The sequence below is a fragment of the Clinocottus analis genome, unplaced genomic scaffold (genome assembly GCF_023055335.1).
Source record: "Clinocottus analis isolate CAN_PGR_092001 unplaced genomic scaffold, fCliAna1.0.p SCAF_1, whole genome shotgun sequence".
NCBI classification, from domain to species: Eukaryota; Metazoa; Chordata; class Actinopteri; order Perciformes; family Cottidae; genus Clinocottus; species Clinocottus analis.
The window spans coordinates 12,495,578-12,639,756 of NW_027175820.1; the positions used below are offsets into that span (position 1 = coordinate 12,495,578).

Here is a 144,179-nt window from a genome sequence, read left to right on the forward strand (position 1 = left end):
CAATAGCTGTGGAATGCCAGAACGGCACCACTACCGACTTGGAGTGGCAACCAAAAATATACATGTAATGAAGTAATCACTGACATGAGCAATTACCCGACTTTGGCCTTCGTATAACCAAAGCAGCCCCGGCAGAGCTGCTTCCTCTTTTGGCACAAGGTGGGGCGGTTCAGGAACGGGCGAACTGAGGTTTCCAGGGCTCCATAATATTTACCTGATTATTCAAATAAATAATGTCTTCTTTTTTTTTTTTACTTTCAGCTGAGATAAATATGATTAATCTAAAAAAATATGTATATTAAAAAAGGGAAACAATTAGGAATGGATGATATTACCTATTATATGTGACTTAATGCATTATTTACTGACTGAACCGGTGCGTTCTCATTGCACAGATACTGTTGCTGCACTGATCAATTTTTTTAATATCTACTGTGTGACCTGAACTCTTCACATAGAACCCTGATCAGGCAATGGCGTATATGCACTGTGAATATGAAAAAGGGAATGTGTTCTTTGTCCCCAATATTTGCGCTTACTTGTAGAACTGTGGTTCAAACTTTGTGAGATGTAGTGAATGACAAATTATATCCAAAATATCTTCCTCTAATCTGTGACCATAAAACTAACTAATTGAAATGCAACTTGTATTCCTTTCTGCACTTTTTAAGATGACCATTTGATCATGCAGGGTCACAGATAATACTGTCATGAGAGATTTTGAACTGGACAACACATCCGCACAATAGAATGACTTTGATATTCAAAATGCGTTGTTCTAAATAGCGATACTTTTCCATCTTGCTGCAGGCAGCTCAAGCACACCACGACAGTTAGCTGCTGTTTGTGAGTGTGTACTATATTGTGTAGAATTAATCCTATATAGACAATTCTATACATATTGTGTGGGAATGTTAAAAATAAAACCCAACCATAACATTTCTGGCTGTGGCACATCTTCGAGTCCAATGTGCCATCCAAGCATTTATACTGTCTGATTTCTTTAATGAGCCACAGAAAGAAGAGAAGAACAGAAGTTGTGCCAGTGCGGGTCTCCTGGAGACACTGTGCCTCCTCCAAAATTAACTAACAAGCTCACATCCCCAAACACAGCCTGGATGTGGAGGAGCTCTAGGCTGAGTCGTCTGCAGTAGGCACTTTTTCAAGTTTCAGTCACAGGGCTTCTGTTCAGGACCACAGAGCCCATGGAGAGCATGTTTGACCTCACTGAACACAGTCTCTCGTTCACACCCTCTAGATTGCTTGCTTTCCAAGTAAAGGGAAATGTTGCTGACATGCTTTAACACATGAGATATCCCATCTCAAATTAGGCTTGTTTTGGTCTACGATAGCCTGTCATCCTTTTCACAACGTCCTTTTATGAACTAGGATTTTGGTCGCTCCTTTTTTCTTCAATACTTAGACTGTGCACAAAAATGTGCCTATCAAGGTCCCACATGTCTGTCTTGTCTTCACCAAAGATTTGAATGGCAACTTGAATTGGAATATCCCCCAAGTATGAGAAGATCTCCACTTCTTCCCTGGAATGGCACAATTGCAAAATCTGATCCATATGACGCTGTTCTGCCCCTGCCCACCCCCCTCCCCCCATCCCCTTTCTAGAGGGCGGTATCGTAGACTTCGTGCTGTAGGATGGGGACCGGCCCTGGACCGGGGACCAAGTTGGAGGCAAATGCAGGTGGGTGTGGATGATCCCACACAGGGTCTTTTAAGGAAGGAGGTATGGAGGGTAAGGGGGGGCCTGAGACTAGAGGGCTCTGGCCTCTGAGCTGCTCCCTGACTTCCTGCTCCAGACTAGGAGGCACAATGAGCTGGTCCTCAGGGTCCTGCTGTGCTGGGGCATTGAAGTAGCCAGATTTCTTCTTCGGAGCCTCCAGGGCCACTTCAATGAGATTATGACTGTCCTCTGGGGCCACCACAGAGCCATTGGACAGTTTCTTCCCAAACAGGCTGGATGTGGAAGGAGACTTTTTGAGGTCTGCAATCTCTCTCCCACACACAGCCAGAAGGCAGCCGTTCGTAGCAGAAACCACCACGCTGTTCTGTCTTCGCATTTTGCCATTAGGATAGTCAGAGCCTTGCTTTTCAACGTCCAAGTCTTTGGGGCTCTCAGGGCCCCCTGGCCGCAGTTGGAAAGCACAGCAGTGAATGTCAACCTCCACTTCCAACTTGCTGCCATTGGAGATAACACCCTCAAGTGGCGCTTCATCATCACTGTCCAAGCCGTTGTCAGAGTGGTTGCTTGAGAATGTAGCGCAGGAGGGCTGCCGCTGGAATAGGCCGAGGTGGGTTCCTGCCCCAACTGGGCCTGGCACCATGATCCCACACAGTGTAGTAGCAGGGTGTAGGCTACAGCGTCTCTCCGGGCGGGATGCAGGGCCAGAGGATGGGTGCTCATCTGAAGCGGTGGACCCCGCCTCGCTGCCCACCTCTGAGGCTGATGTCTCACTGTTGAACTCAGAGACAAGACCGTTGCTGGATGACAGGGGGGCTGGGTCACTGGAGCCTGGGGTTACAGTCACAGGCACAGTGACGGGAGGGGGTCCCCGGGGTTCAGTGGAGGAGACAGGTGCCTCACAGGTGCAGCTGTCCTCACCAATATGCAGGGATACCACTGCAGCCTCAATGTTGTCCTTGCTACCATAACTCTGAGCGAGTGAACACAGCTTCTTAGCAGCAGCACGAGGATCACGCACAGCCTGCACAGTGCATACGGCCTCCTGGTAGGAGACACGTTCAAACAGCGCTCGATTCCCCAGGATCAAGAACTCATCCTGGGTACAGAGCGGCTCAGTGTGCACCCAGGGCTTTGGAATCACCCAAGGAGACAGATAAGAGCAGCCCAGCAGGCGAGAGCAGCATGTCACTCCACTCACTTTGTTATCCTGTAATACAGAGGAGCCATTAGAATGGTAGATGCGTTTATAGCTTTATAAAATATAAACCTCTGAATATGAAGCAGCACACACAATATCGGAAGTTTCACATAATGGCTCTAGTGTAAAAACAGAAACCCATCATACTTAGAAGCTGTGCCTTACCTCGGTAATAATGGCTTTACTGAGTTTAACTCTCTCCATCTCCTCAGTGCAATTCTCCAAGCTATACACCTTAGAAAGAGGTACAGGTCGGCCATCCCGACACAAAACTGCCTGGCAGGTGCCCACATTGGCCACAGTGAGGCTAAAGTAGCCTCCTGGATCTGAAGGCTCACGGTGAATATAACACAGCAAAGCAGAAGCACCCAGTTTCTGGCCAGCCATTCCTAGTTTCCTGTCCAATACAAAAACAAACAACGCTGCTGACAAACTCATAAATTCACTTGTGTCAGTCTACAAAAGTGCAGTAAGAATGCAATTGTATATTTTTCCAAAATTAAATCTGTCTTACCTGTGTGAGGTAAGGAAAGTGTTGCACATATATACATTGTCAATACTGGAGTGCTGCAGTTCCTCGCATAGCACATCTCCCATGGTGCACTGCAGCAGCCGAGGTACTTCCTCATTGCGGTCTCCGTCAAAGATGCCATAACACGCTTCCACACCGTCTCCAAACCGGTCTACAGCCATTACAGACACACACAACCTATCCCAAACAATAGATTCACATTAAAAAAAACATATGAATCAGCACCTCCCATACAGAGGTAAACCAAATATACACTTCAGCATGCAATGCTGCAGCTCCAGGTCAAGGGGTGACAGCTGATAAAAGACACTGCTGTGTGAGTCTCTGGGGTGGCCATGACCCTGGAGGAGCAGCCAGGCATACTGGGCTCTCAACACTGATGCACTTAACTTTGTTACAGATATTAAATCCAATGAATCATTCAGGCCTACTGCACCAGTTACTCTTTATATGCCAATGATTCAGATATTAACTCCTTGGTAGACTTGGCTCTGTGATTGTACATCAAGATCCAAAAAGACAGATATACAGTATACCCAATACACCAAAGAGAGATTTTAAACGTGACACAAGTTGGCCACTTAACTGAATCAATAATTAATATTATTATTATTATTATTAATAATAATAATAATAATACATTATATTTGTATAGCTCTTTAAAAAAGGTACTCAAGGCACTGTACATGGTAAAGACAAACAACAGAGGCAGCAATAAAACAAAAAAGATGACAATAGTGGGGAAAAAACACAGGTTAATACTATTAATTGAGTGTCTCACTTAGTTCAAAACAGATTTGTTGACAGATTAGTTGATAAGTAATTTCGTAGTCGTTTTACTTACTTGCAAATTACAATTAAAATAGATAATGTCTGCAGCTACAGAAAATGATGCCCTTTTGCAAACAAACAGAAAAAAACAAAAACAAAGCAGTACTCACTTATTCCTTTGGCCACTCATTTCAGAGTAACCGTGGTTCCATGGGGTGGAGGTACTCTGTGAGTCTCCCGCTGTTGTGGAGGATTTCTGGTCTAATTTCAGGGTGGTGATGTGACTAAAAAAGAAGAAATATACTAGATGGAATTGTAGAAGGTATATATGCAGCATTTCCTCACACAGCTATATTTTTTTGGTGTATTTTGTATGCTTCACATATAACAATGAATTAGTCTGGGTTTTATTACTTACCTGAAAAGGTTGAGGGTTTTATGTTCCAGCATCAGGCTGCTGTTGCCTGTCAGGTCCAACTCTTGTAGAGTGGAAGGCAGCGAGTCGGGCAGCTGGATCTCAGTCAGCTCATTACAGCTTAGATCTACAAGCTACAAACATACAAAACACCAGGAGCTGACACAGGCTGAACACAATAATACACTGGTCAGGCAAATAAAACCAGAGTAAGTCTGACCTTGATCTCAGGCAGGTTGAGGATCTCTGGGAAGACAGTAATGTGGTTGGAGTGTGCTATGAGGGTATGCAGTCTCTTACAGCTAGACACAGTGGAGGGGATAGCCTTTAATTTGTTGCCACTTAGATTTAGCTCCTCCAGCAGTTCCAGCTTACTCAGTTTACTGAAGACACACAGACACACACAGTGAGCTAAACAAGTAGAACACAAATGATCATTTACACTGATTGACATGAAAGTCAAGGTAACACACCTGGCAGGGAAGGAGAGCAACTGGTTGTAAGCAATGTGAAGGACACGCAGGTTCTGATGTCCAACCAACAGAGCACCGCAGTTCTCATTCAGGTTGTTGGCGGTCAGGTAGAGCTCCTGGAGTGTACTGAGGCTCTCCTCAGATGGGCTGCTGGGAGGAATACTTTCCAGGGCATTGGCTGACACATTTAAGTATTTTAGGCTGTGAGAGAAGACACATAAACATTATTTCACAGCCAGGTTTGCCTCTGAGTATTTTATCCAGCCAGTCCTATCTAATTATAGTGCATTTGGAAAAGGTCATGAGCTTTGAGATGCCTAGGTAGAAGCATCGGTTAAGGTTTAAGAGCCTCCTTCACACATAGTTTCTGGTAAATTACCGGTATAACCTTTCAGGCCTCTCTATTGATTTTCACTATTCACACATGTACTACATTCAGAAACAATTTTGTCTTGAACCTTTTCACGCATGCCATGGCATTGCAGATAATGAAAATAAATAGATGATGCAAGGCACAGTCCTGCAGATTGCGGCAATGCAACAAAGACAACCGCCATTCAACTCAACATTGTCTTATTATTTTCAGGAATATGGAAAGCAAGCGGATGTTTTGTGCTTTGCCAGTATTTAGTCATGTATTGATTATTGAACAAGTTTTCGAAACAATTCTCATTGTACCAAAGAGATTACTAAACACAAACCGTAAATTTTGCAAGCATTGATTACCATACTGTTGAACCTGCACCAAGTGAAGGGACAGTAATTTAAGCTACACTTTTTTCTCATGTAATAGATGCTGTTAAGTCTGAACATATAACAGACTGAACAGTCATAAAACCTTCGGGCAACATGAGGGAGTGAACCTTGTCACGCTGTTTGTTTTAATTCAGAGTTAGACATTATTCAAAAGGAATGATAACTCTGCAGCCCACAAACATTACAAGACTGCTGACACCTCAGTGGCCTTGTGCAAGTGTTACTTATCAACCTAGTTTCTATAGCTATATGTTGTTTCCATCCGTCCTTAGTGTAACCGCTTTCCCTTGTAAGCTGTGCAGTTCTACGACAACATATCATGAAACCCATCCATCACAAGCAGTCACTGGCATTACGTCTCAGTATTAGAGACAGTAAAGTACATGAGAGCATTTGAACTGCTAATGGGTGTTAAATGATTTACCCTACTGGAAATAGGAAGGCCTATTAAGCTACAGTGACGTTTAGGAACGTTCCATTGATTTTCACCACAATCCCAACATACTTTCTTTACTTCATTCCCAAAGCAATGAGCTGTGATACAAAAACTGACAACCTCAAACAAACAGTGATCACACTGGAGGTAAACATTTTTCAAAGCTGAAGAACCAGCTGCTAAAAGACTCAACTAATAACATAAACATTCTTGAAGACATAATTTAGCAACCAGAAAGAGCTGTAGAATTAAGCGGGTAGGGAGATTCACTTTAAGGCCTTGTAAAACAGACTCTCAGGGAGCTCGGCTAGCTTGTTGTGCTGGAGGTCTAGGGCTTCCAGAGGGATGTGGTCAAGTAGGTCAGGCACTCTCCGCAAACAGTTGTTCCCCGCCAGCAGCTTTCTCAAACTCAAGCTGTTGAGCAGTCTGTTGGAGACCAGAAGAGACATTAGAGATTAGAACAAGTGAAAAAGAACAGACTAACAAAAAAAAAGCAACCAACTAAAGACCATTGTCTCACAGTGCAGACGTTACTACTGGCTGCTGACTAATCCACAAATGACCTATTCGATTTGGCTGCCGAAACAGACGAGCTCTGAGGCTTCTTATTCTCTCCTGAAACCTTGCAGAAGTCATGGATGGGTAAAGTAGATAAAGGAATATTATCTAATTTGCAAAAGCTTTTTTTGAAGTCTCATTCAAATGCAAAGGCCTGTGTTGAATATTCGTGGCGAACAATTGGTGAGCACTTAAGGAAGGCCATATTTCACAGTTGCAACCAAAAGGCACAGATATTGTCTGACATAAAGACCCTTATACCAGCTCTCATTTGTGCCTGGGCCTTTAAATGGTCTTATTACCATAACAAATACTAATTATGGACAAAATGAAAAGCAGAAGATTGAGCAGTTAAAAAGTATGACCATGTGTAAAACCAATTCAGAAAACGATAGGTTGAGGTTGAATACATTCAAAATCTGCAACTTTAAAGATAAGGTTTCAGCATACATAAAAGGTTGAGGATTAGTGACAGAAGTCGGTAACCTGGAAGGAAGCTCAGACAGGAGGTTGTGCGTGACATCCAGCATCTCAATTTTTCTGCAGTCACACACCCAGTCTGGAAGGTACTCCAAAAGGTTCCTGTCTCAACACACACACAATCACGCACATAGAAAGATACACACAAACACTCAAACTGAGCAGAGTTGGCATTTTGCTTTTACTAGCACAGATAAGTAAACAATTTTGAAACTGTGATAAACATGAGGTCAACTTAATATCCTCCAGGGATATTTAAGCATGCAAATGATCGCTATCTGCATTTTGATAAAAACAATGAGTGACTGCAGTCAGTACTTGAGGTTGACTAGTAAAGCAAATGTTTCTTAGGTGGTTCAAAAGCACAAGATAGCATATTTAACCCCTGACATGCCATGAAGCTTACTATGCATACTCAGGCCTACACACAGCCATGTATGGTATGTTTCTTTCTCAAATTTTCAAATCTTTGACTGATGTGGCCTAAAAGGCAGACAAGTATCGACACAGCATCAAACTAGCATTAAAAAGGACGTTTTTTGGGACTTGTTGCATTTGTTTCGCATCTTTGCCTTACATACATAAAAGCTTCACCGGGTAGATTCCACAGAAAATCCGTACATATAATATATTTTGTTAGGCATTAATTATCCAATGATGTACAGGGGTCCCTCGTTTATCGCGGGAGATACGTTCCAAAAATAACCCGCAATAGACGAATCCGCAAAGTAGTCAGCTTTATTTTTTACAATTATTATACATGTTTCAAGGCCGTAAAACCCCTAACCACACACTTTTATACACTTTTCTCAGACAGGCATTAACATTTTCTCACATTTCTCTCTTATTTAAACACTCTCAAAGTTCAAACTTTCATGAATTTTAAAAAATAAGCCCAAACATGTTTAACAAATTTCATTTTAATGACCAATCTACGAGGTCCTCTGACCATGCCTCTTTGTCCTGGCGCCGCTCCACTGTCTTTTTAGCCGAACGTATTCTGCACCGAACGTATTCTGTCCTGTACAGGAGACACTGCACGGAGAAGATCTATTGACAATAGTGTACAGTACAGTCCCTTAGCTAATCAGGGCGCAGAACACGATGCGCGTTCATACTGTTGCCGTAAAGAATATATATATATATTTTTTTTAATCCGCGAAAGGTGAACCGCGTTATTGCGAGGGACAAATGAATTTACCTAAATTTAGCACTTTGCACAATGACAGTGTAATGAGCGTGAAGGTAAAATTACTATTTTTAGACATCAGAGTTTCTGCTTATTTTTTCTTCCCAGCCAGAACTCACTGTGATAGGTCCATGTAAGTCAGCTGGTTAGGGACTGGATAGATGTTGACTGTTGAAAGGCCTGTGGGCAGATAAAAGCAGCAATCAGCAGCTAAACATCTGGCCCGTTCATATGTGTTTATAAGATGAATGCATCACAAGGGAGAAGGGCTTGAACATACAAACAGAAGAGAGAGGCAATAATAGCAGCTAGTTGACGCTCCGTTTGACTCACGGTTGCTGCTGGCATGAAGCATGCGCAGTGTGAAACCGCTGAGTGTGAGTGTACCCAGCTGGTTGCGCTGGCAGTGCAGAGTCTCCAGGTTGCAGACTGAGCTCAGGTCTAGTGAGTCTAAGCAATTGTCCCGTAAATCCAGCTGGGTCACCTGGCTCACTGCTTCCAGACTCTCACTTTTCACCCAATGCAGCCTATTCAATCTGCATTTAGGGAGGAGCACAAAAGATGAAAGATCACTGGTTATTCCTATTGGAGCAGAGGAGAAAGTATTAGATTAAATGAAACACTTAATAAACTCTGAAATACTGTCATACTTTCTTAAATTAAAATAGTACCAAGGAGTTGTTGCAAAATGTGCTCACTAATTTTCCAAATATTCCTATAGTGGCAATTCTAGTTTACAGTAAGAGATCATCAGTATATATTACTGGGAGGATGTCACAGCCATTGAGGAATTTATGAGAATGAATAATAGTAGTAAACATGTGTCCTCAAAATGTTTCTGTCTGGAATATGTCACTGACTGTAGCGTTTACTCTTTGCCAGAATAATAGAGCAATATTTTATATCTTTGAGGTCAAGCAATGTTAATTGAAAATGATAGATCAAACCTATTTTGGGCATATGAATCCCTCAAGTTTAGCATTGGCATCCAATATATAATATTTGTTGGAGGACATCTCTCCCTTTTCACTGAGGGACAACTTCTATTAACTTTTTTTGTCAGACTTGTCTCTGCATATTGAGCAACCATGCCATTAAAAGCAAGTGGGCAACAAATAGTTCATAGGTAAGGATCTGTGCTGAGATCCAGGCTCTCCATGACCCCATCCATTCTATTAATAACAATTCCTCTTTCATGAAAGCTGCCAGACTGCCGACTTACTATATATTAAATATATTCTGCCATTGACAAACTGCAATTTAACTCCCAAGTTAGATTTGTTTTGCTAACTGTGGGAGGAGCAGTGGTTGCTGGTTTGAACCTCAGACCTAAAGGAAAGTCAATGCGTGGAGCTTTTACATTCCCCACCACAGAGATCTCATTGAGCAAGATACTTAGCCACCGACTGTTCCTGTGCTGCTTGTGCTTGTGTGTCTATCGAGGCACATTTGTGTTCTGCAAACCTAGAATCTTAAAATAGATGTTTAGTAAAAAAGGTTTGTACGAGTGTTTGTGGTATTTATCTTACTGCCTATGCCAAAGGATAAATAAGAAAAGTAAGAACAACTCATATTCACTAAATCGATTGTGTTTGGGGGCCCTCGAACAGTGAAAGAAGAGTTGAAAGAGACTAAGGAAGTGCAGAGGCTGAGAGCTGTTTATCCTCTGGCTGGCCTCTTACCGGAGGTCGATGTTTTTCAGGTGGCTCATTCTGGCCAGAGTACACAACTCCAGGCTCTCCACTCTGTTCCCAGCCATGGCCAGCTTGTCCACTGCACTCAGCCTCTCGAGCACAGCAGGGATGTGCGAGAAGTTGTTAAAGGACAGCCCCAGGCTGTTGAGCTGGGACAGGCCACCCAGATCTTCAGGTAGAGAGCTAAGATAGTTTCCATCCAAAGACAGCGTCTGCAGGCTTTAAGATGGAGGAGACAACAGTTGTGTTTTACTTTAAAGCATAGTTGCCATATCTGCGCGCGTTAAATAGCCATCGTTCACTGAGCTGCATTCGGCATTAAAGCAGGCAGACCGGATGAAAACTGCCGGGTTCATCTTTCTTGACTTAATCTAATTGCATAATAATATACTTTAATGTAATGCAATTCAATGAAACCATTAAAACCTCAATCCAGATTTTATGAGAATAAACCATAACTTTTGACAGATCATAAAACAGATGAACAATAGAACACATGATATTACAGAGAATGAATAATCTAATGATAAATTATGTAATATGTCTGATTGAAAATTGATGCTACCACACTATCGAGGGCAACACATTGTGTTTACTGTTTTGTTAATTTGTTTTCATTGTTGATTCTACAAATGATTGATCTACAAATATGTAATTTTCCCTAAAATACACCTGTAATTACACCAAGCATTTCAAATATAATTTTGTTTGTTCTGTTTGTTCAGGCATTTCCTAACTAATAATGTACTGCAATGTATGTATGTAGGTGTGTGTCACACCTCTGAAGGTTGCCAATCTGCACAGGGACTGTGTGGAGACTATTGCAGGAGAGGTTGAGTTCAGTCATGGTGAGGATCTCACACACACATTCAGGGAACACACCCAGACGGTTGTGAGACAAGTTCAGGCTCTTCAGCTGAGAAAACCTAAAGAAAGAGAAAACAGCATGGAGGACCTTGCTTGCCACATTCATTGTGACGTTTGACCAGTTAATTTGTACGGATGTGTTGGAACAGAACACCAACATCGTAAAGTGATGTCAGACTGGGTGGAGACACATTTAGCGCTGGGAAATTACAGTGGGGCGGCGACGACGACGAGAAATATGCACCGCCGAACAGCTGTGAACAGGGCTGTGAACAGGGCGTGACTTAAGACCGAAATGAGTGACAGTCACGCTTAATGCGTGACAATTGAGAGCCCCAATACCTTAGTCTCTCTGATCCTCCTTTGTTTCTCCCGTCACTGTGTCTGTTTGGCGTAAATAAGATGCTTATGCAGCAAATAGGTTTACAGATGCGCTCCTTAGCGCCATCTATCGTCGGGGAGTTTGAAAAGGAACCAACGCACCTCAGACTTTTTTTTTGCCGTGAGATATTGGTTGTGTGGCGTGTGAGCGTGTGGAAACATGAAAAAGCGTGTGTCACACGGCGAAACCGTGAGAGTAGGTAGCTCTGGGAACTGCATGCTGGCTTGCCTGCTACTCAGGTCGATTGACCTGAGTATTTTTTGCAGAGCTATGTTATGCCTCAGGTGAATGCAGTTGACAGGAAATGTGAATGAAAAGAAGATATATTTGGTGGAACTAACTAACAACTAACTAACTAGCAGCTGGAGCTTAACATCCAGGATGAACACTGTGGAAATTAGAAACAGTAGAGTCATTCCCCTAAAGCTCACTGTGGGAGTTTTGTGCTGTTATTTGTTCTTCTGGCTTGCAAGATGTTATTAAGACAGCTTTGGAAGTAACTGGAAAAAAATCAGTCAGTGTCTCGTTAGGCAAAATGGGCCAGTGTTCACATTGAAAAGGGTATTCAAATCCCGCCATTAGTAATACACAGCATTAGTAATACTGTGTATGATATTACCAAATCTAGATTAACCATACAATGTCTGCTACATTTAGCCAAATCTTAAACAGCCAACTAGTTTGAAATGTGTGTTGGCTCATTCATAATATACTGCCACCGCCTATAAAATCAGCTGGTTGTTTCAAATATAAATACACCCTAAGCATCTCTTCTGATGTGTATGTGTGTTAACATTGCAACACATGTCAAGAAGACTGGGCTTTGATGAATGAGGCGGTGCCATGCCAGATCTTCCATATTAACTCCCCCTTCCTATTGTTCCCCAAGGTGCTGTGAGTGGTAGTGGTGGCTGGCTATCGTGAGTCAATGCTTTTCTCCATGCATCCTCTTTCTAAATAAACAAACAAGAGGATGCGGCAGCAAGAGGTGCACAAAAATAAATTAAATGCACATATTGTGCACTTGATTTAGATCACTGTATTTGTCATAAGTATTATCTCCTGTGCTCAAAGAAAATAAACTATGAAACATAGTAAATTAACTGATACCGGAGCGCAGGATTGACTACAGAATGGCACAAAAAAATGCCGTAGAGATTTTCAATAGGGCAGAAATATATTCTGCAATGCAGACACATTCAGCTGCAATTCCATGACCCAGGCTAAAAATGGTCTCCATCAGTGTTTGTATGAAACTACTCAGGTTAAAAATGTGTGATTACCTGGGGAGGTTGAGCAGGCCTCCTGGCCCCTGAAGGCTCATGAAGTTGTGTCTCAAGTTAAGGTGGGTGATATCCTGACTGTAAAAGAGATATTCAGGCACTACTTCCAGACTGTAGCACGACAGATCCACCAGGCTGACTGTCTGAGACACCACCTACACACACACACACACACAAAAAACACATACACACAGTTCATAAAGGAAACTTTAAGTGCTTGGAGAGTATTACTATTTTGTGTTTGACATATCATCTTCCATTATCTCCATGCAATGAGACAAGATTTTGGTAACGAAAGCGTTCTGTTTTCTGTTTTCTGTGTACATACATCTACAGATGCCTAATCTGGACACATCTTCAGTGATGTTTCTGGAATCACTGGACGTTTTGGGTCTTTAAACATCATACGCCCTCCTCCAGGTGACCCAGCCGGGGCTGATCAGACCCCAGCTTGTGTCCAGATGGCTAGTTTGCTACCATGACTCCATGGCTCCACTCTTTTGAGCCACAACCATCTCGAGGCTCTCTCTGCCGCATCGGTGGTGCTGCGGATGGCTCTCCTCTTTCTCTCACCCTCGATGTCACAGAGATAGTACATCCTGTGATTATACCGATCTCCACCTTGTGCCAACTGGATGTTATTGCTCCTGAAAAGACCCTCATCCTGAAATTGCTGTAATAATCAGCTATGAGGTCTCTACATCTGCTGGGTACATGATGTTTTCTCAAAGAGAGTTTGTAGCATTGATTAATCGCATTTGGTTGAATGCAGGTAAATAGTTCGTGTGGAGAGCAAAAGTGGCAGATCGTATTGACCGAAATGCAATCTTGGAACCCAGCTGCTTTTGTCTGACGTATTTTCGCTATTCATTGGTCTAAAATTAGTTACTTGTGAAACAAGCTGGTTGTACACATCGTCTCTCAACTCCAACTTCAGTCTTGTACCTCAAATTGAACTGTTAACAATGAGCAACGCACACAAAAGGAATTCTTGGCCCGGATACCTGATGGCTACACCAGAACCCCATAAAGATAAGCCCCTTGTCCCAAGAGCCTTATCTGTCATCAGACCAATAGCCGACGGGTGCGGAGATTGCATCTTCCATATCACAACAAGTAGCTGTTTAACTTGTTCGTTACCCTCTTATGATACTGATGGCTTTAGATATTGGACAACATTTTAGTGACTTTCCCTTCAGCACCAACCAAATCCAGAAAACTAGTATTTTCCCGAGCTTCATTATATCAAGACAATAAAACAAATGTTCTTCTTGCAGCCTTGCAATCCTAAGAGCATTTGATCCATACAATCAGGGGGCGACCACCCGAACACCTCACACCTTGTGGGGAACTCCAACTCCAAATACACCAGACAGCAGGCTCCATTTAAACAGATTTTACCTTAGATGAGCTGGGACAATGGACAGCGGAAGCAACTACATTCGCCTCAGATTATGCAAGCAGCCAGCTGTCTGGCCAAGACATGACTTCAAACAGAAAATGCCCCAGTTTCCAGGTCAGTGAACTTTATCCTCCAGAGAAACACAGTCATCATGAATTAAGAGAGAAATATAATCACTTCTTAATATAAAGCAGTTACAGTCATACCTTAGACAACATGTGGAGTAATAAAGTACACTGAGCAGCCAGTTTAGTACACCAATCTAAAACAAACCACCCACAACAGTCCTTTGATAAATCCTACCTTTATGAAGGTCATAACATTTAGTCTTTGCTGAAACTGTTTGAGACAGGTATTGGGTCGACTTCATGGTCTTTTTGAAAACTGTAATTAAAGGTGTGTTGTTAAATCGTTTTGGTTGAGTAGTTGCCCCAAAAAATGAAAAAAAGACACACAATGTCCACACAAGTAGCAAAACAAATGTGTGTGAGTATCAAGTAGTGTTTGAATGCATCTACATGTGTTGTGGTTTTGTCCTTATTTTAGCATAGTTCAAATCTCTGTCTACAGTCACTAGTTTTACAGTGCAGTTATACAGCGTTGTCTCACATTTTCTTCCAGCCAGCTATCATTGTAGGCGACCCAGCAGTGCTCGTCCAGTGCAGTCTGATGCCAGACTCCTCCATTAACTACAGGGCTGCACACTGTGCAGCAACCCAGAAAATGGAACTGCTGCTCAGCAGAGCGTGACATCACGTCACCGCTTTTAGAAATGACAAAGGCAAAACTGCGACTAGAAAACTACTCATCTACCAACCACGTTCAAAAACAACAACTCCTCTTTCAAAGAGTAATGATGTGAGAGTCGAAGGATGGACACACATTGACAGAGAGGAATGAAAGAGGGGTAAAAAGAGAATAAAACAGTTTTTATGTTTTAGATGATTTGCAAAGTAATGAAACATTGTGAAGCTAAGTGATTGATAAATAAGTCAAGGAAAGAAGAGGGAGAAAGGAGACAGCTGTTTGGGAAGGGAATAAATTCACATATGCAATCAGATCATTTTCTTCTAAACTGAGAAACAAGGATTCTCTGCTTTTGTGTGACAAACAAACTTGTCCAACTAGCACAGCTGACCACAGCTAAACATATTTCTGAGAGTTCTTGTTTGATAACGGATGTCATCTCAGCTTAAAAACATAATATCAAAAATCCTGAAAATATGTTTACATCACAGCTCAAAACAGGTCACCTGCCTGCTTCTGTCATTATCTCAGGAATATCCAGTCCAGTCAAGGAGCACTTGATTGACATCTCCAGTCCTTAGCTGTAACACATCTCATCATGCCAGTGACAGAGCCAGGCTGGTGTAGTTGAGCCTCCTCTGAAAAGCCTACTTATTTTTTAAACTGTAGAAGGTGAATTAACTTCACACGTATTGGTGATTTAAAGTCGGGGCTACAAAACACTCCACCAAATGTAAAGCCTGTGTCAGCTAAAGAGGACACATTTAATATAATAGCATTTAACGCATAATTACATAAGACTATAAATGACACGTTTACATGGCCATTATAAATCACTTTGTCTTATTGACTGTCATCATCACAAACATTTTGTTAAGAGTATATTAAAATGTAGATTTTCTCTCAATTGTAACACACTGCCTCAAATGCTAATTAGCTGTACGGTAGATCATATGTTTGAAAATGTTACTAATCTACAAATCATTTAATATATTATGACTTCCTATGAATATACTATCACACAAATTATATATAGAAATGCAAACATAATTATTTTGGGATATGCTGCTCTGTAATGTATCTGTATCCCTAATCTCTATAGAAACCTTTCGTTTAAGTCTCAGGTTAAATACAGTGCACTAACAGCTTTTTCTAACCCAGTAATGCATACCACCATGGTAGAGAGAGATCCTGGACTTAGCATGAATTTGCAACTAATTGGATTTTCTTTCTTTTTTCTGTTGGCTTTTTCTTTCCATGGCGAATTGTATGCTGGCTCTGCCTCAGTGGAGGCTTTTACAGAAGCTGTTCGGCTCCAGGAAGGAGCTGCGGTACAATAGCCATTAATTAGAATATTAGAGAACAGATGTGGAGACCTTCTCTGAAAGACACAGTATATAACATAAATACAAAAATGTGTTTGGGTCATTTAGCATCCTTTAATCCACATTGACTGCTATAAAAAAAGATTGACTGCCTATGTAGAACAAACTCAATAGAAGTTCCCTCTGATGGAAGTAAAAACAAAAGATAAACTATGCGACTAGAGGTATACTGTTCAATCAATAGAGTCTGCCTCTGTAGAGCCAATCAAACGCACTTGGAGAGGTAGTTTCTGATTGGATGACTCAACGCTTAAATCTAAGATGTTGGGACTCCCAACATCTTAGATTTAAGCGTACCCCAGTGGGACTAACAGGAAACTAACACATATTGTGTCCTGCACACACAGTTAACACACACCCCTTTTCTCTTGCTTACTTTTGATGCCTGCCGATGCCATCGCTGGTAGTCTGCGAGTGTGTCAAAGTTGACAAAGTATGTCTGGGCCTGTGATCCGGCTGAGCTGAACATCAGACAGTGCTGCCTCCGCTTCACCTCCTCCACCTCAATACAAACACAATACACAGATACGATGAGGAGGAACACTGGGAGAGAAAACACAAACGAAAAACGATGATTATAATTACTCATTATTGCAATATTGCTAAAACAATATCAAAACATTTAGTAATCTTCAGTTAGTTATATCCAGGTATATATCAGTCACTGTTCATCTTTTTATTTGATGTATTAACTAGATTTGCTAAATGATCAACTCGTTCACTTCAGCTGTGTGAGCTTGAGAGAGAGAGGACAATGTTGACAACTTCGTAACTGATGGATTGTGACGGCACAACTGAGCTTTACCAATAGATATCACATCAGCACAGAAATGTAAGCTGCATCTTTTTTACATCATAATTTCATGTTGCGCTTCTTTGACAGTTGTTACAAAGTGAGAAGAAATAGGGGAGGGAGAAGATCCCTGTCTGAGCCATGCTTTGGGGATTTTTAGAGATTTTAAAGCATTGTATGATGGGTGGCATATCATAATAACAAGCTTACTATGAAATATCACAGGTTAGGTCAGGTGGTTCAAAAAGTGTCAAAGCAGTATTGTGAGTAGGTTAACAATAATTTCCAGAAACAGTGTGTACAATAGTTCACCTTCTCTCTGTCTCTCTCTCAAACACACACACACACATTGCAACACTGCATCCGCTCGTCTCTGTCCTTGTCTCAGACCTCAGTCCAGTTCCAGTTAGCAATTTGCAGGTTGTGTCGGGATCGGGTCGTTGACTAACACTAATATTTTTGTAGGTCAGGGGTGCTGCAAATTGGCTCTCATACCGACTCGTGTGGGTGCAGATAATAAAAAGACTGACCTATGCACCACTAATATATACAATCTGCCTGGATTGGGGGTTCAACCCAGGCACAGTGAAATGTAATCACCACTACAGGTTATCTGACCACTAAACACTGAACTCTCACCTTTCCCCCCACCAGGGGCAGGATGTGCATCTTCCCAGTCAGGCTGTCTTTGACGGAGGCCACAATTAGACAGGTGCCGCAGAGGATGACCTGCCGCTCTGCCCACTTGTGCAGCTGCGACTTGCCCTTTCTGACGTTGAATACGCCTTTGAGCAGGGTCCGCTCCTGCTGGTCTGCATTCACTGGACGCTCTAAAGGGAAAAGCCCACACCTCGGTTTAGTGGAGTTTCACAGACATCGACCTAATGACAAGAACCCTTAGCCTCCTGTGCTAAACAACTGCAGCAAATCATTAGCAAATGTTCTGCAGTTACTCAAAGGATAAACGCTTCCAGAAAATGAAGTCATATAGATACTCATAGGTCAGTATGATATCATCTATATATTAGTCATCTTCTTAGCTTAATAATTCCAGGAACTGATCATCAGCATTTAGGATGGACATTGCCCTATTATCTCATCTACTGTACATCTGGATAGATCTCACTGCATGATAATAAGTTTGATGTCATAACTAAGGGGAACAAAGTTCCCCAGAATGACCTGGAAAATGTTGCGAGTGAGCGGGAGGCCTGGGTCGGCATGCTTAACCTGCTGCCACCGCGACCCGTCCCCGGATAAGCAAATGAAAATGGATAGATGGATGGATGGATGGAATTCTGCTGTGACTGGACCCAACACACGATCTTGATTATGAGATATGGGTTAGGTTTGGTATTATTCCAAATTCACAAAAGCTTTCTTCTGTGTTCATGCTTGTCATGTGTTATATGTAGACACACAATGCTCAGTGGGAAAGAGACAGAGTACAGTCAGGTAACAGTCAGGAGGCACAAGAGCTTTTGGCCAAAGGTTCCCTCACCTGACCCGGGAGACGGTTATACAGAACCATCTGAGAAGCTGTCATTGGAAACTTTGTGCACTTAGATGTTTTGAAAGAAAAGTTTCCTCTCTGTGTTGTCCCACGCACGCACCTAAGCCTTGGCCATAGCTGCCCGTAGTTCCTCATGGGAGGCTGATTGATTCATGCTCTGGTTCACCAGACGCATATGCAAGTCAGAAAAGATGTATTTTCGTGCAAATTGTAATCCGGCAATGATCGTGCAAATTCTTGACATTGATGGAAGGCTCTTGGAAAGGTAATAGATTAATGTCTAGTTTGGCAGTGCCTGTCAGTTTTGGTCAAGTTGGATCTTGAAGACCTGGTATGGGCTGGTTTTCGACCAAAACCCAAAGTCAAAGCCATAGTGCCTCATGAAAGATGCAGAAACAGGTCAGGTTCTCAGTTTAAGGCCAGCACTCTATCCAATAGCATCTCAATAATTCCCTGTTATTAGGGATCAAACTTTCTCTCATTTTCCTCTTTCAAATATTTTCAAACTTGGATCTGTGAAATCAACACGCCATCAAATCATCAGACCTAAGGTGCAGGAAAATTGGTGTCCGTTCTGTAAATGTTGTTTGAATAATATATCTATCTCTTCTTCCTTTCCCTCCCTCAATATCTGTGCAAGCAGAAGCACCAGTCATATTGATGAATGAGTCAGGTTTTTGTCGCATTAAATTCCACTCATTTCAATTCAATTATGCCAACTTGCACAGCAGACAGCTTTAGCTGGCCGATGCTGGAGGACACATGAGACGGCGGTGCTGTTGTCTCTGCCAGGCTTCAAGTACATTCAGGTTAATGGCAGGTCAAATAAGCACAGAGGAGACACTGCCTCAGCCTCTTGTCCTCTTGTTAAATTTTCCTCAAACCAACGTATGCTACCTCCCACTCAAGAGGCTCTCATTGGCAACTTGCTCTCTCCCTCGTTCTGTCAGACTCGCTGTTCCTCTTCACCTTTCCTTTCACTTCACGAAGGCATCCAAATGAAATGAAAGGCTGCTCATGTTTTTCTTCGCCAGGAAAAAATGATAATGAACAAGCGAAGTGATTCTGACAACAAATTGGCTGGTTGGTAGATCAATAGCAGTGACTGTTTCTTGGGCGTCCCCTCACTTAGAGATTAGAGACATAAACCCTCACAGACACTGATGGGTCATATGGACTTTCGAAAGGTGGAAAACATCTGTAAATGAAGCTGGATATTGAACTACATAAAGTGGAGTGAAGGAGTTGCTATGAACTGACACTTAAATCCATGCCAGGAATCCAAACACAAACCTTTTATCTGTCGTATCTTGCCGTGTCTCGTGTTACCACAGCCTTTGCCACAGCCATAGTGTTTTATTCCCCGTAAGTGTTTTTGTCTCGAAAGAGTGTTTTTCTTTGTACTTTTATAGTCAAGGAGTTTTGCCTTGTAAAGAGTGATTTTCTGTTGTACTTTTTAGTCTTGTTTCCTTTTTGCCTCTTAAGTGTTTTTGTTTGACACGAATAAAGTGTGTTCTTGGACATTTCCTGTGCAACTGAGTCCTCATTCCAGTCCCGGCCTGACAGTTTACAGAATACAGCTGACCATAGAGAGAGTAAGTTATTAATTTCAACATGTAATTAAGCAAAACACTCGCCCATTGCAGTGCACAGATCACAGACTAACACAGACTAATACGAGAGACAAACACAGCCAACACTTTGCTTTGTTATGCAGTCAGGGGAGCACTATCTATCTGGTCCCGTTTATCAGTGCTCTGAACATCCAGATTACAAACAATAATTCCGAAACCACCCTAAAACCAAGACTTCAAAGTGTCCCTCCACTTTAACACAAGTAATATCCACCAGCTATACTTCCATCCTTCTTTCAAATCCCACTACTTTCTCAGGGATTTGACTGAAAGAGGTCATCTAACAAAATAAAAGATCAGCTTGTTCAATCCATCGACAGAAAACGTTTCTGCAACTATTTGGATAGTCGATTATCATTCGAGGCATTTATAAAGTTAAAATGTTTGCGCTTGCTCCGAAAGTATATAGATTTTCATATTTGTAAAAGCCAATAACATCATAAATAAGCAAACTATTACCTCTATTAAATTAGTTTTCGGTTAAAGTTATGGGTAAAAAATATGCACATAATGTGCATACAAAAAATGCACACCTAAATTTGACAGTGTGAGCGTAAAGGTATTTTTGCGGACACAGCATACTGCTATTGAACTTCCATATCAATACAACCCCTCATCTGAAAATCATTGGCCTATTTACGCAATATATAAAAGTCCTGGCCATAAAGAGCCAACTTAAAACAAACACACATGCTATCCCTCAAGGTCTGTGGGGCTATTAGTTGCTAGGGAAACAGGTTTCTCACAAAATCAAAGTCCAATCTGAGTTGGGAAACCTCCATACCGTCTGCAACAAACCTCTAGCTATCAGCCAAATCAATCCTATCCCAACAACGACGAATAATGTTGACCATTCCTCGTGGCTCAAAAGGGGGTTTGGTGACATTCGTAGATGTTGTGTAACACTGTTTTCTGTTGCAGAATGCGTTTGTCTAAGCTGAGAGAGAGGTGCAGGGCCACACAGAGGCCGCGCTGCCTCCACTAAACTCATCTGCAGTTCCTTGAAGGAGCTGCTAAACCACAGGGACAACGTGACAAGCGACAGATCAGAGAGTCGACTTGACTTCTGAACCCTCCTCTGCTCATCTCAAGTGTGGCTGCAGCCTTCACTTGTCAGTAAACTCAGTGACATCTCACTTCACATGGCTGATGAAGATGCACAAGGTCACGACGGGGCCAGATTCTGCTCACCTATCACGAAAAAAAATGAAAATGGACGGAGAAACAAATTTGAAGAGGGATATGAGGGAAGAGAGAGAAATGGCAGAGGAAAGGGAGGAAAATAAGGATCTGAAAGGGATATGACAGGTATAGGATAGGATGTGATTGGATGATGATAGATAAGAGAGGAAGTGAACAGAGGAACAAGAACTGGGTGAAGGGCTAAAAAGAAATATGTCAAACTGAAGCCATTTGTGAAAATAGCTCCTTCAAAAGAATAAAACTGGGCTAACTACATGTTCTCATATATATTGCTATAACTATGTACTGCTATATAAAAATTAGTATATTTATTATTGAGGATTTGAAAATATGTTATTAATAACTTCATCGATAAGCTATGAAAATAAAATAATAGCCAAAGTTGTTTTTCAAGAATAAATGGCAAATATTTTATGGTAGACAATAGTAGCAATGTATAATTCTGAACTGCTGTTGAGTAACTGGATGCCAGCATCAGCTTACTAAGTCAAAAGTATAAAAATTGGTACCACACCGACTTCAATCACAATATCCGCTGTCTCGTAAACCTCTTGAGGTTAAATGAACATTGCAAAATGCTTTATTTAAAATGAGTCATCATTGGAGGAGGGATAAGGAAATGTACTGCAGAACAAGTAAAGTGGCCATTGTTTCTATTTTATTGTCAAATACAAATGTCATTGTGCCAATTTTCCTGTCTTTTAGTTGTAGCTTCTAATCTTGTTCTGGTGGGTGTTTTTTAAACTGTTTTAATCACATGATTTCAGGACAACTGTCGAGCACTCAGTTGAACACAGTACTCCCTGTATCCCACATTTGTTTTTGTCTTGCTCAAGATTGCATAGATTGCGTTAGCAATGCAGTAGGGGGTCAGTGGAGGCGGAAACACAGTATGATTTGACTCAGAACAGCAAGCTTTTTTTGGCAGCAAATTTAAATACAACCCACCACCCAGATGCCCGCTTTTGGTGGTCTGTGTTTACCTCAAGAAAAAACTCTTATTATATCAAATTTGGCAAGCCAGCACTGTGAACAACACAGAAAGGAGGCACGCAATTGAATACTGCTTCTGAATGCAGATAACAATAAAACAGACTCATAAAAAAGTGGATTTTGTTTTTCTTCTTCTTTCTTTTTTGTTTGCCAGTTTCAAATAGTACAGAGGAAATCCTTGGGAGAAACTAAGCTCAAGAAACAGAAACAGCATGTTATGAGGAGCTGTCATGAAACAGCACAGAGTCTGCTCTTTGCAGAGCTCTATTGCGCAGGGAAATTTTGTGGAAATCCGCATCTGAACAGAGTTTAATTTTTCTCTTAAATCTCATTCTGACTGCTTCTCCATTATTTGGCCCTGTAGACCACTCCCTTGTGTCGTTATCATAACATGAAGATGCAACCTTGGTTGGTTATCCACTGTGATGATAGCCTCTCTGTTCCTCGAGGACACGATTATTACGACTCAGTGATAAACCACTGGAAATTGGTTCACGGTCCATGTCATCACAGTCTTCATTTAGGTTTCCTTTTCCTTCGTAAATCAATAAGTGATCATGTGAATTCACACTGCTCGTATATGACTTATTCCCTTCTGCTCTGATACTGACAGTGGGCTTGACGTATACTTTGCACAACAGCTTCAGGTTTCTAATCTCAAAGATGTGAGACAGATATCCCCCAGGCAAAGGTGGAACAGGGGTCAGTAGAGCTTACAGCAGGCCTGGTCTGTGCTGCAGCTGCATGGGCCCACACAGACAACCACTGGCCCTCAGGTCTCTGCAGTTGTTTTCATTAGGGACGTTTGTTATTATGTCAGCATTTGAAAATATTTACTCGCCTGTCCATGTTTGTTTTCATCTCATCTGTGCAGCGGGGGTTGAAGAAGGTTTGAATAATAGGACAGTGAAGTTTAATAAATTACCTGCTGCATTGCACTTTGAAACCCTTCAGTGGCTTCAGAGAAAATAAAGCCATAAAACAGACAAATGCACAGGACGCCAGCTAATCTACAAAGCTGCTTTCAGGTTGCAAGCTAGTGATGTGGACTCTCAAAGCCTATTAAATACAGAGCTGACACATGCAGTGCTCCACATCAGGTAGTTCTGTAGCAGCTGTAGTCTTTACTGATGGACCACAGTCATTTGCTTAGTCAGATCATTACCCCTGACAACAGCCGAGAGACAAGCAAGCACCTGGGAGAGGGATCTCCGAACAAAGCAGTTGTTGTGCGTTTCAACAATGCATCACAGCCCACCTACAATACCACTGTGGGTGGGAATGAAAAGCCAGGGTAACCTTGTGCCAGCCAGAAACTGAGAACGACTAGTGAAGCTGTATGACTGGAAAGCTCCTGAAAACCAGCACAGGGAGGAGGGTGAGTGAACACACTGACATAATGCAGCACAACCACTACAATCTGGAAGTTATACTCCAAAACAGTTACTTCTCACCACTTTCCCAGTTCTAAGAGCAGAAGATGGCCAAAATGAAGTTGTACCCTCATCTTTGGCAGTGCATCAAGAGTGCCAAAGTACCGCTTATGCCTGGTCTCTGGTCCTCTTTTCCCATGAGTCGACAAAAGGAAGCCGGAAGTCTCCAAGAGGCCTGGCTAGACTCTGACCAATGTGGCCTGACTACTGATAGTAGCCAAGATCCGACCAGTTCTCATGTTGGCATGGAACAAACAACAGTAAAGCTTCAATTGGACAAATGGGGACTAGGAATCAGACTGAGGCCACTGTGAGCTTAAGATCTGACAGCTAAACAAACACACATCAGTTGTATTAACAGGAAGATGTAAAGAGAAATATCAATTCATTCTCCTAACTTAGGTCAGAAAAACACAACACTGCTGCTTCTTACCCTGAGTGATGATTATCGAGACAGAATGGTGTGTTTATAAAAGACAAAGCAGGATGCCATCATATCTTATACTACAAAGATGATTCAGTGTGGCAGCACCAGATTTCAGTGAAAGGAGGGTTGTGTACTTTATGTGGGGGGAATTACATGTGAGCTCTTTAGAAACTGTGCTTTGCTTGCTGTTTCTCTGGTAAAGCAACATGTGAACAATTCAAACCCAAACCTGAGGAGTTCCACTGACTCAACAGAAACATATGTCAGTTTATCAGGTGAAAAAACATCTCAGAACACTGTTTACCATTCACCCTTGATGGCAAATCCTGTAATTGCTGCAACTGGAAGAGTATCATTAGACCGATGCACAAACTCAAACGGGAAGAGCTAGAGATTCCTGGGTTTATGTGTGTGTATTAAGACCCCAAGAGTCACATCCATTCTGTTGATTATATATATATTACTGTATTAATACATCACACTGACACAGGAATACTTAGTCATTCCGGTCCTGAGGTCATGTTGACAGCATCAGGTGAAAGGCAGCCCACATGGGGATGGAGAATCACCACAGGATGATGGATGGTCAGGCATTTATCACAAGGCCATGATTGGTGTGTGTTTGTGTCATCCCAGGCTATATTGAGTATAGACAGCTTCAGAGGGACATTACTCTCAAGGAGCCCAAAAGAAGTGGCTTCACTTTTTCCTTGCTGAAATCACACACATATTCATGTACACACAGACACAAGATAAAAAAAAAAGAGGATGTGATCAAAAACGTTTTTGACCATTTGACCTGCTGTCGCCTGTTTTATATGCCCTCTGTTCAGTTTTCCCTCTGCTAGATCCCACTGAGCAACAGCAGAGTTTAGGTAAGATTGGGGATGATGGCTCCTGCGGATCAGTACTCACCACTGTAGAAACGGATCAAACAGCTGAGGTCTGAGTTGGCTGCTTCTTGCTGCACTCGTACGGGTTGTGAGTAGCCCATAGCTGCCAGGTAGTCATACAGCATCTGGAGCGGACGCTCACACGGGTCAAGCCGCCTACAGGACAACAGAAAAGATGGTAACGATAAATATGCTCGCCACAAATTAGTTACCACCAGTTGCCTTCACTCAGTATAAGGGGGACACACACACTGAAGTGTGAACATCAAAGTTAAGGTAGACCAATTCTTCATCCTCATTCAAAACAGCAAACCAATTTGGAATTAGATAGTAGGAAAGTCCAAAGAGAAAAAAACTTTAGGAGGATTCACAAGGTTCATAGTCCAAAGGTGTAAGTATACAGCATATCACAGCATGCATTTTCATTGCTTCAATGGCAATCATGTGGCAAGCTAAAGGTGTCACTGTTTCAAGGTGTTTGAGTTTTGTTCAAAGAAATAAATTGTCCTGGGAGGTTTGACAAAGCTTCAGATAGTCATATAGAGCTGCAAACTTACCAAACGGAAAAGTGGGAAAAGGCACTCTCTAACATCCTGTGATCATGTGATTGGTCATGCTTCATCTGCCGTTTCAAGGTTTCTCACACAGCCACTCAAAGTTTTTCCCAGAACTGCATTTCTTATTATAAACAGCAAAATGAACTCAGCACATATTCAGATATTTTCTCAATAAAACCTAAATCAATTTGTCAAAATGTTGAACTAAGTCGTTTTTCCTCTAACTGTGCAATTGACTCATCATCATCTCGGTCCCCTATCACTTTAAGGACTCTCTTCGCTGATTTCTAACAGGATCAATGTCAACCTTGAAATCCGTACCCCTCGTCTGATTCAAGCAGCCTTTCACATAAACGCTTACTGTCTGGCTGCAAGATGGAAGTCTTACAAGCACGTGGTGCACTATATGACTTGCAGGATCATGTTTTTTTATTTCAGACAGCTGTGGCAGCAACACCTTAAAACCTCAAAGCAGGATTTACACAGCTTCCCGTAGGTCAGCGAGAGGAGGATGACTGACAGTCGCTGTTGACCATTCACACACTTAGATATGCCTCATTTAGTCACAAATTGTCCAATCTTGGAAAATGCAGCAAGAAGCTGTTTAATCTATAAAAATCTGTTAACTGCAGCTGGTTCATCCATCCTCAGGGTGGAAGATACATTTTGCAGCAAACGATGGAAATATGTCCTTCGATTTACTGTAGACCCACCCAGTAGCCGATGCAATAGAGAGAGTTGAGATTTACAGTCACAATGAATAATCCATATAATTGTTTTACTTCACTTGGCCAGATAGACCTCTCTGGAATGTGTTTGTATGTACAGACAGTGGTTAATTGACCTTTTTTTTCTTCCTTTAACAGTCATTATTAGGTTATGCTAGTAATTCCCAGCATGGCTCTGCTCAACATCAACCTCAGTAGAGGTCTAATCAGCCCAAATATCTTAAATTGGTGTGCATGATGTGTGAATTTCATCAGGGTCTGTTTTACATCTAATTTGCTGGCATGAGATGTGACCCCTTAGCAATAATAGATCATTTAGCAAGGTTTCAGTTTCTTACCATAGAGACCGAGTGCTTAGAGAAGGTGGTTGTTGTTTGCAAAATATCAGAGGAAAACTTTCCCAACTGTGCAAACCTATTAACGGGCTGCTGTCCTGTGAAAATGAATAATCAGACCATAATGGAGCAAAGCTTCCAATAAACAACATCTTGTATCTTTTTCCAGCCCCTCCTCTTAACCAACACTCGAACAGGCCTTTCGACCCAGCCTCTACCCTTCACCCCGTCAGTGGTGAGCCCACAAGATATTGACCCTGCATCACTTATTTTGGATGTACAGGGGTCATCCAACCTAACTTCTGTAGCTGGTGCAGTGTCTTGATCCTGCAGAGGTTCTCTCTGCACTTTGGACTAATCTCAGAGGTATTCTTGAATTGCAATTGGTTTAGGCCCTCGCCGTGCAGATTGTAGAGACAAGCATGAGATGAGACTTCTCTGCAGGATGGCTGGCTTCACTTTACATTTCAGAGGGAGGAGCTCAGTGATTTGGGAGGCCCATGGAATCAAGCCACTAACTTCTCTGAGAAAAGTCAGTTGAGATGTCTGGGAGCCTCACTTTGGAAGTGTTCTGGGGATGACAAACTGGGAGGAAACCCCAGGCATACCCAGAACATGTCAGAGGGATTACATATATCATCTGTCATGGGAGCACTTAAGGATCAACTGGAAGAGCCTGTTGCTGGGAAAAATAACACTGAACTGCTCTGCTCACCTTGTTGGCACTGTGACTCTGACCAGGAGTGGCTCAAAAGTGGATGAATGGTAGGATGAATGTGCTCAATCTATTGTCTCAGTAAATGTATCTTAAAAGGGAGTTTGGCCCACTCAAAATACAATGTTCCCTCAGCAGGAAAAAAAACAGAACATGTCTTCCTCTAAGCCACACATTACAACAAGCTATAAAAAGAAAATCACTTAAAAAAGCTTCCATCCCTCCCATCATGTCCTTACTAACAAACCTTTCTTTAGAGCTTGTGTTAGTGATGTCAACAGCTTTGTATGGTTCAGATGTTTGTTTATTAATCTATTATTATCATTGTAACAACAAATATTACACACATAACATGTATCTAGAAAGAGTTTATGAAAAGGATAAAAAAAATTAATAGGATTAGAAGCCCCTTTAAAGTGAAACAAAATGTATTTTCGATGGTTATAAGCACTTTTTGGAAACAATACGTGAAATGAAATCTGTCTGTCAGAATAGATTTTTTTATTGCGATTGAAGTTTTGTACTGCTGGAATGTGTACTAAACCAACACAGCCGATCCACATGCATATTTATTTCCAGTCTGCATTACTCTGCAATACCCACAGCCTTTAATTCATATGCTGTGAGCTGATCACACCATCGGCTACCAGTTTGTAAAGTGATTAATAACCTCCAGCTGCACGTCCATGGCACAATCTTCAAGCTATCAGTACTACAAGCACAATCTTTTAAAATCATGCACTATGAATGCACCTTGTACGAATTTAAGTCTTTTTTTTGGTATCCATCTCAATATTCCACACCATTAAAAATGCCTGACCAGCCAGTAAGACTCACATAGAATATGCCATAAGCCATTGTAACTTGAGCTATAGCTACATTATTTCTTATTTTAGACTATGTTGTCTAATATCTTCACACAGGCTTTCCCAGCAGGGAAAGCATAGTAGGAATGGTCCAGATTCCTTCTTGGTCACGGATCAGTGAACCAGCTTTTTATCCTTTCACAGATAATCAAGGGGTCATTTGCTATTTCTGTCTTCATATGGCTTGTGTAGCTGAAAGAGGCATGCAGTCATGTTCCCTGAGGGTATCCTGAGTGAGGCACTGTGGGAGTATGGGATGTTGGTGTAACGGCAGCAGGGCCTCGGTGCCTTGTTTACTTTCTTTGCTTTAAGTCAAGCTTAATTAAGGTGACATTCTGTTTGGGGTTTTCATGGGCAAGACATCTAGCAAAAGCACTGGTCTAGTGTCTTTATATCCATATAAATAAGGAAGAGATGTGGACATTTATTTAAAATGTGCATTGCTTCTAAATAGCTTTTTTTAAGTTACTGGATGTCATTATACCCATTTACGCTCTGTTTTTGTGCATCAGATGGAAGAGATATGCTTCCATTTCAACTTAAGCAGCTGTCGAAACCATTTTTACAGCATATCATGTTTCCCATGCATTATATTTGTGGAACTGCAACCCAAAGCATCTTTTTATGCTTCAAGTTGGTTTGTATTTCTTTTTTTCTTCCGTTAGTACATGATTATACATTGGGCTGTGAGCAGTCAGACGCTTCAGAGTGCACAGCAGCGCTGTATTGAATAGATCCAAAGAAGACACTGATGAAGGACTGCAGATCTTAGATGCAGGAAGAGTAACTGCAGTTCAAATTGCAGTTGGTCTCTCGCAAGCTATTTTAACTTTTCAGAATATTTTTGCCAAATGGCTGAAATCATGAAGTCCAATTTTACTTTGACAACTTAACTTAGTGTGTATTTTACCTGACTAGGTCTCCATGCAACTGAACATAGAGTCCCTGTCCGTCCCTCTGAGCACACAGTTCCTCCACTGTGGTACTGGTGGAGCAGAGCACCAACTGCAGGTCTGTCTGCGGAGTGGAGGAGGCCTGTGGACCAGAGGCAGGTGTCTGGGGGTCCACTGTCCCCACATACAGACACACACAGCCCCGCTGGGTGTCCCCTTTTAGCCAGTCCCGCTCTCTTGATCCAAATCTGGTCTTTCTCGTCACGCAGCCACGACTACCATTCCGCTTCATGTTGCGCTGCTGACATAAAAAGAGTAGTTTTAACACACAGATTGACATCAGATGCGTATCAGCATGTTCAACAGCCAGGGGCTGCCTAAAGACCTCAACGGTGGTTCCAAGTGCATTGTTGACCCTCATTGGGGTGCTATGGTCTAACTCAACTGTGCTGGTTGTTACCAATCGGATAATCAGTAACTCCAAGTGTGGTTTTAGAGTTTTTTTTAGATCAGTACTGGAACATCAAATGTTATCAAACTAGAAATGGCACAAACGTGAAACACGCTCAAACAGTATAACTATGGAGACATCAGACTGCTCAACTACAGCATCAGACGCACAGATTTTATCCTGAATGTATGGACCATTTTTATTTTCTGCTGTTAATGAAAAGGTCAACGAAATGTGTTCAAACATAGTGTTCTGTGGACTTTCTGATATCTAGGACGCTCTGAGACACAGTGACGTCGCTGCATGCCTTTCTACAACTGAAATGAGAACTGTGCAGACGGATTAAAGGCGACACTGCTCTAAATTGGTGCAGTTGTATGTAGTGGGGAAAGAGCACCCTTCCTTCCACATTATAAGCAATGTTGTATAATAAATATGCTGGTATAGTCAAATATGTAGTATTTCTACTGAACATATTTGCAACCTTTGTAGACTCAACTCTACTGAACTTTCCATATTCTGAGCGTCTGTCTGTTCATTCATTTACCTTTCTTGGTGAGAAATGACTTTTTTACTGCATTACTAGAAGGAACCAGAATATCACGTTGTTGTTTGCTCTTGCCCTTATCACTTGTGATGATACAAGCCGGATGTGCAAAAGCCTGATGTTTTTCCAACTAATGTTGTGCTAATATGCTAAAATGGCAGTAACATCAACTGTTCTTGAAAGACTTCCATTCACAAGCAGAACAAAGAAATACAGCACACAACTTGTTCAAGAGGTAAAGTTATGTTATCACTATTATGACTCTGCACATACACACACATACACTGCACTCGACACAGTTTGTCATGAATGCACCTTGACTCCACATCTATTCAGACGATTCATATGAATGCAGAAATCTGGAGTTTGATGACTTATAGGTGTCATCCATATTGTTTGGAAATGTTGCCATCTTCGACTCATTCAGTTGTAATCACTAGGAAGCATTACAGCGATTTGCTGTTGTGTGAAGGAGGAGTACCTCAAAATAAATCAAAGGGCCTCTATGGAAAAGGTTCATAACAAGAATAGTTCAGTGACTGAAGGAAAAGTCTGCTGGCATTTCGATACTGTATCTGGAGCTGAGCCACAGAGCAAGAGTTTTCAAAGATCAACCACATGCCAAAACACACATACACATACATACACAATAATGCAACTCATAATCAAATATAATTGCACACAGTTTTCCTTTTTTAAATCTTATTTAAAAACTGACTCTTCTCACCACGCTAAAACAACAACACAAGTTCAGACACGTCAACTGACTGCATGAATACTTCCACTTGGAAGATTCAGTGAGGGTTAAAACTGATGATGACATCTTTGTTGACGTTATAATTATTTTTGTGTAACTCGGATTACTATCAAAAAACAATGAGAAATCTGGGTCATAACTTTCCAGAGCCCAAAGTTATGTTTTTATTATTATGATGAAATAATCATCAATAATGGATGTGTTTTGACAAACTTAAAAACGTAACATAGCTGGAGCAGATATATGATATTAGTATTATCTCTGTCAGGCGTAAGACTGGTGGGAGATTGTGCGTTCGGTCGAGTCACCCAGCAGAGATCTGGCCTTTATAACTTTTAATTAATTAATAATAACAATATAATTGATAATTAACCAAATAATAAATGCATTGGAATGTTCTTCTTCTATTTAATGTCCAATATAACATATATTCAGTTTGAAATGTTAAAATATAATGTTATGCCACTTTCACATTAGTTACCAATTGATATATAATTACATTTGAATGATTTCTTATGTTTGTGCCTTTAAAAATGTAAAATGTTCACTTCTCAAATGGGTCATAACTGGATCAGCATTAGTCCAGAAGTTAGACAGGTGCCCACCTGTCTAGGTAGGTTTTGGAAGTAGCTCCTGATTTAATTAACACATTTAGGTAAGACACAACTTGATTATCTATTTCATGTCGATGTGAATACATAAGCATTGGTCCCTTAAATTGACTGGATTTTGGGTAAATGGTCTGTAAGCAGAAATATCACAAAGCTGAATCAAACCCGAAAGCAAATCTACATTTTGCATATGATATTATACACTTATTAACAAGGTGACCTATTTATTTTATGTTTTAAAATGCAATAACTGCATAAACAGGCATTGAAAAGCACAGCAGAGATGTTTTGTGTTTATGTTTGTCATTGTCTTGTAAGCAGCTACCTCAGGGAATTACATGTCGTTACACATCATGTGTCTTGACCTAAAATGTCATAGAAGAAATGTTCAGCAGTGGGCCTTCCTAAAGGCTCAAAAACCTACATTGTGTGTAAGTGTGTGTTAATTGGCTCTGGTACATTCCTCACTGAGTGGCATTCATCCACAGGATCAAACATCAATACTAGAACATCAATCATTGGATATCACAGCCATTACATAATAATACAGGAATGCGAATTCACTCTCATGCACTTTGCCCTGCTTGAAGCACAAACTGCAATGCAAGAAAAACCTTGACATGTAACACAATACAGAGATACGTGTGTCGAGCACTGTTTGAACCCCCTATACTATACTGCATCACCAGAAAGCACATCCCCTCGTAATGACTTGCCTTTAGCACTCGGATCCCCGTCGCAGCATGAGATCCCGGACCACTGCGGCTGCCGCGACCTGCAGTCGGATTCAGCCCCGCTTGGTGTGGCACCGTGTCCGGCTGCCTGTCTATGCAAGCCCCGTTATCTCCGACATCACCTCCTTTCGTTTGGGTGTTTGTCGCCGCGATGGCTATGTTGTTATTATCCTCGTCCTCCATCGCCATGTATGATCGCTATTAACCGCGACGTGAACCGAGAAGTGCCGTCCCGGTGCGCGACTGGCAGATTCCCGCAGAGAGGAGGAGATGCGTCCCGTGTCGGTGCAGCGACGCCATGTCCAGACTGAAGCTGAGCGCAGTCAGATGGGCCTGCTGGAGACCGGATCAATAATAATTATGGGCGGGTTCAGGGCGCTTACAATGCATTCCTCTTTGAAGGGAGAGGCGTTTTGCATTAATCATAAGGCAAGACTTTTACCACTTGATGTAATTCATAACAAAAAAAAAACCCGACCTGCCCTCGGAGGGCGTGTTTTAGTTACTCAAGGGGGATTTAACCGATTGGGTTGATCATTGTATTTATATTTTTCATGGTATCAATATCCATAACAATAACATTATTATAACATGTCATAATATTCAGTTCCCTTTTTTTAGATCGCATTCTGTTTTATAGATACAAAACATCATTATTATATAAATGTGTTTGTTCTCATCTAACAAATGAGAAATGCTTTGTCAAACCTATATTTACTGCTTGACTAAGACGAAGCATCTGGACCAATATCATGTATTAATTATTAAATTTAATTAACATTAACAGACGTCTTATGAACATAAATTTGTTGTTTAAGGCCCGTTCAGCTAACGCTAGTTAACATTAAGCTAACTAGCTAGTTTGCTTTATAAGCTAACTTGCTTATAATAGTATACTGTACACATCTTTTTTTCTAATATCTTAAATGTGATTGTTAGCTATAGTCTAACAGTAGTCCAACAGTTAACGTTAATATCGACAAATAACAGAATACAGGCTAATTTCTGCCTCTTTATCTTACCAAACGCAGGCTGAAATACAAAGCTAGCAATAATAATCGTCCTTTACTTAAAGTATTTTAATGTTGTTGTTTTTTAAACTTACCTTTGTTCCACTTGGCTGTAGAGGAGCAACAGTCCAGCCCAAATCACAGAGGGTATGCATTTTTCTGTTCAATCATTTAAATTTAAATAATTAAAATAAACAATTAGCTAGCGAAGTTAGTTTACATTACTTAAGACAGGGCAGATCTGTAGATATTGTATTTTTAACACCTTGTAGTGAAACCAAAAACTATTTTCCACAAAGTGCACAATTATCAGCCTAAAGGGCAGAATATAAAATGTCATAATTAATTATGAATATGACTAAATTAGTAGTTAGGCCAAATGCACACATCATACTTAAAAATAGATGAATCCTAGGATGAAAGGTGCAGGTTATTCACAGGTCCCATAAGGGAAGGTTAGGCTAAGAACTCCCAATAACACACCTGTTCATACATAACTTTAACTAATTGAATTCTCAGCTCAGTGACAGGAGGTGCGTTTTTCACAGCAGCAGCACAGGTGATATTATTCACATTAAAGATGACTGGGATGAGGGTCCCAGAGAGACAGTTGTGCACCATACCAGGACCCTGAAACTGAAGCAGCTAAATGAAATTCAGCCATATTAAATTTATATAACTATATTAAAAGTGCTTCACAGATCCCCATTCATCATCTATGACCAGTACACACAATAGGGTGAAGGTTTGATTCCTACAGACACCCATCATGCTAATCAGTTTATCAGATGCTTGATAATAGCAGCTACACGATTATCTATCTATAGTTTGTTTCATTTAATCCAACCTCTAATATTATGACATTTATTTATTAAAATATAACAATCACACATAAGAAATCAAGGTTGCAAAAATATATTAATAGTAAGAGATACTTTAAATCCTATTATTTGTATTAATCAACCCTGAAAATTTCAAAATGAGCCAAGCACGAATAATTATTAGGCCTGATAATCTGTGTGACATCTTTAGTTACAGCACATCCCCAAACCAAGAAAACAAACTAGATTTTTATTTGAATTTTTATTTGCTTGTTAATGTTCTCCAACCCAAAGACAAGAATACACAGCATAAATTGAAAATATCCCATTTAATAGTATACAACTTCTCATCTTTAATCATTTCAGTACACTCACCTTCAAGCTATGGAACTGGGATTCAGTTCAACATGTGGCGAAAGTGAACTTCATACCGCCACCCTCCCCCAACAAATCAGACACCATGTTGTTTTACAGTCAGAACAGGCCTTGGGGTTACAAACAGATTTTGTTTTCAAAATACAATGGATGCATTTTTGATTCAACAGGGAACATGAACATGGGTAACAATTCAGATGCTCCTCCAAGCCCTTGACACACTGAATTCACCCTAACAAATAAAAAAAAAAATCAATTATCCAAATGATGGATGTGCACTTTCATCACTATAAAGAAAAAACATTAATATTGTGAGCACTCTCTGAACAACGTCTTATTGTACATATTAGTACTGACCCATGACAGTGGTGTGACCGATTTTATTTAACCTTTTCTTGCATTTCAAAAAGTGTCTCAGGTCAAGAGTAGAAATCACATTATTTACACTGGTTTTCACATGCAGCTCAGAAGCTGAAAGATTAATTTGCAGCCAAAAATGATGTCTTGACATGTCACACACATCACACTCTTTCAAGAATGATTATTTTCTTTCCGTCTCACACTCACACACACACACACACACACACACGAGATGGGTATTTGTTTCTTTTCTTACTTTTAAGTTAGTGTCCAACGCACTAATGTTGGGTTCATTTCCAACATTCAAAACTGCATGAGTTTACGGTATAATTGAAATAACTGATCAGATGTGTTTAACAAGGGTACATATTGGTTGAATAAGATGATACAAAACTCAACTAAAATATTCAGGAATTGATGAAAGTTCCTTTCCCACCCTGTCAGCCTTCCAATTTGTACAGCCCCCCCTGTTGGTTATTATCTGGTAGCACAGGCATGTCCCTGGTTTGTTTTGGGACTGGTAAAGCAGCAACCCATAATCCCAAAATGAAGAAAAGAAAATTGCCTTCCTTCCTCATATCCTGCTGTGATTGACTGCCATATAAAGTTGAATACAAAACACCACCTTGTGTATTAGGGACTACAATGAGAAACTGAAAGCTGTGCCTTGCAGAGGCAAACAAAGTCAACGAAAAGTAAAGAAAGGAAGCCATAAGAAAGCCGTAAGAAAGCCGTGTAATGTTCAGACCAGGGAAGGACACTGCTGCTCATACATACACATCGGGAACCACTTATAAAATGTCTATTAGATACACTATTGCAACATAAACCTACTGACCATACTGGGAAAATTAAACATTTTGAGGTGGCACTTTGAGATATAATGCTTTGAGGAAAGTGCTACATGGCAGCAAAAAGGTAACCAGGCAACAGTGAGAGCCAACAAGCCAAGAAGACCACAGGGCCTCATTTCAAGAAGCAATTTGTATGTTAAAAAGTGTTTAATAGATCAAATTGTTAAAAGTGCAGCAGGTTAAACTAAACGAGGGCAGAAGGAAGGGTTGCATCGTGGCAAGAAACCTGCTCCTTTTCGAACGAGGGCATGGATGCATGAGGCAGTCTGGGGGCAGGGAAGCAGACGAAGCAAGGTGCCACTTCTGCTGTGAAGCGCTGTGCTTAGGTTTCTCAGTAGTTCGGTTCATCATTCAGATATACCCTCATTTTAACATCCAAAGGGACCCCGATCAGTAGCCTACCATCTTTGTAAAAGCAAAGACGACACATCCGATAATGAATGAAGTAGGAAGAATGGTAAATCAAATGCAACTCAACTGCATCCTCAGGGTTTTTTTCTCTTTACATATGCATACAATTATACTTCCTAGCTAATCTTTTTAGTCTTCATGTGAGTTTTATTTAATTTGATCAGCTTTTGTTGGTTTTACAACTATATACAATGTACAGGCAGCAGATCATATATCTTTTACAATGACTGAGTGATGATACAGGGAAATCTTTATCGACTGATGTTGACGAGATCTATTTAGACAATATACATTGTGAATAATTGGAATTTTTAGAAAATGGTATCTAAAAAAAAAAAAAAAAAAAAAATGACGAAAGATAGTACAAGAGACAATTGTAAAAGCCCTCAATATGTACAGAAGAAAAGCCGATATAGCATTCGTCAACAGAAAAAAAAAGTTAAACTGCAATAATTTTCTCCATATACACATATCATAGCTCAAAAATATTTCCAAAGCTAATAGTCTCTCTGATTTGGTCACAGACATTAGAAGACAGTGAAGCATAGTGAAAAGAAGCACACAGCCTGATTGAACATCTGAGGATCTCTACACAGCATCGCAGGGCTGCCAAGCTTGTTAAGTAATGAGATACACAAACTACCATTAGTTTCTCTCATGCAGATGATCCTCATGATTGCAATTCATGACTAAACACTGTCAATCTACTGCAACTTAAAGTTAACAGAAAGACAGAACATTGTGAGGTATTAAGGTTACTGTCCCCGACAGCATGGTCAGAATTCTGGTTTGGAGAAGACGAGAGCGGAGAAATCATACAGTCACCAAAAACCCCCGTCCCAGTACCTCACCAAGTGATCCGAACTAACACTTCACTGTTGGTTGACGGGGGTGGTGGGCGGCTTTAAGATATTTTACTTCAGTGGAACATTCATACCGTTTAAAAACACTTGAAACCTTGTAGCCAGCCTATGAAAAGTCTATTAGCTGCCTTAATATTTGAGATTTGCTTGTTTTAGGACTTTTGACTGAAGCCTTCTTAATGGAAAGTCGGCCACACAATATAGGGAAAGAAATATTGCGTTCCCATGATTTATGTTTGTGTCGAAACAAAGACAAAAAGACGTGGACATCCAGGTAGGCCAGTATTAGTGGATGAATGATTATTAACTGAAGAGATATATAAGTGAACAAGATAAAGTCATTAAATTAAGTGATTTACAGCGTTAGATCCATTAAGACCATTTTCCAGAGATTTAAAAAAAAGGATCAGCACACAAGCAGACTTACAAACGAAGCTCATACAGAACTCAATAGTTCAGAGGCTTTTATCCAGCCAAGTCAGAAAGGCACATCACTTTGATATCAGGCATAAATAATTAAGTCAAATTACTGCAGAAATAAAACAAACTTTCACAAACATAGTGCCAATAAGATGAGTGTCCCCATCAAAGAGACAGCCATGAGAAAGAAGACTTGAAGGGGGAGAGGTGGGGGGGGGGGGGGGGGAGAAGCATTCAGTGCATGTAACTACATTCATAACAAGCTTCATTTACATGTATGTGCATTGTGACAAAGTTCAACCAAGTTAAACAAATCAGAGATGTATCTAAATTGCAAGCTAGACTGTGATGACACAGCTGCGGGAAAAGTTTAAATGCAGATCTCCAACACAAATGCAATCAGCTCCTCTTGATATAAATGTCAGGCCTGGATTTTATTCATCCTTATGAATGCCCCTCCTCAAACTATGCTAAGCAATTAACCGTTGAATTTAATAGAGGCCTACAACCAGAAATTCCCGCAAGCTTGAATCAGGGTTCGATTGTGATCCTATAAAATGCTCAAACATACGTTAAGAAAATGTATGTAATTCAAAATGAATACAACTATCTGACAAAAGATATCACCCAGAATGAGTGGAAGCAAAAAAAAAAGAAGTTTACAGTCACACTAAATAGACCATTACAAAGCTTTTTCTGCGCCATCATTGGACTGACGATTCATATAAAAGAATCTGAACGCAAAGCCAAGAAGCAATGGAGCAAAGTGTTTCAACTGCATTTTAGCTTAATTATAAATGAAAATAAAACTATGGTTACTGCAGTACTCAATGGACAACTCTACAGTAACTCGAGATGTGAAGTGTGCCACAGTAAATGGTGTGCATGTGCTTTTGTGTGTTGTAATGGTGCAGAGCAAAGGGTTTAATGTGGAAAATAGTACTACTACACAAAAGACACGATGGAAACCAATTGAGAAAGAAAAAAGAAAGTTCTTTGATTGATATGTTTTCCCAATTATTCTGGTGATGTCAATAGTCAATAGGCTCTTCGTATCATCTGTATTTTTCTCCTGTGTTAGATGCTCTGCTGCTTCCCATGCAAATCGAGGGCAGCGGGCTGCAGTGACGTCACAGAGGGATCCATAGGAAGATCGGAGGGAGGTGAAAGGAAAATCGTTTTCATAGTTCCCTTTGTGGGGGCTTTTCAGAGCAACAGATGCAGCTCATCACTGCCAGGACTGAGGAGGGAAGTTATTAACCTCAGCCAGGTCTTGCACAGGTGAGCCTTTGAGGGTGTACGTCAGCTTGATCCTCATTCGAAGCTGTTGCTGAAATGTTGTGAGGATGATGTTTATGAAAAAAGAAATTCTTGCATATATTTGAGACTGTACAGGTCTTAAATGTTTGCTTAGTGTGCTTCAAAAGTTTAAAAATAATAAGTCTAACACAATTTGTGAAGGACAAACTCACCTTCTGTGGGTTGAGGACTCTGATGACCTGTGTGACGGTTCCCTGGTTAAGTGCTGGGACAACATTACTGCTCGGGGAGAGGAGCTGCAGCTGGAATGTCTGACAAACAGATAGGAGACACAACGTTATAAGAACATTTGAAAATACCCTGTGAGGAATGGGGTCATTACTGCAGCATAAAATATGAATGCTTACATTGATCATACACTAACTGCAATTGATGGAACTTCAGGTCAAATAACTCAAATTGCACTTTTTTTATTTGCCAAACAGTTAATATGATTGTAAAATAGGCAACGCGGAATAATCGTGGCCGCCAGAGCTCCTTGATAAACACCTCTATAGCTTATCTGTCCGGCCAAAAACAGACTCAGTATGGCCCCGGGTATACATGCAAAATCATAACTTTTTAAATCTGTAATCATGATGCATTAAAATCAGTCAGTTTAATATAATTGTCAGATTGTGCCTGCTTACCTTTGGTACTGCAGCCTGAAAAACAAAGTCTGTCATGTCTGCCTCTGTTGAGTTGGAAGCATGGATGGTGATGACGGCGATGTTTGGATTGGGATTAGCTCTCTCAAATGTGAAGTCTATTTTCAGTCCATTCTTGTTGTATGCAGTCATAGAAGGAATAGCTAGATAGAGATTTCAGAGAAACAAATCATCAAAAGATTTAGAGATATAAATTCAGAATGTTTCATTGGATGAGTCATGGCAATCCCAAAAAAAAAAGAGTACTTTCATATATGACAATACCACAAATTAATGCATATTTAAAGGTGAATGGTCAAAGGAGCAACAGACTCTCACCTGCAGCTGCAATGTCATTAAACAAGGGCTGTGAGGAGAGGCCATCCAGGAGGAAAGACGGTTGGGAAGTGGGTACACTAGGCGGGACGCCTGGAAAGAAGCAGCAGCAACACAAAAAAAGACTTCCGTTTACTTTTTTATTCCAAAGCCAGACAGACAATGTCAGCGATACCTTTCTACTGAACAGTAGCAGGCACATGTTGGGCATTACATTCACACTGGTGGCTAACAAAAGTTTAGTTCAGGTCCTCAGCATCCTACCGCTTAGCGAGAGGTCTCCCAGCAGATCAAGCAGCTCTCCTCCAGCTGAGGCAGGCTTGGTGAGCACTGCGGTCTGGATTACTGGAACCACATCATTACCTCCTAGCAGGTCTAACAAATCATTAGCCTGGGGAACAAGGACCACACAGGATTACACTACAAAAAAACATTCATCTGGGCTGCATCCTCTTAGTTGTTTCGTCAACTCATTGTTCATTTCGGTCTGTGATTAGTCGTTATCAATGCTTTTTTGCATGCTTAATTACTTATTTAAAATAAACTTATGAGCACATCTGTGGTGAACACAAAATTGAAAATGGTGCTTTTGTGTTTGAGGGACCCGTCGATAAAATTAACTAATCGAAAAAAGTAGTTGGCAAAAATTTATATTTATCGGTTAAATTATTTTAAATCTTTTTTTGACAGCAAGAATGTATTCTGTTAATTGTTTTAACTAGCGACTCAAATTAATATTTCTTCTCAATGTCTTAAATTTGTTCACAATAAAGTAGCAGAAAAAGCTCTCACCTGGTTGCCTGGCTGAGTGACAGGTGGTGGATGTTTTGATTCCACAAGAGAGGGCTCCGTCTCCCCATTTGTCTGCACAATCTCTGTGGGGCCATTAGCAGAAGTTTTCTCCATAATGGGCATTCGCTCCAGGAGAGCTGGCCTAATGTCAGGGATCAAGAAAGCAATAAGAAGAGAGACAAAAGATGCACAAAACTCAACCACCTTTCTACAAACGGGCACAATGAGTGTCTAGTCGAGGGCAAAGCAGTTTCACCTCATGTGGTCGTATTTCTTGAACAGCGCGTTGTACTCCACCGCTCTCTGCTGAAGCTCTACATCGATGCTGCTGCCATATATCGAAACCACTTTCTTGATTCGGCTGAAACGCAATTTATATTTTTACATGTTAGAAAAGAGGAATGCATTGTTAAATGTATCATGATTGTAAAGCTTCAACGTAAAGGATAAACGTAAAAAAAACAAACATGACTCACTTTACACTGCTGAAGCGAGTAGACAGCTTCATGATGGCAGTAAGGGAATAACCCCGAGTCACAGGCGTAGACAGGTTGGACACCAGGAGGCCTTCAAGCACGTCCAGAACTTCATCCTCAGTCACCTTAAATAAAAAGAAGCAAAACATCTGATGTTTTACTCTGGTTTGAGGTTTGTGTATACTGTGGTCTTCAATTTGTGCATGTGGCGATTAACTGGGATTCTTCCAGGTGTACCTGGATGGGCTCCTCCTCCTCACACTGCCCAGATACTAGCAGGTCCCCGTACTCTCCTGTGCACCAGGACGCCACCTGCACTAGCGGTTGCTAGAGAACACAGAAAAAAAAAAAGTCTACTTTAGTGCATTCTTAGGCTCTTATAACAGTGCTTCAAAAAAAGCAAAGTCTTAAATCTGGATGGGAACTGCTCTGACCTGTGAGATGTCATCAAGCAGTGCTTTGTAAAGTCTCTGGACTGTATAGGCATGCATCTCCACACTGTTGGTGATGAGCTGGATGAGATTGGGAACAGAATCATCTCGCACATAGCTTCCTGCCTGTAAGGACGAGCAGAGTTGTCAATGACAAATAAACATATTTCAAGTATTTCTTCCAGTGAACCCCGATAATAAGAAGTTCTCCACGTAACACTGATTATTTTGATAATGCACACTATGAATCACTTTAAAACTATCAAAGAAATTGGAGGCACAAGTGTTTTTGAAATATACATACTGTTGTCAGGACTCTCATAATGGTGTCTATGTGCCATCGTTTCGAAGGGGCATACCTGTAACATGATACAATAATTAGTCCAAGCGCAGCACTTAAGAAAGATCCTAAACATGCCAAGTTATGTAAACTCTACACAGGCAGGGAACCAATGCCGTCAGAAAATAAATGGTATCAACATGGTCTGTCAGACGATGGATCACTCATTTTATCATCATTCAGCATTTCAGTGTTCACCATCCTCTGTAGTACCACTAACAAAGGTTTAGCGTGATATGCATTACTTCTACAGGCATAACTGATATTTAGTCTACATGTATCTAATTAATGCAGATGAGTACTTCTGTCAGGTTCTAGAAACCTGGACCTCAAAGGGCCAAAAAAAAAAACACAAATACGATTAGGTTACACAGGATGTGTATATAATTATTACAAAATAGCTGAGCACAGGTGTGATGTGCAGTGAAATCTGTCAATCAGTGCCGTACTTCTCCGCAGCTAGAAAGACTCCTGATGCACAGTCTGCTTTGAATTCTGGGTCACAGGAGTCCAGGAAGTACAGCAGCTCTTTCATCATGCCTCTAATGTTGTTGCCATTCACCAGGGCAAAGCTCAGTTCCATTGCACGTCTGAAACAATGAAAAGTAGACAATAGGTCAGAAACAACATGGTAGGGGTGGGAAAAAACAGCATAGTATCACGATAGTTTGCGTGGCAATATTGTATCGATACACGGAAGCCAAGTATCGATCTTTTATGTAATCAATTATTGGAGGCATCGGAGAAAGAAATGAGAAATGCGCTGTCTACGTGTAAATCAAACGTCTGGACTTCCTGTCACTCGTAGCGCTGCTACTCGCACAGTTGTTGCACTGCGCACAGGATGACATCCGCGACACGGCGCTGGTCAAAGATGTTGAAAAAAGCATAAATCAAACTAGCTACAGGTGCTCTCGTAGCGCTTGAAGTGGCTGGTGTTACAGATTGAAAGGTGGCCGTGTTAACTGGAGACTTTCGGTCCAAAGTCACCCTTTAACACGGCCACCTGTTAATCCGTAACAACCTTCATCCCGATGCAGTTCCTGTAGAAGTCGGTGAAATTCCTACGGATCATATTATGAATTCAGACACGACAGCGTTTGATGCTCTGACGTCTTTGGGATTTCCACAAAAGGCATAAAGCAGAGATAGTGGTTATTTTCATGGTGGATGGCAGAAATAAAAACTTTTTGCCTGGGGATAAACCGCAGAGATAAGCACCGCCCTCTCTCCGGTGCATCCTGCTATGTAGACTGTCATACCAACAGTTCAGTTTGTCAGGTGCAACATTTATGAGAGAGTTGTCAGTTTGTCACATTTTCTGCAATAAAAATGATTGAAGTGAGATGAACAGACTGCAAGTGTTATCTTATAAGATGAAGTATGTTTTGCTTTGGGGACAATTTGCAGATGGAAAAAGGTAATAAATCTCAAGGTATCGCAATACCCAATATATCGCAATATCATGGTAATATTGCTCTATCGTGATAGTATCGTATCGGGACCTAAGTATCGTGATCGTATCGGGGGACTTCTGACGATTCCCACCCCTACAACATGGCTACCTAGTAAGAAATGTAATCTTGTAGATATGGGATTGTTTTAAAACTCCCGACCTATCCCTTTAGGTAATGTATGCACTTGTGACTCACCTCTTGATGGACACATCCAGGTCTTTTAAACAATCCACAATGGTGCTCCGATGCCTCTGCACTGCATTGTGGTCTGTCTGTACAGTCTTTAGTAGAGATGTCAATGCCACGTATCTGGAAAGATGAATTTAATTAAAAGATATAATACATGAATAAAAGCAATTTAGATGACTCAATGCGTGAAACAAAAAGTACTTTAAACAAATTAGTTACCTTATATTTTTGTCGTTGTTTAGAAGGAAGCGACCGAGTATGTTAATGGCCAAAACCTGTAAGATAAAAGACATTTAGCGACAAAGAAAAATGCTTATGCTAAGATTAACTTTATATGAAATTAACTCACCCTGAGTCCACTTTCAGACTTGATGTCCATTATAGTCAGTACAGTCTCGTAGAGAATTGCATTGCCCACATTTTTACTCGTCTCTGTGTTTGTTGCAACCTGCAAGTACAAATACATAAATAAATAACACTCAGTCTGAAAAGCTTTGGGCGGAAAACACTGATTGTGTGTATTTCTAACCTGTGCAAGAATGTCATTCATTGCTTCACTGGAGTCATCATCACTCTTGCCTAAAATGCGCAGTAGTCTCAATATCCGCACCTAAAGAAAGAAAGGAACGGTCCAGTCACATCCCTTGGCATGTGTGATGCACCTTATTGACTCCCACAGTACAAAATATTCTGGTTCATCTTGTCCCACTCCTTGCTTGCTGCTTGTATGTTGGCATTGTAGTAGGGCACAACTTAGATCAAGAAAGAAGGAGATCTACCTGCAGGAATGGGTCGCTAATGCCGGACACATCATGTTCAGGAGAGTATCCAGACATGATTAGGTTCTTCAGGATTCTCACCAACTGGGGGACCAGCTACAAAAAGACCAACAACAGAACAGAAAAGGAGACGTGTCACAGTATTTTGAGTAGATCTTTCAAATGTTCTACTGTTCCTACATTTATGCAATGTTCTCCATTAACTGTTCAAGTTAGTAATTTGTCATTGACGGCGGCAGCCAGCCAAACTCATACCAAAAGCAAAAAAAGAGTTGTGATTTTTTTTTTTATTATTGAGGTAGAGTAATATGGTTGAGAGGTGATTGAATAGTCACATTTTTTAAGGTGTGAAATCAAAACCGTAACTTGTACAAGTATATTGGGTAGGATCTGGCTTTGAGGGAAAAAGAACATCTGCATAAACACTTCCGTAACCTCTAAAAGACACTTAATACACATATGTATAATAAAAGCCAGCATTCAATTCAACAACAAGAAAAAAATTGATTTAAATTAAGATAGGAAACATCGGGCCACAATAATCCATTTTCTCATCTATGTCATTGAAATCTCTCAAAGGCTTGTGAAACAGCTTATCAAAATTGAACCTTAAAGAAACACAGAGAAAACAGCTCGCTGTCTTATCCTGCCTTAAATTGAAAGATTAAGCATAATTTCATCTCTTTGCATGCAGAAGAGAGGTAAGTCTCGGGTGCGTTTAGCCTCAAAAACACGAAGACTGACTTGTAGGTTTGGAGTTGTTAGAAGGCCTAGTTTCTTTCCCTTTTTTCTGTCCCTCTGTTAACCCACACTGAACATGTTTTAGACCAGCTCACTTTACAGGATAAATAATAAATATTCTCGTCTGCTGTGGGTATGATGACAAACAAGCAACTCAAAATGCCAAGGTGTGGTACTAAGACTAAGTAACATGACAAGCTGCCCTCTAATAGTGACAGAGACACAGTGGAAATCATCTGTTCTCCGTGACAACACCTGTGGCGACCATGTGAACACACCCACCAACTGCTTTTAATTAAAAGCGTGATCAAATGAGTTGCACATTAGGCAAAGATTACACTCACAACAATAGCAAGAAATGTGTCTGACAAATGGACCATAAGATTATTTTATCATTTTTAAAAACACTGACATTGTTATGATCACTGTACAAGTTAAGCAAATTAAAAATGTAAATTAAAACATAACATGACATTACTCAACATTACGTCTGAGGTGAGTGTGAGGAGTGATTACTATTTACAGCATGCACCAGCTATGAGATCAGAATGTACTCTTACCTTCTCATTCTAACAATGCAGGAATTGTAACAAAGACAAATGACAGAAAAAATATGAGGTAGATGTTAGGGAGGGGAAACTGGAAATCATTCACTTTCAGAAAGCTTAAAATATCATGAGCATGAGGGGTGGTGCTTGTGGCACAGTTTTACACCTAGAGAAGAAGAGGTATAGCAGCAGTTGAAATACAAGAGGAAAGGACAGTGGAAGGAGATAAAAGATTGAGACATACTTTGAATGTAGAGCAAACCTGTTGCGCAATCCCAGCCCCAAAACATCTTTGCCTAAGCTTAGCTATACCAAAAGGAAAAGTATTCGCAAAAGGAGAATGAAATGTGACGTGAGCTTAAGAGAAATGCGTAAGTAACTATGTTAAGGTACTTTCAGTAAGAGACCGTGTTTGTACCTTTCTGAAGTGGGCCAGCATGTCAGGACTTCGTTCACACATCTCAGTGAGGAGGACAACCGATGTATGGAGAACACCTGGGGAAATAGTAAAGAGTAAAGTGACACGAGTTTGTCTACATTACACATTTGTTGGTGGGCATTCAGATCTAAAAGCAGAAGGGACTATGTTAGTGGGTGCAACTATTATAGATACAAATGATACACTAAAAATCAATTAATGAGGGCCAGTTTGAATCATAGATGAGTTTGAATGCTTATGATATTCAGAGCAGTGTACTTGTATGCATTTGATTGGTCAATGCAGTATGTCTATTTGCCAGAGGTGGTCCCAATGAAATTAACAAACGTGCTCCGTTATTGCCGCACAAAGTGACAATGACAAAATAACACAAACATATAAGCATTCAGCTTTTACAACTTCTTAGTACTGCGTGTGCCAAATGACCGAAAATAGGAATCTGCAATGCTTCTTCTAAAATGTGATTTACACGCATTACAAAAACATATACCAATATGCAGGCTTTACACTTGTCACCCAAGTCAGATGAAAAAAATATGATGTGCTACTAGCAGACATGGTTAATAGCAGGGAACATCAGGTGACAGCATCATAAATCTCTAAGGATATCACACAGCCTAATCATTTCTTTGTGACTTGATCTGAATGTTACAAGGTTAAAAACTAATCATCTAAATGACTGCAGTGGAAAGATTTGACGGTGAGCTCTGAGCTACACAACAGTCATAAATATATGTCAAATTCTAACATCATTAAATTGGAATTGCTTTTGGACATTTTCTTAGTAATAAATTTTGTAACTGTTATTTTTACATGTAAAAGAATATATTCATATCATTGATTAGGGTTGCTGTTTATTTAAAAGTGAATAAGCATACATGGTCTGAACAATGATCTACAAAAAAGCAAAGAAAACACATGAATTTTCAAATTGTTTTAACTGAAGCAATCACTGCTGCAGTGCCATACAACGTCAAAGAAGATCAAGTAATTTCGGCAGAGTTACAAAAAAATATTTCCCTGCGACATACTGTATCCTGTTTACGACAGACTTATTAATTCCACTGTCTTCTGCAAAGGACACCACAAAAAGGACCAGCTCTTACTAAGCAAAGCACTGAGTAGCTGGACACGCCCCCGCGAGCCTGCAGCATCCTGACAAACCGTTTACACTTACCATGGTTTTTCTCGCTCAGCAGGTTTTTTGTAGCTGGAAGGAACATTTCCATTAGTTCTGGAACCTTCCTGATGACATGAACTGCACACAACGCTGCCTGTCAACAAATATTGAGACATAACACTGTAACAATAATGTTACAATGAGGAACCAGTCCAACAATTAACACAATACTTCACTTGCGAATGTGACTTGTCAGCCGGCATGTCAACATTTCCATTCATAAATTGTCAACCACAGATTTGAAAAAAGCATTCATATAAATGTGAACTATCAGGCTTACTTTTTTCCTCAAGTAGGAATTGGATGTTTTGAGCAGCTTCTCTACCTCACCAGCAAGGTCACGACACATTTCTGAGGAACCCATACAACCCAAAGTGCACAAGGCCAGGCCCTGGACGTATTGTGTGCTGTGATTCAAGTCACTGTGTTGGAGAAGAGAGCTGAATGAGTCATGGACACACAAAATAAAGATCCAACAACATTTATGGATGATGTTCCAGTAGCAGGTAAGGTAGATTTTGGGGATACAAATTGCCAACACCTCATTATTCTAATTACTGTGGATTTTTAAAAAAAAGAAATCCTCTCAAAAGCAAAACATTAATATATTCACGGAAGTTCTTGTCTCCACTTACTTTTTAATGCAATTTGTCATTAGTAGGTGGACGTCCTGCCTCTCGTCCAAAAGCAGCATAGCTCCCAAATAACCTATTCGTTTGTCGGTGAACTTCTGAGATGCAATCAGCTTCAGGCACTCAAGCTGAAAAACAAGTCACCTGGGATGTAAGCTTTGTAACAATAATGTCACTGGAAATCCCAAAAGCTTTCTCTATTAATCAGTAATCCCCCCCACCATCAGCAAACATACCTGTCCAAAGTGTGCCGGGTAGCCCAACATGTGCATATAAAGTAGCTTTGCCACATTTCTGCAACGATATGTATTGTCTTCCTCTCTAAAGGAAGAGCGTATAGCAGCGCACTCTTTCTGGATCATCTCTCGCTCCTCTGCCTGGGTCCGTGCTGTCCGGATAGTCCGGATCAGCTCCCGCAGTCTGATCGGAGCTGGCATTCTCTAGAAAACATTTAGAAATGAAACAGATTGGTCGCCTCAGGGTTGGTACAAGACTAGACTATAACAGAAGAAAACAAAAAAGCTGAACTTCTAATGATGATAATTTGAGGATGAATAAAATATGTCGCACTGCAGCTTTTTATCACTTCTACACCTAAAATATGTCTACGCCTTGGTTAAAAAAAATATGCCAGTGGGTATCAAAGAAATTTGATTGCTGACCAGCTGCACTTCATAAATTGTGATAAGTTAGGCATTGCATGTAAACACATCCTCTGCTTTCTTCTGTCCCCACAAATGTCTCCCAATAACCGGTTTCTAACTACTTAAACTAATCAGGTAAAACCTCTCCAAAGAAAAGATTCGGAGCATTCCTAGGGCAACAACTCAACTCTTAAAACACCATTGGCAAAAGATATGATGAATAATCAAATAGATGAATATTCCTTTTAGAGCTGCCATTTTTAAATGGTATTAAGGGTGCAGCAGGAAGAAGAGTGACGGTGAAGCTCCATTCCCTAGTGGAGAAGCTTCTGAGAGTACACATGCATTAGGCCACAGGAAGAAGTTTAAATATGTATGACTACATGCTTAGTTGTGAGAATAAAGATAATAAATGCTTACTTCCTCCTTAAAACCTGCAACATAGGTGATCGTATGAACAAAAGCTGTTCTGCCATGATCTATTGTATTCTTTGAGTAATATTTCAGAAACTAGTTTCTCACAGAATTTTAGGAATTTAAAGTCTTTAAAAAGGAGCAAGACGAGATGTTTTATTCTCTCTAAAAAGTAGCTTCAATTCAAGCTACACTCCTTTTTTTCCAATTGAATTTGCTGTACAACCTCTGTAGTGCTGTCCTTTCTGTTAATGTTGACATGCAGTTTTTCAAAACGTCAATGCTAATCAAACTGACAATGTATCCATTAGTTTGATGACTTCTCTCTGATTTAAATGGAAGCATAACATCAAATACAGCCTTGTTTTGTAACTCTGTGAATCTGTCATACATAAACCTGTTCTGTAAGCAACTCCAGCTTCCACATGACAAGTACTCAGAATACTGCCAGAGCAGCTATAGATTAAGCAGACTGAATAATAATGTCAACTTTAAATGTATCTTAGTGGAAATAAATGGCTGCTCCTGACTCTTATTAGATCTGTGTATTGTTGGGGTTGGAATATTTCTATCTGAATGGGAAAAGTGACATGTCTTGTTAACTTTCACTGCATAGATTCAATAAAATGATTTGAAACTATGCCAATCAACTGAGGGACATAAGGCTAGAGACATGGAGGGAATGAGAGCATCTTATGTTGCATAAATTGGAGGTTTGTTGAGAATATATGAATTCACTGTGATCAAAGACAGATGGGAAGGGTGGTCAGGCACTTTAATAAGGCCAGAAATGAACAGTCCATCTTAACACCATTTACATTACCTGAGCTGAAGGGACCCCATGTGGACTCTATAAATCATGACTCCCTTTCCCTCAACGTGCTTATAATCAAATGTTTACACATTAAAGGAGGTAACTCCAGCCCCTGCTACGAGCTCATAATACTTCCAGTTCCTCGTTCTTGCAGTACAACTGCACATTCTTCAACAATCAGAAAACGCATCAGATTGTCATACATAGTTACCATTAGTGCGATGCTGGTACTATTTCTATGAAGTGGAACAATGTATTTAGTTTAAAAGTCAATACTTAAAAAAGGAGGGATTGAGCACATTGTAGGTAGATTAGAAAAACCCCAGGATGGAGGGCAGTGGACATATTCAACAGTCTTGGGTTTACTCACCAAGGTCAACTTTACGCAACTTCACTATAAAGACAAAAAGGCAACTGTTCAGCTGTATAGCCATATTAAAGATAAAAGGTAGTGATCAGACAGACAAGTAATTTGAGGTCATACTGATTTTTTTTGTCGGACAAAACGGCTCAGTGTAGCTGGGGATATCTGGACCAAGTGTGACAATGACAAAAGGCGCCGGTCCACGCCCTGCGCCAAAAGGTTGACGTAAAAACTAAACACCCTGACAAAACAATAGCTTTGCAGGCAACTCATTTTAAGCAGGGTAAATCAGTACGGTAACCCTAATGCATTTACATTTCTTTAAAACTTTGACTGAGACTGACTTTGACTAAGACTCATGTAGTCATGAACACAACTTTCCTTTACAGTCATTCATGTACTGTGCATGTTCATAACAAGCTTTTGCTCTCATGAGAGTTGGAGATCATGCCCAGATTAGCTTGCAGAGCCTGACAACAAGCAACAAGGATGCCACACCTCCCTCATCTCACAGGGCACAGTCAACCTCAAGTCTGAGACATTGTAGTAGAAGCATTAAGAGATGAAACAGTTTTGCTTGGTTTTAGAGATTAGACAATCGAATAACAAGAGGACTTGTGAAAGTGAAAGCAGAGATGTAATATATCTCTTCACAATAAGACAAGATGTTGTAACCTACACGTTGTCTCTTTATTCTCTCTGTCTTTGTGCTCAGATATGCACCGAGATGTTATCAATGAATAACTTTCAAAGTAGATCATTCTAATTTCTCATATCACCATTAATATGTGATCAGCTGTGCAGGGAAATGAATAATAGTTATTCACATCCATGCACAATGAGGGAAAACAAACATGCAAGAGTAAAAATACAAATAAATCATTATGGAGTAAGTTTTACATGTATAACCTACGTACACCAAGATGTATAGTAAAAGATTGGGTTATGCACCTTTGTAGAGGAGAAGACATGTATTTGATAGTCCAAATATGATTACCAGTGTTTCAAAGTCTGCTAGACTGCTGTTTGATGTGCTTGAGAATAAAACACCGTTTACAGGCACCGCGCTTTCCTCCTCCTACCAAGGTCTACTACCACATTTAAAATAGAGACAGCCTAGATCCATTACTAAGCTTAATATGACCAATTTGGTCTGTCGTGTGATTTATTAGATGAACCAGTAGAGGCTTTGCAGTTTAAAAGATCTTAAACCAAAAACTAAATGCAGCTTCATGGAATTCAATTGAATAACAAGCAGTTTGCAAAGTAAACAAGAATTCAGTTCTTTTACCTGAGGCACCATCTCTCTCACATCTCTACTCCAAATAAGGATTAGACATGGCAGATATAGGTGTGCTAATTTTTAACCTCAGCAAAAAATAAGAATACTTATTTGGATGTTATGTTACAAACTAGTCTGCAGGGAAATCTTGCAAAGCAACAAGCATCATAAATCTAGGAGATTAACAATAAAATGCTGTGCAAGTCAAATGTGTCATGAAGACAGTTGTGGCAGTCACTATAGTAGTATGAAATGGATAATCTAGTAAAGTATAAAAGATAATGGCAAACATATATAATTTAAACTAAATCTGTTGTTGAGATATTTCAGTCTTTTTGAGAACCTACAGACAAAAAAAAGTGTGAATTAAATGCAGTGTATGAGAGACACAACAGCAATGCCTTGTCTAAATAGTTTGATTAACCCACACCCTACTGTAGGGCGACTGTGGCTTAGTGGTGAGCAAGATTGTCTTTCAATCAGAGGATTGGTGGTTCGATCCCTGGCGCTGCAAGCCCATGTCGATGTGTCCTTGAGCAAGACACTTAATCCTAAATTGCTCGAGTAGCTGCGCCTACGGAGTATTAATGGTTGTGGCACCTTGCATGGTGGCTCCTCCCATCAGTGTGTGAATGGGTGAGTGATGTCATCTAATGTTAAAGCGCTTTGAGTGCTCGGAAGACTAGAAAAGCGCTATACAGGTCCTTTTTTTTTTAAATCAAATAATTTAAACTAAATCTGTTGTTGAGATATTTCAGTCTTTTTGAGACAAAAAGAGTGAATTCAATTCAGTGTATGAGAGGCACAACAGCAATGCCTTGTCTGAATTAACCCACACCCTACTGTAAATAAACCTCTACCTAATTAACTTGCTCAAGTAAGTATTGTGCCACAAAGATAGTCACCATATCACTGTGTTTGCAGAGTTCAAGGTTCACTTTTAAAGTCATAGCCATCTTGTTTAAAAGCCGAATGTTGTATACACATAATTAATAATCAAAAACCTGTTTAGTTGAATCCTGGATATTTCTTGTATATGAGTTATTATGAGACGCATGTATCCAGGGTAATACTAACCAATATGTGGGAATGGCACGTGTTCATTCTTTCAAACAGGGATGCGAATAAATACTCAGGAGTCACCCAAACCCTACGTCACACTAAACTGACCACTTCCTACATAACTTACAGCTGACTTCTGTAATGTTCACCCACACATAGTTTTTAAGTAAACTGGTCTTCCTCAGATGACATAAGCTTTGTTAAACGACGTGTATCTTATTGTTACCCTCTTAACACAATTAGTTGTCAAGTGAAAATAGAGAAAAAGGACGCAACGTTAAACTAGCTATCGCTCGCTTTCTGGATATGTAATTGTCACGTTGACATTTTTGTTGAAAAATGTACAATTTATCAAATGTGTAACGTTACTCAGCTCACCAACATTACACACAGCAAGAGGGTGCTAACAGCAAGCTAACGCTAGTATTTTCAGGAAAAGGGCAACACGTCAGGTTGACACGCAGCACTAGCTTCACCTTGGCTGACATCATTTCGTTAAATGAAGCTATAAGCTACACTCACGGCAGTCGACACAGAACAGCCATTAAGGCTCGTGACACCTGAATCTGATCGCCGATTGATCCGGACATGATGCAGTTCAGGCCTTCTTGAAGCGTTTAAATGATCAAGCTAGCGAGTCGTCTGTGGTGTTAGCTCGTTAGCTGACCAGCTCTCTAATTCAAACACAAGCTCAACTCAAAGGGGAGAGGAAACTAGCTAGCTTATTAGCTGGCTTGTTGGTTAGAAATAGGTTAAAACATAAAGTTGGCATTGCGAACTGTCAAAAATTATTCTGACGTATTGGACAGCCACACCAATTGAGTGTGCATTGAGCTCCACATCCCTAGCCCCGCAGGTAGGCAGCTCCAGCTATTAGACTCGACTAACCCTGCTAGCTAACTTAGCTGCTGACAGCCACAACCCCGGTGCACTGAGGGCTGCGACTTCCTATGCAGCGCCACGGCGAGAGTTGTCAACGCAGACATGAACAAACCACAGGCCATTACTCACACGCAAAGACGTTTTCATACATTTCTTCCGAGATAGTATTCTGAGAATATACTTACTAGCCGTAATGATGCCAGAAAATAACTGGAATCGTCTCTATTAGCAATGGAGGGAGGAACACACTAGACATGCAAAATGGTGGCTACTCCAGCCTCAGCACATCTACCGCAGGCGGAGGGTTACACTGACATCTCCCAGAGGTTGGCGAAAGAAGCGCGGACCGAAGTTTAGCATCGCGGTACAGAAACGTCTGCTCCTCGTAGAGGACTTCTTCACACTGTGCGCCTCTGCCAGAGACTCACACCTGATATGCCAGTGTTCACTGGACACCATGGGTAATATATTAATTATGTATTCGTGATGATGAAAGATGTAACGCTAGCTGCAGGTGGCTGTGCTGTAAATTGTAATTATCATCTGCTCGTTGTCTCTCGCTTGTTCTCGTCCATCGTTCACGCATTGATCATAAAAGGCTAACGTTTGGCTCGTTATCTTTAGACAGCTAGCTTACGTTAGCGCCATCTCATTCACCTCACGAGATCATCGGCTCTAAATAATTTTTGCGTAACGTGGCTTGCAGTTTCAGTGTTAACATGTCTCCAAACGCTGTAAACATCACGACACATCGAGATTATTTTGTTGAGACGGCATATTTTCTCTTAACTACGCGGAAGAATATCTTTTTACCCCGTCAATGTTGTGCTGCGGTCCGTTTACTCGTGGCAGCCAGTGATGACGAAGACATGAAGTGTTGTGACTTTAGCAGCTCGGTGCTTTGGAGCACCACCTAGTGGCCAGGACTTAAGCTCCTGTGGGTTGGGCTTAATGAACAGTTTATTATCACTTAATACATGATAGGTTGGGTCTTGAGTCTAAGTAGGGGGTTGTTTTCATGGACAGATAATATTCAGATGGAATTGAATATGGTGACATAGAGTCAAATAAATTCAGATCAAATGTAACATCAGATGAAGATAACAAACCACAGAGCTGTGATCAATTGTAAAGCAACAGCAGCAATAATCAAATGGATAGCAGTGATTGTAATGTGAAGACTTTGGTTGAGTCTGTTTTTCATATGTTCACAGCCTTACTTCTTTAAAACAATCATTAAACTGTCTAAATGAATAAGATATCTGCTTGGTGTTTTCATCTCATGGAAACACAGACATTTCTTGAATTTGTATGTATGTATATATCTGCTTTTTTAATATGTTTGAAGAACCTTTTAGGACATTATTGAAACAGAGGAAGCTTTTCTGTGTTACCAAGATAACTTTTCTGTGTGAAATCTGGAACGTTGACTTCCTCCAAATTACAAAAAAAACTCTGTGTAATTTGGTCAGGTTTTTAGTTATCTGCCTCTGAGAGTTAGGCATCATCCTCAAAACAAAGTTATATTTCTTTTGGCATTTGAAAAAAAACTCTCGACCCCTCACTATATGCCGACAAGCTTATCACGTACCTTTACATTTTTGCTGAGAAAGGACAAAAACAATTGAAAAACAGAAGTGTGGAAGATATGTTTGTGGTAATTTAGAAACAGTGTCGCTATTGCATGGATTTCCCACCAGAGAGCACTGACAAGTGTAAAATGTCCTGCTCATAACTTTGTCACAAGTCACCTAATAGTCAACCAAATGAATAAATAAAAAATGTTTTAGGTGTGCAATGTTGAAACAAATATTTTCCAATAAGTTGTTGGAATGTTATTCAACCTCTAATTTATGCTTGATCATTTGTGTAGCATATAAATCATCTTCTGAGTGACATATACTTCAATTGATTTCTTCCTTTGTCTTGAAATGAGAATTGTGTTACTTTAAAGTTATATAGCTTCCTGTTGTATTTTGTGTGATGAAATGAAGGCATTGACATGCAAGCTCATTAGCTGTTAGGTTTAGGTTTGCACTTTTGACCATAAAAATAGTAGTAAACTTCAAAAAAAAAAAAAAAAAAGCTCTTTACAAATAAAATGTAAAATACATTTGTATGATTGCCATCTTCTTATTATATTTAATATACTTACAAAATGTTCAATATACAAATATTAAAAATATATAACATGTAATTGTCATCAGTTCTGATTATAGATGTCAAAATATGTTGCTCTTTTCCCAAATATTAGATTTGTCATATCAATTAAAATATCGATGCACTATATTATGTGCAAATATAGTAAGGGTTGTGTTTTCTCCCACATGCCTTGAACGCACCGTAGTATCTTCAGCATGATGAACTCCTCGTCGTCCCTGCATATCCCACAATCCAGTTCGGTGTAGCTTCATTCCTTTGCGTTAGAGATCAGCTGAGCTCGTGCATCGCTGCAGTGAGTACGCGGGTGCCAGCGGCTCTGGATCGGAGCAGCTCGGGGCCGCTCGGTGTCTCTCTGTTCGGGCTTGGACATCTTTTAAAACCCGCTAATCAACCGGAGACTGGATTTTTTTTTAACTGCTGCAAGAATGTGACTTTTTTTTATGTATCCGTTTCTTGTTTTTTTTTGTTGTTTTTTTTATCCCCGTGAATGGTCCCGACTCTGCTGATCGTGGAGACGATTTGATCACATTTTTTTTTTAATCGTTATTTCGTTCATCATCTGTCCTGTTAGTGCGGAAAACACCTGAACTGGTCTAAGGGAAACCGTGCGGGTTTAGGAGGATATTCCAGGTTTTTAACCGAGAGTGGGCTATAATATGTCCAGGCGAAAACAGACCAACCCCTTCAAAGTTGACTGTAGGTATTCCAGGTATTGTCTAATGCTTCTCCACGCGTTATTTACCCACGTCACGGCCATTATGCGTGTATCCTCTGGCTGTTTGACAGAAATGTGTACAATTATTATTGTTTCTGTTACTATCGCCACTTGCATTAACAGCGTCCGTTGTCGCTTCTAATAGACTGATGTTGCCTAGATGTATTGCACCCCACATGGCTCCTTACATGCCAGCACATACTCTATTGTACATTCAGAGTATCTGACAATCATATATATATATATATATATATATATATATATATATATATATATATATATATATATATATATATATATATATATATAAATTGTGGTTGTTTCATGAGAGTTTTCAGAAAAAACGTTTCTGTTTTCTGTTCATAGTTTGTGTGAGAATACAGCAGGAGACTTGACTGGCCGGTCAATTATTTTGTAAATACAATAGAATACAAAAAAAACACACAAGGTGTCATTTCTAGAGATTAATTTAGCAAAAGCACAATTTAGGCTGTTAAGAAGAAGCCGACCTGGGGTGATCAAGTGTTTCTTTTACACACAGTGCACGGTGTTGATTTGCTTTCACATCTTAGTTCCAGTACGAGATGACAAGAAAGAAATACAGAGCAGAAGAGTTGAAACAATTATTTAATTCAACCATTTATGGATTGACAAGAAAATGGCAGATATTTTGATAATAATGCTATTGTGTTCATCACTCTCTGGTCCCAACTTTTCAAATAAGAGAGGATTGCTGGTTAGATTAAATAATACATCCCTTTGAGAAATGGGCATTTTTCACTGTTCTCTTATTTTCGAGACAAAAGGTTTAATCAAGAAAATAAGAAGCAGATTAGTCGATAATATACATAATTAATGTGTGCAAAAAAGGAAGTAACACCTCAACTATTCAACATATTTGTAATTGCCCTTTACTTTAGGATGACACTTGTTGAAATCAATGTCTATGGTGTCTATTTTTCTCCCTTTTTAGTAGGAGCCATTGACAGTATTTCTTACTACAATACACCTTGTTGTATACACTTCTCATATTGAGTGTTTTTGAGTGGCACATTGTCCTCAAGCATTTTAGTTTGTATGCAGGGCTTTCCTACAAATCACCTATTATGAACCATAGCATCCCATTTAGGTTTCCTTTTCTAATATAATGTTCAAAGACAAGCATGGCCTGAAATTATTAGTATTTTTGTTTTCCCTCACTTGCCACTGTTACTGAACATTTCTACCAGCCACTCAATGTTTTTATCTGCTCCTTTTGGAAATCTATGTAGAAAGCTTTAGAATTGTAAATGCTAATCAGTGGAACCAGACAGTAGAATAATGTAATATATTATTGATATCAGGGACACCCATCTGCATTGGATGCAGGTGATCTGAACTGTTTACCTGCCACAGCCAACATGTACCTTGTATTTGGCTGGTGGTAGATGCTAATTTCATTCCCTGCAGAAATTATACAACAAAAACTAAATTGAAAGTAAGGAATACTGAGCAAAACCCTAGTGTATATAAGCTATGGCTAGCACTCTTCTCCTGGATCTTCATTTTGGTGGACAGCATGCGAACGGACCACCTAAACACACCTCAGTCCACAGAAGGGGATGGCCCAGTGTAATCTGCGAAAGTTAGTTTTTCAACTGCTGTTGAAATGCATCTTGCACTTCGACTGCAATAATCCTTGCAAGCTAATGAGCTCATTTGCTGCTCTGTAGCAGTTCCACCAGAGTCTAGAGCGGGAGCTGAAACCCCTCGGGAGGGCCTGAGACGATGTCATGTTGGCGTACGTTAGAGGACCTCATACTGTGACAAATGCTAAAATATTGTGTATACTTGACATGCCATGCCACCCCCTGTGTCACTTTAGTTTGAGTTCTGGCAATGTGTTTTGTTCATTGACTTTCTTCTCTGCTGCTTTGTCTTGATTGTTTTACCTGCTTTTCTTTTGAGGTAAGACTTGCATGCACAGAGCTGTCCTGCCCCCCAGAGGGTTTGACCAGACAGACAGACTGACAGACCAGACAGGCAGGGAGACAGTCTGACTGGCAGGCGGATTCCAGACAATAATACAACAGTGCTGTCTTTCCAGCTTTGTCTTCCTCCTTGAGATTGATGCGCAACAATCACATTATATAAAACTTGATTAAAATTGGAGGTGGCGCTTGTGTTATGGAGAAAAGTGGATGTGTCCTAAAGGTTGACAGTAAGGAGTACTTTAACGGTTATTTGCCAAGTGCAAATATTGCCATAAACATTCTGTAAAACTCTGTCTTAAAGAGTATAATGCAGTGCAGGTTGTCGCAGAACTTTTCAAGTGTTTCAGTAAGTGTGCATAAGTACAAAAGCAACATTTTTGGTGAACTGGACTTCATTTCCAATTACAGTTCTTATGTCTGTTTCTGTCAAGCTTCTGAACTTGGAATTGAAAGAGCTGAATTAAGATGTTTTCTCAAATATTCTCTAAAAATAGCCCAAGTCAAATGTTTCTTGGCTGTCTGTGATCTCAGTGTCAATGTGGTAAGTGTCGTCTTGTGGTCGGATCAAAGGCCCAGCGACAGTGTGTAAGTATTACTTCTCTGTTGTTGAGATTATCTCAGAGGAGCCTTTAGGTTCATTTCAGGTGTGAAACTAACTTGTGTGTGCGTGTGTGTGCGTGCGGCCCCAGCACTTCCTGCCAATTCAGACGGAGTTGTGTGTCTGCGTGTGTGTTTTCGGAGGGGACGGCGGCTGAAAAGGAGGAGGAGGGGGCATTGAATTCATCAGGCCCCCCATTGCTTGGTGTTTGAGTAGAGTTTTGGCATTCTATCTTTTGTCTGTTTTGTTTTGCGTGCTACCCCTCCGCCCCCCACTCTCTCCCCCTCCTCTCTCCCTCTTCTGTGTGTCTGTTGGCTGATGAGTTTGTCTCTTTGTCTGGATTCAGTCAGACACTGCGTCACCTCCTGCCTACAGACACACAGACTCAGAGATAACATCACAGTGGCAAAGACTGAGGGAGGGAGGGAGGGAGGAGAGGAGAGACAGATGTACAGACAGAGCCCTACAGTGGGGGGATGGGTATCTCTCACACATCAATCATGTGCCGTGAAGCCAGCCTGTTGTAGTAGTTCATAGTTCAATACTCTGTCCCACTCTACTAGTGCGAATGAATGCTTTGATTTCTTTGTGAAAAGTGCCCAAACTGTGTCTACGTACAAACTTCTCGCTAGTGGCTTAATACTAGAATGACAAACCTCACGTTATACCTCTGCTTTCAGGCACTCAGAGTGTGTCTGTGCACGCACACGCGTGCATGTGCGCAATACCTCAAGATTGTGACGAGGGCTGTAATTACTTCTGTCAGTCTCAGGTAACTGAAGTCGGGATCTTTTTTCCATCTCTGATCTGTGTTAATGGAGAGAGAGCACACAGAGAAAGAAAATTGGATTTTAGGCTGTCATCAATTGTAGTGCTCTGAAGGTGGATGTTGTTCTTGTGTGTGTGTGTGAATACCAAAAGAGCATTCAACAAACCTGTGAAGCAGCGTTTGGTCGTCAAATACAGGCACTTTGCAGGATCATAATAATGTGTCATAATAAGAAAAGTGAAGGCATTTTGCAGAATCCTGCAACCAGCAAAGCTATAATACAAATAGTGGCATCACAATGAGTTTAATGAGCCACATATGGGCTGTCATGGTGTGAAGCTTTATCCTCCCCCTCAGAGGTAATGGTATAGATATGGAAGTAGTCGGGGCTACAGACAAGCAGGAAGGACAGAGGGCGAGCCAGGCTGTTCAGTGTGTGGGTGGTACAGAGAGAAAAACACACTGAGTAGCAGGCAGTTAGCTAGAGGAAAGAGTGCAGGCTGCTTCCCCTGTGGGACTGCAGCATGACTGTCGAACAGAGCTAGCATGTATCTGTGAGTGTATATGTGTGTGAAAAAGTGGGGGTTGGGATGCAAATGAAGTTAATGTGTGTGTGCACGTATGTCAGTGTGCCTCTCTTACTGGCCTAGCATTCATTACGATTCACTGTCGGATGGTTCATATGCAGATTCATCTGCAAATATGTTTTTGTCTTCCACGTCTGTGTGGAGCTTAAAAGTCTTGTAGAAAAATGTAGAATTGTAGAAACGATGCACTATTTTATGCACTTTTTTTCACCTTTTGTTGCCATTTTGTGTTATAGAAATCACTAACATTACGTGTACACCATTGCATTGCTAAATGTTCTGATAGCCGAAGCCTAGACACATCTTAATAGTTTTGAAAAATGAATACCTTCTTGTGGTATGCTCTAACAGAAGATGCTGTTTTTATGGAGATAAAGCACTCATGCCTAATACAATATATGGGTCAAAAGGTGGTCAATGTTTGACAACAGATGTAATTTATTGACATGATTAATTCTTTTAAATTACCATATTTTAAAAGCATGATCGTTGTGAAATCCATTCCTGCACAGGGGGTCATGGTATACATTTATCGTGACATACATTGCGAAACAAGAACAGCCTTAGAAATAGTGAGACTTGATCAATATGCTTGGTCTTCCATTCATGTGCTCCACACACGTTTAATGCAACTGCAAACATAAAAGTAATAATTTCCAGTTCTTTAGCATGTCGCAGCAGGTACATTTGCAAACATGACTTGCAGTTCTTATTGATTGATGGATTAATTAATTAAGTGTCATATATGCCCTAACAACGAAGGCCTTAATATAACAACAATATGAAGGTCTTGGATGTTAGTCAAATTGATATTGTCTCATGGTTTACCGGTATATTCATCATAGTACCCGCCCACATCGGTCACTTCTGTTCATGTGCTCACTGGAAGTCTTACTGACGCTGTCTTTTTTTAAATTTATTACCAGGGCCATTCCACACTTCGGGAATAACAGGACTTCAGCACACTATTAACATGGATGGCAGGGACGAATTCATCGAAGACAATGAATGCTGCAGCAACAACTCCCAGGAAGTACAAGAGCAGGATAGCATCTCAGGTACAAGATGGAAGGACGGACAAGCGATGACTGAGTGGGACATCTGGACTGAGGGTGTTAGTGAGAGTAAGCCCTGCTCTGTGTTCTGTTGTCTGTCTGTATTGATAGGGCTGTGTTTGCCTCCATAGAAGACAGCGATAGTGACCTCGACCACCACGGTGAAGACTCTTCATCCAACACCTCTGCGGACGACCACATGACCACCAAGAGGACGCAGTGCCACCTACAAGGAGCGGGAGTCAAAGAGGTGAGAGATTGTGCCACTTTTTGTTTATGTCGGTGTTGTTTGTTTCTTTGACAATATTTTGCCTCATCTTAAATTGGTTTGAATACGGTCTATATGTCACAAAAGGGGCCACTGCACTGTGAAGGTGGTGTTTTGGCGTTGGGCGGGCGATATATCAAATATACTTGATGTGCTGCAAACATTGAATATGGGTAGAAGCAGGGGAGAGCAAAAAGAGCCTGGAGAGAGCAAAAATAAGTGCCAAAGCGAGTTTAGGCTTGTGAACTCTGTATGGAGGAGAGCAACCTCCACTTCAAAAACGACTGTCAAACTAGCATTCATGTTGGTCATTAGTCATTAGACCCTTTAACCCTTTATTTTCAGACATACAGACCGATGCTCCCTGTTCTTTGAAACACCTCAGCTGATACATCTCGTTATCTCCAGTGATACAGATAGTCTTATAGACTACATATCTGGTATTATGAACTCAGAGAGGACATTAGATGAATAGCCGATCAAGGCTATTTATTGTGTTATAGATTGTACATTGACGCATAGCATGAAAATATTGATATCATTTGCCATATCGCCCTACAAATAGTACTCCACAGGGACAAATTTTTAACATAGTGTTACCTTTTCTGTTTGGATTCAAATTCGTATTTGTTAAACTTGTTAAGAATCAATTTTACAGATTGCACTCATAGTAAAATGTGTAGATAAAAGAGATATATTTGTTTAGCAGCAAAACAGTTTTTTAGAACGCTGTATAATCATTTAGCACTTCTGTTGGGTGTGACAACTTGTGACTTTTGTAACCCAAACATACGCCGATGCTATTTAGAAAACCAGCAAACGCACTGTAGTTGAATGTACTTGAACTCAACTCCCCCGGTATTAGCCAATATGTTTTGTGCCACGACCATATGTTTGAAAGTGTTCTGCATTTCTACTTGTGTGAGAGTCACATCTGTGACGGCACACAGCATCATGTCACTGTTAGTGAGTCACTGGGGCTTGAGATGTTTGCTCATTCACACACTCGACACATCACCATCACTTGCAGAAATGCTTCAACTGGAAACGTGAAGCGAGTAGTAGCGACTTCACAGAGGCTCAAACAGGGAAAAATGGTCTCGGCATCATTTCGTTTTTTTTACCATTCAGCATGTTATGTTTATTATGGGTTCTGCCTTGCGTCAGTTTGGGCTTTAGATTGCAGTTGTCAGGATATGAACTGTTGCTCCTGATAAGTGTTTTAATGGTGCTTGGTTTTCCTCAGGAGACCGAGGAAGGGGCAGATCACGGCAACAACTTTGTTTGTCCTCTCTGCACGCTGGATTTTAGCAGCCCTGAGAAGCTCATCACCCATGTCTACCAGGTGAGAACAACATCGCCTCGCGTTTCCTAGTCTACTTCAGAACCATGAAAACAAAACAGCTCTCGCTTTATTGCAGTCTGTTTCTAATATGCTAGTGGTAGGTCATCACCTCTAAAGCTCTTAAGTAGCTTACAGCACCAGTACTTCAGTGAAATGAAGGTAGAGGGAGAAGCTGTTGACTTGTATAATCTTGTGCTTACATTGTCCTGTAACTGCATGGGACTCTTATTTAAAAAGTGTATTCAGTGCCAGAGATCTTGAAGATTATTATATATTTGCTATATTTGGTAATGGCAAGTGGTTACTTGGCTCCCTTTTTAAAAAATGCTGCAGTTGTACCTAGAGTCCCTTATCTTACATTTTTCAGTTATCCACATCTTTCATCAATGGCCACCAGGTCTCACTTAATATTCAGGAGCTGATTTATACCTTACTTCAGCATCTGCAGAATTCAAACAATCAACACTGTGCATGTGTATTTTTGCATGTGCCTGGCAGTTTGTGGTTATTGCACTTCAAGTCGCTGAAAGATGAGTGTGCATTCTGTGAGTGAAATGTTGATGAATTGCAATAGTGTCTGGCTTGTTAACCGAGTGTGGAACATATGACTTATAACAGTGTAATTAATTGCAACACTAGTTCTTGGGTCTGATGACCAAATTTGAATGTCTTGTCATACTTCCAGACTTTATTTCCAAACCATTTTGTGGTAAGGCATTAGTATTCCATTCAAAACACTAAACCTATGATACCTGCTTTTTTTTCTGTTTTTTTTAAATAAATCGCTAACTTAACATGCTTAAAACATGCACAGTACTGTGCATTACGCCCACACCGTCAAACATAATGATTATATTGTCTTCATCAGATATTAATTCAGTATTCAGTATTTGTGCATGATCACCTTCACTTTAAGATATGTTGAACGATTGTATTAATATCTCTCTTGATGTTGGAGGTGTGCTTTATAATTTGTTCCCTTTTTTTCAGTTTCTTGGTCTGATCTTGTTTTGCTGTCTTTACCAGCACACAGCGATGATGAGCAATAGCAAGAGCTATGTGTGCCCAGTGTGTGGGCGAGCCCTGAGTTCGCCTGGCTCACTTGGCCGGCATCTCCTCATCCACTCCGAGGACCGCCTCTCCAACTGTGCTGTCTGCGGCGCACGCTTCACAGACACCAACAACTTTAACAGGTTGGGCTCATCTCCATTGTGCCTCTGGTCTCAGGTCTTTAATGCACATGCCTAGGAATTAGTATCAATACATTTTAGATGCAATGTTACACATGTAGTGTGTTATTATTGCCTATAATTGTCTCTGTTTAATTGCATTTTATCAATAATTAAGCAGTTGACAGGTGGGAAGTCCAGTTGCGTTTTTAAATTTAGATATAGAAAAGGAGGGAAAAAAAGAGTTAAGTCTGGTTCTGCAGTTTTTAAGTACATAAATAAAAAATAAATCATAATTAATTTTATAATGCAGTGTTTATCTTGTAGTGTTTTGCCCCAATTTTTTGTTCATTCATAAATAACAATAAGTCACCTGGGCAGATCCAGTTATCATCATACAAAGTCAAAAGACATCACTCATTCAGTAGGAAAACAATGTTTAAATATTGCAGTGAACAAATAAAAAAACATGTCAGCAATTGGTTTTCTATTTGTCTGTCCAACAAGAGTCAAATCTATGAAACGTTCTGAGAAGGATGTAAAAATGTGTCTTCAACACTCAAACAACGGAGCAGTGGTTGTTTTAAAGTAAGAGATGAGGCAGGATGCAGAACATGAAGGACGAATAAAATGAGTACCATATTGATAGATTTAATGGAAATAAAAGTGGATGTTGCTTAGCAACTACCATTTCTTTTTAGATTCAAACAGCACTGGCGTGGTCAGGACACGCATACGGAGAAAGTGAGAGGCTGTAATGTAAGAGCAGAGAACAGAAGAAGAAAAAATCACAAGCTATTATAGCTCGTCGGGTGTTACTATAAGTAAAATTAGTACGTATAAATCATGTGGTCAGATAGAGGAAAGACAACACGTTGTTTCAGGGATGTTAAGCTTGTAAGAATGCCTCCAGGCTAAGAAGATGATGATGATGATAATAATAATAATACATTTAATTTATATAGCGCTTTTTATGGTACTCAAAGACACTTGAAAAAACAGTTTAAAATCATCACACATTGAAAGTAGTTCTAAAGAGTAAGTTTTGAATATGGGAAGGTCAGTGCAGTCACGGATGAGTTTGGAGAGAGCGTTCCAGAGGGAGAGGGCAGCTGTGGAGAAGGCTCTGTCACCCCATGTCCGGTACTCGGCCCTTAGGGGGCATGTGTTGTTACGTACGGTACACAGTATGACCAGCTTTAATGCTGTGTCTTTTCTTAGGGAGAAGCTTAAAGATGTCCTTGACACGACCAGGATGGACGTCTCCGAAGGAGGGGACAGCTGTTCCATGTCCCTGTCCAGCAGCCCCATGACCAGCCCGGGCCACGGCACTTGCTCTTGTCACGGGCCAGGCCCCAGTTCATGCCAGGGCCCTCATTCCTGTCAAGCACCGGACCCCGATCCTAACCTATGTCAGGCCCATCGTACCTGCCAGGGACCAGGCCACATCCCGAGCCAGTGTCAAGGCCCCAGACCCTGTCAGGGCCCCGGACGATGCGTGGGCTCCGACCAGGGACCCTCTTTTCCCTCACTGCCCGACAGCCTCCTCTCTGAAGGGCCATCACTGGCATCCATCCCTGATGCTCTTAACTCCTCTTCCTCAGTCTTTCCTCCCATCCCCGACATCCTGAGCCCGATGCCGGTGTATCCTGCCGGAGTGCTGCTGGTGTGCAACAGCTGCGTGGCCTATCAGCAGTTAGTGGACGAGCAGTCGCCGATGCGTAAATGGGCTCTGCGTAGGAAGAATGAACCCCTGGAGGCCCGCATGCAGCGTCTAGAGCGCGAGCGCACAGCAAAGAAGAACAAGCGGGCGTGTGAGTCGGAAGACGAGAGGGAAATGAGGAGGCTGCGGGACCGCGAGGCCAAGCGCATGCAGAGGATGCAGGAATCGGAAGACCAGCGGGCACGTAGACTGCAGAGAGACCGGGAGGCCATGCGCATGAAGAGGGCCAACGAGACGCCGGATAAGAGGCAGGCCCGGCTGATCCGCGAGAGGGAGGCGAAGAGGATCAAACGGCGGCTGGAGAAGATTGACCCTGCCCTGAGGACACAGATAGAGCATGATCCCGCTGCCATGGCCGCTCTCACTGCAGACATGAGTCTCTTTCAGTTCCCCTGCCCAATGCCAGTCCCTTCCATTGATAACGGTCTGTTCATGAAGCTGCCCTAAAGGGTCCAAGCCACTAGAGGGGGGAACAACTGGCCTCTAGCGGCTCCATTGACCTCTCCCATTCGGCTGCCATGGTCACAGTGAACCATTCCTAGGTTTTCCTCCAGCTCCTTCTTCTGTGTCGAACAGCCTCACAAACTGCTTTGTTAAATACAACAAAAACTACTTCAATTTGTAATTTATTACAGTTTAGAAAACCTTGGGAACAGGGTTGAGAATGTTTCATATTGTATGGATGATGACGTAAAAGCATGTTGTAAAGAGATTTATCTGTTAGTCAACAGATGTAACACAGTTCATTCTAGTCGGAGCCGTTATACTTCCTTTGAGGTAAAAAAAAAAAAAGAAATCTTTTTGCACATGGACCTTCAGTGACAGGAGCGGGGACTCTGTAGCCTCGGCCCCCATTCCTGCTGGTCCACTCCGCCAGCACAGTGACTCGGGTTTTCTGGTAGCTACACCTCTCTTCAAGCTGCCACCGTGGGAAGTTAATTTTCTGTCAAACTCTACTACCTCAGCTGGCGCCTTGGTCAAGCCGTCTGTCTTGTGGCTTCCTGCGCTCCAACTCCAGGCTTCCAAAGCTCTTCATGTACTGTCCACTCCTACAGAGGATGCAGGTTGTTTCCCACTACTTTAGTTTTCACTCAGGCACTTTAATAGGACACAAACATTCAACTGAGCAACTGATTTACAAACCCACCAGTTCCACATAAATATCCCAGGTCTAAATATAAAGTTTCTTAGTTCCTAACAGATTAACTCAAAGAATGTTTTGTCCTATTGAACACGCCCAACGCTGAGCAACATTCCCACTCACCTCCTGTGTTGTGCAACTTAAAACATTTGCCTTTTTTACATTCTATTTGCCAATATTTAAAAAATCTGTTTTATTTTTCATACCTGGGTATACTAATATTTTGCCAATGTCATTTCTTTTATTAACTTTTTGTGACAAAAGTCAGTTTTTGCTGCTGTTATTGTGCTGTACAATACATTAGTTACCTCTTTTTTATATATATATATATATATATATATATATATATATATATATATATATATTTATTGTGCTACAATGGTCCATTAGTCACAATGAACCGGTTCTTAATGATACTTTACTTGAATTCTGCCCGCAAAGACACATTTGTTTTCCTCACGATGAGTAAATTACAACATGAAAATGTGTTATTATTATTTTGAGGATTGTACACAGATAATGCATTGTCTGCATGCCGTTTGTGTAGCATTCACATGCTTTGTAAAGCTACAGTACCTTCAATATATGTGACCTGCAACACTTAAATTGAGGTGAAGTTATATCATGTCAGAAGAATTGATGAAAGATATTTATTGATTTATATGTCAGAGGGACTCATTTTAGACTCTTGTACTTGTTTTGTTTTGAATTCCCTTCCGTTACTGAGCACTGGGGCTAATCTCACGACATACAGCTCATACTGGGAGAGAGATTTTATTACTCTATATTCATTAACCTCATTCCAGCACATATTTATGCAATATGATGTGAATATATTTTTCTTGTGAAAATGTTTTGGGTTATTTTGTTACTTACCGTCAGTGGTATGAAATTGTTTTAACGTTTAAATTAGAGGCCATTTCTGGATAGCCATGTTTAATTTCCTGCCTGTAAGGTTTACTTCCAGCTTTTCTTGACTTCACTGCTCCAATGCAAACATTTAGTGTCTGTTTCTGAAATATTCTTCAACGAATATCAGAGAAGACAAGAACTGGTTCTGTTTGAGTCACTTCTAGACGAGTCATCCACCTGGCTGTTTGTTGCTTCAAATGAAAAGAAGAAAAAGGATTTGTTTATGACATCCTCAGAGGCTTTTCTAGCAGTGCATCAAACCTCTATGCAACAGATGTTATTTATTCAAGGGAAATTAATTAACTTTCACTGAAACTATGCAGAATGCGACTTTAATTTAAACAGACTTCAATGCAAAAAGTTTCGCTTCTCAGGCAATTTAACTCAGTGAGAGGCGCAGAGCCTGGAGACAACACCCTGGTCCACAAGAATCATGTCACACGATGTGACGGAAACAGTTTTGAGCAGCTGTGACTTTCCCGGAGACTTTTTGATGCGTTTTCTCTTCCCAGTTCAGCACATGAAAGCGACAGGGTTTCACTGCCATCCTATTCATGACATCCTGTAACAAGGGCAGATCAGTGTTCTCAAAAAGAGGCTTCAGGTGTCATTTATTTCTCTCTTCTCTCAGACTATGAATACTGGGTATTCTCAGAGGTTGCTCTTTTGAAATTGCTGTGATCACCTATGTCCTCCAGTGGACCAATGTGACAGAAAACTGTGGCGTCTGTGGTCTGACATACTATTGCAAAGAAAGTACTCTGAACTCTGAAGTGATGCTGGTCTTTTACGAGCACTTTCAATATATGGGTTAGGTAAGCACTGCATGTCGTGAAACTGCACTTGTCCTAGAATGGTTCAATATGAGCTTGTGTTCTGTTAGTTTATGCCTGCCTGATTTTTACAGTTCAATCAAAAGAAAAATGTTATCAAAAAAAAAATTGGCCTTTCTATTTTAATTCTATCAGGATTTTCTCTTAATGTCCATGTTTACAAAACAAATCTCTGATTAAGGCCAAATGAATGAGCTAAACTGCTAATAAGAACATTCACGCTTCCTGCGATATCGATGCATTCTGACTGGATGGCCCTCATCCTCTGTTACTGGATTAACAGATGTACAGACCATGGTGAAAGCTGGTAAAGAATGTGCAAATAAACATTGACTTTTCTCCAGTGGCAATGTCCTGAGTCACTTCCCTCCTTTGTTTTTTTACACAGATACACATGTGGACAAACATTTCTTCACAGTGAGTAATTTTTTAGCAAATAGGAGCCACAACTGAACACCCAATTCTGAAATGAATCACAGAGTATTGTTGAAAATTAAATGCCATTGATTTTACAGCATTCAAATATTTTTCTTTGAAAACCATCTGAATTTCAGTGATTGACGTTTTGAGAAGGTCATGTGCTTCACAAATTAAAGTCATTCATTATATTCAAGTTGCTCAAATTCAATTAGTCAAATCCTGAAGTTTTATATTTTGTTTTCTTAATTTGTGGCTGGTACACAATCTTGTAACAATGTTAAGCTACTTGATTTGTTTTAAACTTGATCTAATTATTGATATCAGATTTTGACTAATAGATTTTAAGTGACTTGAATATGTAATTTTGAGTCTGAATTTGTGAAAACTAAACATGTAACTATTTTAAATGACCTATAAGTTTTTAAAAAAGGTTCAAACTACATATTCATGTACATATTTCAGTCATATACACTCTGGTATTTACATTACAGTATTGGTTGAATTGTTATTACATATTAATTTGCTTATAACTCTTGTGTAAATGAATGACTAGTCCCTGAATCATATGATTAATTCGTACATCCATAAACTACATAGCAGTATAAAAAGTGTAATTAGCTCCCCTACAACCAGCTGCATTATTAACATAATTATATAGCAGTGCATCAGTGACCATGAACCATTTCACCTTCTTTACGCTGAGGTTTTGCTATTTTCACTTGAGAAAAAAGTTGTCAACTTTTTTCACCACTAAAAGCTAAATTACACTTAATGAAGAAAGAAACACAGCACACAAGTTGGATAATAGTTTATATTTGTATGTATATATATATGTATATATATATATATATTATTGTGTTTACTTAACAAACATGATAAATGCAATGTATCCAAGTTAGCTGTAACAATAAAAATACAATATCTTTGTGTCCTTAAAGTACAATTAAAACAGCAAAAAAACAAAAACACCCTAAGTAGTCCACAGAGAGGTACAAATATACAGTACAAATCTATTTTATTCAAAACCAGTACAAATAAAAATGCAACAAAATAGAGATATTAATGCTTTGTTAAAGTCAGGTAGGTGTGGGGTATTCTAAGGGAGCACTTTCGGTCGACAACTAAGGCTTCTGATAAAGATCAATACATATTGGTACGGCCATACGATATTAAAACTCACTCTACAAAGTTCATACAACCTGGATTATACTTGAGGATTGAATGTTACATTTACATCATTGCATATATTTTGCAGATTTAGGCATTTAAAAAATAAAAAAGCAGGGTTTTTTGTTTGTTTTTCAATAGTTGCACGTCACATAAAAAGCAGGGTCACCTTGTGGCAAAAATGTCAAATCTGAAAGTACAGACTTCTTTAAAACTTTTAACCGTTATCGTTCTCCTGATTTCACTGGACATCAGCAACACCACAATCATCTAAATTCACCTTTGCAGTTCAATGCGGTCAAACAGGAAGTAGTTCACAAAGTAAATGTCCCCACTGCCAACGTCACAAAACATAATAAACTGTTACATTACTACCAATGGAAAGCTATCTGATTAACGCAGCCCGTCTCCATTTATTTACCTAGATTCAGTTGTCCAGAGACTGAGACAAAGCACAAGACACCAACACAATCCATTGAGTCTAAGGGATGGGAGGGGGGGGGAATAGCAATCTTGTGGAACAATAATACAAAATAAAACAACATGTGTGTGTAATTAATGGATTGCCCTCTATTGCAGACACTCTTTTCATCGTCTTGAAAAAAGTACAGAAAAGTGCTTCCATTTACTTCACTTACACACATTGAGAAAACAGGAATTAAAAAGGCAAGTATGAGAGTAAAGAGTGTATTCAAACTTTTAGGGAATAGTTCATGAAAAAGAAAAGAAAATACAAAGCACCACACAAACACAAAGTTGCAGATTGCGTGGTTGAAGCGTCTGGGTCCCAGAGAGAATTTGTCACCCTTTGAGAAATATGAAAATGAGTTTCTGCTCATAGGCGTGACAAGTGTCAAAGCTTGACATTTCTGATTTGCTCTTGTACAGCCTAAGAAGGGAACACAAGTCCAACAGAAGCTTTCCATTATTTCAACTTCACACATTGATCAAAGCAGAATTTAAGGCATTATCAACAAGCATCATCCAAGCCATCTATACAAAAAAAATACAGCTATCTACAGAAACACACAACCTGCGATTTCTCCATGATTTTGTGTGCTTTACATTTTGGACCTCTTCAATTTACCAACAGTTTTAAGCTCAAAACACTGTAAAAGGAGGGAATTTAGTGCAATTACTTACAGCAACAGACTATCAGTGATGTGAATAAAATTCATCGGACATCTTGGTAGAACAAGTTGAGCGTTCCTGCTTAACGTGGCACACACTGCATAAAGAAAGGGCAAAAGCAAAAAGGCTCCTAGCAGCGCAGGGGGGTCTTGCTGTGAGACTCTGTGAAGTGACACTCATCTCGAGTAATTTGGCTCCAAACATGTGGCAACGTGAGAAGATCAAAGTGTACTTATCCACGAGTCAGGGGTGTGCCATACGCGAGAACATGGGGACAACTGAGTAAAAAATACAAAGTAGCAAAGCAAAATACTGGTTTGTATTCCTATTAATAGGTCATTCAAAGCAAAAAGTCCTATAACCAGGCATCAGTGTAAAACTACTGCATCAGCCCAACCTGCCCTACTGCTTCAGAGAGCTTTCCTTCAGACAATGAAGGGTACAACACTGAGTTTACTGCATAGAAAATGTCAAGGATACGTGAAATATTTTCAGATATTATGTATATTGCTTACAGCATGACAATGTCTCAATGTGGCGATCTTCTGAAGGTAAGATGTGTTTTTGACAGTGGTACAATTAAAGCTAAGCACTTTCAGAGATACGTTCATAAGTCTTTCTTAATACAATACTAATTCCATGTGGACATTGAAAGCGTTTGTACAGTCAGTATGGACAGTAAGAATGAATACAGAAGCCAATAACTCTTAATGGGCGCATGAGAATTACTTTTAGACTTGTAATATTATGAAGTTATCCTTGAAAGCTGCTCATATTGACAGGACCAGAGGATGCTCATTCTCTCATGGCCTCAATACCTGCTGACAGGTTCAGGCTGTATGCTCAGGTTGAAGGACAGATATAAACATACCAGTGTCTCGGGCTGAGGGGCAGAACCAGCACAATGCACAAAACCATGGACTGATGCTTCCGTCTGATCACATCCAATGAAAGATAATCATGTAATATGAACTATTTAAAACATATCAAATGTTTTGCCAGAGGTAAGCCCAAAGATCTTTGACAGAAAAATTAAGTGTGATTAACACTTTTTTTTAAATTGGAATGTCTGCATGAGGAATGCCGTCTGATCATAGAACTCTAAATGATTTTATGTGTGGTATAATTGCACTTATTTTCAATTTAACCCTTGTGGGGTTTTTTTTTAGCGACAATATAAATCTGCCAGGAGGAGGAAACTGCAGCATTCATCTTGGCTAATTTGTAAACAGGGCTAAAAATGCAAGTCAGTTTTTTTCTCTCTCTCACAACACCAACCATACTTCAAACATATTCCCTTCATAAAAAAAACATCTACTGTAATGTGATTCCTATTAACACGGTCAGTGAGAAATCAATGAGTGATATTTTCTATGTGCAACACAAGACAATCATTAGATACGCTGGATAAAGTATATCAGAGTCCAAAAGTGAAGGACCGTATACGTCAAAAACAAAAGACGGAACAGGTAATGATCACAACTTAATTAGAGTCAAGCCTTTCACTTGAGTAAAACATATAATATCATCAGTGAGATGGAGACTCGAAGAGAAGCAGTTTCCTCTCCAATGATTTTTTTGAGAAATTTGTCATGCACTGGTGCAGAAATACTGAAGATTCAATTAGAATGAACACCACAAATAGTGCATCACCTTTAAAGGTCAGGGTTAAAAGAGTCAGATCTCCCACCTCGGATGTACAGCGATATAAAAGAGCCAAAAATGAGACTCCTGGGGGAGAGCAGTACAGGCGTGCTGTAAAAAGAACTATTGCTTTAATTTAGTAACCGAGCAAAGTGTAACTAGGACAAAAAGACAAAGATAAAACCTCATCACTGACTCACTTTCTCTTTACGAGGCATGCAGACAGTGATGTGACTTCTCATTCCCACAGGTGGCTTTGGTGATGACCAGCCGGTGTGTTCTCCGTTAATTACGCCATTTAAAATTGCATTAAATGTCACCAGTCTGGTCTGAAAATCTTAGAGGTATAGCTAGGAGGAGGGAGGATGTCGCTCACGATGGGAAGTCAGAAAAAGTTAAACATTAAATGATGGATATTCTCACTGATGATACTGGAATGCAAGGTATCTCTCGTTAAAGAAAACAAAGCATCATATGAAAACGCTGTAATTACAAACACACTTGGATGTGAGTACACTCAACCTCAACCAGAGGGTATGATCAGATTATTTTTTGAGTGGACACTGATTGATGAACAGACATACTGATTGACTTATCACTATTTCGATTGTAAGACAAGTGCAACGTGCCACACTTGGCCTGAGAGAGGATCCCATTCATTCCTGAAAAGGAAAGAGGGGAGAGCGTATCTCTGCTTACAGCAGAGGTTTTAGACTCCTGCCGGAGAAGCATAACGTAACATACACTGACAGTTAGCATCAACAGTGCCGACATCATTGCAGAAGCTGCTGATGTCAGCGACTCCTCTTTTTTTTTTTTGGGTAAATGCTTTTTGAAGGAAACAGGATCTTAGGAATGGAGGCGGTAAAAGATCGCTGGCTGGGATCTTTTAAATACATCAGAACCTGCAGAGTTGGTAGCTTTGCTGTGCTACGAACACATTCATCCGAGTCCTTGGTCTTCCAGAGACAGTTTGGTCAAAAAGGAAGCAAGAGTGTTCTGAATGTGATGGTAACCTCCAAGCGTGGGGATGAGGAAGTGGTGACAAAGGAGGGAGGGAGGAAGAGAAATGCAGTGTGCAAGGACTATGGTAGACATTTCATCCGCTACATACTTTCTACTCGGCTTGTGACGTCTTTGTTGGACCTCAGCTGGCTGGGAAACCACAGGGCGCGTATTCTTTGGCTGAGTGACAACAGAACCAAACCCGAACTTCTCCCCAGAGACCTTGTACTTTTGTATATTTTAGTTGTGCAAAATCTCAAACATTCTGAGGCTACATTCGCACTCTTTTTTCCTCTTTCGCTCCTTGTCGGACACATTCGTGGCAGTCCCCTCTATAGTTGCTACCCAATGTGATGCTACTTCCCTGCATTAGAGCGCCCTTCAATGGACAGTTTGACCTCCTGGGGGATAAAAGAGGGCCTTGTGTGGCCGGTGGTGCTTATTTGAGGGTGTGGCCCTTCGTCTCCCTTCATATTGTATCTTTGCAGCCCAGGTGAGGACCAGCGCCTCTGAGCAGCACCTATTGCAGCCTGCATTGCTCCAGTCCCTGCCCCTCCAAAAGTAGACCCCTCTGTGTGCAAGTGGTAGCTGCTCTGGCTCCTTGGATGCTCTGTTGAGGTCCTACTTGGTCTGATGGGTGACTCAGAGTGCCCAACAACCCCAAAATGTGTGGTTTCCTCCTTATCAACCGCATCTTTTTCCCCGTCCTTCTCTCTTTCTCTGTGAATGCGGTCTGGCCTGAAATGAGACGGAGGCCTTGATTGTTGGGGGGCAGGAGGCCCCATGAGCTGGTGACTTGACGTAGCGTTGGTTTTGCTCAAAGTCCTGGACAAGTTCTGCTGTTTTTGTTGCTGCTGTGGATGATGCTGCTGTAGTTGTTTCTGCTGCTGTGGCTGGAGCTGCTGCTGCAAGGTGATGGAAACACAAACGTCTCCTACTTCTAAATGATGGCAGGCCAAACCGTAGAGCTGGGCCGTGCACTCAGGGTTGCAGGACGACCAGCCTTGCCCGTACACAAAAAAGGGGTGCTCCGGCGGAACATCGATGGTCACTTTGTTATGCTGCTCCCCCACACTAAAGTTAAGCGACACAAGACCTGGTCTCTGCTGGCTGGCACGAATGTCCACTATCATGCTGGAATCAATCTTAAGCCCCCCACTCACCTCGGCGCTCCGCACAAAGTCCTGCGTCTGGAGGTCCTCCACACGTTTAAGTTCCCCAGTAGCTAGCTGGATTATGGCTCCCTTCATGAAGTGTGATGGTTTGGGAGGAGACGAGGCGGGAGACGAAGCAGGAGCGAGGCTTGAACCTAAGACCTGAGTCACATCTGCTGCAGGCTGGACAGGAGGCTGCTGGGGCAGCTGCTGCTGAGCTGTGGTCAGCGCTGCCCTTTCAAGGAGGCACACTCTGGCTGAAGAATCAGAGGCTTTAAAGCTTGTGTTAGGGGAGGCTATGGTGGTAGATGCATGGCTGGCTGAGACATCATTAGCCTGTCCTAGGTAGTGTTGCTGTGGGGGTTGAGGATGATGCTGTAGGTGATACTCCAAGGGTATAAGAACTGGTTGCCCATTGGCAAGCATGACAGCATGGCCTGGTTGTCCCATTTGCTGCTGGAGTCCGGTCACTCTGGGATCATTGTAACTCACAGTCTGGGCTGTGAACGCAGCCCGCCCGGAAATCACGCCTGTGCCGTCTCCATGGACATCTCTAGCTCTCTGGGCACCCTGAGAGAGGTTCAAGGGGGCAAAGGAGACCTCTTTTCGCACTCCACTATGGGTGGGGGGAGCCAAACGACCAACCACCTGCTGCACCTAAAAGTTGAAGGTAATTTAAAGTTAGACGGACAATTTGTAATTTTGCTGAAATGCACATCATTTTAAACTTAATATAAGACATAAAAAAATGTTTCACAGCAGCAGACAGAATATGGCATGCAAATATGAAATATCTGTGTGGCTCAGCAGCTTCTCTTTGCCTCTCATATACTGGCGCTAAATCCAATTAATTTCACTCCAACACACAACTTCTAATGGATGCATGAAAAGCCTCAAAATACTTTTCATCAACTTATCCAGAAGACATTAAGATATATTTTCTGAGAAAAGAAAAACGGAAACATTTTGGGACTACCTAATGAGGCAGCATGTGTGAACCATTTAGAGATGATATATAGCACATTGTTGGCTTGTTTTGTGGGTAAAACTGACTAAATGCATTCCTTACTTTTCAACATGCAGCTATTTGCAATGGTCTGTATCGTTAGTTGTGGTTGGTTCAAATGAACAAATAGCTGTTAATTATGTCATTTAGCACAAACCAAGAGGACCGGATCAATTTTACTTATGTAGAAATTAACATTTTTCCTTGCTCTGGACACCATCACATACAAGGTACCAGGGCTTTATTAAGCATATCCATGCAACCAACAATAGCATAGCTTTGGCACAAAGTAACAATTGCGCCTGTGAGTGATTGCCCAATCACTTACAGACCCACAGCACAAAGGCAGGGTCTAAAATTAGCACATGCCATTAAATTCTATAAATAATGAGATAAGAAGGTATACAGTTAAACAACAACACAATTTAGGCAACTGAAATGTCTATCAAAATGTACTCAAGATTATTATGCTCAGAAATGGTGTGAGATATTATTTTATTGTTTTTCTAATTTCACTTTTTTTTTAAAGTATTTATGTCTGTATATATCTTCTAAAGATATATTTTTGCTTGATCAATATAAGCGATTATTTTAAAAGTGTGCCTTTTGGTACTGGTCTACTGCTTAAAGTTGGGAATATGGAAAGAGAGATTAACAGGAGTCATAAATCCCATTAGGAGTCCTTCAGTGGGTCTTACCTCTAGGTCACTGTCTGGAGTGCTGCGCTGACCAGGTGAGCTCCTCTCTTCAAGCCTCCGGCTCAGCGAGCCTCTGTCTTGGCTGTAATCCTGAGCGAAAGCATTGGATGCTCCCTGCAGCAGACGTGGATTTCTGGCAGCGTAGGCTGAGTCAAGTACAAGCTCCCGAGCTCCCTGCTCTTTATCGCCTCCATTCATCTCTGGTTCATTCTCCTGCTGGGCACTGTGGGGGTCTCGCGCGGCCACCCTTGAGCCCTGAGAGTGATAGAAGACTGGCAACCCTCGAGAGCTAAGCTCTGTTGTGGGTAGGACTCCTACATTACCAAGGTGCTGCTGGGCAGCTTGCTCTGCAACTTTGGCAAAGGTATGAGCAGTTACCTGGGTCTGTGGAGTTGGGGAAACAACACCTTCCTGTATGACAGATGGATAGGGAACAAGGTGGGACACAGCATGGGGCTGAGGAATATTGCTGGAGGGAGAGATTAATGATCCCGGGACAAAACCAGGGGGTAGGGCATAAGGTACTGCTGCATAAGGGGAACTAATAAACTGGAGAGAGGAATGAGGGATCTGGGCATAACCAAGAGGTGGATAAGAAAGGCCTGGATGCTGCAGGAGAGAGGAGTGTACAGTGTAGGCTGGAGAAATGTGGCTTAACACTGGGTGAAGACTGGTAGGCGAGTAGGTAACCGATGGAAGAGCCACTTTGTAGAGCATACCGTACTGGTCAACTGGCACTGCTGGCATGCCATCAGAATTATCCACTCCATAATGAAGCCCTGGCTGAGCTCGCAGCCACTCTCCGGATGGGGTTCCTCCCTGAGTGTCATTGTTGGTTGCAGAGTTCTGGATGGAAATCACTTCATCTTCTCCAATACCACCACCAACACTAGTGCCACCTCCACTACTGCCACCACCTCCACCTCCTGCAGCCCCAAACCCTCCAGTCCCTGCAGCTCCACTGTTGTTACTAACTAGGTGGTCCCTCTTCTTAGGAGGCAGGCACTCCTGGTTGCGCTCATGAGCTGGTTTCATAGCAATCCTCTGACCAAGCAAGTGCCTTTACTGTACTGCAGAGGAACTGAAACTTGCAAGCCAGTCAGCCTGCATAAGAACCAGTTCTGAACTCACCGGGCTGACCTTTACTGCCAATTTACCTAGAACAAAGATAACAAGTGAAAAGTTAGAACAATTTAAATATTCTCTCAGGGTGTGTTTGGTCCATCACATTCTGCACAAAAATGTCAAATTAGATTTAAAAAAATGTTATCTTTAGTTTCAAGTTTAAATGATTGTACTGCTACACTCATCTGTCAGAAATTAATGGAGAATGTTGTCATCAGCCTATTGGTCAGAGTTTATTTGAAAATTAAACCACTAGGCTTAATATGAACTTATCCTACTCGAGATGTAGGATCTGTAATTTTCTCACTAGAGAAACTCATTCCTTTTATATTTGAACACTGCACTGTTCTGCTTTTTGGCTTTTGAATTACCTTGGTAAACTTGCTTCCTGGAACAAACTCCTGACCAGCATTAGATATAAACCCCCTGTTTTACACATTACAAGTCCGTTTCCTTCCCGTTACCGCTACACTTCACTTAGTCAACTATGTTTACCGCTAGCTAGCTCAGTGGCTGACTTAGCTAACTAAAGTTAGCGAGCAACTTGCAGTCATCGTTTTCCGGGAAACACAGGAAAGTGACAGCATGACACTTTGTACATGGGCATTACTCGTAGATGCACAATCGTAGATGATACATTGCACCATATGAACCACTTTAGTTCTCCCTGTGATGCATCACTGGGCACCAGCCCAAAGGTTCCGGCTACTTAGCTGCACGGCTAACAGCCACAACGAGCTAACGTTGGATTAACCGACTCCAGCGCTGCTCGACATCGCACATCTGGTCACAACCAATATGGCAACGCGCAAAATGCCGATAAAAAATATCACCGCTCAGTGTTGTTGTGTGGACGTACCTCCAAATGTCATCGCGAACAAGCTTTTCTTTACAAAAACTTCATATGCAGAGGGACAATTGAAGAAATCAAGGCAGAGGAGTCGAGCCCATTTCGAAGGCCAACAGAGGCGCTCATCGATGACGTCACTGCGTTTATTTAATTTCCTGTTTTGTCTTCATGCACAAACAGCACGTACAGTAAGGAACTGAAGAGGAGACAGCAATATACTCACGTCCTCGCTTCGTACTACATCCAACTACAATACTCGCAGGTCACGTACTTTTGTACAATTACTCAATAATTGACATCTTACGAAATAATGCAATGGTAATCAAACAAAACCTCAAATATAATTTGAGTTTGTTCAAACGCATCAAATCTACATTGTGAAATTGTATACAGTAGGCCATATAACCTTAAAGTCAAAGCATAGAACCCTGGAGTCAGAGCATAGAACCATGAGATCAGATAACCCTGAGGTCACAGCAGCCCACTGCTACTAAGGATGGGTAAAATGCAGAGAATAGGTAAGAATAAAAATAACCGTGAGGTCAGAGAATCCTAAAATCAGAGCATAGAACCTCGAGATCAGAGTACAGAACCCTGCGATCAGACCATATGACCTTGAGATTACAAAACCTTGGGATCAGAGAACCCTATGGTCAGAACATCAAACCATGAGATCAGAGAACCTTGAGATCAGAGGATAGAACCCTGAGTGGCGATGCCTGTTCAACTTCTAGGAGACGCTAGACAGCCTTTTGTTAATACACAACATAAAGTTGCTATAGCAGAAGGCTATTTAGATCAAGCCTGACAAGTGAAAAGAAAAAAATATATTAAAAACCTTATAAATGTATTAAGCTCCTCTGGGACCAACGTCGTCGGTGCTCGGACTCCAATGAGAGACCTATCTGCAGTGGATGTGACATAGCATTTCTTGTTTGTCTTAGCCTTACCATAACAGGTCCCTTTAGTGCAGTGGTTCTCACACTTTTTCTGTTATGCCTCACTTTGGAGGAAGAAAAATGTTCGGGCCTATGCTGGATACATTTGACCTGGACTCAGGTGGCTTTCTGTGTGTCAAGTGCCCTGTGTTAATATGATGAAACAAAACTTAATCTAGCAATATGCACTATGTGAGTAGAACATAAGGAAAAACAACCAGTTTTAACATTTGACTGATGTACTTGAGGTGTACATTTGCTAACTTAACACACAAAAAAAATTGACATGCACTAAATATGGAGAGCATAGGGAAGTTTACCTGGTTGATAATCCATCTATGTCTTGTTAAAACAGATATGGAAATGTGTCCCATAGATGGCGCAGTCAACACTGTAAGGTTATCAGATATTTAAAGTTTTAAACTCAAACCAGTAAAATTGTTTAGTTGGCTTGAAAGGTCTACACATTCAATAGGAATTATTATGTATGCATATAGTATATGCATGAAAGTGTGCGGCTGTGATCAAAGCCCTAGTTTCACTTACTCACCTCAGGCAGTCTGACTAATGTGAATCCTTTCACAGTTTTTAGAGAGACCCTAAAATGCAAGGCAACCTCCCAGAAGTTTAACGAACCACCTCAGAGACTTCTTGTAACGCCTCCAGTAGCAATTCAAACCTTACTTGCGCACGATCTGTGTCATTAAGTCTTTAAGGATCTTTTATCATTCATTTTTTATATATTTAGGTATAAATAATGTAGCGGGTTATAACGTATCAGATAGAGTAATCGCCAAAATCAGTGAACTCTTGAGCCAGAATACAACACAACACAAATTAGTTTGAAAATTAATGTAATGATTGGCTACTGGTACAAATGTTAGCCTTACTTTCAGTTAGGAAAAACAGCTTCAGTGGCAGTACCACTGAATTTAACTAGATTTACATAATAGATAAATCAACAGTTTTAGACAATTAAGAAGTCAACAAGATTAGAATATAGTTACAAAAATGGTGAATTTTCCCAAAAAAAAAGGTACAGGGGATGTACAGTAGCACTTGCATCCCTTGTAGAGAACATTTGCATAATTGAATAAATACATCTGCTGCTCTTCAATATCAAACTGTGCCCCAGTGGAAACACGGTCATCATGCAATTACAGCAGAGTGCAACATTGTGAATTAGTAGAAAAACACAGCATATAAATATCTCTCCAGAAAATATAAAAGGACCAAAGAGTAAAGGTTATTTAGTACCACTAATCAAAAACGTGATTTGGAAATTTTCAAACATACACAGTATTTATAATATTTGCCAAAATAGATATTTAACAACCACCGTAAAACAAACTATCCTTTATAATGAGCAAAATGTGCAATTAAAAGCATTTAGGAGATCAGGTTCCGCACTCACGTCTAAATATATATAAAAAACACCTGAACTAGTTATTGCCAAAGAATCACAAGTTTATCTGAATATCATTGGATAGAAACTAGTTAGTTAGATGTCGAGTCTGTAGAATGGCCTTATATTTAAAATAACTAAGTACTTTGATATTAAATGCTGTATTGTTATTTGACATGAGGATATTACACAGTGCTAGTTGCTCAACAATTGTAAAAAGTAAGAAAATGTGTCTCAAACCACTCTCTAGCTTAGGAAGTAGTACACTTTCCAGATGGACTCTTTTAATGGTCTCCAAATGACAAAGTCTTAGCAGCACAATGAAAGCTTAGTTCTCTGACTGCACCTTTAAAACAAAACCTAACTATCACTGCCCTGACTGAAAGTACAGTAACTCCATGGTTTGTTTTCTTTTTCATTATTCCTCTATGCATTCTCTAGAACAAACAAGATGCTTTTACAAACATCATTGTTACTATTGCATTTATGACACTTGTTATCCAGATGATTGACTGCTCATATTTTCTCTTGTGCTGCCTTGAAACTGTGTCACTTGTCATTGACGAATTGCTGTTTGGTTCACTGGATCAGTGAAATTCAAACTGATTTGAGTCCCTTGTTCGTGCATTTGCTTTCAAATATTTACCCATTCAGGAACTGTTTTTATGAACAGTTCATCCTCAGTGCCTTACCAGAAGGCCTCTATATTAAGTTTAAGGAATTATCCACCACAGATTGAAGTCCTCACAGTTCCACTTTGCCTTCGAAGTATCACCTTCTTTGTGAGACTAAAAATATAGGCCATTTTCTCTGCTTCAAAAAAAGAGTAAATCTACAAAGTTAGTCACCGAAATCACACTATTTGCTGTTTAAAGAGAAACCTCAACACAACTATGAAAGAAATGGGTACTCGGAGCAAATAGCATTAAGTTTGTGCAAAAACAAAACAACAACGCTCCATTACATTCAACCGGGGCAGATCCTCTTCATTTTTACCACATAGTAAAATACTTGTTAGCAGTGTTATTTTCTGTTCCTCTTTCTACAAAAAACAAACTATGGAACATATTACACTGTCAATTACCTTTCCTGGAAGCTACAAAATAATTTGAGTACTTTGAAATCAGTGTTCATTGAAATGCATCATTGCTGCTACAGTAAAAACAAGACATTTCTAATTTCAAGCACTACTATTTGGATTACCTTTTTCAACAATTACAGCGGGGAGGTTTTACTGATCAATGAGGATTCAACAAAAAGGACTAAAATGATGGCTTTTCAATTATTGCTTTAAAATGTGTTAAGTTGAATCACAGGTAAAACCTGTAAACCTGTACTTAGTTCAGAAAAGTGAGCTTTAAAGCCCCACGTCTTCAGAGAGTGTCATTAGCAAGAGTCTCTGTGGAGAGCCAGATCCTCGCCCCGTTCAGAAATTTGCTAATGGGGGTCCCATAGCCACTGCGGCGACACAGGTTACCCATTGGTGTGAAAGGAAAGGAGGAAGTAAGGAAATCTGGAAGTGAAGGGGGGTCATGTGGGGAGCTGGCCTTAAAATACATCCTCCTTTGGCTGGAGTGAGGCCCACTGGAGCTGGGGAGTGGCGTGCTGCCTGCACTGGGGCCCTTGTACTGCCTGAGCTGGCTCTGCAAAACCTCAATTTCATCGACCAGTTGGGAGAGCTTGTGGTAGGCGGTGATGGGGCCTCCTTTGGAAATGCAGGCTTCAGGAACCCAGCGTAGAAAGAATAGCTTCCAGAGAGCCAGGTGTGAGGGCATGAGCAGAGGAATCAGGAGGCCTTGCTGGTCAGCAGGTCGAGAGAACCAGTCTCTAAAAAAGCGCTCAGACGGACTTTCGTCTCTCACAAGTGAGAAATCAGGCTTCAGCTCCGACACCAGAGAGCCCCGACGGGCCAATGAAGAATCCTCTCCAACCTTCAGTCCATTGCGCAGAGATGCGGGCGGTCCTCGCAATGTGGAACTGTAGGCTTTCTGGTAGAGGAAAGACACAGTTTATCATATTTAGTGAGAATAACTGTTATCTCAACAAAGCTCAATCGTTACCGGTTCTCTTTTAGTGCATCCCTTTCTGTGCCATCAAATCCCCTGGCCTTTACAACTTTACAACAAAAAACAATGATTTATTTTCTGTGTAATGATTCACCGTCTGTGCTTTTTCTGAAGTTGCTGATTACAGGAAAACAAAATGTTGCCCATAAAATCTCTGCAGCAATTATCAACACTGCTGACTGGATGAATAACTCATGTTAAACATTTACTTCATCAGAAATTCAGCAAAATGCATGAAAATAAGAAGGCTGCAGTGTGGCGAGCACCTTAAATTAATTAGAAATCAGAATCAAAGAGACAGCGAGACTGTATCAACACTGATTCCTACCCAGCAAAAGAAAATAAAAACACAATTGCTGTTCAACTCTGAAAATGCCAATACCAAAATGGAAAACAAGATTACAAAACTTTGTGTGTCGACATATAACAAGTCCTTGCACACTAAAAAACGTCTACATTACCATAAAAAGGAAAGACTAGTAAAGATTGTACGCCTTTAATTCAACATTAAACTAAGGTGGAAAGTCAACAATGAAAATCAAATCTTTGTTATGTAGTAAAAGAAGAGAACATACAGATAAAAAAGGCTACTTCTACTACAATTAACTTGTAAAGTGTGTGATGTACCTTTGAGCGTCTGAAGGTTTTCACTTCCCCATTCTGAACGCAGGCCGCTGCTTTGCCTACATACGTGGGGTTGTTGAAGAGCGTTTGGTCTTTAGCAGAGAACTGCTGTGACCAGTCCCAAACCGGAGGGAAATACACAACCTGGTCTTCTCCTTGAGGGATTGCTTTATTCTTGGCAAAGTCCTGTAGAGTAAAGACAAGGTTATTTATACTCTGGACATTCTTCATAGTGTAAAGTTTTTTTGTAGGATAAGAGATAAGATAAGATATTCCTTTGTTAGTCCCGTATTGGGGAATTTGCTTTGTACAGACTTGAGCTGGGAATCCGAGTAGGTAAACAAACAAAACAAAACATTTAATTGTGCTAATTGTTTCCTAACCATAAGCGAAATGTGTTCTTATCTGTGGGCATTACGTTGTTCTCTTTCCTGTCAATTATCTGGTTCACACAATCTGATACACAATCATATGTGTGCGTCTCTCTCACCATCAAGTGATGAGCACGCTGATTGGGGGAATTGAAGAGGAAAGTACTGAAGAGTGGGATCCACATGCTATCACTCAGTACTGTCAGATAGGCCTCTGTGAACTCAAAGGCTGCTGGGTACTGGTTCATCATCTGCCACACGCAGTCCAGGAACAGCATGAACAGAGGGGACTTAGCCGAGAGAACGGAGAAAAACAAACGAGAAACATAAGTGTTTTGGCATTTCTATTAGTTCTGGGAGTGGGTTATTTACGGTGAAACAAATACCTCATCTTTGTCATTCTTCTTTAAGTGGTTGCACCTGTCCAAGAAGCGATGGCCAGCCATCACCCATTCCTTCTGCACCAAACTCTGAAAGCCAATAAGGCTGCGATAATGAGGGTCCAACATGAGCTGCACCAAGCAGGACACCACACAGTTCAGGTCTCTGTCTTCCTCTTCTGCAAAGGTAGACAAAAGAGAAACCAACAGCTTAAAACAAGCGGTTTGCAAGGAAAGCACTTTCAACATCACTTCAGCGCTGTTCAGAGAGAACGTGTGTCTTGGGTGATCTCATCAAAAGTGGACGACCTTAAATATGTCAGTTCACAACTGGCATTAGCATTTTCACATGCATCTGAAACGACAACTTGATCAAATCTAACTTGGGAGTTGCTGCTATGTGACTCCCAGGCTTGACCTCAAAATAATATGGGGGGACTAATGATTGATAGACGACTTTTACCTTGAAGAATGACAGAAGTGTTCTTTCCATCCAGGACGTACACCATCTCAGCTGAGTGTTTCAGGAAAGCCCTTGAGTCACAAACGTGAATGATTTTGAAAAACATGCAGTACTTTTTTTTTAAGAAACCAGCTTACCACTCATCACTTTTACAATGTACAAAAGTAAAACAATGTCTTGACAAAATAGTTAAAAAATAACAACAATAATGTATTTATGAAGGTAAGTTATGCTCCAGAGGGAACTATGAGGTAACACGGATGTCGTCTTCTTTAAATTTGGTCTCTTTTAAACTTTATAAAGCGCTATCATGCCGTGTTGGGTTGTTTACATACCTGACGTACTCCAGCCATCGTGTGTTTTCAATAGACGAGAGCCACCTCTCCTCCGACTCCTCAAAAGGATCTGCACAGTCATACAGTCAAATACTTCCTACAACTCTACATACACAGATGTGGAGAATGCCTTTTTATTTACACTTGAAAGAAATGTGCATTCAGATGAATCTCACACAAAAGGTATGTGGATACTTGCTGTGGTTATCTACAGTTACTGTTGAACATGGAAATGAGGCTCACCTATGACACAGATCTGCCGGACTTTAATGAAGGCACTCTGTATGTCCTGGATGTTAGGCAGAAACTTGTCGAGATCTGACTTGATGACTTCACTGCGCTGTGGGTGGCTTTTTGTGATGGCAGAGAAGACCCTGCAACAACAAAAGACAGAAATCAATGAGTGAGGACTTAAAACAGCTGTATATTCGGAACAGTGACATAATAAGCTTTATTATCAAAACTGTACAAAAAATACATTTTTAGATTTATATTAAATTAAGACAAATCAAACATTTTCTTATTCCACTGCTGCAGTTGAACATCTGTTGGCTGCTATTGCCTTCCCGTGTAATAGAGAGAGTAGTAAAACACATTTAATAAATGTTTTAGTCTTAATGAAGTAAAGGAGTTTTGTGTACTTCTGATCAATCCTCTTCTGCTGCAATGGATCACCTATGCCGGCCATGCGGACAAGAGCACTTCCATTTGGGTGATTCCAGCACCAGAGCTACAAGGAAGAATGGAAATAAATGAGCAGGCAAATAAAATGGATGCTCTGATCCATCAAAGATTACAAATTACTCCACTTGTAGTCCAATAGTGAGTGAGTGAGTGAGTGAGTGAGTGAGTAAATATATATATATATATATATATATATATATATATATATATATATATATATATATATATATATATATATATATATACCCCACCCCCACCCGACAGGGATAAATGTAGTATTTCTGAAGCCTAGTTCATGCTTCTGCGTCACGTCGACGGCGTAGTCGTTGAGCATTCAAAGTTCTGCGTCGAGGGACCGTGTCGCTCTGCAATTCACGGCCATGCCGCCAGGTGTGTGTGGCTGTGTGGTTTCAGGGGTTTTAGAGTCGGAGCTCATCAAAATTAAAGAGCAAATGCTTATATTGCAAATGTTGAAGCACAGGCGACAGAGAAGACATTTGCAGAGGTGATCTGTACGACCACTAAAAAAAAAAAAAGCAACTGCCGGAAATTACGTTCTGAGCGGACCAATCACAGCGCTTGCGGTCTGCGTCGATGCGACGCGTAGTTAGGATTTTGAGGAGGTGCACGTCAGGCTACGGCATAGGGGTGTGCGTCGACGCGGTACCTACGGCGTAGGTACGCCGTCGACCTGATGCAGAAGCATGAACAAGGCTTAAGTGAAGGACTTACAGGGATGCGCTGATTCATGAAGTATATGGAGTGCTTCTTTAGATCCTGATCTGCCAGTGAAACTGGGACCACAATGTGCTCTGGAAGACTAAAAATTGAATTTTGAGAAAAAGACTGCTGTTACATAGGAATCAATTACAAGACGCTAGGAAAATATATCTCCCAATTTTAAAGCTACATTTTCAAAGTTTGAAAGACAAAGACGTACGAAGGAAGAAAAAACACATTTAGGCTATATATTGTATAACTTACACATGCCCATCTTTTTAATTTGAATGAGAGAAGTATGTTGCTTCATGCCCACAGATATAATATAGTATCTTTAGCAGTGACATTTTTGTGACCGAGGGAAAACTGAATCAGAGTGTACTGCAAGTATTGTTTTAGCCCCATGTGAGTTTGGTGCAGGGTACTATTATGCACTTTTGAGGCTTTTCTCATATTCCACATAAAACACTGTACAATCCTTACTTTGAAACCCACCATGATGTCACCACTGAACTCAGATGAATAGAACCTATTGTCCAAAAGAGACTTGCATTTTACGCTGAGACGTTCTCCTGAGTGTTTTCACGTCACTCATGAAGCAAGGAAAAAAGCTTCCAGTGTAAATATACCATCTTGCCAAAACTTACCAGGTATGAGTAAAGGGCGAATAATGAGTGACTGTAACAACTAAGACTAACTGAAGGAGCGACAGACTCAATCTGCTTCGAACACCCAGAATAAATAAAGAGCGTTGGTTGAAAACCTTGGTGAGATGGCATAGCCCTCATTGATGGAGCACACTCTCCACTCCATTGCCCCCGTTCTCTTGATCTCCCGATCCCAATCTGATGGACGGTCAAAAATAGGAGTCCGTAATCCTCCTCGAGGGGTGGCACCATTGACTCGCTCTCCTGGAAATACAGATACACTTTGAGACATTTCTGGTGCATTATCAGATACATTTAATAAGATAATCAAAAATACATGAATCAGGATCACACTTTAAAAAGCATTGTATGCCTTCTAAAAGCAATAAAAGAAATATGGCATGCAAAATACGTACCTTTAGATTCATGGTAACGCCGCCCTTGATACTCAAAACCAAACAGCAGTGGAAGATCAGCTGGATGGGAATAGTGGGCAATAGCCAGGCAAACCTAAAATAAAAAGAAAAGTGTTCTGATTGGACACGTGGTGCACAATACAAGTACAGCTGAAAGGAGGAAATCAATTAAAGCACTATCATGGCAGATTAAGTCTCATCAAAACCATTTAGTTTCAAAACTCAGGTACACTGAGGTAAATGAGGCAATATTCTTTAAAACACACAAACACAAGAACAAGTAAAACCTGGGAAAGCAAATAACTGACAGCCAACTGCTCTGGGTTCATAGCACTGACTCTCCCTGTGGCTTAACAAGAGTCACACAAAGCCATCCATTCAGTAGTAAAGCTGTGAATAACACGAGAGCGCACTGAAAAAGTGTGTGTTCATCCAAGTGTATGTGTAGACGAGGCTACTCCCAACTCTGTAATTTCCAATGGCCAAATAAGCTATTATAGGTTGGGTTAATTCAATATGTCATAAAGGGAAAAAAAGAAAAAAGACTAGCGCTCTGTTGTAGGTTCAAACTGTAATTACATACATGGTGTCCATAAATAAACTCACAGTGAGGCAAGGCAGACTCATTTAGGTTTTGAGTGCTCGAAACATAACCACCCTTCCAGATTTTGTTGTAGGAGCAGAGTACAAAAATTAGGTTGAACAGTTAATTTTAAAATAACTTGCAAAGAGACATGTAAAGCTGTTCATAAGACTTTTCAATGCACTGCCATACTATAATGCTCTTGTTAGCTAAAGGTGCTGTGTGTATGGTGTGGAGCTTCAAGACCTCCAAAACCTACACAAAAATTGCTCCCAGATGACGAGAGGAGTTCAGACATGTAGCTCTGTACATTCACATCCATTTCATTGGCACGCTGTGAACTTGAGATATACAGCTGCCTAATTATTGTAGGTAGTGAGGCTGCAGGGAGCCCAGAGCTCTTGAAAAACATTTGTGCACATAATTCAGAAATACACATTTATCTCCTGGACTTCAACAACTCCAGATACTACAATGTTTTGAACAAAGCATCCGTGTTTACATAGCACGAGTCTGCTGAATGTTTATTTTGTTACTGTTGGCTGTGTTTTGAGTTTGTTTAGTACACCTATCAAGCGATCACGTGTTAAAAGGTTCTGTCCAAGATGCCAACTTTGTGGTTTACGTTTTATTTTTTTAAACAAAGGGCTTGAAAGTTTTGGCAAATTCACTCAAAGCCTGAATTTCTTAACTCACGACATAACTGACACATTTACGTATAATCTTATATCAATTGCTACTATGAAAAATGACACTTACTTAAAAGGTCTTTATATTGAGCTCTAGTCTGAAGAATGAAACATCTGTCCATGTAATCTCTCTGTGCAGGAGATGAGTCAGAGTCACGCTGCAAGTTGTTCCTATAATAAGGATCAGTCTCAGTGCCTTGACTGAGCATTGTTCTCTTCGTCACTTATTCATCGTTTGGCTAATGGCCACACAAGAGAAGTTAGTTTATATCCAGATAGAAGGGGAGATAATGGCAAAGTTTGTATGATAGAAATATCCTGGTTGCTGAGGAAGTGGTCATTGCACTGACAGAGTGCGAGTATGAAGTGAGCTCACGCAGTCAGGAAAGGAAGCGTTTGACCACCAACAAGTAAAAGTGAAGTAAAGGAGAACTGACAAAAGGAGAATGAATACTGAGCAATAGAGACATTAAAGATGGACTCAGCAGCATTGGAGAAACCAGTAATAATCTAGATGTTGAAGGTATCTAGCTGCACTAGCTGCAAAAATCGCTAAATCCAGCAAGAAAGTCACCAAGACGGCAAAACTGAGGCCACCCTCAAACCACTCCCCTCAAATTATAACCATGAACAGATCATAATGAACCTAAAGAACGAGCATGGCTATCTTCCAGACCAAAGATACCGGTTGGTGTTTTTTGCCAGAGCAATTGATTTATGGATTGCTGTTGGGCTGCTGGTGTTAACTTTACAAATTACAAATAAAACAAATCATATTTCTAAAATGCATTTTGCAGCTTTAAGAGTGAGAGCCACTAGGTGTTGAAACTTCACGTGACGCTTTCAAATTACTGTGAAGGCAAGATTTTAATTACCCAAAAATAAGCCAATCATGTTGAAAACAGGTGCCATTTGTGTTGCGTACAACCATTTCATCCCAAATTCCCAGAGTTTGGATAGATGGGCTCGAACATTTTGAAAGTTTTTACATTTTAAAATAACTTTTTTTCCATTAAGTCAGATGAACATCAAGTTAAGGAGAGTCTGACAGGTATTAATCTAATATTTTTAAAAGAATTTTGAAAAAGAAACAAAAGTTGCATCACTCACCTTTTTGGCCCCCTCAGGCCCAGCTTCATGAAAGCAGAATCTTATGATGCGCAAGTCTTTGCAATAGAGGATGAGCTCTGTCGGGTTGAACTTCAACTTCTGGTTTGACCCCAATACTTTCTTCTTCCCCTTTGTATCATTTACTGGGAGGAATAAACACAGAATATGACTCAACTTCCTACATTGCAGATGTCAATGCAATATTTCATTTTAAAGCACCCTCTGTTGAACAATGTCAATTCCAAAACACTTAACAGATGTCTCTGCCAAGGCTGAATAGTTGTCTTAAGTTTAAGACGAGGCTAAATTTTAAGACTACGACAATGTGTTTGAGTTGTGGCAATTTATAGACCACCAGCAACAAGAACTTGGCAACCAATTATATGAATATTGTATAGCAAATTAAAAAACAAATGAATGGCTTATGGACCAAATATTGAATGTTCAATTTATTCAACAATGCATTACACATTAAATAGAGGAAAAGTCCTGCACTTGTGCAGAACAGTATCAATGACCTTGACCTAAACATATGCCATTACGGATCACATTTTAATTTCAGGTGCAAATGGGGATTTAGGGAAATTATTATGTATCATTGTGTATTATGATGTATTGGTATGATTTATTAGTATGAATACAAAGCTAAATAGCATTTGGGAACCTACAACCCAAATTATGTGAAAGCATATTACTTCTCAGTAGAATCAAACATACTGATTTGATTGGCATTAACTATTACAAGGGCCTGATCTCATCGCTATACTCCTATACTTGTGCAAATCCCATGATGATGAAAATAACACGGTAGAACAAAGCCTCGTGCTTCATCACTGTAACACTACAAACATTGCTCTGGGCAGTTGCCCCTGCAGAGTCAGCAATCCACAGCAATGAGATATGTCAACAAGTCTAATCCCAGGCAGGCTGCACTGCCACTAAAAACTGCCTTCACTGTGACATCACTTGTTATCAGATTTCAGACCAGTAAAGAGACTGACAAAAACAAAACCAGGCAACCAAGCTGTTAAAGACAAATGATGGGTCCATCTACATTGAATTTGGATTTTAGTTCACTCTTGTAAAATGACAACTTTAGGATGCTAACCGTTTATTCTGAAACAGTCGATTGAGTAAGAGATTAATCATCTACTGAATACACTTAAAAAATGCAAACATTAGCTTTTGTTTCTTTAATACCTTAAAAAAAAAAAATAGTTTAGGGTTATCTGGATACTGAAAATGTGGGCCCTGGTAATACAAATTCCACCTGTGGAAGTCCGTAGGTGTGTGCCTGACAATGACATGACAATAGCAAAGATGCTAAAGACAAACTAAAAAAAGTGAAGTTTGCCACAAATGTTATGTTCCATCAGATGTACCTGTCACTACTTGCTCCAGACAGGTGAGGGGGATGTCGTGTTCTCCAAGCAGGAGGTGGGACAAATGGGACTTCTGTAGTTAAGGCAAACAACAACAAATAGTACGAGTGATATCCTGGAGACATTACACCCAAAACTAACCAAAATAATAATATGATATAATAGTAACGATCAAGATCCATTTTTGTATTATGGCAACAATCTGCCTCGTAGCTGGAAATGACGTCTGTTCTCTCACTTCTTGTACGTTATCATTGACAATGTAGTAGAGGAAGTACACGGACACAAGTTTTCCTTCCTCCTCACCAGCTGCACTGAACATACAATTAAGGCTGTAGAAGTTTAAGTATTTAAGGTGTTCAGGAGCTGACAATTTTAAGCACTGTATACGAGGACATTAAAAAAATGTGGTTTGGACTGAAACCAACAACCGTATGTCTTTTTAATACTTCTAAGAATGACTACATATTCAAAACACATTTGAGTGATTAAAAAAAATCAGTCAACACAAATACCTGTTTAGAATGGGCTTCTGAAGGGATGAAGGAGACCTTAAAGTTGGTGCAGATCAACTTCCCCCAAAGGTCATCCTGGCTGCTTTCCACACTGATGCATTTCCTCACAAAGTTCACCTCATTAACTACTATCTCCCCTGGGGACAAACAAATGAGATAAAAAAAGATGCAAAGGTAAAACTTACAGTCTACCACAACACGGTTCAAGGAAGAATACATAAAATAAAGATAAGTAAGTAAGTAAATAGGGTTAACTGGCTTAGCTTTGACTTTCTGAACATACCAGTAATTTGCTATTTATGATGTTATAAACATATAATCATTTCTCAATAAATAATCATTTATAAATAACTTACATCCCTGTGGTATCCAATGAATACTCTTGACATAAATAGATATAAAACCAAAGAGGAGGCTGAGGTCACTTATCTCATCACCAATGTTTTTCTGTAAGAGCACCATGTTTGTGAAGGGCTCTGTTGCAAAACCAAAGAGTTGAATGATTTTAAAAAGCTGAAGCTACTTAACTTTGTTGAGCAGGGGAAATGTTCTCTTAATATGACAACAAATCCATAATGCTGCTGAATGTTGTCCCAGGGATTTTCAAAAGATGAGAATAAGACTGATACAGATCAAAGGACTGCCTAAAAGCACCAAGTAATAAATGCACAAGAAGTCCAACACATGCAGACTCACCATGAAACCTGTTCATATGTCCTACTTCAAAATCAAGATGACACAGGATCGACAACCCCTAAGTGGTAAACGCTGCGTGCGAATATAAAATCTGTTTTACCAGGCATTTAGTACTCAATAAAAAGTCTTGTCGTACTTAACATAAGTTAAATAAAGTACAGCAGGTTTGCAATCGATTTGGTTTGGTTTGGTTACTTTATTGGTACCCGAGGCTAGACTTGGTTTGCAGGAATACAAACAGTCGAAAAACAGAAGAAGAACAACAAGATATTCATCTTGACATACAGACAACCAGACAAACATGATAAAAGTACTCAGAGCTCCAGATCAGTGCTGTTACAAATATAATTTGTTCACCTGTGTCATGGCTGCTGGAACAAAGCTGGTTTTATAGCGCTTTGTTCTGCACCGTGGTACAACATACCTCCGTCTGGAGGGGAGAAGCTGAAACTCCCTGTGCAAAGGGTGGGTGTCATCTTTTAAAATGGATCCGGCTATGCGGATGAAGATTTTGTTGTATGTGGCTCTTGGGAAACGTTAAAAAAATGTAAAACTGACATGGAAGACATCACTGTGTATTTACTCCGCAATGTGACAAATATGCCTGGGGTGTCGAGCCACTCCCATGAGGCTCCCAAATCAACTGCTCAGACCTAACCAGAATAAACCTTTGAAATGAAGATTTTCCTGCCGCTCCAGTTGGGGTAACTAATTATATATACACACAATAATTCGGTGCTCAGTCTTGATGTAAAGTGAAGTACTCTATATTTAAAAAACAATTTTATGATAGTTTTAAAATAGTTGTTTCCAATAAAAATGTTAACTTTCCACAATTAAGAGGATGAAACGGCACAGGAACAGAGAGGAACTGGGCTGCAAAGGGCAAAACTGAGTTGTAGCCATAGGAGTTATGCTGACAGGCTGTTTTTTGTGGTGCCAAAAGGTTTTAGGATCTTGCAGAAAATAAACTTACCTTGAAGTAACTTCGGTTCCAACTTTTTAATAGGTGGTTCAATAGTTTTCTTCGAATCAGTCTAGAGAAAATGAACAAGTCACAAGTTAGTTAAACATTAGGTTTTTTCGATGGTTGATGAATAATGACAATAATATGCCATTACAAGGAGGAGGGGCTTGAAGATTACCACTCACCGTGTGTGACCTTGCTTGAAAACTAAGTAAACAATATAAAATGCTTCTGTAGAAATAGAGACTTGTTATGGGAATTGCAGAATCTTGACAGCTATCACTCGGTTTTGTCGAATTAATGTTGCATAAACAGGTGCAACATGCCGTAAGCAATGATAAGCCTGGGGAAGGCCGTTTAGAGAACTAGATTGAAACTAAAGACACACAGCAGTCAACTAATGCTAATAATACTGTAACCCCAAATGCTGCTCATGACGCTTAAGTGTTGATTTTTAACTCAATGTGTTTGTGGTGGAAGTACAGTAATAATAGCATTTTCTTCACTTGGGTTTATAAAAAAAGGGCTGCAGTTTCTATCCAGCGAGTCAGCTGTGGCTGTGTGGATGTAATCAAACTCAAAGTTTGCAAACAATCCAATTAAAATCCATTGAGTTGGAGTACACAGCCAAAACAAAACCTACGCAAATATAAGGACTGCATCATACATGTAAAAATAAATATCAAATAACCAAAGCATATTTTATTCAATAAGAGAAGGGCTGAAACTTAACATACATGAAATGCATCCCCTCAGAGTATAAAAAGTAATTCATTTAACTGAATCTTTGTCATGTGTATCACTGATATTCTCTTATAACTGTGCCATCACTGCAAAGTGCATCCTAGATTGGTAACATTTATATGGACACAAATATAGGTAATTATACTACATATTTGTAATTGTTAACGATAGTACCAAGACCAGAGCATGCTAAAGACAATATGACAATCATTTTATGCTAGAATACATTATTTGATGCCTTTTTTTCTTTCTTTTTTTACATAATGGCAAAAGTAAAGTATAATCTACATGCAAAACACTTCCAACCCCTAGTCTTGACCTTCTCAGTACAAACACCTATTTAGTTTGGGCTGTTGCACTAAGTAAGCAAACAATCGCAGAATACACTTGGAGGCTAGCACGTAGTTAATAACCACACATTGAACGTCAAAGGGTAGTTGGGTACTTAATCTCCTTTTAAAAAACGGTACTAACAAGTGGCACAACAAAATACTTGTGCACCGTTTAAAAACTCAAGTATTAAACCTTGTGGGGTGTTTTAACGCAGCATAAAGCTAAATGGATTAAACGTTCCTTTCGCGACAACGTCGTCCTAAATTAATTTAAAGTATTTGACACACCGTGGTCATTCACCATGAAAAATAAACCATGCGATTAGTCACAAACAAGCGCACACACATACCTGTAGAGGAGGAAGATAACACTTGAAAGTTGCTTTCATGGGTTTGACAGAAAACATTGTTTATGTCCGCTCTCTCGGCGAGGTTCCCAAAACTGGCGGAAAAAAAAAAAACAAGCCAAACGGGCGCCTTCAGTAAAGTTACGGTCCTTAGCTGAGTAAATCCGACTCGTGTGTGTGTGAAATATTCATCGGGACAGCCTGGGCCAGCGACGGCTGTCCTCCATTACGATGAGCGGTTCGGTAGCAGGTCACGCAAGCGGGTTGAACAGTTGACAGAAGTTACCGGAGAGTCGTCCGTTAGCTCGGTTAGCTGGCGAGCAGGAAGTACTGTGTGAAGTTTAGAAACGAGATAAAAACTCTGAAAAAAAATCATTGAGAGGCACCCGGTGTGTGTCCACGTTTTCTTTACACCTGTTGTGGTGTTGTTTACCTTCAGTAACTTCCTGAATGTCTCACTAATTCAGCCAAACGCAGTCCCTGTTGCCGTGAAGGACTTATCGGCCATGTTCATGAGAAGCCGAGGTGCAGCCCTACTTCCGGGCTCCGCTGCTGAGCTGTACGTGTCCCAAGCCTGTCATCAAACTTTCTGTACAGAAGAACAGGACACTGGGGATACTCTGTAGATACCCGAAAACAAATTACTTTGTACGACTGCACATTGTAATAAATATCGATATCCTTGTCATTTGATGTAACCATAAAATGCCGATTATTTTGTTCGCATTGTTCAAGAACACCACCCATGGACTACAACTCCCAAGAGACGTTGACACTTTACGGGTCATGGTTATTATTCATTTATTTATTTATTTATTTTGCTTAAACATTATTCCACAAATATACAAACTATTGCTGTAACGTCAAATTCGCATTCATATCGCTTAATTGTGCCTTTAATTTTACCGGTGATATTAAAACAAAATTCAAATACAATCCATATGAATCAAATACAATCCACAGTAATACAGGTGGAGGTGGTGTGCACTAACTGGCTCTAATAAAGCAACAATTACAACAGAGCCACACACAAATAAAGTGTGCATGAAACAAAGTTGAATTATTTATCTTTCTATCAATCTATCCTCTTCTTTTGAATGGCATTAGTGTCTCTAACTGCTAGAGACACACTTGGTGTTCACTTTATGCCGACAGGTCAAAAATATCAGCTCATTATTAGAAACAGGATGTTTTAGGTTAAACGTCCACCAGACATACATTACTTCAGAAGATGATATACACAGGGTGGCGCTATTGGTTATATCCGGGAGCTTTTGGTCTGCAAATATATTCTGCAAGGTGTTCTTGATCATTGAAAAATATTTTAAACATTTGCATTAAAGTTTTAAGCATACCTGCTTCGTACATTTCAATCATATAACTAGTAGGATAAAACAGTAGATCAGATAACAGTGCAACCTCTTATTTAACTTGCAAGGAACTCATCTTTCATAAATCACAGGAACCTAACTACCATGCATGTAATATTTCCCATTTCATGTTGTGTTTAGTAACACTACGAGGAAACACACCCACGCGGGTGATCTGGTAGAGAAGAAAGTGGTTGGTTTGATTAGGTAATTAGGAGCAGGTGTGCAAGCAGGGATAGGCGTGCAGGCAGAGGATGGGCTTGGTGAACAGATGGGGAACATCTAAAACATGAGAACAGAATCAATATGGGCTGGGTTAGGGGATACGCCCTGTCTTGTCTAGGCTAATGGTCAGTGACACGTTACAAGCACACTCCTTTCTCTTTTCTGTGGGATTGCAATTAAACCATCTTTTCATTACGCAATTTGGTGACTCAGCGAGCTGGCTATTTAGCGAGATAGTACTTTATGTTTTCAATTACAATTACGTAGCTTATGCTGATGATAGTGTAAATCCCTCATGCTGGCTATTATTATGATTGTGGTCAGGTAGGAGTGTTGTAGAGGGACTGTTCTGCTTAGAAAATGCAGTATCAAAATTATAAACACTTATGAATTTGAGTGTACCCGGCGGGGTTATATGTATTATGTTATTTGAAAGGGTGCTAGCTACTCTTCTGATACTTCTCGCTCCACAGTCTGAGAAATTGGTTACTTGGACAATTTAACAGTTGTAAACATTAACATTAAAAATGTGTCCAGGTGTAACGGGCCAAATTAACCCTCGCCCAGATTAAACCTGAGTAAATCCCCCGGGGATAAACTGTCTACACCCGGGGGTGTAAGGTATCCCAGGGCCATACTATACCCCTCCAGGCCTCCAGTTTACCCAGGGGATTAAACTGTTTTAGGCCGAACCATACCTGAGGTGTGAAATAGCATAGGCCGGACTAGACCTCTGCAGACAGGGCCGGTCCTTTCTATAGAGATCCTAATGTCAGATAATCTTGATAGTTAGCTAACGTTAGCTAGCCAATCAAGGGCTGTGACGTTCATTATTGCCATACAGTTAAAACTTTCGCAAGGCTATTTTTTAGCTACACATAGCCATGTCCATCTGTACCGCAATTCGCTTCATTTTCGTTGGGTCATGAAGTTGAAATTTGAGTAATAATAACAATGTTAGTATTGGTTTAGAAAGCTGGACAGTTTAATCAGATTTGATTCAACTAATCAACAGCTATCTTGGAATGAAAAAAAAAGTATGTCAGGCTGTCCAAATACACCAAAATGCTACTGAGAAGTGTGGTAGTAATCTTTGATCTTTGTGGATGTTTTTATCTTTTTAAAGTGTTTAACTTTGAACATTGATATTGTAGTAAGGAAATGCTAGTCTTAGAAGTTGAAGTTGCAGGACGTAGTCATTTTTTATCTTTGTGAAAGTCTATGTTTTAGAGTTTTAAGATTTAAGTCAGTTAGCTTTCTCACTTAATTTACCTGACAAAGCTGAACCCCCAGTAAAATGTTTAAAAAACAAAAACAATCTTCTGGCAAACAATTTTCAGCCTTGTCCTACAATGGCCACTGGGTGGTGACAAAATATTGCAAGAACAACTTTTGTAAAGCTCCATGACTTTCCATTGGTTCCTGTCTATTACTTTTAATTATATTCTGTTGAGCAATTCACATTGTTTTTAATATTTATCTTGGATGTAAAAGTACAATTTAAAAAGTAAATTTAGAATAAGACTTAGATCGGACTTCAGGAAACACACACACATGCACACACATACATACACACACACACACACACACACACACACACACACACACACACACACACACACACACACACACACACACACACACACACACACTCACTATGTGTCTACTGCCTACAGAGGCAGCCTGTTAGACAGGTTACACCCAGAGAGTGGCCTCACCACCCAACGTCATTTCAAGGCGAGCCTTAGTCTGGCTGGAGACTGGTTGTGAGAAGTGTATTCTAGTGCCACCCGTGCACTTCAAAAGAGCTTTCCTTTGAGTTGCATTTGTCTCAGGAGGGGTGCTACTGAACTGTACACAATTTGTGGGCGAAAAAACTAATTTATTAAAAGATACATTTAAGTCAGATAGGAAAGGACAGTCAAAGGACATGAACTGGATATCGATGAGACAGAGACACAGAGTCACTTGAAAATGTCATCTGTGTATGACATTAAAATGATTAAATCATGTGGCGGCTCCACAAACAAGCATCAATACTGCATATTGAATGGAATTATCAGTACCATCTCTCCCTTTGGTTCCTGCTTAACCTAACAGAAGCCAAAAGGGCTTAATTTCTAACACCAGTTACATTTTAAAGCACACAAGAAAGTCATATGCACAAGCATATTTAAATTAATATTGATATAAAGTTCTAATGGATGGTACAACCAAAAGGGAAAGGCTTGTGAAAGAGTAAAAACTGTAAAAGAGGATAACAAAAAAGATAACATAATCCTTTTATCAAATTGTGACAGACTGAGCTGACAGAGTTCAGGTTGGATTGCACTTGAGTCCATTGTTGGGAAGTTCTGCAGCCGCGCATGCCCAGTTGTTTCTCTCCCAGCGCCTAATGAATATTGATGCTTGTTCCGCGTGCAGCGTTGTCTGATTGGACCTTCTCGCTCCGTTTCCTGTGTTGTGTTTTCAGAGCCGAGCTTTGAGGGCACAGCTCCCTCTGTAAATGACCGTCTGGCCGTGTGTTCGAGCACTGCGCCGCTGCTGTCAGCGGAGGACTCGGATCTGTTTGCACAATGGACGGAGGACACCGCTGAGGATCAAAGCATCCATGCTGTCTGGAGTTTACCGGGGATATCTTCTTTTAACTTGGGTTTTGTCCTCTGGCTTTAGATTTAACAATTAGAGAGTTTTTTTTAAAACTGTGAACTTCACTGAGGTTTGTACAACTAACGTTACTGGATCGCGGAGAATACGACAGAGAAGACTGCGAGTGTTGTTTTGAAGGCAGAGGATGGTGAGTAATATTTACTCTGGCTCCTGTTTTAGGATCAGATCATCTTTTAGTTAGTCCCACAGCGGGGACATTTGCAATTTATATAAATATTTTTATTTGTATACAGTGTTACTGATAGTTCTTTTATGGCCCAGTTGCAATAAAGAAACAGACTTGTAATTGATATAAAATCAATTTAAGTCCCACAAATAATGTCGGTTCTGTCATGGTTATCTCTTCACATTATTAACTAAATAAAAAACGATAACCAATTCTAGTTTCTGTTATTTTACTTGACATATACTTTTATTGAATTTATTTTAGTTGAGAAAAGCTATCTAGATGTTATTTGTACCACAAACTATTTGTGGTACATTGTTTTCATTTTATTCCCATTTTGATCATCAATCCACAATCAGTAAAATTCACCTGACGGTCCTTGACTCTCTTCTCCTCTGTCTTCATTCTGACAGTCTCTGATTGTCATAGACCTTTTATGGGCTACAGTCAAACTAATCAGACAGCACTGACCCACAGCTGTAGAATTAAACTTATGTGAGTGACACCCAGAGACTTAGAGAGGCTGCAATGTCACATAAAAACATTTGTCATTAGGTGCAGCATTTCCTTTAAAACTGGTTAGTCTTAGAAGGAGAGGCAGCTGGGGAGTGTATCAGATGGAGCGTGTATTGCATGTGTGCAGCATTGTTGTTGTGTCAGTGTGTGTGCTTGTGCGTGTACATTACATGGAGACAGGTTTTTCCTGGTTACTGAATGCTATCCCTGGAGCTGACGTGCCTGGAGCTAAGTTATGGAGGAGTTTGTGTGGCCTTGTTGTGTTTTGACATCAATTCCTTAAGCTACTGTCTTCCCACTTTGGCTGATGAACATATTAATACAGCTGTAATGCAGCTTTTTAGCACATATTAATGTGTCCTTGACAACATTGCTGCTTCTTTGTTATTTATGATGTCACTTTTAACTAAAGACACACAGGTTGGTTTTGAGCCTAAAATTTGCCTTCAGGAATATAAAGAAACATTTGTTTGTATCTCAGTCTCCATCATTGCAGCTTCATACCTGTTGCTTTGTTCACTTACACACAAGCAATGTCTATTCAAAACAGGTAGGGCTCAAACCTGTTAGCCTTCTGCTAACCAAAGTGGCATATTGAACCCGCAGGTCTGGTTGCCTGGAGACCAACCGAAAGGACAAAGGTTGCATAATTAGCAGTCAGCATAACAGAGCTTTTGCTCTTGAGCTGAGATATAAAACACTCCTGCAACATTCGTACTTTAATGTCGCTTTTGTGGGGATATCACATTGTATGTTGGAGAGTGAAAGAGCAGTCAGGACATTTGTTTTCTTCTTGTGAGGTAACTTAAAACACTTTTTTAGCTTCGACAGGATTATAGAGCGGTTTCAAGAACGGCTTCTAAGATGTGATCACAACACCTATTGTTGTATTATTTTTTCAAACAAAGAGCGTATCATCAGTTAAAGAGATTACATTAGCTGTAATGTAGAGAGCAGAAGAAAGTCTGGTTGTCAGCCTAACTGTCTAGAAGAGCAGACAGCAGCATCGCTCACTGGTTCCTTCTCTGCCAGATGCTGAATAGCAAGTCGGTATGACAGCAGATGGTTTGCATTAGTTTCTCCTACAGGGAGGTGCGTACTGAGTAACCCCCATCTCCCTTCATTTCAAAGCTGGCGCTCCATTTTCAAACCGATCACTGCTGTAGAGATTTGCTCAGGAATTCAAGCCGTCTCCCTGAAACAGGACGAACACCCAATCTGTGGACCTGGGGAACTTGTTAGGCTTGTCGCTGTGGTTCAGTACACTCGCACACTCTCGACCAGTTTCATATTTGTGACAAAACTGTGTGTTCAATGCTCCGCTATTTGTGATGACAGACATAACGAGTGTTGGTTTCTTCTACTGTTGCACTTGTTGTAAATCATTCTGGATAAAAGAAGAGTATACGTTTCACATCGTAAACATCTGTTGTTGACTACATCAAGTTTGTGAGCTTTTCACTTTGTATAAGTCTGTACTTGTGCCGATTACAATTTTTACTTAATTTAACCATTATTGTTTTTGTTTTTTTAACGGAAATGCAACTTAGAGATGCAACATTTCAATTGCTTTTATTATTTAATCTTTGAATTTATTGCAGGCAGGTAGTGGTACTATTTTTTTTTCTTGCTTTAGATGTTGTTGCACATGAGTCCATCCAGTCAGGAAAAATGTTGAACATCAAAAACCTTCATAATCAAACACTGTAGAGATGCACCCCACTCATAATAATGTACTCCATTACTTACCTCATCTTCTTAATTGGCAACACATTTTGTTTTTTCTTAAAACTCAGGCATGGAGCCAAGCATCTGTCTTCTATGGTGGAACATTTTACAGTTGATTTGATTTATTGAAATCTTAAACTGAATATTGAAGTGTTACATCTTCCTGCACAATTCCTCTGTCTGAGTCTAGATAACTGAAAACAAATAGTTATTTCTTCCTTATTTATTTATTGTTGCACAGTAGCTGTTAGATCAGATACATAAGCTAAGGTGACATGGCACCTTTTGGATTTATTTTATTAAAAAAAGTTAAAAATAAAAGATCCTATGGCATTATTTCAACAACATTATTTCAGTGTTGCCACTTACCAAAAAAACCCATATATTTCTATTCACATTTAATCGGGACGCTCAAGACTTCTAGTATTCCTGTAATTGTGAAACATGATATTGAACTCTGGAAGTGGTGAGATGAGGAGGCCCCAGCTGTTTGCATGACTCAGGCCCAATCCCAATCTCCACCCTTACGGACTTTGAGGCGCGCTCACGTGAAGTCCTTGAGGGTCTCGAGGTGTCCCATTGTCAAATTGTGGAGTGCCAGAGGGCTCTATGGCAAACATTTTCAGCCCTTTATGAACCCTTTCTATAAGTCGACATCAGATGCTGACTTTGTCTAAGGGAATTACCCACAATGCATTGCAACGAGAGGTTAAACCAGCAGTTCCCAATGGAAGAATAGAGACGTAAACAAGGAGGCACGTGGGCATGTAGCCTAATAAATTACCTTTACAACATTATGGATTAAAAATGGAACATAAAAACACATGAATAGGAAGAAAGCAAGCAGAAATGATATATTTGTGTATATTCATCAAACATTTAGTTTTGCAGGAAACGTGAAAATAAATGATATAAAATGATTTCACATCTCGTTAGTAGGACGTTCAAATCAATGAATAAAAATAATAGAATTAATCAACAATTGTACACAATATTGTTTTATGTAGTCACGTGATGTTGCAGTAAAGTGCTGTCCCATTCATATTTACACCATCAAGCCCTCACAGACTCTCACACTCAACCAGTTAGCAGCTGACGTCAGTGAGTCCCTGAGGGTTCAGGGCTTGAGGGTTTAGGGTGGAGATTGGGCCTCAGTTTGTTTACTGGGACCCGTGAGCTCTGTGTGTGTTACCCCTCCTGTGGCCAAGAGTTCAGAGTAGCTGCCCAGTGTGCCTCCACATGTCTCAGCCTTGTTTTAAAACCAAAGACGCCTGTCTACTTGCACTGTAAGTAGACAGTAGTTCTGGTTTTGTATTCTCAGCTGGCATGTTTTCACTATAAATGATGAGAAGAGGATACACACAACAACTGAAAAGAGCACTGGACACATTTTCTCTGAGATTAACTGGACAATAATTAAACAGCTGTAATATTTTATGGAGTTATCATGGGGTCTAAATTGAATCACATCAGCTGTAGCAGGGTGACAGTAACTACATTTTTAAACATGCTCTAGGAATGCCAATGCTGGTCGATGCATCCACTACTTTTGGTCGAACTGAAATATATCATTACCTTTTGCATGTATTGCCATAAAATTTGGCACAGATATCAATGGTGACCAGAGAGATTGGTAAATCTGCTGCACGCATGATAGCATTGTCATTGTGAGCATGTTTGCATGCTGAAGTTAGCATTGAGACCAATGCACCACTGTGCCGAAGTACTGCCTCTCAGAACCTCTTAACTTGTTAATGCAGGGGTTTAGTTTTCTTTTGTCTTTCCGTTTTTCCACAGCATGTTTGAATTGGAAATTGAAATAAGGTGTCACATTAGGCACAGCTGTATCTGCAGCTGCTCAGGGTTTGTGTTCTCACTGTCAGTGAACATGCCCATCAAACTAGTAGGAGTGAAGTTGATGATATTGTTTTGTCAGAGTTTATCCATCTTTTTTAGCACCTGCACCTACCTTCCGCTATGCCCCACGCAGCCTTTTCAGTTTACTTTCCTTTCTTTTTTTTGTTAACTAAAATGTTCTTTTTGTTTGCTCTGTCTTCCCATTTCTGTTCTCTTCCGTTTGTCATTGTCTCTTGTCCATAATGTAAAGCGACTTTGCATATCTAGAAAAGCGCTATATAAGTTGAAATTATTATTATTATTATTATTATTATTGTTATTATTATTATTATTATTATTACTAGCACCTAAGCATCTGTGCTGAAACCTTTTTTTGTTGTTGTTTAAAGCTGTATGCTGTTAATCTAAATGATCTTGCTCAACTGTTTTTAGAACATTCTCAAATACCGGCTCCATGTAACGTCCTTCAATGCTTGTTTAGTTTGTTTTCCATGTTTACAGACCATGAACCAAGCAGTGTTCTGTCATAGCCGCATATTTGCATGTACGACTTCCTTCATCATTGACGGGTAACAAGTGCAGACTCTTGTGCTCCGGTCATCTCTCATAGCTTCCCATCGTCTCATGCCAGACAGTGTTCGGCCTTCTACTATGTCCATCTCATTTGTCTTTATGTCGTCACTTGCTGTCTGTTTGGCCTGATTGCTGTTGTTTAAACCTACTTCTTCACAGAGACACTGTACTGGCTCAGTTAAAAAAAAAAGCCTTTATTTATCCAAGAGCAGTTGTGATGTTCTCTTATTTGAATATTAAGTTGTGAGTTAATATTTTTAGCAATGACCATGTGGGAAAAACATGGTAGACACAACAAGAACTGAGTCAAAGCTTTTAAAAGGCTTGTCAGCTGTTGTGTTTTTCTGGAGAAAAATGAAGTAACTGACTGGAAACAAATTTAAAATTAGCTGGTTTGAATTAGTTGTCTTTTTGGGCGTATGCCTCATGGTGGTGATGAGTCAGTGCATTTCTCACCGTGAAATCATGCAGTGACTGTATATCCTCTTGAATATCCTCTTTAAAATATTTACCTTAGGGGATTAATAAAGTACACATCTATCTAACGTCCAGCTGGGTCACAATAACATTAACAAACCTAAATACATTATGAAACATATAGCATGCCCCAGGACATTCACCAGCTTTATCGTCTGATGATCTGATTGGAATTGATAGAAAACATGGAGCCGGATAAGCAGATCAAGCTCAAGGCAAACTTTGATGCACTTCTTGTTTTAAGTCACCACCTATAATTTATGAAACTGGCTGGCATTTCTTGCCATCTTTTTTAGATAGTCAGGATGAACACATGTGCAAGAGTATTGTGTATTTTTGTTCAACACTCAAGCACTGCTCTTTAATTATGAGAATCACAGTATGCATCATCAACCATCGCAGGCTGGTGCTCCATTCACCGCATACTGAGAAGCAGCACAGAGATTTTCTGTACCATCAGTGCCTGCGTTAAACAGCTGAGTCATTTTTTTTAATGTACATTATGACTGTACTCACTTTGGTTGAGTTGAAAGTCATTAAACTCACATTTGTCATGTGTATGCACCACGCCCCTTCACACAATGAACCTGCAACAGAAAACACTAATGCACTTGTCATCACAGTTATATATATATATATATGCAATCCAAAGCGGTTTTAGTTTACTGATAGTAAATTTTGTCATGAATATTAAAGGCTATCGAGCCTTCCATTGTTTTTTAGATCTGACTAAAAACTCTCTAGAGAACAAGCAGCGTTTTTTTAAGGGACAATGTGTTCTTGCTCTTATATTAAAGCGCAGGGACCGCCTTGTCTGACCTAACGGGAGCTTTCTCACAGTCACTTGAGGCACCTTTGACTAATGTCAGCCTTCCAGCACTGCACTTGAGACCCAAACAGTTTCGGCACAGAGCAAAATATTTCCTATAATTTGACTTGTTTTTCAACAATATACCTGTTTTCTGTTTTAAGTTTATTTGTTAAAATAATATCTCGAGATATTAGATTTACAGAGAAAACGTAAGACTTCTGTTCAGGGATACAGTGGCTCAGATTCAGCAGGAAGCTTTGTTGGAGACCTTTGTAAACTTTGACTTTAGTAATTGGCTTTTGTCCTGGAAGCTGTTTATCAAAGAGAACGGCCACTGTCGCATGTTAGGGCTCTTCTCTCCATGGTATATTATGAATAACTGGAGGCTTTATTATCTCATCAAAAAACAAAAAGAAAGCTGGGTTACTGACATTATCAAAGCCATCTTTAGTAAAATGCTAACAACCCACTTAAAAAGATTACTTCTCTAAAGGCCAGATTCAGTTTTATTTTTTTCTGCTCCATTTATTTGTCAAAACTCAAATTTGACGAGCCCATGATTTTCTACTTACATCTGAAGAAGTGATGGTGGCATTAAGATAATTCATGAGTGGCATGAAGCGCAGAAAGCCCTGGCATGTTTGGTGGCATTTTCCCAAACCAATGATTCACTCTGTCGAGCTTCTCCGTCCTCCTCAGATTCAGATTGAAAGAGTCTCCAGCTTGTGTCTGACATGTATTTGCATGTGTTTGGTTACCACGAGGGAAGATGCTGGTTTGGATTCCGTTGATTGAAACTTGACACTGCAGCCCTGTTGTGGTACAAGGCATGACTATGAATGAGTTTCCACTGCAGATGGTTGTTTACATTCAACCACTACTGGGGCTGCTCTAAAAGAAGATGTCCATTACTTTGTGACACGTCTCTGAAGACCTAAGCTAAATTACACAAAATTGTCTTTGATATTTAGTTTTATTAGCAGACTTGTTGTCATCCACTTCAAAGACTGAGATTAAAGTTTAAAGTCGGCTGTTCTTAAGTTTCCAAAGTTTTACTCTACTCGTGGTAAAAAGAAAAGTGCTGATCACAAGCTGAAACTCTGTATTCATTGTGAGATGTGTTATAAGTCGTCCAGTATCTGTTTACACTTGATCATTATGTCCTCTTTCTCTAGGAGAGACGTGCTTAGCCCTGCCCTGCAGGCACAGCAGTATAACATCATCACAACCAGTCAGTGCTCATGTTACCAAATCCTAGTAGAATGATTTACTTCTTTTTTATCCTCCCTCTTGTGTGACCTCTTGCAGCGCCGATCAATAACAGCGTGAGAAATCTCGACATGGAAATAAAGTGAGAAGCTTGTTGGTCTGCATTATTTATATTGTTGCAGTCCCAATAACATGCAAGTGGCCACTGTCACCATTAAAGATCATTTGTGCTTCCCTCTATCCTCTACTGTGTGTGCAGGTGTTTATCACTTAAAGGAGAAAACAGGTTTATAGTCATTATCACTAATAATAGACATTGCACATTTCCCGTACACCATTTCCACGGACTTAACATATGACAACAATTAGCCGAGGACCTCAGGCAAGGGCCATGAGCATTGTGGCTGAAATTTTAACAATTGACTGACACTGTTGAGGACGATCAGTATTAAGATGTTGGAAATAAGAGACTGTTTCTTTAGTGTTATATTTGGCTATATACTGTATTCTTCCTCACAATCAAAACAGACTCTATAGATATTTTTTTCACAGTCACTGCAGGTAAATCAACATAAAGCTTTCGTCTTCCTCCTCTGTATGGTGTTAAGCCAAATGGGACTGCATGTTGTTTGTGGCACCACAATTTAGACTGCATATTGTATGAATTTTCAACAGTTAGTTTAGAGAAGCTTTTCTTAATTCAGTCTGGATTTATTCTTTAATCAAGCGCCAGGCTCATCTGGAGATTTCAGCACTAAGATATTCCTTGAAGTGTGTGTGTGTGTGTGTGTGTGTGTGTGTGTGTGTGTGTGTGTGTGTGTGTGTGTGTGTGTGTGTGTGTGTGTGTGTGTGTGTGTGTGTGTGTGTGTGTGTGTGTGTGTGTGTGTGTGTGTGTGTGAGAGGGCTCAGTGTGACCTTAATGAGCATCCCATACCTAATGAATTTCAGACACACTCACTCCTCTCATCATTGTTTATCGTCTCCCTCTACCTTGGAAAGGCTAACCATCTCAGTCAGCAGTTTCATCTGCTCTGGTCTGATTACTCAATGAGTGATCCTGGACAAAGTGCAAACGTAAGCAAGAGAGACCAGGTGGAAATACTGTTTTAGAGAATAATACCTCCCTAAGCTGCATAGTTTAGATCAAAGATATGTTTTGGATTCCAATAAAGAGTATTGGAACAAATCTGTCAAATCAACCCACACATTACTGGCGTGGATACCGCCAGTATGTGTTTTGGAGCTATTCCCTGACCTATTTTGTCATAGTTCAGGAGTGGACAGTCTTGGTTCCTATTTTAGTCCTAGTAGTTTGAAATAGTGTCTTGTAGTAGCTCTTGACAGAAATAATTATGAAAGACTTGGACGGTATTAACCTTTTTAGCTCCGAGCTCCCCAGCGCCTGATTTCTGAGAAACAGTTCTATTTTCTAAAACATAAACTTAATTATCTCTACAACCACAATGTGTATTAACTTTATTTAAAGTGCTACAATACTGTAACCCTTGTGAGAATATACATATGGTAAAAACAATTAAAGTAACTGTGAAATTTAAGTACTTGTGTTACGTAACCCTATGAACCTTCTGCAGCAACATAACGTTTTACTAAACTAGTGATAAGTACCCCTTTTCCAAGTTAAATTTTAATAACAAACACACTGACGTAACCGTAAGGCTTGTGGGAATCTAACAAATTAATCCATGTTCTTGTAACCTCCTATACCTACTTGTAAATCACAAAACGGCTACAGCTTCTTCTTTTTTCTGTCAGCGGACTATTTTGAAGGCAGAAGCTTCGCTAAAGGGAGGATGTAATCCAACAATGTTTTCCCATAAAATAAGTAAATTTTCTATTTTTGAACTGAACGAAACATTTTTTTTTATTATTATAACACCTTCCCAATATATCAAAGCTTTGTTTTGCAGTGGTTTTTGTTGCGAATTTGGATTCCTTAGGTCCTAACCTTTCCAAAACCTCCATGGTACCATGGTTCAAATCTTGCTCAGAATCATGCTGGATGTAATATTATTATTTTTATTATTATTACAATATATATATTTGAAAAAACAACTTATTTGGGTTTATATATATGAACACGGGGAACAAGAGATACTTGCCCATATATGGTTCCACGGTTTTCGTACAAAGGTATGATTTCTGCGTCTTGCTTTCCGCCTGCTGATGAAAGTGAAGCCGGTTTGCTACAAAGTTAGCAGGCTCACTTTAAGGACTGACTTATAATGTGAGATAATGAGATAGGTAATCTGTAAAAGCATACATTTGTGTGTCTTTTGTGTTACAATAAAAGTATGTGGTCATGTGATAACACAGTTGTGAGCAGGGACTGTTTTGAAAAGGGAGTTGGTGCACTCAAGGAAGCTCAACGTGAACTTGGTTCTCTTGTATTACAAATGTGATTTTCAGATGGGAAATTCTTGAACCTATCATCAAGGATCTACAGGACGTCACTGAGGATTATGTAACTCTGGCAAACAAATGAAGCTGACTCATTGTGCAGGATAATAGGTTGTCTATCACAAGCAAGTTTTAAGTCTTTGTACATTGATTTTAATACCGTGCTAAAATGAACTGCTTGAGGGAAGGAAATCTATGAAAAAAAAACAACCTTATGGTACAATTTGTGAAATGGTTCTCAATGGCGTAAAGAATACATGATTTAAAGTGAATGGGCTAAAACATGTAAAACCACTGGCATGGTGCTTGAAGTGTTCTGCACGTTTGCTGCATCAAGACAAAATATTTTATCTTTAAGAATATTGTGCAGATTTGTTGAAGGTCATGTTACAGTGTGATAGCCAACATGCATCAGGGAATAACTATTTCATCAAGTCAAAAACTGAGCTGAGCAAATCACACATCACGACAACTCAAAATCATAATGATAGCCCCCTCAGTGCTTTTACTGTGACTATGGATGCTAAGCTCAATTGTATTCTGATGGCGACTATTTTGTTTACATTAATTTCTCCCCAAGATCTTGTATTGATGATGGTAGAGTCTAACCGCTGCACAAAGTCTTGGGTATAAGGTCTGGACTCCATGTGTGAAAATTATGTCTCATGCTCCCTGAACCACTCTTTCACAATTTTAACCCGATGAATCCTGTCGCTGTCATCTTGGAATATGCCCGTGCCATCAGGGAAGAACAAATTTATTGATGGAATAACCTGGTCGTTGCTGAATCTAGACCTGAGCAACTGCAGCAACCCCAGATCATAGCAATGCCCCCACAGGCTTGTACAGTAGGCAGTAGTAGTTAAATCCAGGTGGCCACTTTTTTTTGGCCAGGCAGCATACTTTACACTCTGCAAAACCCTTTACAAAAATGACCAGAACAAAACAAAAAACAAAAGGAATTTCATAGGACTGAGTCTTTTTGGAAACAATCTTCAATGACTGGAATTACCCTTCAGTTGTGCTTTAGTTCGTGCCACATGTTTATCAAAATTTTACTCTGGTCTTTATGGTTAGTTATTTTGTCAGCAGGCTTCTCAAAACACAATTGTTGATGAGTACTGATAACAAACGTTTGTGAATAACCGTCACATCTGTCTCACTGCTGTCGGACAGTTATTCATTGTCCTTCATCCACAGCTTGCTTGTCAACTAAAGAGGAAATATTAACAGCAGTGATATATCATCATGCAGTTAGTGCGTCTGAGAAAAATCTGTTGTGTGTGTATGCTCTGATTATTAAGTTTAGTAAGAGGACGGATTATTATTTTTACAACAAAAACATTTACTGTGTTTATTGTCGAAGCTATAATTGTTTTAATGTGTCTTTTAGAATAGGAACATTTTCTGGAACAGGACATTTTCAAGCAACATTGACCCTAGAAACCAGGTCAAATTTGCTGGTACATGGTGGCACTTCTAATCTAATACGTGAGGGTTTATCAGACACAGGGTCTTTCCTAAAGCGGTCCACTCCAGGCCCACGGCAAAATCGTATCCTCTGAAATCCATATCCCTTCAGTACATGAGCAGTAAGTCCGGCATGTAGCACTAAGAAGGCTGAGTCGTTAAGCCAGATTTAGCTTCAGATGCTTCAACTAACACATCCTGCAGTTTGATTTCAAATGTTCGGATCTGATGATGACAAACAGGAGAATTGGCGTGGTCCAGTGCTGAAACGGATACTTCACCAGTATTCGGTTTACCTTCACCACATGTTCTCAGCTTTACATTTTCATCCTCAATCATTTGCTTGTACAGAGGTTGTGCTCTTTCTACAGAGGTTTGGTACGCAGTGAATAACAATTTGAGTTGCTTCTTTTTTTAGAACAGAGGAATTTGTTCGTATGGCTTTTATCCAGATTTGCCTCAGAGGGCAGAGCACAAATGTAGTCCTAACACATGGTGGACTGTGTGTAAGATCCTGGGAGCAAAAGGAGAACGGCACAGAAGGAAGAAATGAGGGGAAAAGTGCCGCTTATGATACCGAATCAAACCCAGCCATTTCCTGTCCCCCGAGCCAGAGCTGCTCAGCACTCTCCATATATGGTAATGGTATTTCATGGAGGGAAACCCTGGGCTTATGGATCAGGACTGGTATTGAAATTCCTTTGTATTTAACTTCTAAGAAAAGGTCTGGTCCCATAGTTTGATGTTGGATGGTTTGGAAGTCTTTGGTTTTCAAAGGGAAAACTAATGAAGTTAAAACTGTCTCCTTCTTCCATTGATAACTGTCGTCACAATATCTGTCAAGAAATCTGATATTCTGATCAAACTGCCTGACTCTGAACACGGCCGAGTCTTTAATGAGTCCATGTGTTGTTGTGCTACGGAGGAAGTCTGTGGTTTCATGGTGATAATGTTGTGTGTGTGTGTGTGTGTGTGTGTGTGTGTGTGTGTGTGTGTGTGTGTGTGTGTGTGTGTGTGTGTGTGTGTGTGTGTGTGTGTGTGTGTGTGTGTGTAAGGGTTCAGTGGGACCTTAATGAGCATCTCATACCTATGAAGTTCAGACACACACACACACACACTCCTCTCAACGTACGATCATCATCATTCTTTTCAATCTGAAACATTTTTAATCTGGGATTTCTTATTATAGCACCTATAAAATACATGCATTCTTAATTGTTATGCTTGATGTATAATATGTATGTTGTACTGCCTAAAATGTGTTAAATTGACTTATCGGTATTAATGAAGGTTGTACTGTACAACGTCTACCGTCTAAAGGAATACATGTAGAAGTGAGTGAGCAGCCACTACCTCATTGGGTTATGCTTTTCAGCCACATTACACGACTATCCAGAAATCAGGAAAACATTTACACAAATATCTTCATAATTTGCTAAATTGATAAAAGTATGTTTAATAGCAATATGAAGGAGCATTTTCTTGTTCAACGGTTCAAAACTTTCCCCATAACAGCAATTTTAAAGTGGAAACAAGAAGTGACCCACCAGCCCTCCAAATCACTTGAGTAAAACGTCCCTCAGCTCGATGGAGCTGAGCAGTCGGGTCATTTCTCCACCCGGAAGGCTTTGTGTGCGAATATGCACACAAAGTAGCTGTGCAGCTAATCCCTAAGGTCACTACTGTACATAAGAATATGTTCTTTGTCCTCTCGCCTCATTAAACAAGGCCTGAATCAAAACAGAATGTACAATCCTTAAAATATTGGAGGTTTGCTTCTTACGTCTCCAGCTTGTTACCTCTCCCTTCTGGATTCTGCACACTTTCATTCCAGACATAGCAGAGAGAGGTTAAATATAGCATCGTCAATTGTTTTCACTCGCTGGGCCAGCTCTCTCTCTTAATGGCAGCTTTTAAAGAAAATGGTTTCATCTGCCAAAGTACTTTCAATAAGTAGGTGTAGCTACGGCCTGAATGAAAAGAGTTAATGCGTAATACAAGGAACAGTGGAAACTGTTAAACCTCTGTTTCTATTGATTGTCTGTTTGTCCTGAAAGGTGGATCTCTTCTTCGTGGCTCTTTAGGTTTTACCCTGTTTCCTTTAGGAAGCTATTCCTCAACCAAATCAAGGGTTTTAAATATTGTAACTTGAACAGCTTGAGATCCCACAAAGACAACAATGTTCATTTGGCATTACAAAAACTAAATTGACTTTAGTAGAAGGCTGGAGCCAGTTTTTTTTCTGCACGTCATCCTTGTCCACAATCTGAATTTGCTTCTTAAACTCCTCTCAAATGTTCCTCCCCTCCTTTCACTAATTGTCAGGAGGTGCTTTTGTCCCCGCGAGGGACATCAACCTGTCGTCGTTGCTAAGGAAAGAAGGAAGTCAGCATCTCCCTCTGCCTCAACTAAAAAGCAGTAAAACATGTTGGAGAGAATTAATTAAGCTATAATTTGAGTTTCGCCTTCTGAGAGGGGAAAGCCCACTGCATTAGGATGAAGCACTGTGAACATTGCTCGTCATCGCCCATAATATGACCAAGCTAAGTGGTTTTCACTCAGCTGTTGTAAAGAACTAAGTCGCTCTAGACTCTAGGGCGACTAATTTCTTGGACCTAGAGGATATTAAAAGCTTGCTGGCCTTCCACCTTTGCCAAGTAATTTAGTGTAAATTATTAAATGCAAATTGACTTTCCATTGGTTTATTTTGTTGTGGTGTTATTGTGTGGATCAGAGTTTAGCTCATGGCAGTTTTTGTTTAATTGACTTAATATTTTTCTTGTTTTACTCCCAGTTTTGGTGTTTTGAAGAGGGATTGTTTCAATAACTAAAGATTAGTCAGTGTAAGTTCCGACTATTGTGTATATACACTGTTCATTCTTGCATTGTAAGATAATTTATAGGCTGTACAATATGTACTAAATCAGAATGACAATACAACCTCTGACACTCAGAACATAAAGTTGGCAACCGAGTGCAGTTGGCGGTGTAAGTTTATCCTTGACCTTGTAAACAGCGATTGAGAAAAAGTGAATTCAGGAGATGTTCTGGATATTTTTACTTCACGCCTCAACTGCTAGATGAAAAGTCCGTGATCACCAACGTCATTAGGATTCATCCTCTATACATAACGTCTGTACACAATGTCATGGCAATTCTACTTCTAGTTGTGCAGGTATTTCATTCTGGACCAAAGTGATGGACTGACATCCAAAGAACCGTTCCTCTAGCAGGATCAAAAATATAAATAAATGATCTTATTATTAAAATATATTATTCATCCTCTCCTGCTACATGAAGTACAGTATGACGGAATTAATGATGTTTTTCTCTCTGCTCCTCCCCCTCCAATTACTTCCTCACTAAAGTGGGAGGAAGTAAAGAGTTAACTTTTGTGTGGCTTAATGTTTTGGATGTTTTGAGTGGTTGTCCGTCCAGGAGAAAGAGACTCACTCCCCACAGCACATTGTGACTCTCATCCACAGTAGCCAGACAACACTGACTCATAGCGCATGATGAATGACCTCAGTCCTCCGGAGACTCACTCAGCTAAAACAAAAACAGGAATGTAGGAACAAACCACATTGTTAGGATGTGGACAAAATTTAGGACGAAGCATCTTTAACACTTGGACAAATAACACAAAGCACTATTGGGAAACTGACCGTGCACTATTTCAAAGTAAACACAGCTTATCGTCCTGCTGAGATCAGAAAATGTGTACACATTTGACTTGTTATTGATGTGGTAATAATCATTTTCCCCTTGGATTTCATTTATGTGATAAACCGACACTACCTCGGCCTCTGAATGTGCTGCAGAGCCGGTATTCATTCACGTAGCAGTGCGTCAGTGTCACCTTGATGTCAGACTCTCGATTAGTCCATGTCGTCTCATTGTGTCCTTCACAGTGAACTAGCAATTATACATTGTGTGTGTTTTGTTGCAGGGGAGCCGAGGGCACCACCGGTACCACTGGCAGAGCCACAATGTCAAACTCAGCGGCGTGGATGACATGGTGCTGCTCAGCAAGATCAATGAGGACGCCATCGTGGACAACCTCAAGAAGAGATACATGGATGACTACATCTTTGTATCCTTTGCTCACAATTGCAGCTCACACCCCAACGAGAAATAGCCGAGCCCCTGTCTCATTCCTGCTATTCCCAGAATAGCTGAATGGTCATTCATAGTGTTGTTGTAGCAGTGAATAATAGTGTCAGTGTTGGGAGGTAACGCCTTCCTCCTCAGTCTCTACCATGTGCAGGGGGCAAAGGGCCTCTCTGTACGCACCTCCACCCAGACCTTTTATCTCCCACTCCGTCACCGAAGTCAGGGTTTATCTCACTATGGTGCAAAATGTGAACAAAATGGTGTCAGAAATTCTGGATTGCCTAATGATGAAATCAAGTCTTTTTGAAATTTGAGCATTGCTGCTGTCTTTTTTTTTTTAGCTGCCGTAATTTTTTGTTGTGATGGGTATTTTAAATGGAGGCGGGGTTGTCTTTTTCTTACAGTGCATCGCACAAAGTCTAAGTTTAGGTTTCAAAAGTGCAGCTGTGGCCACACACACATAAGCTATTCATGACACTATATGACTTAATGAATGAATGAATAACCCTGTTTGAAAAGCAATGCTGAGCAGCTCATTACATAAACTTCATCCTCGCTCCGGCAGTGCTCAAGAATATGAAGTTAAGTAAATGCTGGCACTTTTAGGTTCAACGTCTCTAAGTCAGGGCTTTGATTTGGGTCGATAAATAGCCGTAACTGTGCAGTCTCCTTGCCAAGCCTGTGGTTCCCTCTGGGCCACCCACAATAGCAGCTTTATTTGCCTTGTACTGCGTTTTGGCTTTAGTGCATAAAACCTCATAGTGTTACACGGCCGGTCTATTCTCTGTCATTTGTAAGCACTGAATACTTATTTAGCCTCAGGCCTGATCACCAAATACTCCACTGCTGCACTGTTGCACTCATGACATCATGGCAGTCTTAGATTAGGTCATTTCTATTCAGTAGAGTTTTATAATCTCTTTGTAAAAGTGTAATACAGATGTTTTGCCATTAAGCAGTGAATGTTTTACAATTAATACATAACTTTTGTTCCTCCAATAAGATATTTTTTAATTTGGTGTTATTAGTTTTTTTTAACTGATTTGTCTTCCTAGTATGATCTTTAATTTTGAACCTTCTCAGACATATATTGGTCCAGTGCTCATCTCAATCAACCCTTTCAAGCAGATGCCCTACTTTGGGGAAAAAGAAGTTGAGATGTATCAAGGCGCAGTAAGTAGGATACTATGTGACCTATGGCCAGCTTTAAATGACTACTGTTGTCTGAAAGATTCAGACTGGAAAACTCTCTTCATACTGTAAAAGTACTGATATGTCTGGTGGTTAAGATGGCAACTGTGTGAAGGACAAAGGCTTTGACATGAACTGGGTAAGTTCAGTGCGAAGTTTCCAGTGGACTGGCGCAGATGTTGATGTCAGAAACTTGACTTGGCAGTACCTTCACAGAACAGCATGTTCAAGTCTGCCTCCTCTCTTGGCCTGCTGAGAGTGGGCATGTCTCCTGAAGCCAGGGACACACTGAAAGACTTCTAATAGCCTAACTGACTGTGAAAACACTCAACATACGAGCCAGATTTGACAGTTTGGCAGATTACAGTTAAGTGCGGGTTCAGGTTTGCGTAGTGTTACAAACTGAAACAACAGAAGAATCTGATTTGTTCAGATTTGCTTGAACCCACAATTATTAAGGTACCAACGTTGGAGGGCGAGACATTTGGCATTTGTAAGCTGTTTTATTTGTTTTATTCAGAGCAGACCTAGGCCTGTGGGGTTAATAAATATTTAATATTTGTTTGCGTCAACAAACGCCACAAAAGGACCAAATTCAGTCATGTGTTAATCTATCTCTCAAAACTTCCGTGTCTGCCTGTCTCTTTGAAAAGGCAAATTCATTTCCTGAAACAGATGATCACTAGTTCTTTGCAAATGTTATTCAAACAGGAGTGCAGTTGTTGAGGAATATTTTCATCTGCGGCTTAACACATGTTTGGGTATTAAGCAGCATTATGCTGTTTATGCGGGATTGAGTCAAAATAAAGTACAGTGCCCATGTTCAGCATAATGCTGGGATATGTCGAACCAGTGAAGTGTATTTGGACAACAGTAGAGGTATATGATACAAAAGTATTTATATTTTATATTTTTTGGCTCCACCAACAACTGTTTTGGATTAACAACTTCTAAAGTTACAAAAGCTGTTTGATCATCAATTTTAATTAAATTCTTTTGTCAACTCTCAGGCTCAGTATGAGAACCCTCCTCACATCTACGCTCTGGCAGATAACATGTACAGAAACATGATGATTGACAGAGAGAACCAGTGTGTCATCATAAGGTAAGACTTTGAAATTACAATCACATCGTTCTCAACCTTTATTACACATCAAGAGCTAATCACATGTGACAAGATATTTATTGAGGGTTCATTTCATGAACTCACTCCTCGTGTCAGTGAGTGCCAACTCTATATATCAGTATGAGATAGTGATCTGTACAATGTAGTCTGTGAGGTACTTTTAACAAAGCGTAGCTGCTGCTGAGCCGCGACAGGTAATGATAATGGTTGGGAGGGGAACCGGAGAACAGAACAGGTTCCACAACATAATTTGGTACAGTTGATCGACTGAGAGCGAGAGTGACATGTTTCTTTTGTGTTTTTCCATCATTTTAGCCGAAATTGTTTTACTTATACCCAAACATGAAAACAATGCACAGCTAGCAGTTGGATGTGGCCTCAGTTCAGGATGTGAGATGGGAACAAAGCAGCAGTTATAGTGGCTATTTTTAAGAACTTCCTGCTTTAAAAAAAAAAAAAGCAAATTAAACAGGAAGAACACCTGCATGGTCCTTGGCCCACAATCTCTCTTTTTTCTGTATTTAGGGAGTTTTAGGTACTTTTACAGCCTGTTTGAGCTAGTCTGTGAATGTTTTGGAGCTGTAAAGCTGCGGAGAGAAAAGTGTGGTGTCATGATGGGGGCTTTATCCCACAGGCCCAGTCACCTGAGCAGTGCGGTTGCTATAGTGCTTACCTCATGATGAATGACCCCTGTTTCAGCACTTTCGCCTGTTGTTTGGACAGCCAGCAGTTGCTAGTTCAGTTTTCCACATAAAGGCACTGAGATGGATTTTGTGATCGACTAAATCAGCAAGAAAAAACATGGAAGTAGTTTTATGATGAACCAGGTCTCTGCAAACAAAGGCTGCTGTGGACTGCTGGCCAGGCAGTGTGGTCAGCATCGCACTGCGTTAGCGCTTTTTCACACTAAGAAAATGTGTGAATTAACCATAAGGGGAATTCACAATAAACTGGTGGAGCAGTTTTGAGTACTCTTGCGGGAATTGTGACTTTTTATTGAGTTGATCTTCCCGCTAGCTGCTTATTACAAGATGTGATGACGGGGGTGAATTGGAGCAGGTTGGTGTTATCAATTTGGCACTCCCCATCAAACTATTAGATGCAATCAGAGCTGTCATCTGAGGACGAACCGTCTCACATCTGTTCCCAGCACAGATCATAAATAGAAGTTGGTCAACAGTTTCAACAACAAGCCATGCTTTTCTGTCAGTGTTAGCTGGCTTAATACCTTCTTTTATTTTGTCTTATTAATGGCCGCTCACATTTTGGATCTGGAGGATCATCTTGGTCCTTGGTGCTGATTCTTTGTCGATGGCTTTCATCCCAGTTTATTCTGTGGCTGGCTTCACAGACAGCTCATATCCTCTACTTGCGGTGTTCATGCAGTCTTTTGTCCAGAGCGAGTTCACCAATCTAGTATTCCCCTCAGCTGTTGTACATGAGGTCATGCACCACTCCAGTCTTTTTCTCACTCCTCTCCAAAGAACTGAGGCAGCACATCAATTATTTAAGACAAAATCCATGATTGATTGTGCTGCTTTGTAAAAGCCCGCCCAAAAGTTCAGACATTGTATCTTACCAACAGTCCAACGTCTTCCTGCTGCTGGTTAGACGCACAATCCTGTCGACGTGTTACTCGTCTACATTTTAATTTTTTTTACACCGCTTAATCCAATATGTTAACTTTCTTTCACACATTTTTCTGTAATAAAAAGGTTTTAATAACACAAATGCAATAATAGCGTTGCACGTCCGCAGAAGTAAATTAATCACAAACACTTTGGGGAGATAGGTTGTTTGTTATTTTAAGTTGTATTGATCAATTTGAAATTGAAATGGATGTCCAATTCCTTGACTCTATCCTTTTCTTTTGGACTGCTGAATTGGTCTTTAATACAAAGTCTCAGGCTCCAGAGCCTCAGGCTCCCTAATCCCAAGAGTCTACTTGAACATACTGTACTGCAACTAGTTCTGTAGGAATGCAGTGCGCCTTTTAGATTTAAATGTTTAGCTCAGTGTTGACTGTGCATCCTTTTCATAGCTCATGTCAGACAGTATTTATGAAACTTAATGCTTAAATATGTGTGCCTCTGCAGTACATTGTTTAACTCGTGTCCTTGTTTGGTTCATAAATCCCCACGGAAGTTAACAATGCCTTCAGAATTTTACAGCCACAACAATAAGACTCGCCCATATTGGGTGAACTAAAATGAGACTCCAAGTCCATTGCAGCTTGTGTTGAAAGAAGCTCTCCAGCAAATAACTTTTATGAGGAAAAACAATGCTCTCCAATGGAGCTCTGGAGGTTTTTTTCTGACATTAAAAGTAAAACAGCAACTCAGCTAATCAGTTTTTGGTCATTAGTTGTAGCGGTTAAGTGTGCAGTGAGGAAGCCCAGACAATGGTGAGGGATTTGGAAAGAGCAAGGAGGTAATAGGGGGAGGGTCAGAACCATATAGAGATTGCTGTGTAATAGAGTGGCTCCCATGACTTCCTCTGGCAGCCTGTAACAGTCTGCAGCTGCGTTTCTCATGAGGCGTTACCAACCTGACTCTCGGCTTTATGGCATAGAGAGAGAAAAAAACAGACTCCACCGTCATTTATTGCCAAACCACATATATCAAAATAAATATGACACTGGCAAAGTGAATGGCAAAGGGGAAAATAGATAAGTTTAGGGTGACAGGGAACGAAATGAGGGAAAAATCTGTGAATGTGACAAAACATAATTAATGTCCTTGTTGCTGCAGCATTCATTTGGCCAGATGTGCTGTGACCCAACACACATGTAACTTCCAAGTGTACATTTAGTGTACACTTTAAAGCAGGACTTGGAATACCCTCTGTTTATTCAGCAAGTTCAGCATAACCAATGGGTTGAAGGTCATCTTTGCTCTTTGCTTAAGTGCACACAAAGATACAGACATGAACAAATTGTCAATTGCAATTACTATTTGCTGTATGAAGTTAAAATGTCTGCAGTGTCTTAAAACATGAATAAAATTAGAAGTTGTACCTTCATATGAAGCAGGATTTTATTGTTATGTTCATATCCTGTCTTTATTGATGGAACCTAGAATTCAAAATGAACCTCAAACATTATCATGACCATGTCCACCACAGTAATGCAATCATGTACACAAACCACATACAACTTAACAATTATAAGGTATTATTTCCCTTGTGTTGAAACATTTTGTGAGACTGAAAATAATGGCAGTACTGTATGCACACAACATGCACATGCAATCGCTTAAAGCACATAACTGTCTGATTCTCCATGGTGAATGCTTAAATCATGTCTGAGCATAAACTCAGGTGTCCCAGATTGTAAGAATGTGAAAACAATTACTGTCTGTTTTTCAGTGGAGAGAGCGGAGCCGGGAAGACGGTGGCAGCCAAATATATCATGGGCTACATCTCCAGAGTCTCAGGAGGCGGACCCAAAGTACAGGTGAGAGGAGCGGTTTTCTTTTCGATTGAGGACGGTAAGTAACAGATGCATGAGACGTTTGAGATTTTTGAGCTGCATAGATGGAATGATAATGTTGGACATGCTGGAGCTGAAACTCAATGTAAAATGCATCCACCCACTTTGATCTGTGCAATAATCATTCATAGTGGCAAGCTTTTGATCAAGGTTCTTCAACTTGAACAGGGTTGGAGTATAAAGATGCTGTTTCTGTCATTATTATAAGTATTAGTATATATTCACTAGAGTGGAAATTCATTTTATTATATAACATTTTCAAATGAATGTGTATTCTTCATAACACATCCTACTTCTCAGATCATTTACAAAATGCAATATATTGTAATGGCACGGCAGGCTTTTATGACATCAAACAACCTGTTGCTTTTTCATTCCTGCACTTCATCTTCCTCCTTATACCTCATTATCGCCCATCAGCAGCCTCTTATTCGCCCAGCCCCCTTCAGCCATCTGGCAGCCCCTCAAAACCAGCAGATGTCCAGTTTCTAAGCTCGATAAAGATCCAAAGTTTGATGAGGAAATGCCTGCACCATGATGGCTGAGGGATTTTTATATTTAATCCTTTCAGAGCTGCTTCCACCAAGGCAACGTTATAAATCATCTCCAGGCTATAGATTACCAGTAGGGCTGGTCGTCTGGAGACATTGCATGTGTCTCTGTATTGAAGGAATACAATATGATAGTTTTTAGTAGTAGTCATGTATAGAGAACCAAACAATTCATTTAAATGTGAAGTGCAGTGTTTATTATTCCTTCCATACAGGAGTCAATTTAGATATGCAAAAAAGTTACTCTGTGTACAATAGCGGAAGTGAGAATAGCTCTGCCTGCTGTACCAATTTAAAACTCATGTGTTTCTGACATGCAGATGGTTCACAGGAAAAATAATGTGATCCAGGCGTGTGTGTGCGTGTGCGTGTGTGTGTGAGTGGAAAGTTACAGAGATGTACACACCAGCCTAGGAGCGAGTATATGAAGTGTGTGGTATTCCTACCTGCTGTCTGTGACATAGCTAATGTCTCATTGCATCTGTCTGTCTCCTCGCAGCACGTCAAAGACATCATCCTTCAGTCCAACCCGCTGCTAGAGGCATTCGGCAATGCCAAGACATTGAGGAACAACAACTCCAGCAGATTTGTAAGGCTTTCTTTTTTGAGTTTTTCCACTTTTTGAGAATCAGAACGCCTAGCATTGCAGTGCAATTCAATATCGATTCTTTTTGACTAATGAAAACTTACGAAAAGCCATTTCAAAGAATGTAAAGCTACAGGAGAAATTCAAAGCAGTTACAGTAAAATACAAAGGACAGCGTATATGTATTTATTGTATATCAAAGCGTATTTGCAGTGTAAATTAGGATGCCTCTGGGAAACATGGATAAAATGATAATAGAGTAAGCCACACGCATTGTAGACGCTGAACAGTTTTGCTACTATACTTAACCCACAATAATTTAACTTTTATGTGGCGCACCTTTGGCTCCAACTGAGACTTTTGAACACAAAGATTTGCATTAACAGCTTTTCTGTTTCACTGCATGAGGAGGTTAACCAGCGCTGTGCTTTAAGGACATGTTGCATTAAAAGATGTACCTGCGGAACCAATGAGGTGCATCCTCCACTGCTTACAAAGCAACCCAATCAACAAAAACATAAAATTAGTTTTCAAGTGAGCATACCGAGCAGTGTAGTCTTATTAATTTGGTTTGGCTCTAATGGCACAAGATCACTACTTTTGAGATACTGTCTTTGGATAAATAGTGACTCTGATTACTTTTAAGCCATGATACATTACAAGTTTGTCTGAAGTTTGTATGAATTTGCATACACACACACACACGACTAGCACTGGGTTTAAACATTATTGCAGCCCACTCCAATACTGAAAAAAACATGCTTTGATCCATCAGGGGAAATACTTTGAGATACAGTTCAGCTCCGGTGGCGAACCAGATGGAGGGAAAATCTCCAACTTCCTTCTGGAGAAGTCACGTGTTGTCATGAGGAATCCTGGAGAGAGGAGTTTCCATATATTCTATCAGGTGAGGCTTATTTTTCGAGCCAAAGAGTGAACGGGACACATTTGGCTTGTAAAGAGGGTCTGTGAGGGAATTTCAGGACACGTTGGGTTAGACACGTTGGGTGCCATTTGGCTGCAGGAAGAAGGTCCAGTTGTTTTAGTTGTGAATAGCTCGAGGTCCCTGGAATAGATAGTTTACCATGGTGCAGTTTTCTTCACATGCTAAGTTGTGCACAACTTATACGTATAAGGCTGGAAATGTATAAAAGTCTTTGTGCAAGAACATGTCTGTTACACTCACTATGCACCATTCATTTCTGCTCTGCAGTTGATCGAAGGAGCCAGTGGAGAGCAGAAAAGCAGCCTGGGAATCACAAGCCTGGATTACTACACTTACCTCAATCAGTCTGGTTCCTACAAAGTGGACGACATAAACGATAAGATTGACTTCCAAGAGACGACGGTACGGTCAGATTCCTTCTGTTTAACAGGCAATAACTTAACACCCTCAGTGGTGTTGTGTGTGTGTGCGTGTGTCTATGAAGCTGATGCCAGCGTTCATGTGGCTCATGGACTTCTCCTCACATTCCTCTCACTCCCTACCAGTCCTCTTTTGTTTTCTTTTCTAACAATCTCCTCCTGGTTGTGTTTACCAGTGAGACCGCAACAGGAGTAATTAGAGGACATGAGCAGGTACCACAGGAGTGCGTAAACCCACACAGCAGCCCTGATTTTAGCATGACCTTTTCCTTTGCTTTTCCCAGCATGCCATGGATGTGATCGGCATCTCTTCAGAGGACCGCTCCATGGTGCTTCAAATAGTGGCCGGAGTCCTGCACCTGGGAAATATCACTTTCAAGGAAGCAGGCAACTATGCTGCTGTGGAAAGTGAAGAGTGTAAGTAGGCGTTTAATGTGGTTCACAGGAATACAGGTCACGACCAAAGCTCACATAAACCGTTTTTTGGGGAAAATTAAGGTTTAATGAACATTTTAGGTAAGAGGGGCCAATAAAAGAAAGTCCTTTAGGTTCATTCTGACCCATTTTTGTGTGTTTTTGGCAATCGCTATCTTGCTATTTCTGTTGGCTCTGAAGCTGCTTTGAGATAAAAGCCAATGCTAGCACATTCTCACAGTGGTGCGCTTGGGCAGAGCAGGGTTGAGCTAAATGCTAATGTCAGCGTACTAAAATGCAAGTGTAGTTGTTTTTTCACCATGTTCGCTATCTTAATTTAGAGTTGAACATTGACTAATTAGCAATAACATCTAAGGCCGACGGGAAGGTCACTAGTTTTGTTGGAATTTGGTAACAAAATGATGGTTAATGTCTTCTCATTACATTCTTGCCTGTTGGAGGGTCTCTCCTCTCCTCTGTGTCCTGAGCTGCACTTCTCAGGTTGGTGTTGGAGGATATTTCTCTCTCACCGCTTTCAAAGTTGCATTGTGGTAATACATGAAGCCAATTTTCTGACAAAAAATATTTGGAAAAAATATTCTCCTTCTATCCTTTTTCCTTTTTCCTTCTCTTGCCTCATTTTATACATCTTTGTTTTTGTATTCATTTCCTTTACCCTGCTCCTCATGCTGCGTCTGTATGATGCAGATGAGAGTGCCGTTGCCTGTATACAAAGCCTGGGTCTGTTCTGTGCAGACGTAACAGCAGCACTCCATAATCTCTGCTTTCTCACTTACTGAGCGCTTTAACTGCAGTGTGTTGCACACATGAAACTTCACTCGACTTACACTCAGCAACTCGAGTCACTGCGTCATCTGTTGTTGAAAGAAATATTGAGACTGCTATTTTGACATCATTTTGGCTAGTTTGGTTATTATTTAGTTAAAAGTAAGTTGATCCCGACAGCGCCACGACGTTTTGTATAAAATACCATTTTAGGGTCTCATGCTTTTGAATCAGATAATTACGTTTGGTTTGACTTCACGTGATCCCTGACATCACAATATTGCATAATTCATTCACAATCTGCCCAATAAAACAGCAATGTAGCATTTTCATTTTTTTCCTATGAATTAAACAAATAAGATACAACATGCTAATTGTTGAGCTTTAGCAGTGTGGAAATTATTTTTTTTTAATTGGAGGTTTTCAAGCTTTATGGTAAACTAAGCTAACCCACTGATAACTATATATTTGTACTTAGTGAGCAGATACAAGATTGGTATCAATCTCATCTATATTTTAACAAAAAATGTCTAATTATTTCTTCCTAAACCTCGGGGGCACCAAAAAATATTAAATGATAATATCATATCTCACTGCAGATGGAACTCTTAACGAGTGGTAAAAGGTTTGCTTTAGTTATTTAACTTGTACGACAAGACATCTGAAATAAGATAAGCATAATCAATGTTGCAGAAATTAAGCATTAAATGCCAGAACCACTGTATAGGAGGGAGTCTGTCACTACCCACCGCCTCTTTGACGAACAAATGTTCTGCAGGGGACTTTGTGGTTCGTTAAATCCTTTGTATCCAATCTATACTTTTGATGCTGAACACAAAGAATGGCTTTTCCTCCTGAATGAAGCTGGCGTATGGTCAGTCACACCCTCACGTCCCATAAGGGGAGCTACTGCAGTGGTCTGAGGCATTCCCAGACGAAGTGAGTTTGCAGGCCTGAGAGCCATTTCCTTTTCGGGGAAGTGAGTCACCGTAATAAGGCAGGGAGGGGCTCTCAGGGGAGAATATCAACGCCAGGTCGGGATATATGATCTCTGGGGTTCTCAACGCTCTTTTATTTCAAGGGCTTGCGTCAATTTTGTGACTTTACTCCACGCATTGTGCATTGTGATTGCCAATAGAAATTTGTCTTGTGATTTGTGAGACTGATAACTGCAAAAGAAGCGCAAAAGGTTTATTGTAACTCTGAATATGCAGTGTTACTGCCTGCTATGCAAAATCACACGAGGCTGACGTTTGATTGGTTGTATGTATGTATGTGTATATATATTATATTTATACATGTTTTTTTATACACTCTGTATTCTCCTCCCATGTCTCGTCTGTCTTTTAACAGTTCTAGCCTTTCCTGCGTTTCTACTTGGAATTGACCAGACCCGTCTAAAGGAGAAACTGACGAGCCGAAAGATGGACAGCAAGTGGGGAAGCAAAGTGGAGTCCATTGACGTGACGCTGAATGTGGAGCAGGCCTGTTACACGCGTGACGCCCTTTCCAAAGCGCTGCATTCAAGACTGTTTGATTTCCTGGTGGAGGTATGATTACATGTTTGTACAGTCTTAGAGTTCAGTTTTCATCAGTAACAAAGCTGTGATGACCTATAATAATTATCCATTTTGTGAACACAATCCTTCAATTTCAGTCCATCAACAAAGCCATGGTGAAAGATCATCAGGAGTTTAACATCGGAGTGTTGGACATTTACGGATTTGAAATCTTCCAAGTAAGTGTTTTGGGCTTTTTCACAGGCCTGACACATGGCTACTGGAATTGTACTCTGCAGCAACAAATACATTAGATTAACAGGTATTAACTTTGGGCATTTAAACAGATTAAACACAAAGGATAAGACTAATTTATAAAGTATGAGGATTAGGATCTATCTCCCGATTGAGACAGCAGACCTCAACAAGCTTTTCCAATCTGATTACTTGTGTGTTTAGGCACCCTAATGAGAAGTATTGTTCATGAGATCAGACAAACTAAATGTTTTTGTATTATTTTGGTTCGCATGAGCTTTATATTCCTCATATCAAGAACAGGTACTGAGTGGTCCTTACTTGTATATGATTAACTGGGTTGTCTCTTCATCAGAAAAATGGATTTGAACAGTTCTGCATCAACTTTGTGAATGAGAAACTGCAGCAGATATTCATTGAGCTGACTCTGAAGGCAGAGCAGGTAAACTTCCTCCACAGTGTTTTCCTGTACTCGGTCTCCGTGGTTTTCATTTGCTGCCTCAATAGATGTTTTATACTTTGACTCATGTCTCTCTTTGTAGGAGGAGTATGTGCAAGAGGGCATCAAGTGGACGCAGATTGAGTACTTCAACAACAAGATTGTCTGTGACCTCATCGAGAGCAAAGTAAATTTACCATCCATAAATAAGAAAATGCTGCATATGGACAATGCACAGTAATAGATAATTATGGATGGAGCTGAAACAAGTCAAAATAATCAATTAATTTATTGTCCAATAAATTAAACATTTGCTGTGGGTTGAATAAAGCAAGTGACTTGAAGATGTCACTTGGGCTTCAGGAATTTGTGATTTATTTTCTAAAGTAAAATAATCATTAGGTTGAGCTCTTTATAAAATACATCAAATAAATGAAAATACAAAATACACAAACTCAAGATTCAGATGTCTCCTAAAATAGAACAGGCAAAATACAACCTTCTTGGTGACGATAATAAGCACAGGTTTATTGAGAAATAAAGAGGTAACTTGAATATATTTTGATTGGCTCCCAACTAACTTGCAAACTTCTGAAAGGTTGCTGCTCCGTGACTTGTAACTTAATTCTTTAAACGTGCCGACATGCCTCTTAATTAGATTTTTCTGCCCCACTGGGAGGTCTAATCCATGAAATCTACAACAACAGGAGCAGGGGATCTGTATCATTGCCTGACACTTCAGCTCTTTACAACAGACCCACTTTAGTTTGTCCAGTGACAACATAATGTGTCTTTTTAACACAGGCAGCGTGTTCTCTGGCGTATGCACTGTTGCAGCTGTGCAAACTGAAGGCTCCTGATCAAATCAGGACATAATGCAGCCAAATAGCTCAGCATGAGATAGAGGACATGCTAAAGCTGCTCTACATGAACAGTTTATACAATTCAGAGCATTTGGAGCTTTTTCATTATATTTACTTATAAGTATCACCTTCTAATATTACATAATAGGGCTGCAAGAAACGATTATTTTCATCATCGAATAATTAAATGCAAGGTCTACAAATTATCAGAAGATTGTGATAATTCACAATTTTCCAGAGTAAAAAAACAGTATCAAATGTCTTTTTTATTCTGAGCCTTAAAGGTACTCTATTTATTATCCAATTCAGTTCATTTTGACTATAATAAAAGACTAAGAAAACCAGAAGTAATAATCAGTGAAGAAGCTGGAACCACTAAAAATTTAGATCTATTACTAGATTAATTTAAATCATTTTCTAATTGACCAACTATATAGACATTAGAGTGTCTATTTCAGTTACCTACAAATGTAAAAAAAATAAAATAAATCCTAAAATTCTAAATACATAAAGTCCTAACTCGAAAAGTCTTGGTGAGTTTTAAAGCCAGTGAGACATACATGTGCTATGTTTTCTGTATGACCCCAGAGTCCTCCTGGCATCATGTGCGTCCTGGATGATGTGTGCGCCACCATGCACGCAGTGGGCGAAGGAGCAGACCAGACTATGCTGCAGAAGCTCCGAGTCCAGATCAACACCCACGAACACTTCAACAGCTGGAACCAGGGCTTCATCATCCACCACTACGCTGGCAAGGTCAGCCTGAGCGTGCTTATTTAAAATGCTGCACACATCTCTTGGGGGAGTTTGTGTATACATCTCACGTTTCATGGTCCTTGCATAAACATTTATGAATACTGGCAACCTAATATATTGGGTCTTGATTATTGATTATCTGTGTTTATCACACCTGTTTTTTTTATTTGTAAGTATTGTCAACATGTGTATTTAAGCATGTTTATGCATGCGTGTGTCTGTATGATCGCTGGCAAGAGTATTGTATGATGCAGCGGCTTAGAGCCAAGTCAAATTTCCCTTGGCGACAATAAAGTATTTTTTATCTTATCTTACCGTTTTTCTTAATAACACGTAAAGAAAAATGTACTCTGATGCCTTAATTGTCAAAACCAAAAGATTAGGAGTTCAGTATAAGGTTTACAGCAACCTCCTTACGCTTGTCTTTGCCATGTTATAAACTGAAATGTTTTATGCATAAAGCCCTCAGCGGGGAGCTGAGAGCAACTTCTGGAAATAGAAGGTCATTAAAATGTCCTTTTTTATGGTGTCGTATGATCTGTCATGAATATCAGTTCTGCAGCTGGAACTTTAATTCTGGAGTCAGTGTCGTCATCTTCGGCCTTTTAAGTTTTTCAGACTAAACTAACACCTTTCCCTCCTCTCAATTCATAGTTACAGTCCTCCCTCTTATGTAATAGTGTCTAACAATGTCATGCATGTTAATCAGCCTTATGCAATTCAGATATTACAGTTTGTCTTTTTTCATTTATTTTTCATTCTGGTGGTTTGGGCTGAGTTTGTCCCGTGTCTTTCTCCAGATGTGTGATGGCTTCATTCAGCCTGGCACACATGCCATAGGCTTAATGAGCTGTGCCATAAAGACCCAAAGGGCTCCCATGACCGGGCTCAAAACATTCCTCCAGTCTCAGGCTACAATGTAGCAGAAATAACACGGTTTCATTTATACACTTTTAAACCACTGCTAGTTTTATAAGAAAGCTAATCCTCGGGAGGTGTAAGGCTTGGATCTGCTACCCTTCATTTTCTTTTCCCATAAAATTCAAGCCATTGATTTAAGCCAGAATATAGGTCACTGCTTTTTTTCACACAAGTGTCAACTGTCATTTTGTTAGAAGTTTTAAACAGTTCAACCCCGTCCTCTTTGATAATTATGACTTCATTGAAATGCCTCTGTGTGTCTCTCCAGGTGTCCTACGATGCAGAGGGTTTCTGCGAGAGGAACCGAGACGTCCTTTTTGCTGACCTCATTGAGCTGATGCAGAGCAGTGAAATGTAAGTAATTGCACATTGCACTGACATGTGCTGAGGATTTCTATGGTTCACACTTAAAGGGAGTCTTCTATTGTGATGCATTGGGTATAACCCTGAATGAGAGTTCCAGATGTTATTATGCATCTGGAAGCTAGTGGGACATAGCAGAAGTGTGCAAGGCCGGGTTATGTTCTGCCCTATGCCCTGAATAACATCTGGCTGCTGCTCCAGATATGTGGCTTTTGGGGTCTACTTAGTCTGGCTTTACAAGTGCAGCCTCTCTGTGGGGCTGCATTGTGGAGTCTAGTCCCTCTTGTGCTTCGGTTTCTTGGGATTTCTTTGTGTCAAAGTGGCCATCTGTGCAAACAGCCTGTATTGTCTGTGTAACCCTTGCAGGCCTCAGCCACTGCTCGCACCCTTTGTGTGCAAGTTTTGTGAGGCATGAAAGGAGGTTACATCAAAATTCCATTCAGACGCATATTGGAAAATATGTACACGCAGTATACATCACATATAGGCACGCACGTTTGCATACACACATAGGAAAAGGAGTATGGCACAGACACACATAAAGGAAGCCTAAGAAGGAAGGAAGCAGACTTCATTCCTCAGAGCAGCAGGTCTGAATAGGCAAGGAAGGAGTGACCAGTATTGTCAGCTGGACAGTATTAGCAGACCTTTGATTCATGTGTACACACATCCTGCTGATCCTTTCTTCTGCGTCCATCGCTTTGAGCCAGAAGTTTGAAAAACAAACAAATACCAATGTGGGAGAAAGACAGAAAGGGGATGGAGTTTAAAAAAATACTAATATGAAAAAGCACTGATGAAATAATGAATTGATAAATGCCAATGGCTGAAATATAAGCAAGTTTTAATAAGCAGAATGCCAAGCAGCAGTGTGTCAACTTTCGACCAGGCTTGACCGTCACCACATTTTTATGTGAGTTTCCAAAGCAAAAAAAGAGCCAACACAGTTCAAAAGGAGCTAAATACTTTGTTCCTGAACGACAGATGCACTAATCACGAAAATAGCTTTTATTGAAGATTCTAGTTTGACATTACTTTTTAAATACTGTATGTAAGCCTTTTTAGTTTAGCCGTTAAATAAGTAATTTAAAGTGTTATTTCACAGCATAACCTCAAAGAAGACACCAGCTTCAATGTACTGCTCAAACAGTGGCGTCATTCAATTGCAAAGCAGAGCCTCGACTCACACGAGAAGTGGGAGTAACACTTTTCCTTAATGCAGGAACTTGCTGATACACAAGCGTGTGAGACTTGAATACTACATTGTTATTATAAATGGCTGCTGTGTGGCTCAGTATATACCTGCAGATGGCTTTAATAGTCTCTTTATCACAAATATGAGCCCCTACCTTCCTCCCTTAAGGCACTATATATCAGGTTATATAAAGAAGTTACAAATTAACCCTGAGCCTGAGTCTCCTAAAAGGAGATCAAAAGTACAACCCTGAACTACTTTAAAATATTCTTGAAACTAGTTGAGTGTTTGTCTTCAGTTGAGAAAAACCCGAGGATATGGAAACTTCACAAATATCTGCTACATTCTGACCGGCAGCAACACATCATAGTGTAGTCGTGATGTTATAAAACACCACAAACTATGAACTGCATGTTGAAGATTAGACCAAAATGTTATTCCTTAAAATATAAGTGTACTAGGACCCAGTAATCTTGCTGGAGGGAGTGTAAGAATAATAATAACAATTAAATGTAATTACAGAGCACTTATCAAAACAAAGGACTAGGTGCTTCACTGAGAAAAAAATAAATAAAATACCAAAGTGAATCATAAAATACATGAGGGGTAAGATTAAAAATAATAAACAAGAAATTAAAAGCCATTGGATTAAACGGGCAGCTCCAATAACACCAAGATGAGCTTTCTGACCAAAGAATGTTTTTAGGAGAGACTTAAAAGAAGACGTATAACATGCTGTTAATCTCCATTAATTCAGAGAAAGTTGATGTTGTTCTTTATTTTTCTTCTAAAAAGCCCAAATTTCAATCAAAAGGGATCAATAATTCGCCAGGCATCAAATAATCACAAACATTCCTCTATGGAACAACGTGACCTTGATGAGAGGTGTTTCTACAAATACAACACCGTATGACCACACATGCACGCACGCACGCACGCACGCACGCACGCACACACACACACACACACACACACATATAGCCATGCATCTCTTGTTTTCCCACCCGGCCCCAACAAAAACCTTCCCAACTTGTTCAGGAATTTAAACTAGTGACCTCAGTCGAGGTCCTTGGTTCTTTAATCATTAACTACATTTTTTGTTTTTGGCAACGAGGGAAACGCAGCATTAATTTCAGCTTGTTCACTCTGTTTTCATTGACTCATGCATGATACCTACCTCCCTGTGTCAGTCCTAACTCCTCACTTTTGTCCTCTGACAGCGCCTTTATCAGAGCACTGTTTCCAGAAAGTCTCAATGCTGAAAAGAAGGGTCGACCCACAACTGTGGGCAGCAAAATAAAGGTGTGTGTTCATCTATGTGAGTGTGAGCGCGTGTGCGTGCGTGCAGTACCGGAAAAACTTGTCCCTCATCTTTATCAGGATCGCTGTGATAAAGGCCTTTGAAAAGATAACCTTTTCTGTTCAGAGGCGTGTCCTTCAGTGGTTAATCCGTAATGCGGACGCATTATTTGGGGTTTTCATGAGACATAATTATGAGCGTCAGTATCATCATCACCTTTCATGATCTTTGCTCTTACTGCACCCTTTAGAAACAAGCCAACGATTTGGTGAGCACACTGATGAAATGTACTCCGCACTACATCCGCTGCATCAAACCTAACGAAACCAAGAGGCCCAGAGACTGGGAAGAGAGCCGGTAAGTGTCTGTGTCCCCTGATGTGCTCCTTGTCGCTCATGACTACAACAACATTTAAGCGTGAACACATGATTTGTCACATGTATTCTCTGAGCCTGAACAGACTGTAGTGACGAGGATTACCCGACATCCGCCAGAGTGTTCTGTAACTCCAAATACATTTTTGTGTGTGAAATCCTTAAAATTAAAGAAACTTATAACAATCTAGTATATGTATGATCTACAAATAAAGGCGAAATAATATAAAATTGTCTGTAATGAAAATTTTACTCTCTAAATTCTTTTACCCGAAAGGTAAACACTGAATCATTGTTCTGATCTGTTTTAAATATTTGCTCTTTTTCTTGTGTTTTCTGTCCGCCTGAAAGACAAAGTCATGTGAGACCTTTCAGACTTCGCCCCCCTCTTTATCCCTTTGTTTCAGTTTCCCCGCTCTTTCCTCCGTGCTCACAGGTTTTAGGTACTAAATGTTCAGATGCAGAGTGCAGTGTATTGTTCACAGCGTCTGACCTTCCTGTTGTGAGTTGGGTGCAGAGTTGCTCATTAATTAGCACCGGAACTGTTGTTTTCACAGGAAGTGTACTAAGTAGTGCTTACGGCCTTTGTTTGAGGGAAAAGTTTACAAAATGCAGCTAGTTTTTATACAATGACATGTGATTACACCTTCCGCTGGAGGAGCATTAGCCTCATGCACTGTAGATTACTTTAGAATGTGTGTTTTTTTTTTCAAATTATTTTTATGTCTGGACATTTTATGTCTTGTACTGTTATCTGATTCATTCTCATCTTTTATAATGACATAAAACACAAAACTATCACAATGTCAAAAGTAGAGAACAAAACCATAAAACCTGAATGTGGAAGGGAAACCCAACAAATGTAAACTTAAATCAATCATCATCAATACAAAAACACTTTCTGATGGCTCAGGAGGATAGCATGTGTAGGGCTGGGCAAGTTAACGCGTTAATATCGCGTTAACTTTTCAATCGATTAACGGCGTTAATTATTTGATCATGCGTTAACTGCAGTTAACGCATGATGTTATATTGTTCTGATAACATTACTTCAAAATAAAAGCTGCAATACACTAGTTTTTTACTTCATTGTTGAATTTGGCGCATAATGCGATTAATCGCAGAAAAATCATGCGATTAATCGCGATTAATTTTTTTCAACTTTGCCCAGCCCTAGTAATAATATATATCTATATATATATAAATAAATATATATATATATATATATATATATATATATATATATATATATATATATACTCCAATTTAAAGCTAAAATAACCAGTCGATCAACATTAAATTAATCAGCAGGCATTTTGATAATTAGTTAATCAGAATTTATTAAGTGAAGAAAGAAGTTTGTTAATTTTATCGTCATGCTTTTTTCTGTCTTAAGAGTAAAGCACCAAGTGGAGTACCTGGGTCTGAAGGAAAACATCAGGGTGAGGCGTGCTGGCTACGCCTACCGTAGAATCTTCAGGAAGTTTCTCAACAGGTAACATGCCTCAGGCTCACAGTGAGGTCATATGGTACTCATTTCTGACTTGAATTTGGTTTAAAGGACTGAGCCTGTTCAGAGCCTCTCTTGGGGTCGCAGACGCGAGGCGTTGTGGTCGGAAGGTCATCTGTGCCTGCCGTGGTGGCAACCCGAGAACCCGGTGGTGGACACCAGGGGTGAGGGAAGCCGCCAAGCTGAAGAAGGAGGCCTTTCGAGCCTGGTTGGCCAAGGGTTCTCTTGAAGCAGCTGACGGGTACCGGCAGGCCAGACTACTTTTTTTTAAATGACAAAACAAGCTGTGTGCCAAGTAAGAAAGTTGCTGATCCGGATTGGGGACATTGTCGTTTTTTAAGGAACTCCTAAACCCGACCAACATGTCCCCTGGAGAGGGTTCAGTGCCTAAAGACTTTGGGGTGGTTGCACCCATATCCCTGGCTAAGGTCACTAAGGTAGTTAAAAAGCTCATGGTGGCAAGGTGCTGGGGGTGGATGAGATCCGCCTTGAGATGCTGAAAGCGCTGGACATTGTTGGGCTGTCTTGGTTGACAAGAGCCAAGTGGCCATGGACTGGCTGACTGGGGTGGTAGTTTCCATCTTCAAGAAGGGGGACCGGAGAGTGTGCTCAAACTATTGTCGTATCACACTACTCAGCCTCCCACTCAGCCTCCCAGGGAAATGCCAGGGTGCTGGAGAGGAGACCCCGACCGCTTGTCAAACTTCGGATTCAAGAAGAGCAGTGCGGATTCCGTACCGGTCGTGGAACAGTCGACCAGCTCTTTACCCTCGCAAGACTACTGGAGGGGTCCTGGGAGTTTGCCCAACCAGTCTACATGTACTTTGTGGACTTGGAGAAGGCTTTTGACCGGGTCACTCGGGGGGTTTTGTAGGGGGTGCTGCGGGAGTACGGGGTACGGTACCCGTTGGCACGGGCCATCCGGTCTCTGTACGCTTGTAGTAGAAGCTGTGTTCGTATCCTCAGTAATAAGTCAGACACGTTCCCGGTGGAAGTTTGCCTCCACCATGGCCGTCTGCGTGTCCTTAAACTCTGTCAGACGGGTTATATAAATGCTCATATTTGCGACCTCTTCAGCCAAACGTTCTTCAACGGGATCCATTGTTTGTGTCTCTGCTATGGCTTTCAAAAACAGCGGTATTATGCTATGAAACCGGGAATGCGAGACTCAGAAAGGATGTGGTTAGCAGACCAATCATAGCCTTGCGGGCTGCGAACAGCTTGCGTAGCTTTGTCGAATAGTCAGAAATTGTGGGTGACGCGCCCAAGCACGCAAGAGGGCTGATGGGACGACGCAAGGGGGCCCTTGTGGGTCTTGGTGCTTGCGTCTCTGCGTCAAACCCAGGTCATGGTTCTCTGCCAGAAACCGGTGGATCGCGTCCTCCTGGTGGGGACAAAATGTCTGCCCCAAGCGAAGGAGTTCAAGTATCTCTGGGTCTTGTTCACGAGTGAGGGTAAAGTGGAGCGGGAAAACGACAGGCGGATCGGTGCGGCTGCAGCAGTAAAACAGGCGGCGTACCGGTTCGTCTTGGTAAAAAGGGAGCTTCGCCTTCCGGCTCAGCTTTCCATTTACTGGCCGGTCTATGTTTTAACCCTCACCTATGGTCATGAACTCTGGGTCGTGACCGAAAGAACAAGCTTGCGGATACAAGCAGCCGAAATGAGCTTCCTCCGCATGGTGGCCGGGCTCAGCCTTAGAGGAAGGGTAAGGAGGAACATCAGGAGAGAGCTTCGAGTTGAGCCGCTACTCCTTCGTATCGAAAGGAGTCAGCTGAGGTGGTTCGGGCATCTAATTCGGATGTCTCCTGGACGCCTCTCATTAGAGGTTTTCCAGGCACGTCCAACTGGTAAGGGGCCCTGGAAAGTGTTGCGGGTGAGAGGGAAGCCTGGGCCGGCCTGCGGGGCCTGCTGCCACCATGACCCGACCCCGGATAAGCAGACGAAAATGAATGGACGGATGGATGGATGGATGGATGGATGGATGGATGGATGGAGTGAGCCTGATAGGAATCTACAGATACTAACTTGGACACGGGCAGAAATTGCCCCGTACATTGCAGCTTTTTTAGCGTTGTCGTTGGATGCTGTAACAATTGGGGTTCTAAAAATATTAGAAAATATGGCAGAAAAAGTTACACTTAAAGCAGATTGTCCTCCTACATGCCATGATGGGACTGATCCACATTAGATACAGTTTCTGTTGATGTCTTTATAAAATACTGTGTTTTGTCAGGTACGCCATTCTGACCAAAGAGTCCTGGCCAACGTGGCAAGGTGATGAGAAACAAGGCGTCTCTCATCTCTTACGGTCTGTCAACATGGACCAGGATCAGTTCCAGCTTGGACGTAGCAAGATCTTCATTAAAGCCCCTGAGTCGGTATGTTTTACATTTGCTGTCAGATCCTGTTCTTTTGTAAAGTCTTTGCACTTTATGACATCACATCTCTAGAAGAAAGCGATCCAGAAAAGTTTACTACAAAGCAAAAGGTTTTTCACATGTTATGTGTGTACACACTTAGAGCTCAAATCACATGTTGGCATACAAAAAGCCTTTTTATTTGCAAGAGAAAAAACTAAACTCAACTTTTTTTAAATAAACACCATAAAAGGGCACTCGTGTCCCAAATCATGCTTGAATCCCTGATGTAGGGGAGGAGATTGAACCCGACCCGTGTACCACGTCAGCACTGAGTCAACACCGCTCTGAAACTAAAACACAAGTACAGACTGTGGTTGCAGAGTTTGGGGGGACATCGTAAAGGCTTGTCTTTTTTTCCACCATAACTACGTTTTTTTTCATGATTCCTATGAAAGCAGCACTGTCATGGCCATGCTCTCACTTATTCACATTTATACACATCGTGCACGAAGGAGCATGCACACACACAGTGATGTATGTTTGTAAGCTAATACACTGACTTTTAATTCAGGCCTTACAGCTGATCCTGAATGCCTTCACTCATTCATTGCAGTCGTGCATGCCAACAGTCCCCCATCCCCCACACTGCCAGACTGAGCGTCCAAGTCATTGAGGTCTGCTTGTGAAACGCAAATATCACACAGGGCGGACCGCTGAAATGAGCTGCCAAGCTTCTCAAAACAAGCCTCTCTGTCTGATAAGACCCTGACACCAACTAATTAGTGGTATGACTAAAGCATTTTGTTTCTGTTTGATGTAATAAGTCAAGTTTGTTTGACGCCACGCCAGATGTTGGAGAAGAGTTTCTCCTTCAAAGTGGTGACGGATGAGCGACGGCCTACTGTCAGTCATATTTATTGTATCCATGTATTAAATCTTTGTATGGCACTTTTAAATGCAAAATAAGGAGCTCAAAGTAACTGATAAATCAGTTAATCACATTATTATCATGATATATTTATAATGAAAATGATTGTGAGATGTTAGTTGCAATCTTAATAATGATCGTATTGAGCTAAATTAATCCCTGAGTAAAACCCACCAGGTGTTTGTTGTTAGATTTCTTACCTGGGAAGTTGAATCACCTGTCAATCACTTGTCTGGTGAAAACCATTGAAGCCTCACTGATTACCTGGTGTCACTGTCTCAATTAAGGACTCAGTGCATTTTGTTGTCTGTGATTTCATCCTGTGCTGTCACATTGCAGCCTGTGGTCGGTCGTGTCGATGCCAGGCAGTGGCAGGATGTTTAGTCTGGGAGGGAGAGGGCAGAGAGTTTGATTGCGTGTCTAAGAGGCCCATCAGGAAATTACATAGATGGTGGTTTGCTGGTCCAGAGTCAGCTCCTTAAGCAGGAAATGACTAAATTAGTAATAAGTTATTATCTTTATGTGCATACTGGTAAGCAGTGTATTGATCATACCAAACAGTACAAAACAATGTGCTAATGATCGTAAACAAATCAAACATTTTGTAGTGTTCCAGGAATCCTAATCGATAAGTTATCCTGCAATAAAAGATAGACCCACATTATTTAAAGTAAGTCTTGAAAACACTACTCGTAATCATAGAAAATCCCCTCGGAACACATGTTTTGACAACGGAAACACAGAATAAATGTTTAACATTAGTTTATAGCAATGAAGAAAAGGTCTTGGTGATATTGTTTGATGCTGAAATAATCTCTTGGCATATCAGCCCTTCAACAAATCAGTCAGATGGAGATGATGACACTGCCTGTAAAGTAGGCACTGAAAAGCCATAACAATCTAAATGTTTAGCCTTTGTGCAACTCTGCAGAAATGTTCAGTATGCGTGTGCAGTCATTCCTTCCAGGCACTTCGTTTAGGTGTGGCTGTGTTTGGGTTTGAGCAGGTGTGCTTGTCTCTTCCTGTATTTCATTTCTTTGTGTTCCAGCTCTTTCTGCTGGAAGAGACGAGGGAGCGGAAGTTCGATGGCTACGCCAGGACCATTCAAAAAGCCTGGAGGAAATACATGGCCCGCAAGAAGCATGTCCAGATGAGGGAGGAAGGTGAGTGGCGCAACATCTTGCAGCTTTAGTCCTCTCTCAAAGTCCCTCTGTCTCCAGCTCTCATTCTCTTGGTTTTAGCTTCTGACCTGCTGCTGAACCGGAAGGAGAGGCGGCGACACAGCCTCAACAGAAACTTCGTCGGTGACTACCTGGGCATGGATGACAGGCCTGAGCTCCGGCAGTTCCTAGCCAAGAGAGAAAAGATTGATTTCGCAGACAAAGTCACAAAATATGACCGCCGCTTCAAGGTTGGTCTCCTTCTGTCTGCAACTTGCTCCCGTCTCTTAACAACTGACAAAACAATCACAGAGTCCTTCTGTTTCTTTTTCCTTGCTATTTTTTAGGGAATTAAGAGGGACTTGATACTGACCCCAAAGTCTGTGTACCTGATTGGAAGAGAAAAGGTGAAACAAGGACCAGAGAAAGGGCAGGTGACAGAAGTGGTGAAGAGGCGGATTGATGTGGAGAAGATCTTGGCAGTATCTCTCAGGTACATTTCCCTCTATTCTGTGACAAACTGGGTTGTAATATTACAAGTATTACATCCTCTGTATCAGATAGCAACATAAACTCCCTGTCAGCTTTTCACTATTGCTTTCAGTTACTATTCTGTCGCAAGTATTTTATTACTTTAGGTGGTTTTAATAGTCTTACTTTAGTTCCTCGTGCTGCTCATGCATTTATGACCACCACATGTTCCAAAGAAACCTGTCCATAAAAACAAATTTAGGGCTCATTCTATCTACATAAGTCAACTTTAAGCCCTGCATCCTGCCGCTACACCACAAATTTAACTCCTTCTGCATTTGCATTGAGGTTTATCTCAATGTCCAGGTCATGGGCGGTAATCAAATTAGTTGGGGAGCGTAACATCGGTCTCCTCAAATTCAAAAACAAATGGTTTGAACATTAAAAGAGGTTCCTGTTTTGAAAAAGCATATCGCAGGGGAAATAAAGTAACATGAATTAAAAACAGTGCATAAATACTAACACTTGCAGTACATGGGAATAGACTCTCATTACAGAATGGTAATTATCCGATCTGCAATAAAACATTTTGTAGAGAAAAACATGTGTCTTGATATGTCTCTCAGACCGGGTTCACTCTAAAAAAAAGGTTTAAAGCAGAATACAGTGAAACTTGCCCATGCTTTTACTTTCAGGCTGATTCACACAGTCCTCAGTGGGGCCCAGAGCTCTCTAGAGGCATTTTGGGTGTTAATGACTGAACAGAAAAATCAGTCCGCCACCAATTAATGTATTTTCACTGAATACCATAGACTGTAAATAGCCGCATACACGAGGCATAAGATTATTCTGAAATGGGCTGTTGTTGTGAGCATGGGATCCATGTTTCCTAGTATAGCATTACGTAATTAGTTGTTTCCAAAACAAGACAATGGTGGCTCAACATGAAGCATGCCGTTTAATCTTTACACACTGCACTGCAGAAAGTTATGAATCTACTTCAAAGACACAGTCTGAATGTTCCTGTAAATGTCACTCATGGGACATTGAACACATGTGAAGTATGTTAAACCTGTCTCTTGTACGTACATCTGAGTGTCTGTCGTCATGTGCAGGCCTGAGGGATGGTCCAGATCTCAGAAATGTTGCTAAATAATACGCAGTCACAAACATTCTCATTAAGGAACGTTGCTGAGGTAACTACAAAGAAATGGGGAAAAAACTACAAGAAACTAAGAGACTCTTTGTTGTTGATGGGAACGCTGTATATCTTGTTTTAGAGGTAGAAATCAGAGCATGTGGCTTTTGAATCAGTGGGTTAATCTGGACCAGGTGGGGCAATGAGCGAAAGCAGGAGTTGTAAAAAACTGCACTTCTCTGAGAGCAACAAAGTATCCTTGTGTGGGTTACGGGCACAGGCCGTCTTCACTCTTCAGATGTGAGCCGCTTTGTGAGCCCCCCTCCGTTTCTATGCAAATGTGAAAGCTGATTCTGACTTTCCATCTTAACTTCCATCAAAACAGAGCATTTAAGGTGCATTTGTCTTTAAACACAAAAAAAAAACAATCGTGTGAATGCATTTTTTCTTCAGTGAGATTTGCTTCATGTCTCAGCTGATACGAGGATTTTAGGTTTTGTATCTCATTAAGTGTCATGTTCATGTTTTTGCAGCACAATGCAGGATGACTTCCTGATCATGCACGAGCAGGAGTATGACAGCCTGCTGGAGTGTGTCTTCAAGACAGAGTTCATTAGCTTACTGGCCCGCAGGTTTGAGGAGAGAACCCAGAGGAAGCTACCTCTCAAGTTTAGTAACACGTAAGTAAACAATAACCTATTGTTGGTTTTTAATGGACATATCTTTAGTTTAATTTGATTAATTAGACTTTAAATCAAACAGGTGCTAAACCCTCATTGCTAATAAGTTAGTATTTCAAAAGCACTAGTAAAGCAGAGTGAGACATTTAAAAAATAATGACCAAAAGAAGTCACAGGGACCATTTAAAGAAAGCGCTATATTGGCTTGTGTGCTACAAAATAAAATTTGTGTTGTCTGTCAGACTGGAGATGAAGTTGAAGAAGGAGAACTGGGGCTTCTTGAGTGGAGGTGGTTCCCGGCAGGTCCTGTTTGTTGGGGGTCAGGGAGACATGCCAGTACTGAAGCCTTCGAGCAAATCTCTGCAGGTCAGCGTCGGCCCCGGGCTTCCGAAGAACACACGTGAGTATTGACAGACCCAACATACAGCAATGGCCTCGTTCTCACAGCGAGTTGTGAATTCGTTAACCTGAGTTTGTGGAATCAAGTCACGCCATGAAGTTGACCCATTCAATTTGACGACGTCTGAAAATCTCCGCAAACATTTTAACTCCATGAACTACTCATCACTCGGATTTCAGCCTTATGACTCACAACACTTGAAAGCTTTTGGTTTCAGCAGCGTATACAGAGACAGCAAAGAAAACAATATGAACCTATAGAAGTATAAAACCTCTTTATGATGAGAAATTCTCATTTTGATATGCTTTTACTTGGATTAATGCAATGTTATGGACGTAAGGTCCCATCTCGAAAGTATACACAATCATTTCAGATACAGCCTTCTTTATCTATACATTACATTGATGTATCCCCTCTCATCTTTATTCCTCTCATGCTCAGGCCCCACTAGGAAGAGCTTCTCTCAGGTTCGTTCGAATGCATCCAGAACTCACCAGAACATCCCCTCGAGGGCGGCGCCGGGACCTCCAGGTACATCATCCATCTCACAGGACGTGAGCAGTGAGCAGGCTTCTCTTACATCCAAGTGGACTGTCTAAAATATTCTTCTTCTTCTTCTTCTCCTTCTTCTTCTTCTTCTTCTTCTTCTTCTTCTTCTTCTTCTTCTTCTTCTTCTTCTTCTTCTTCTTCTTCTTCTTCTTCTTCTTCTCCTTCTTCTTTTGGCTGCAGCTGCTCACCAGAATGGTGGCCTTAAAAACAACAACCACGCAGCCAATCAGAGGAACTCGCAGCATCACAAACAGAGGAACCCGCCACCCGACAGCGGGACACGCCCCTTCCTGCCCAGCAACGGCAACCAGCTGAAGGAGCGAGTCGGCAGCCGGCCGCAGCCTGACCTGGACTGTCTGAAAGTGCCTGATCAAGGAGCTGCAGGGTGAGATGCTCACACAAATCAAAACACACCAACCACAGTTGTACAGAAGTAGACAAAATAACACACATCGATGACATGTCAGGAATAAAGACTTGGTAATGTACAAAAGTGGATCAGTTTAAACTGAATGCACCATCTGCGAACCCTTCATACTGTACAGGTCGACCAAATCATTGATTCGTTTCATTCTGTGACAACTCTTTCTAACTGTCTTAGATACTTGGGACTCTTCACGTGTTGGTGCCTCACAGCCTCGGAATGAAAAATCTGTCTCTAATCTTCTTCTAAAGAAAACTAGAATTGTGTGATTTAAGTGAATGCTGCTGTATTTTTGTTTGTTGATTCTGTGGTGTTGAGATTTTTCATGGCCTGAAAAGTGTTGATTGTCATTTTCCCAAAAAGGCCACAGGGAATCTGACGAGAATGACTCACACAATTGTATTCTGAGACTGGTTTAATAGCTGACGTATACTGCTAATTATCATTCAGCCTAATATGACTCCACTGTGTAGCATTTAGTTGACACGTAAAGCTCTCTCCATTAGGTATTTAACAGTCCTGTGTCTAGGAAACGTATTAATACACAGAAGATCATTTATATTTTAGTTCTTAAATGTGTTGATATCTGCTAAATGTAATGAGGTTTTAAGGCAATATGGTGCAGTGCCCGGCATCACATGCACACACACATAGTTTTGATATGCCCACACACTCTAATGCACACACTTGTGTTTCTGTAATTTTGGCATAATTTGGATGATTTATTCTTTTGTAGCAATGGAGACAGACGGCCAACTTCAAATGGAGGAATGTGAGTTGGAGTGTTTGCAGTGTTTTGGGTGGTGGTTAAAGACGAGAACAACTTTCAGCAGCAAGATGTGTTGATGCTGCTTCTCCTGTGCATTTTGTTTTTTTAACTGCAAAGAAAGCAACGAAAAACGAGGCAACTGTAGTCTGCAACTAATATTTATTTCGCTGCTGCTGCTTAATTTCTTTGATTTCAAATAGGAAATCTTTTACAATTCAGCTGAGTACAGTAGATCTTTTATTTATGAATGAAAGATCCTTGAATGGACATTGAAGATGGTTTCATGAACACCGATCTCACTGGGAGGCCTTCATATTTTACCTTTTCATGTCTACATTGCATATGTAAAATCTAACTGTTGACACTTAATTAATTTATGTTTTAACCGTAGTTAGTTGAACACACTCATTCTTAAATTTTTCAAGTGTCATTATGTTAAAAGCTCATTTTAAAAGAGAATGTACAGTATATACAGTATATATGTTTTTTTTCTCCAAGTAAATGAGAACATCAAGTATATAGAATCATAAACAAATATCTTAAAGGTACTACTGACTCTGGACCAACACTCTGCTCTGAAAGACTCCCTGAAATGTATACTTATTTCAGTGTGAAAAATGAAGTGTGTACTCAACCACCATCTTGTGGCAGATTTGTGAACAGCATTATAAAGAGGCATTGAGAGACATTATAAACACAGACATGTTTTTACAGTCACTGTCATTGGAAAAATCTAATTTGAGTCTAAATGTTTTTTACATGACAAGATGGTGATTGTGCGCACACAAAAACACCACGTCTACAAACTGCTTCTTCTGACTCAACTTCACAGCCAACTGCAGCTCAGTGAACTGAACTTTTCCCACTGTAGCGCCTTCTTGCAGATGTTGACAGTCGTGTGGTTTCCCTCTTTTTTCCCTACAATGCCTTAGAGCCCACAGACCATCAGCCAGCAGGCCTGCGCCGGGAGGAGGGCGACCCAAACCTGCACCCAAACCTAAACCCCAGGTGCCGCAGTGCAAAGCTCTGTACGCCTACGACGCTCAGGATACAGACGAGCTCAGCTTCAACGCTGACGAACTTATTGACATCATCAAAGAGGGTAAGATAGCTCGCTGGTTAAAGGAATATAAAAGTCTGTATCGGATGCCCGCTTGAAATGGGCCTCTAATCTCGTCGTGTTTGTTGCGTAGATGTGTCCGGGTGGTGGACTGGACGACTTCGTGGAAAGCAGGGTCTTTTCCCCAACAACTATGTTACCAAGATCTAGGAGCTGCCGGTTTACAGCTCGAGGAGGAGGAGAGCCTGCTGCATCCCCGCTGACCGTCTCGGAGGACAGCGATGGAGCCTACCGTCAGAGAGAGAAGCACTGCGAGACTTCTTGAGAAGAGAAACTCACACATCCTCCACTGCTGCCTTGCAGTGGATGAATGTATCTCTCGGTTCCACCACCTTGACCAAAAGACCGCCAGGCTTGAAATAAGGGCTCCGCTTTGAAGACAAGAAGACTGTTTGACCCCGGGTTCTGTTTTTCTCCACAGTCCCTTTCAGTATGGAACAAAACTATTTATTGTATTTATAGCTTCCTGTATTCTCCTTACTGTCATTTATATCTTGCTGAGGATTTGAGCTCAAA

The 144,179-nt window shown here is 40.5% G+C and overlaps 6 protein-coding genes across 19 annotated transcripts; 2 read left to right on the forward strand and 4 right to left on the reverse strand.

Annotated features, from left to right (window-relative positions):
• Window positions 1-934: 934 nt before the first annotated feature.
• On the reverse strand, window positions 935-33,569 carry phlpp2 (PH domain and leucine rich repeat protein phosphatase 2). Of its 4 annotated transcripts, none has more exons than XM_068572104.1 (20): window positions 33,456-33,569; window positions 32,333-32,686; window positions 29,268-29,551; window positions 25,179-25,312; window positions 17,700-17,890; window positions 16,644-16,769; window positions 12,734-12,888; window positions 10,981-11,127; window positions 10,190-10,420; window positions 8,841-9,043; window positions 8,627-8,687; window positions 7,325-7,420; window positions 6,551-6,706; window positions 5,089-5,289; window positions 4,836-4,998; window positions 4,619-4,749; window positions 4,371-4,484; window positions 3,412-3,606; window positions 3,063-3,294; window positions 935-2,906 (listed from the first exon to the last, which is right to left on the reverse strand). In XM_068572104.1, exons 2-20 carry the CDS (start codon window positions 32,537-32,539, stop codon window positions 1,620-1,622), a joined length of 4,314 nt encoding a protein of 1,437 aa, XP_068428205.1. In that variant the 5' UTR covers window positions 32,540-32,686; window positions 33,456-33,569; the 3' UTR covers window positions 935-1,619. The 4 variants fall into 4 exon arrangements, with proteins under 4 accessions (XP_068428205.1, XP_068428384.1, XP_068428112.1 ...); XM_068572283.1 differs by lacking the exon at window positions 33,456-33,569 and adding an exon at window positions 33,373-33,425 and having other exon boundaries at window positions 29,268-29,548; XM_068572011.1 differs by lacking the exon at window positions 33,456-33,569 and adding an exon at window positions 33,373-33,425.
• A 4,310-nt stretch (window positions 33,570-37,879) lies between these two features.
• On the reverse strand, window positions 37,880-53,502 carry ap1g1 (adaptor related protein complex 1 subunit gamma 1). 2 transcript variants are annotated; one of them, XM_068572500.1, is made up of 23 exons: window positions 53,398-53,502; window positions 47,987-48,190; window positions 47,754-47,878; window positions 47,399-47,540; window positions 47,116-47,212; window positions 45,918-45,994; window positions 44,211-44,306; window positions 43,961-44,041; window positions 43,781-43,879; window positions 43,651-43,706; window positions 43,438-43,551; window positions 42,235-42,375; window positions 41,750-41,804; window positions 41,449-41,571; window positions 41,252-41,341; window positions 41,015-41,139; window positions 40,795-40,899; window positions 40,539-40,680; window positions 40,011-40,137; window positions 39,750-39,839; window positions 39,414-39,574; window positions 38,937-39,035; window positions 37,880-38,788 (listed from the first exon to the last, which is right to left on the reverse strand). In XM_068572500.1, exons 2-23 carry the CDS (start codon window positions 48,185-48,187, stop codon window positions 38,693-38,695), a joined length of 2,442 nt encoding a protein of 813 aa, XP_068428601.1. In that variant the 5' UTR covers window positions 48,188-48,190; window positions 53,398-53,502; the 3' UTR covers window positions 37,880-38,692. The 2 variants fall into 2 exon arrangements, with proteins under 2 accessions (XP_068428601.1, XP_068428514.1); XM_068572413.1 differs by having other exon boundaries at window positions 37,880-38,794; window positions 53,398-53,501.
• A 42-nt stretch (window positions 53,503-53,544) lies between these two features.
• znf821 (zinc finger protein 821) lies at window positions 53,545-66,994 on the forward strand. 7 transcript variants are annotated; one of them, XM_068572941.1, is made up of 6 exons: window positions 53,545-53,673; window positions 60,944-61,075; window positions 61,204-61,322; window positions 62,587-62,685; window positions 63,676-63,878; window positions 65,076-66,993. In XM_068572941.1, exons 1-6 carry the CDS (start codon window positions 53,670-53,672, stop codon window positions 66,022-66,024), a joined length of 1,506 nt encoding a protein of 501 aa, XP_068429042.1. In that variant the 5' UTR covers window positions 53,545-53,669; the 3' UTR covers window positions 66,025-66,993. The 7 variants fall into 7 exon arrangements, with proteins under 7 accessions (XP_068429042.1, XP_068428888.1, XP_068428726.1 ...); XM_068572787.1 differs by lacking the exon at window positions 53,545-53,673 and adding an exon at window positions 55,729-56,071 and having other exon boundaries at window positions 61,207-61,322; window positions 65,076-66,994; XM_068572625.1 differs by lacking the exon at window positions 53,545-53,673 and adding an exon at window positions 55,729-56,071.
• Window positions 66,995-69,778: 2,784 nt separating this feature from the next.
• On the reverse strand, window positions 69,779-78,761 carry atxn1l (ataxin 1-like). Its single transcript, XM_068573214.1, has 3 exons — window positions 78,673-78,761; window positions 76,689-77,845; window positions 69,779-75,641 (listed from the first exon to the last, which is right to left on the reverse strand). The coding sequence occupies exons 2-3, from the start codon at window positions 77,721-77,723 to the stop codon at window positions 74,187-74,189; spliced, it is 2,490 nt and encodes an 829-aa protein (XP_068429315.1). The 5' UTR covers window positions 77,724-77,845; window positions 78,673-78,761; the 3' UTR covers window positions 69,779-74,186.
• Window positions 78,762-80,438: 1,677 nt separating this feature from the next.
• On the reverse strand, window positions 80,439-95,651 carry mtmr10 (myotubularin related protein 10). 3 transcript variants are annotated; one of them, XM_068573508.1, is made up of 17 exons: window positions 95,511-95,651; window positions 95,081-95,407; window positions 93,664-93,724; window positions 91,992-92,128; window positions 91,477-91,549; window positions 90,095-90,237; window positions 87,713-87,806; window positions 87,413-87,560; window positions 86,662-86,749; window positions 85,887-85,975; window positions 85,489-85,619; window positions 85,246-85,315; window positions 84,911-84,981; window positions 84,454-84,626; window positions 84,187-84,357; window positions 83,700-83,882; window positions 80,439-82,994 (listed from the first exon to the last, which is right to left on the reverse strand). In XM_068573508.1, the coding sequence occupies exons 2-17, from the start codon at window positions 95,135-95,137 to the stop codon at window positions 82,380-82,382; spliced, it is 2,304 nt and encodes a 767-aa protein (XP_068429609.1). In that variant the 5' UTR covers window positions 95,138-95,407; window positions 95,511-95,651; the 3' UTR covers window positions 80,439-82,379. The 3 variants fall into 3 exon arrangements, with proteins under 3 accessions (XP_068429609.1, XP_068429519.1, XP_068429432.1); XM_068573418.1 differs by having other exon boundaries at window positions 95,081-95,438; window positions 95,511-95,610; XM_068573331.1 differs by having other exon boundaries at window positions 95,081-95,619.
• Window positions 95,652-99,197: 3,546 nt separating this feature from the next.
• myo1ea (myosin IEa) lies at window positions 99,198-144,111 on the forward strand. Of its 2 annotated transcripts, XM_068573638.1 has the most exons (29): window positions 99,198-99,469; window positions 114,517-114,660; window positions 115,764-115,853; window positions 116,882-116,976; window positions 120,364-120,451; window positions 121,538-121,627; window positions 122,400-122,531; window positions 122,838-122,972; window positions 123,274-123,406; window positions 125,543-125,739; window positions 125,847-125,927; window positions 126,299-126,385; window positions 126,486-126,569; window positions 127,834-128,001; window positions 129,191-129,276; window positions 131,701-131,782; window positions 132,031-132,137; window positions 133,551-133,649; window positions 135,898-136,042; window positions 138,001-138,115; window positions 138,194-138,363; window positions 138,460-138,605; window positions 140,255-140,401; window positions 140,644-140,801; window positions 141,243-141,332; window positions 141,531-141,735; window positions 142,511-142,546; window positions 143,476-143,645; window positions 143,737-144,111. In XM_068573638.1, exons 1-29 carry the CDS (start codon window positions 99,467-99,469, stop codon window positions 143,811-143,813), a joined length of 3,360 nt encoding a protein of 1,119 aa, XP_068429739.1. In that variant the 5' UTR covers window positions 99,198-99,466; the 3' UTR covers window positions 143,814-144,111. The 2 variants fall into 2 exon arrangements, with proteins under 2 accessions (XP_068429739.1, XP_068429832.1); XM_068573731.1 differs by lacking the exon at window positions 142,511-142,546.
• The last annotated feature ends 68 nt before the right edge of the window (window positions 144,112-144,179 follow it).

Excerpts from the sequence above, each read along its gene's own strand:
- phlpp2 (XM_068572104.1), bottom strand. The coding sequence starts at position 32,539 with ATGGCGATGGAGGACGAGGATAATAACAACATAGCCATCGCGGCGACA. Across the intron at positions 29,552-32,332 it reads CGGGGATCCGAGTGCTAAAG|CAGCGCAACATGAAGCGGAA; the intron begins GCAAGTCATTAC and ends TTTTTATGTCAG. Across the intron at positions 5,290-6,550 it reads CTGTTTTACAAGGCCTTAAA|CCTAAAATACTTAAATGTGT; the intron begins GTGAATCTCCCT and ends CTTCTCTCACAG.
- ap1g1 (XM_068572413.1), bottom strand. The coding sequence starts at position 48,187 with ATGCCAGCTCCGATCAGACTGCGGGAGCTGATCCGGACTATCCGGACA. Across the intron at positions 43,707-43,780 it reads AGTCTGAAAGTGGACTCAGG|GTTTTGGCCATTAACATACT; the intron begins GTGAGTTAATTT and ends TTTATCTTACAG. Across the intron at positions 40,681-40,794 it reads AAGAAATACGACCACATGAG|GCCAGCTCTCCTGGAGCGAA; the intron begins GTGAAACTGCTT and ends CCCTGACATTAG.
- znf821 (XM_068572625.1), top strand. The coding sequence starts at position 56,032 with ATGTCCAGGCGAAAACAGACCAACCCCTTCAAAGTTGACT. Across the intron at positions 62,686-63,675 it reads TCATCACCCATGTCTACCAG|TTTCTTGGTCTGATCTTGTT; the intron begins GTGAGAACAACA and ends CCTTTTTTTCAG. Across the intron at positions 63,879-65,075 it reads GACACCAACAACTTTAACAG|GGAGAAGCTTAAAGATGTCC; the intron begins GTTGGGCTCATC and ends GTCTTTTCTTAG.
- atxn1l (XM_068573214.1), bottom strand. The coding sequence starts at position 77,723 with ATGAAACCAGCTCATGAGCGCAACCAGGAGTGCCTGCCTCCTAAGAAG. Across the intron at positions 75,642-76,688 it reads CTCCAGACAGTGACCTAGAG|GTGCAGCAGGTGGTTGGTCG; the intron begins GTAAGACCCACT and ends TTCAACTTTTAG.
- mtmr10 (XM_068573508.1), bottom strand. The coding sequence starts at position 95,137 with ATGTTTTCTGTCAAACCCATGAAAGCAACTTTCAAGTGTTATCTTCCT. Across the intron at positions 91,550-91,991 it reads CAGAAGCCCATTCTAAACAG|AAGTCCCATTTGTCCCACCT; the intron begins GTATTTGTGTTG and ends CCTTAACTACAG. Across the intron at positions 85,976-86,661 it reads TCATGAATCAGCGCATCCCT|CTCTGGTGCTGGAATCACCC; the intron begins GTAAGTCCTTCA and ends TCTTCCTTGTAG.
- myo1ea (XM_068573638.1), top strand. Across the intron at positions 115,854-116,881 it reads TTGAGATGTATCAAGGCGCA|GCTCAGTATGAGAACCCTCC; the intron begins GTAAGTAGGATA and ends GTCAACTCTCAG. Across the intron at positions 129,277-131,700 it reads CTGATGCAGAGCAGTGAAAT|CGCCTTTATCAGAGCACTGT; the intron begins GTAAGTAATTGC and ends GTCCTCTGACAG.